General features: G+C 32.4%; 3 protein-coding genes and 1 long non-coding RNA gene across 8 annotated transcripts; 1 reads left to right on the forward strand and 3 right to left on the reverse strand.

The window, feature by feature from the left end:
- Nucleotides 1-1,036: 1,036 nt before the first annotated feature.
- Nucleotides 1,037-44,131, reverse strand: LOC132736034 (unconventional myosin-VIIa-like). Of its 5 annotated transcripts, none has more exons than XM_060723076.1 (31): nucleotides 43,817-44,131; nucleotides 34,249-34,850; nucleotides 31,408-31,617; nucleotides 30,463-30,705; nucleotides 28,773-28,859; nucleotides 28,430-28,525; nucleotides 27,438-27,556; nucleotides 26,531-26,648; nucleotides 24,591-24,719; nucleotides 22,189-22,362; nucleotides 21,623-21,850; nucleotides 18,912-19,321; nucleotides 18,220-18,371; nucleotides 17,689-17,870; nucleotides 16,668-16,786; nucleotides 15,909-16,078; nucleotides 15,127-15,221; nucleotides 14,745-14,806; nucleotides 13,970-14,122; nucleotides 11,324-11,429; nucleotides 10,113-10,227; nucleotides 9,781-9,795; nucleotides 8,107-8,124; nucleotides 6,668-6,766; nucleotides 5,833-5,942; nucleotides 4,674-4,792; nucleotides 4,400-4,466; nucleotides 3,795-3,911; nucleotides 3,332-3,415; nucleotides 2,425-2,544; nucleotides 1,037-1,931 (listed from the first exon to the last, which is right to left on the reverse strand). In XM_060723076.1, exons 2-31 carry the CDS (start codon nucleotides 34,270-34,272, stop codon nucleotides 1,821-1,823), a joined length of 3,852 nt encoding a protein of 1,283 aa, XP_060579059.1. In that variant the 5' UTR covers nucleotides 34,273-34,850; nucleotides 43,817-44,131; the 3' UTR covers nucleotides 1,037-1,820. The 5 variants fall into 5 exon arrangements, with proteins under 5 accessions (XP_060579059.1, XP_060579060.1, XP_060579062.1 ...); XM_060723077.1 differs by lacking the exon at nucleotides 43,817-44,131 and adding an exon at nucleotides 35,300-35,332; XM_060723079.1 differs by lacking the exon at nucleotides 9,781-9,795.
- Nucleotides 44,132-51,745: 7,614 nt separating this feature from the next.
- Nucleotides 51,746-71,926, reverse strand: LOC132736036 (THO complex subunit 4-like). The gene is made up of 9 exons (XM_060723082.1): nucleotides 71,872-71,926; nucleotides 63,425-63,550; nucleotides 62,337-62,488; nucleotides 61,398-61,718; nucleotides 58,360-58,616; nucleotides 57,521-57,589; nucleotides 55,478-55,559; nucleotides 54,117-54,179; nucleotides 51,746-53,062 (listed from the first exon to the last, which is right to left on the reverse strand). Exons 1-9 carry the CDS (start codon nucleotides 71,900-71,902, stop codon nucleotides 52,961-52,963), a joined length of 1,203 nt encoding a protein of 400 aa, XP_060579065.1. The 5' UTR covers nucleotides 71,903-71,926; the 3' UTR covers nucleotides 51,746-52,960.
- An 8,646-nt stretch (nucleotides 71,927-80,572) lies between these two features.
- On the forward strand, nucleotides 80,573-94,575 carry LOC132736026 (uncharacterized). The gene is made up of 4 exons (XM_060723069.1): nucleotides 80,573-80,673; nucleotides 85,102-85,158; nucleotides 87,416-87,599; nucleotides 93,206-94,575. The coding sequence occupies exons 1-4, from the start codon at nucleotides 80,627-80,629 to the stop codon at nucleotides 93,347-93,349; spliced, it is 432 nt and encodes a 143-aa protein (XP_060579052.1). The 5' UTR covers nucleotides 80,573-80,626; the 3' UTR covers nucleotides 93,350-94,575.
- A 10,868-nt stretch (nucleotides 94,576-105,443) lies between these two features.
- On the reverse strand, nucleotides 105,444-110,706 carry LOC132736027 (uncharacterized). The gene is made up of 3 exons (XR_009626529.1): nucleotides 110,224-110,706; nucleotides 107,751-107,862; nucleotides 105,444-106,186 (listed from the first exon to the last, which is right to left on the reverse strand). It is a non-coding gene; the product is annotated as an uncharacterized LOC132736027 (long non-coding RNA).
- Between the last annotated feature and the right edge of the window lie 33,473 nt (nucleotides 110,707-144,179).

Raw genomic sequence — 144,179 nt, forward strand, 5'->3', positions numbered from 1 at the left:
ATAACATAAAAGCACATCTCTTTACAATTAAAAACATAAACGTGAAATTTAAGTTTGGAAACTGAAAAGAAAATATATTAAATGTTCAGCATCATTCGATGATTTCATTTAAAAGAATAATATAAATGATATAATTTGATCGATTTGGCAGCCATAAATATATGTATATATTTCGCTATATCAAAAGAGATTCAATATACATGTATGTCAAACATAAACAAACATAAAGTAAACATAAAAATCTAGCTTATAAGGATATTGCATGAAGTTAATATTTTGATTAAACCTTGAGATTCTACTTTGAAGATCTCTGGAAGCAGACGGCAAATGGACCCAATCATTCATAACACGTAGCGAATAAAAAAAACACCCAGCCTTGTAGTATCAAACATTAAACAAAATACATATAACAAAAAATATTAACACTGCACTAATATACAATTATTGACTAGTGAGCCATTGAATATGATGTGATATTCACCGGCATATGACATATTGACCGAGGCGATAGCCGAGGTCAATATGACTTTCTGCCGGTGAATATCACATCATATTCAATGGTTCACTAGTCAATAAATGTTTTATTATATGAATAGGCTAAGAAATTAAAAAAATCACAAAAGTGCAACCTTATAATTTTACATATACAAATGTTGCCTCGTTGAAGCGCGAGAAGAAAGACGCACGTGTTAAGCGTGCAACGACTACGCGAACGCTGCGCATACAAAAATAATTCAAGTTTATATTCATTATTGCGGTGTAACCCTTAAGTATAATAGTAAAGTTTTGATATTTTAATCGAGAAATATGCCATAAAGAAAAAAAAGGCAACAATTATTTTTATATAACACGCGTAATTAACAGTCTACGGTGTATGATCATTGAATATGAGTCTCAATCTATTTTTAGACTGGGAAAATCCAATTCACCCAGTGAATATGATACTACACCCGGTGACTATGATTTTAAAATTTGTTCTGTTGACTACTATTTGAACCAATGAGATTTCAGCTATATTTAGATCATATAATAAATTGAAATATTCAAATATGTGTACGACTGAATCTTGATTTTCGAAAATATATACCTTTGTTATATTCACCAGCTGAAAAGTCCATACTTGTATAATTTATTTCTACAAAAAAAATATGATCTGAATCTGTTTATTTCAGCTTTTAAAAATATTTTACATTGATATAAAATAGTTTTTCCATTAAAATATTTGTTAACTATGTTTATTTCAAATCTAAAAGACACAAACAGTACTCTCCCTTTGTCATTTTCATAGTTATTCATATATTTAAGCATTTTTGAGGTTTGTATTTCTTTGGAATGTTTGACAATATGGGTTAAATGACACATAATGGATTTTCTTACAAAAATGAATAACAAAAAGCAGTAAGTTAACATTAAATAGGTTAATCCTAACCGTATTCAAAATAATAACAACGATATGTCTATTAATTAATATAGAGCATATACATCTATTTAGATGTTCATTTTTTAGTAATGATTATTTATAGCGAAGTCAAAACTATTAATTTTTCTTTGTATGCATGCAATATCAATAAACAAAGTAGATATTTCATTCGACATTGGCCCATACTCCTCATCAACTGTCATTACATTAACTGTTAGTTGCTATATATGACACGCATGAAATTTAAAATCTATTATACTATCTCTCTTCATTCTTTCATTTAACCATACACTGTCAATTTTATCTAACCACAATTCCCTTTCTTTAATGCAGCAAGGCAGTTGCAACAGCACCCTCGTCATAAATGCATGGCATTTCAACACTCGGAAACATCGGTACCTCATGCAAATGACTCTCCGACAACTATTCCTGCATACGAAGGCTTCTTCTTTATTTGCGAGTTCATAATGTATCCAACATACGTCATAATCAGGTCGTCCATATTGTGACCCTGTGATAAAGAGTTTAAATTTCCGATATGATTATTAACAATACTATTTTAAATGTCAATGGATTGATATACAAGAAGTTTTGCTCTTTGACACGATAAATATTGAATAGTAGAAAGGAGTACTTAAAGTGACAGAGTATACCAAAGGTATGCTGATATGTAAAAATGAGAGAAAAGGTTAATAGGACAAAGGTCACGTTCATAGAACTCAGCCCCATACACATTCCGGTCAAACCCGCTTGACAACAAGAAGGCACTGAAACTGGAGACGACACAAGAACGGTGAAAGAAGAAGAGGGGCATGTATTAAGTGAAATGATAAGATCTTAAAGTTCTATTATCAAGCTAATACTGACATACAAATAGATAAGAATCAATGATAATTTGTTTACTACTTTTATAAGTGTACAATAGTGAATTATTCTTATAAACGGTTTTAGAATATTCTTTTTGGTGTTCGTGATAAACAAAGATACTGTTTAACATAGCCTACCACGGAAGTTTCCATATACAACTTTGAAAGGCTGGAACCTTCACCTATCACCAACGTGAATGAGTACTCATCAAAAGCCCAGTTGGGAACTTTGTCAAAACTAAACATGTCGATCACCTCCTGTTTAAACAAAACATGTCAAAATTTAATTTGCTCAAGAATATACATGTCGAGATTTGATATAACTAAGTGTGTCAAATTTTAATAACATGCAACGTGTTAAAATTTGCTACAACAAAACATATCAAAATGTATATGATCAAAATATATGCAAATTTGTATACAACACATGTGAAACTTTGCTTAGTCAAAATATGTCAAGATTGGATAATATTTTGAAAATATACGCGTAGATTGTACTATATGCCAGGCTTATTCATTGATAAACAAAACTTTTACACTCCCTATCGTTTAATGTATAACATAAATTCCATGCCACTCTGATCAACAATTTCATTTTGTATTTCTATATACTGAATATTCAGCCTTTTTATGTTTTGTTGAATACATTTAGCTGTGTTACTTTCTTGAATTTATTTGAAACAGGTAAACGAATAATTATGTGTTGTTCCTATCATATAACATTTTCCTTGTATTAAACCAAATATGAATAATCACATTTATACAAAATATTTAAGGGCGTACATTTTAACTTCATCCCCTGCTGGAACCAAATTTGAGTAGCCTTTGCCACACGTATAGCTAGCTATTCCAGCCTACTCGTGCGTACAGGCTCTTCTATGTTGGCTGACTGACTTTTAGTTTTCATCGAATAGGGGCCGGGCAAATCTTTTCAAGAAATATTTTTTTCAACTAAATTAGTAAACAGGCCAATCAATATTTTCAACCATCCATTTTTATCATATATTGAGTAATCATAATATTGAACAGTAAGTAAAATGTTTACCTTAGTACCACCATCTATCAATCCTACTCCGTTGTGACTAACGGCAACAAGAAGATTTTTTGGCATTGATTTGGTACTTCTTTGCTGAAATAATAATAATGATTATGATAATAGTAATAACAAAAAACGATTGTCTTTGTACAGAATAAGCAAATATCTCATTTGTCGGATATATTTATTTTTTGAGAATACCAAAGTTCTGATAAATGTTAAAGTATAACAGCATGCTTATTCCATAAGATATCAAAATTCTGCGTATTCTGTTCAGGCCTTTGTCTTCCTAGTGTGTCAAATTTAAACTCTGAAATAAAACCAACCCTTGATTTATTGACCGAACTTTCAATTAATTTTAATTCCCCTATAAAGAACAAACAAATCTATTTACATTAAGTGTTATTGCCCTATGCAATTATATTATTAATCAATATTATTAATAGTATTTTTAAAGCAATCTAGTATGTACCTTCACTTCGAAGAAAACAGATCCATACGTTGGCCACTTCATCAGCCCTTTCAAGAAAGCCACTTTTCCATCTTCCTTCGTCGGAAATTTCAACTTGGATATACTGGCACGCAGCTCCTGTTTATGAAAAATGCTCCCCTATCATAATGTGTTTTCATATAAGATTCATTTCGTTTATTTATAATTCTAAAGCGAGAGTCACCAAAGTGCTTTTAAAAATGCATGCCACACACACAAAAAATATTACAAACAAAGTGTATATCCATTGAGTAAATGAATTTTTGTTAAAGATATGTACACTGTTTATTAAAATATGGATAAACAAATAACCCACGGAGAATGACGTTCATGAAAAGATCCGCCAATTTTATTGCGAATTTCTTTGTTTCTATCATACAGCTTCAATAAATGATAAGTATCAACAGAATATTTTCAATATCTATAGCCGCTAGAAATTGATACATACAAATGAAAACTGTTTGTAGAGCTATAAAATACAATCCAAATGAATTGTCTTAAGAATATTATGGAAATCTCACACTTTGAAAAACAAAATTGTAATACATTTTAGTTGATATAATAAATTACTTTGCTTTTCTGCTTACCTCTTTCCACTTATCTGAAGTCTTCTCCTTGAAAACAGTCTTTGGTATTAACTGCGACAGAAGGTTCCTTAAAGAAAAATAAAGAAAATATATTTTTGAGCTTTGTATGTGAACATCTTTTTCACTGATTAAAAGAACTCTTTCATTGTATTGAACCGCTTCATTATTGAAAAATATCATAGGCGCTAAATAAAACATTTACAATGTCAATGGTCTATCAATGTATACAACAACAATTATACTTGTTTAACAATAGATGTTTTGTGAAACTCACCCTAGGTTTTCGAGGGGATCTTTCTCGTCGCCAAATCTTGCTCTAAATAGTAATGATGACAATGTAACAGCCTCCTCGGCAGTACATTTATGATAGCCTCGTAAGTAATTCGGCATCTCCTAATATATTGAAAAATGAATTAATAATTAATACCAGAATAAGCCTTACTGGTTCGTTTTTCATATCGCCCTAGTTAAAAAAAGGCAGCATGGTACATGTTGAAGTATATATTGGTAGAAGTATATATTCTATACTAGTAAAGGTTAATTGAATGAAATTGTGAACTCATGTAAAGTAAACAATTGAAAGATAATATATAATTATGGGGTCGGGAGGTCTTTTATCACGACTTAAGCCGGATAGTCGGCACATGACATGAGATTATCAGTGTTATCTTATATTCAACCAAAAATAAAAATTACACCAACACTAAATTCAGTCGTTATAAATGTTATGTATGCAACATATTACATGTACGAGTATATAGTTTATCTTTGACAAGTTGTTATTTCCAATATTATCACTGTTCTATTTTTAGAACATAAACTACATGTATGTACTAGAAGTTTCTTAACTGTTGTAGAAAATTCTAGATTATGATTTGTGCATTATATTTAGATAGAAATTTCCAGATTATTCTTTACTAATTATGATTACTGTAGGCTGATCTGGAATGTTCTTCGCTTTTATATAAGGGGACATTTTTCATTTCCTTTATCTTTTAAGTCATCAGTTACCTTTTAAGTCATCATTACATTTGGAGTATCATTCATTCTGATATAAAGTAATTTATTGGAGCTTGGATTTTAAAATAGATTAAAATATTCTTGTGGATTTTATTGTGGGAATTTATTCTAAAGTGTTCTTGGATTTAACTTGGATTTAACTGTGCTGTTCAAAAAGGGGTCATTCTAGGATCAGACTAGACATTTACAAATTAGACATTTAGAAATTTAAATTTTATTCGGACTTCAGGTACTTGTAAACATAAACTATTTAATTTTTCTTAATAATTTTTCTGTAATAAATTTGTTATTGTTACAAGTTTGTTGCTGGCTTCGCCTGGCTCGTTACACAAAAGAAATAAGATTATAATGAAGTACATATAATCCGTAATTATATTTCAGCTAATACGTATTTATATTTAATAAATGTTTACTTGTGGAAAATGGAATTTGATGTCGGCAAGCTTATCTTGGCCTGGGTTTGAATTCATCCAGATTTTCTTCATGAATATCAACATTGGTGGAGGTGATGGTGGAACAGGTGCTGTAAAGTAAAGTGGTCGAATAATTCAATATATTATGTGATATATAAAACTGTTTATATAAACATAAAAATATAATCATTTCTGCACGTACAAAACTTTATAAAAACATAGAGAATCATAAAAGGGAAACATTTACAGATAAAGACAAAAAAGTATTCAATTTATTTAAAAAAAAAAAAGATCTTTCAGGCAATCTAAAATTAAGACATTATAAGTAGTTGACATAAAATTACACATATTCTAACAGCTTAAAATCTATTAGTATATCATTTCATTATTTTGAATTCACTATGGACCATTCAGTTTTCAAAACATTTCAAAACTCCATCTAAAAATATTTATAGCCCCATATTTATTGATAATACATACAGTGTCCCCTTTTTGCCAAAAAAGTGCTTATATTATAATATTAGGATTCAAAATTTTGGCTACGTGTCTGAACTCTCAAATGTCGAATATCATTATACATTCGTGTATAATGAATAACGGTAAATTGAATATCCAGTGTTGATCTTTAATATCTTAATAATTATATATACCGGTCATATTTCAAATATATCGTAATTATTAGTATGTGTTAATAGCTGAACAAAACGTATTTGGTGTTATTCAAATTAAAAGAAAAAAAAGTTGTATAAATCGACCAGTTTCAATAACAATCAGAATACTCTTTACGTACTCAGAGGCATAGATATTATTAAATTTTTATCCATTAATTACTTACCATCCTCGGCCGCCGAATGTTTTCTTGGCATTCTTGTATAGTATTTTTGAATGTGTGATAAATGGTCGAAGAAATAGTCCCAGTATGAAACATTTATTACTGAAAAAAGACAGAAAGCTATATTATTGTTTACTAATATATAAATCTTGTGACATGTGAGATTCAAGGTAGGATACCCAGTTTAGGATAATTATTCAAAGATTCAAAGTTTACTTAAGTCAACAGAAAGAATTATTTTTTTGCGCAGTAATATATTTGAGTAAAGTGTACTGCACTACAGTATAAATGACGAAATCTGTTAACATGTTTGGTAATTATATAAAAAATAAAGGTACATAAAATAGATTTGATTAAAATAAAGATAAATTACATAAAACATAGTTTGTAAACTTTACTTGTTTTAAACCAGTACTACTTCATTCAAACATTTTAATCAAATCTAAAGTCTTTTACAAAATATAGCTACTGATATTACTAAATATTTGCATATAATTTTATATTTTCATTGTTCTTGTTTATTTTGTTTCAAATTACTCATACAAATGCATTGAAAATTAGTTTTATTGCTTTAAACAAGGATTGTCAGATTATAATGTTTTTAACTGTTGAGAGTAAGTTTCTTGTTGTATTGTTATGCAGTTAACATTGTACAATTCTTCTTTTTAAGTTTGAAGGAAGCATTAATACGTATTTTGAAAATGGCATTGTTAAAACGCACTGTAAAATAAAAGAACTGCAGAGGTACTTCATCACCTTGTACTATCCCGCATGCAATATATAAAGTATATAGTAATATCGAGATTCAAGTTTAAGTTGTAAACTGTAGATCAGACATATTTGTTATCAGTTATTTATTACATGCAAAATACATTTAGAATTCATGCAAACGAAGCAATTATTTTGTATAATTCTATAAGCGTATCATGCTTTTATTATTATGTTATAAATAATGTTATAAAACACATTTTCTGCTTCGAATTTGAATTTGGACAAATACCCATGCCATGTTTACATAAAAATGTCATTTGTTTATGAGATAATGAAAATCACACTATGTTCTAAACAAAACTTTCAAGTAAATATAATACTTGAGGTTACATAGAGAGCCATTCACTACAAGTATACTTTAATACTTCGTCAATAATAAATTTATCAATATAGTTCCCTCAGCAAGATCTAATATTTCCATATAGTAAAAGAAACGACCATATTCAGCTCAGTTATTAACATGCAATTGTTAAAACACTTTTGATTCCATATCTTATCTTAACTGATTAATACAGCCGACACAAAAGTATTGGTTAGTTAGAGGATAACAATCAAGATTTCTGAATCCCTTCCTAAATGAAATAGAGATAAACAATATTAAAAGCTTCATACTGCATATAAATAAAACCAAAACAAAGTCTCTTTGTGATTAGTAAAGTTTTAAGTCTTACCCGAGTCGGCAGAGAACTCTTTGAAACATAAATCATTTTAAATTAAATCCCTATTTAATTCCTATGTTCCATTTCATATTGCAAAAATGATTCTACATGTACCGGCACGTTGGCACAATGGTATCTTTTTGTGATAAGGATGGAGAAATAATAGAAGAACTAACTTTACACACTAACCTCTTTCTAGAGCAAATTTTATAAAACATCATATTCCGTACTGGAACCAGACAAACTTTTATTAAATTGCACTTATTTTTATCTTGAAAACGCTATAAGTAATAATTTGCACCTATTTATAAGGCTTATATAGTTCTCAACATATATTTCTACAATGTAACATATGACACAAACGTACACGGAGAACGAAGAAAAATGCATAAAAAATCACAGAGTTTGAAAGCAATTATTAAAAAGGTACGGTACACATATCGGAAAATGATAACAAAAATGATGGTTAAAACATGTAAAACAGCTTTAACAATTACAAACATGACTTTCTGTTATCAGGATGTATTAAATAATAAAAAAAATACCTGCAGGTGATATATTATACTTTTGTATCGTGCAAATGACATAAGAGTAATTTCATAATGATATTTGTATCCTCCAACATGTAAAGCAATCATAGCATAAATAAAAAAAACGTTAAGCGATCTGGCAAAATGTTCCTATGATCATACTGAATATTCCTTACTTATTTCTGTTGGGATTAAAGTGACTAGCCACACTGACACTTTAAAGTGGATAGGTCTATTATGGGCATACTCGCCAAAAACTGATTTAAAAAAACAATAGAAATGTATTATTTGGATGGAATACTTTTAAAAAACGAAATGTTGAAAGTGTTTTAAAGTGATTTAGTATGACCATTATAAACGCTGAATAGAACATTTTGTTCTTAACCACTTTTTTATCTGCTATATACATGTATTGATATGTCATTATCAGATCATGGATCTAAAGTTTTCTTGCATACCATAATACTAAAATTAGGCACAAATCTGCAGGTGTGCTTTTTTAAACAAATGTGCATTTTCAATTTTTAAATTTAAGTTCTGACTAGTAATTTACACAATTATTGCCTTTGGTTTGATTTTTTTGTATCTATCAACAACATCCATATATAACATATGGTATTATGGTATTACCAACCCTCCATTATAGACCAATTCAGATTAAAGGTACTATGGCGACTTTTCAACTTTTCAAGTGTATGACCTCAGGTATCCCTCCGTACATTACTTAATGCACGGATGGGCAGCATTTGAGAAGAAACACCATTATGTTAGCTAGCAGGATAGCGTCGTCAATCACTGACGGGATTCGAAATGGCAAGTCTCTCGAAGTCAACGACCCTAAACATATGATACTATATGATCCGAGTAAGCCAAATGAACAACACTTGTTTGTAATTTAAAAGAATAGCAGATGAAGAGACATGAATTAGAGGATGGAAAAGCAAAATCAATGCAGGCAATATACATAGTGAATTTATGCAGGCAGCAAACTAGCACAACGTTGATTCCCCCCACAAATAGCATACAGATTATATTGTTTTATTCATAACATAATAAAAATATTAGACTGGTAGCAGCACTAAAGACTAAACATATAATGTACATAATATAAATGCATGTCAAAATTAATTACACAGATAAAAGTGTGATTACTTACGTATTGCTTTTTGGTCTGGAGCATTGAGTGTCATACATGATAATTGTTAGTGTTAATAAATAAATTTTACAATACATATTACTTTAGAAAAAAAACAACAATTTTATGAAAAATAAATTTGATTGATATTTCTAAATAATCACCAGTAATATCACATACACGTCAAAAATAAATACATATTCTACCGGTAATATATATATATACTTAGGATGTTTACTATCATCTACCCCGCTTCAAATAATGACAATTGGTATACAGTGTGCATTGTAAACTCCGTCAAAACAGTATATGATATTTGTTATCATTGTCTTAAACAAGTACATGATTCCTACCTTTGTCTTTCAGACCAAAGAATAAACCATATTCTTGACTATGTTTCAACATCAATCTTTTTACTATATTCTGGTGTATGTCACACATTCTTGTACTGGAGTCCACTTCTATCGTCTATAACAATAAGCAATGATAAGTGAGCTCTGTTGTGTGCAATTTTGAACAAGAAATATGAAATCAATTGTAAACTAATTGTGTTTATTCATCAATTCCTTCTGTTAAAAAAAAACTGGAAACTAAGTGATCCCTCGGAAGCATTAATCACAATGATCCCTCGGAAGCATTAATCACAACAAAATTACATTAATAACTGCAGACTGGGTTTGATTGAGTCTGTACATGAGAAATAATGAATAAGTGCAACATCCCTCAAGCCCCCATGCACCGACATGAGCGGTTCTCGATTTTCAACACTTAATTGTGCAAGGAGCAGAAAAATATAACAAGCAACTTTGTACACATTGCTAAGTACTAGCTGGTTCCGAAACGGATTCGAGAGATTCTAAAGCCTAGAAACAAATGATACCACAGCTTTAAAAGGATATACAGATGAAGGTTTATATAATATTTATCAACAGTAAAATTATGTTTCTTCCATAATAAAATGTTGGATTCTCGGCAAAGTTTCAACATGAAATATCTGTTATATATACACACACATGCATACTGTACTTAAACAGAATAAAATTATCCGGAAGAAAACATTATGCTGCTATTTCTAACAGGAAAATCATTTAGCCAGAAGTTCTACAAATTCGCTGTTAAGTCAAAATACCATATTTATTTCATATAAGCAGTTTGGAAGTATTCTGATTATAGAATTTAAACAATTATGTTTGTTCTATATCCATAGTTTACTTAATATTGCCCAGCTTGGTTAAAGTAAAAATGTTTTCATGTGGATTTAATTCAACGTGTTCAGAACCTTCTAAGTTTATACAGGATTTATCTAAGTTCGATTGTGTTGGAAGCTATAAGCTTAAAGACACACTCTCGAATCTGTTTCAGCACCAGCTAGTACTTAGTGATACATATAAAAATTTGCTCAAAGGAACAACGGCTTGCTCCTGACAGGGACTGATCCATGGTGGTTAGAAATCCTTAATGTTCAACAACAAATTTCAACTCTGTTTACAAATGAAAAACGACAAACTAACAAATTAAATTCCAAAAAATAAAGGCAGACAAAGGCAAATGAATTAAGCATTACCTGTGTTGTTTGGTCTGGGAATAGAATGGTATATTCAATTGCTGGATGTTTGTTGCTCAGGGCCTCGTATTCTAACTGATGAGGAGGAGAATAGCGACAGCCTTCACTGTAAATATGTACAATTTTCATCATTAAACATCTTACAATAACCATTATATACCATTTTTAATTGTTATATATATTACAATCCAGTCACTGTTAATTTCAAGTATTATATGGTAAGTAATAATTTAGTTTTAGAGAAGAAAAAAGAAGATAAAGACAATGTGATTCAAGATGAAATTCGCAGGAAAAAAGTAGATTTTAGTGACATTAATGTAAAAGGCATACTAAAAACAAAAAAAATAAAAACTGTAAACAATTTAAGAAGTGTCTTCAGTACAGTGTCAATATAGTTACATTATGACACATTTGCTGAGCTAAAACGCCAGGTCTTATACAAGCTAAATAATAATACAAAAATACAAATGGAAAAAGTAGTAATACTAACTAAGTTTAAAGCAAAAACCCACTAATGTCTTTCACAAGCAATAAGCATTTTAACATGAAATACATTTTAATTTGTTGTTTCAAATATCATCGTGATCATATTTAAACAACTTCTATGTCCCTCACATATCATAATCTGAAAACTATGTGACATTGCAAATCAAACATGGTGGAAAGCTGGAACCACTAATAAAATAGCGCGGGAACTGAATATGCATAGTTGCATCAAATCATTGCAAATTTGTTCCATTAGTTTAAACATAACACAATACATGATATACAGATTCAGCTATGTACGCTGTGGAAATGGATTAGAATGAAAGATATCAAATCTTATAAAGTTCTTCTTCAAATTCCAAATTGAATATAAGTTTACAACCAACAGATGGCATCGATTTTAAGGAAAATATGTGTATGGCTAAAAACGTGAACATTTGAAGACAAATTTCTTGAAGTTAAAGTTAAATAACACTGTTTATATTAAAATGGTTCTTTACAATAAGTTTATATTTATGTAAAAATGATAAAAAGGTGACTGAAAGAGCGTCAAGTTGAAGAAAGGTATATAGAATAAATTCGTTCAATTCATGATTCGTGTATTCAAGTGACTGTGCTACATGTATAAAAGCAATGAATAAGAAAACTGTTACAATCAAATAAAAACAGACTATACACAAATCATATGAAATTCATTTTGTTTAAATTATTACCACTTCTTGAAGACTACGCTTTAGTTCAGACAAAAAGCTAAACCCTAGAAATACAAAATTATGTACCTGTTTTGCAGATACTTGTATTGAATTAATGTCGGTGAAAAGGTTACTCTAAAATCATATTACTAAATATAGATAAAAAGCTATTATTCTTAAATGCATATACAGTTATACATATGTATATTCATTATAAATTTATTCTAAAAGCGGTAATCTATTGCTAGAAATATATGAATATGACTTTGACTGATTCATTACACGCCATATTTGCAATTGGTCATGGGTCTGAAATATAAACATTCTACAATAATAGTGGATCTTAACGTATACATATTCCTGTAAAATCCATTACATTATACATTGTATTATCAATCATGCAAAGTTAGATAATCGTAAAATAGTTAATTACTCTATAGTTAATCATAACATAAATCTTTTATCCGAATATATGTACCTTGAGCCTTTTTTATTGTTTACTTGAACACAATATAAACACATTAGATGTTTTTTTTTATCTATATCATAACATAAATTTACATATTTTTATTGTGTTTACTGATAATGATTATTAGATATTGTATTAATATACAACTTAGCAGAAGCTGTTTTGAGTTTTGATCATTAAAAAGCAAGAGATGTGCCCTAAGCAACTTACCTAAATTCATTTCTTTATGATAACATGCAAAAATATTACATATTATACTTAGCATTGTCTTATTTTACATTAGTAAGGCAGATAAATTTACATGAATATTTAGATCTTTCAACATCCAGAAGTATGTTGTAAGATTCATTGTTTGTTAGGTAATCAGTATACCAATAACAAACGATATGTTCCATAATAATATGAACATAAGCTTGAATAATCTACTAACCCTTTTTGTAAATCATGTAAGAAACAAGATGCTTCGTACACATATTTCGAATTACACAGTAATTATGGCTGTCCTTTACTACGACGTATTCAAAATAGGTTAGAATATATGACATTGTGCTAAATAAAAAATGGTTAAGCATTTCACAAATCAATAATGAATTTAACAGTAAATTAAAATTCTATATAATTTTAAACAGGATACTTATGCAGTCATATTAATATTTCTTAATTAAAGCAATTTACCTCGAGATTCATATAAATTTTCATGAAAATTTTGAAAATGCATAAAAAAAGTAAAATATAAACTATACACATTGAAAACTGCACTTACAACCAATGTAAATTACAAAAATGAGATCAAAATATGCAAAAATTGCCCTTACTGTGTAAGAAAGCAGTAGATATATGGTAAAAATACTGCAAATAACATGGAAATTAATACTTTTAACGTGAATCATTTTAAATTATTATTTTGGTAGCTCAGTTTATTTTTCTCGATATATTTTTAGTTTTATTGATATATTTTGGCTCATCTGGAGGCATATAGCTGTGTACTATTCTAATTACCGTTTTGTGGCATGAAGCTTGGCAAGGCAACGTTTAGCGAACACATTTTGGTTGGTTTTCAGAAATAATTCCAGCTCATCAAACAGGTCGTTATGTGGATATGTACAAGTTAACAACAACCACATCAACTGCCAACCCCTCTCCTCACTTAATCTGTATAATATATGAACATCAAACATGGCATTGTGTTTTTACATAAGTTTAAGTACTAGGTAATTACAACATATTGTTACAGGTAATAATTTATTGCAGATTAAAAATAACTGGCATGAAAAGTATTGCAATGTTCCATTCTTCTGGATCATAAACGCAACCAAACCAGTGGTCAATTTTGAATTCATTTCATAATGATCCCTGCAGGTCATACACATTAAAGCTAACGTATAATTGCGTTTGAAAAAGTAAGATATATACATGCATATTAAAATACATTTCATTTTAAACTCGATTAAATATATGTGCACAGAATGCAAGTATCAGGGATCCTCCACTTGGCCACTAGCTTATCTTTGCTTTCAATGATTTGTCCTGAAATTCCCATAGCGTCATGTGGACAAAACAAGGAAATCTACTGTTCCTAGCTTGATCTGACCGAATCTTGATAAAACCATGAAAACGCAAAACTTTTTATGCCCCTCTGGCACCGACCTAAGAAGTATTCAATCCTCAACACATATTCTAATATAATAAATGATCTCCACAGACCAAAGGAATATAACTACACAAAACAGAAGAGAGAAAAAAGAAGAAAGAACACGAAGAAAACAACCCTTACTTGTTTGGATTACTTGTGAGTTGTTTCATCACCTGACAGAACACCTCATCTCGTAGATATTTCTGTAAGTAAAACATAAGTATAATTTACACCTATCGTGTCATTTAGTTATTTCAACCTAGATATTTCTTTGATTTCAACTAGTAATTGATATGTGTACATACTATTCCTTGATGTTCAAAATGACAAAACAACTTTACTTCCTTATAAAAATATCTGAAATGCAGCAGCAAAATAAATTATATTTCAAAGATATATTTCCTAATAGTATCTATAAAATTACTTAAAACCTTGAATATATATCATAAAAGTAAAACTTGAACATCGGATCAACTGTTAATGATATGTTTTAGCTGCTATTTTAAAGGTAAACTGAACTTACGTTTCTCATTGCGATGTCAATGACATTGTCATTTAGTAATTCGTTTGCAGGGGTGTTCTCTTTATTTAGGGCGTCTCCCATATATGTTTGGATAGGTAACAAAAGTTAAGAATAACAAACTGATCTTATGAGAAATAGATACATTAAAATAAAAGTGTTTATACATATATTCATTATGTAAGCTACAGCATGAAATACCCAAATATAATGATGCAATTTATCGAGTTAGTGCCACATTAAACTGTAAGCTATAATAGCTCATTTCTAGTCTTATCAATAAAAGTTTTTAACATCGCCTGTATTTATCATAAGTTATTTATATGCTTGAAGATCGATTGAATTATCAAAGTTTGCCATGCTGCTCCTTTGTTGTCAAAATGTAACCGAAGCAGATAATGCTTGTAAACAGCTTTTTAAAAGTCTGACAAAGTTTTTGAAAAGATCGATACATACGATGAAATCATTGGTTAGTCGACGATAAAGAGAATTAACTCGGTACTGAACATCTAAGGTTATCATAAATAGTCTGATCTTATAAGAGTATGAGCATCATATTGTTTTGTTTTTCCAATGTTTTCTTTACGGGAATAACATATAGTTTCGAGATAATACCTTCATCAATTGTGTGAATATACATTTCATATAATTATGAACTCCAGTGACGTCGCGTCACTGCGCTCCAATAATATTTTATAACATGCTGAATTTTTTGCATTGTTGTAACTATCAAAGCAGTATCAAAACTCATCATACATCTCTATCATTTCACAAAAAAGGGATATCTGTAAAGCTTTTTATAGCTGCTTTTCTGAGATCATCTCTTAGATTGCTCCGTCTCAATAAGGCTTTCTTCATCGGTTCCTTCGTAAACTTCCATATCACATCTTTGTCTTTCTTCTTTAGTGAAGCCTTGGACAGCAATTTTGTAACCGAGCTTTTCTCAGACACCTGTCTATAGTAGATAAAAATCATCTGGCATAATGCGAATGAATATGCATTACAAAATTTCGGACATTCCATTGTTCATTCATCAAGTTGCTAGTGTTACATTTGAAATCTGCAGGAATCTACAACAGCGTTAAGGATGTAATGAGTATATCAACCACATGATGAGTAAGTATTTGATGCAATATCAATATGAATGAAGTAAAATTTCTCATCTTTAATGAATATTCATGCGTAAGTCATTGAAAACCTTTATTTTATGGTCATCAATTTTAGCAGCAGTATATAAGCAATGTTCCAACAAAAATATATTAAACGTTGTCATAATGTTCCCTGTATTTTCCTGTATATCGTAAATTATAGTCCTATTTGAAGTATGTGTTTAGCCCAATCTGACTAAAGTTCAGATGTAGTGCGTAGGGTTGATAAGGAGCTCATTTTAATTAGATTGGTGTTGGACCTTGGTGTTCCTATAAAACGTAAATGGTAGTCTTACTTAAAGTATGTTTTGGACCAAATCTGACTAAAGCGTAGCGTTATTTATGAGCTCGGTGTTGGCCCTGTATCTACCTGGATTATGTTCGTTATTAACTTACCTAAAGTATGTCTTGGAGTAATTATGAAGTGTATGGCCTTCAGCTCCATTCTGTGATGTAGCAGTTCCTGATGGTACAAAACTTGGTGTTTCTTTCCTCAACTGCACCGTTAACATACCCTGAAATAATGCAATCACAAGAAATTTTTCATCCACATCTTAAAATACACTCGACAAAAAGACCTACGGATAATGAGAACCGTACAAATGAGCCGCGTCATGACAAAACCAACATAATGGGTTTGCGACCAGCCTGGATCCAGACCAGCCTGCGCATCCGCACAGTCTGATCAGGATCCATGCTGATCGGTTTTAGTTTCTCTGCTGGATATAGGGTTTGTAAGCGAACAGCATGGATCCTGATCACACTGCGCGGATGCGCAGGCTGGTCTGGGTCCGTGCTGGTCGCAAAATCCATTATGTTGATTTTGTCGTGACGCGGCTCAAATACACTCTCGTACATACCCGTATTAACAGTTGTTTTATAATGAAAACACCGTAACAGAAACTATTCCTACTTATGACAGACTTAAATACTGAAATATTTTCAATTCTGTTTATTTACAAGGGAAGCAAATCCGTTGATCTTTGACTAACTTGTCTCTGCATTATTAACAAATATGAAATTGTCAATTATGGAATTCTTCAAAATGTTCAATTATGGAATTCTTCAAAATGTAACACAATCATAAATGTGCATTACATAGTAAATTGTAAAAACAAACCACTATTGGTTTTCTTTCATCGGATAATAACAGCTCGGTACGCTTTAGGTCACTCTGTATGGCATTCTATCTATCTTGCTGCTAAAGAACTATACCTAGTATGAAAATAATGTGTTTATGTTGGAAACGGTTGAACACATTACTAACGCCTTATTTTCTCTCTCTCTTTTATATATTCTCCTCTTGACATAATAACCAAATATTTTTAAGTTAATTGCACATGGTTTCAGTTCTCACGAGCTACCATTTAAAATGTTTCGGATTATTTATCGTGAAATATTTTTTCAATAGGCTCACCATAATATTTGCAGGTGGCTCTTCAGTGGTTGGCAAAATGTACAGGAGGTCACGTGGTATACTTCCGTGCTTTCCATTGGTCACTGTTATTCCGGTGTATACATCCGATTCACCATATTCCTCATAAGGTTTGTCAAATTTTACTAAATCTCCTTTTGATATTCCAAAACCTATTGCACTTTCTGAAAATATATATACATATTGCATTTAGAAGTTATCGTTTATTTTTTTTAATGAGAGTTATCCGTGCGTATATATGTGTTTATATTTAAGACTATTGTTGAAGGTAAAAAAATATATTTCAGTTTAGGATAACGAGTAGTGCAAACTAGCCGATGTTCTATTATATCAATTGAAGCAATCATTTTCAAGGTCTAAAGTTAACAATTTTGTTATTAGAAAAAGATAATTGTCTTAACAAAAAAGGACTTTTTTTCAATATATTCTTTTAACTGATTTTGAACTGGTGAACATTCTGTTATATAAATAATCCATTTTAATAATCATAAAAATAATTTCTGCGATTTGTACCGAAATGTGAGGCATCTTGGACAGCAATTGCATACATCGATCTTCTCCTAAGCCCAAGTTGGAATGACGTCATCAATGTATAAAGATCCTCGGAATGCACTGTTGTCGCGGTATAGTCATCACCCTGTACTGTTGATATTGTCACTGAATGTCTGAAACATAAATGTGTTTTATAATCTTTTTTTCGGTATACTGTCTAAATAAGAATACAAAAATGTACATTTTTTTGTAAATCATTCAGCAGAAGCATAAGCTGTCGTATAATGTCAGATAAAGGTATTATGTAAGCAATACTGCCGTGACTTGTCGTCATAATGGGGGCAGAAATATTACGATATTTACTTAAGCAAAAAAAAAAAAAAAAAAAAAAAAAAAAAAAAAACTGGTCACATTATATAAGAAATTAACAATACTAAATGCGTTTAACAGTGTGAGCAATGATGCGTTTCAGTCATACAACGCACCGAATGGAATAACTTTAAAAATAAGGGGTGGTTTGTTAAAAATTCTAAGCTTGGTAAAGTTTTTAAAGATATATAGTAAGCCACTGAAAAATGTACTTAGAATAAGCCGGGATAGAAGGTCACAAGTTTGTTTGAAAATTATTCTTTCGGAGCAAAGTATAGAAAACTGCCGAACAGATGTTTAAATATTTTTAAAAGTGGTAAAAGAAAAAGCAACAATATACAAACCTTCCTTTGGCAACTCGTGTAATCTCAATAAATGAAAGGTGCACTTTCACGTTTTCACTTTCATCCATTATGTTAAATCCTTTACAATTAATTCCTAATATAATATTCGCCCAGGATATATTTGGTCCCTGCACCTTAGAGGCGTCATAAAATCTAGAAAACAAGTTGTACCACTTGTTCATTGCAAATGTCACTATATCCGCTTTCAAGGACGTTTTATGTGGTTTGTCTTTCAGGAAGTCATTTTCTATTTCAGATTTCACTTTGCCAACCCAGTACGACAATTCTTTGATCTCCATTTGACTTTTAGGTAGCCATGATTTGACAAAAGTTTCTATTTTCGTCGCGTCAGTTTCTGCACCATTGTCTATATAATATTTTTGAGCAGCCATCAGCACCAGTACTTCGTCCTAAAAAAATAAGTAACAATTATTTGGTGGATAATTTGGGTAGTAAAACCTAAAGATAGCTTAATGTTCTCTTTTATTTTTGCTCTGCGAGTGTGCGCACTTATATAATTTTGCGAAATAATATTTCTAAAGGGCTGTACAAGTATAATTTTGTTGTTGCTTTGTTGATAAATATGATCAATTGATTCTATTTCATATTTGCTTTCCAGATTGATTCGTTATGAAATATCTTTATCATTAATTCTAGAATCTAAACATTTATTATGCCCCCACTTCGAAAAAGAGAGGGTATATTGCTTTGCACTTGTCGGTCCGTCGGTCCGTCGGTCTGTCGGTCCGTAGACCAAATGGTTTCCGAGTGATAACTAAAGAACCCTTAGGCCTAGGAACTTCAAACTTGGTATGGTGATTGGTCATGACCAGTAGATGACCCCTATGATTTTGGGGTCAATGGGTCAAAGGTCAAGGTCACATTGACCTTGTAAGCAAAAACGGTTTCCGATCAATGACTAAAGAACCCTTAGGACTAGGAACTTCAAACTTGGTATGGTGATTGGTCATGATCAGTAGATGACCCCTATTGATTTTGGGGTCAAGGGGTCAAAGGTCAAGCTCACATTGACCATTTAGGTAAAAACGGTTTCCGATCAATAACTAAAGAACCCTTAGGCCTAGGAACTTCAAACTTGATATGGTGATTGGTCATGACCAGCAGATGACCCCTATTGATTTTGGGGTCAAGGGTCAAAGGTCAAGGTCACATTGACCTTGTAGGTAAAAACGGTTTCCGATCAATAACTAAAGAACCCTTAGGCCTAGGGACTTCAAACTTGATATGGTGATTGGTCATGATCAGTAAATGACCCCTATTGATTTTGGGGTCAAGGGGTCAAAGGTCAAGGTCATATTGACCTCTTAGGTAAAAACGGTTTCCGATCAATAAGTAAAGAACCCTTAAGCCTAGGAACTTCAAACTTGGTATGGTGATTGGTCATGATCAGTAGATGACCCCTATTGATTTTGGGGTCAAGGGGTCAAAGGTCAAGGTCACATTGACCTTGTAGGGATAAACGGTTTCCGATCAATTAACTAAAAACGCTTAGGCCTAGGAACTTCAAACTTTGTATGATGATTGGTCGTGACAAGCAGATGACCCCTATTGAATTTTGGGTCAAGGGTCAAAGGTCACATTGACCTTGTAGGTAAAAACAGTTTCTGATCAATAACTAAAGAACGCTTAGGACTAGGAACTTTAAACTTGGTATGGTGATTGGTCATGACCAGCAGATGACTCCTATTGATTTTGGGATCAAGGGGTCAAAGGTCAAGGTCACATTGACCTTGTAAGTAAAAACGGTTTCTGATCAATAACTAAAAAACGCTTCGGCCTAGGAACTTCAAACTTGGTATGATGATTGGTCATGGCCAGCAGATGACCCCTATTGATTTTGGGGTCAAGGGGTCCAAGGTCAAGGTCACATTGACCTTGTAGATAAAGATGGTCTCCGATCAATAACTAAAGAATGCTTAGGCCTAGAAACTTCAAACTTGGTATGATGATTGGTCATGACCAGTAGATGACCCCTATTGATTTTGGGTCAAGGGGTCAATGTCATATTGACCTTGTACTTAATGACAGTTTCTGACCAATAACTCAACAACTCATGTTGCCTTGGTTGATATTTTTATATTCAACTAAAATTGCTTTTGGTATACACATTTGAAGGTCTTATGTAATATAACAACTTGGCTGTCATTAATGAGGCCTACATGATTCATAAAATGTATGCATATATTATTTGGTAAGATTTGTAATAACTTAAATTGCTTCACACAACCTATGGGGTCACAATTATTATTACCTTGTGACTAGTCATGACCAGTAGATACTAGATAACTGATAACCCTTATTAATAGTTTGTTCACTGGGTCAGAAGTCATGCATAATAACCTGATCACATGACTAATTGGCTGCCGATAGGGGGCATACATGTTTTACAAACATATCTTGTTTTTATAGATTAGCAATTATCCTGAAAAAGGTTGTTTGAAAAATGCACTTTTCTGTTCCTGTATTTTTACTAATACATGTTTATAAAGGAAATGTGGTTTGACTGTGAAAACTTCCACAATGCTATTTAAAGTTTTGTAGTAATGATTGTATTTCTAAGGTTAAATACACGCATAAATCTGCGCCTATGTACTTTCATTAACTTTTCCCGCCAAATGTTATAAAATCTATGTAAACTTGGCCAATCATTTATTAAACAACGTAAAAGGGTCTAGATGAAACTACGGTACCTTCTCACACTTGTATTCACCCACAGACACACCCCTCATGATTTGTTGGTATGTTAACTCCGTGGCCTGTGTATCCTCACTAGGGTCATACCACGGAGTGAAGAATTCTTTCCGGAAGTACAACCGCCATTGACTACTACTTTCGCGCATGCCCTGTTCTTTAGTGCTTTGTTCACATTCTGAAATGGCGTCCATTATTCGATGCATACCATGGCCGAGGCAAGCAATCTGAAAAAAAAAAGAAAAACATTTTTATTGTTATCCTTTTCCCTATTTACAATTGTTTTAAAGTTAGCACATTTGTTCTACGCTCAAGTGTGATATTTTTGCTAGAAAATTAGTGCCATAGGACAAATTACTTGACTTTCGAATTATATTGTTAAATACTGATTAATAAGATTCTTTTACATAGTTACATGCTTTAGTTAGCAAAATAAATGCACAAAAAGCCCTAAAAATTATGTTTCTGAATAAATCCTGAATCAGCTTTCGATTTCCGTTATTTTGAATATGAACCTCTTATATATTCTGATTATTATTGATTTAAGAAGCCCAGAATGTCTCACCTTATGGCCAAGAGTAATGTACACAGAAAATCCGCTTCTGTCACGAAGACCAATTCTTTGACTGATCTGTGAACACAGCTCGTTCACGGTTGTTGCAGTGTCCGTTTCGACCAGTAGTCGGTTACTGTTCATCAGAATTATAGGCAATAAGATTGGCTTGCTGTTTTTGGCCGCCTGAAAAAGGATCGAACCAGAGAGTGATGTGTGCCATATGTTTACTATATCACTCTCTCTTTATATGGCAAATACCATTCAATGTCATGTCTGAACTTTGTATAATTGATAATTGTATAAAATGTAAGATATAAGTGTTAAAAATATCGTAGAGAATGTTTACATTTAAAAATGTTTAAATTCTCCAAAAATCTTAATATATTGTGTTGGTGTTAAGGAAAGAAAGGTCACTCATGAAATATGAAATATTAGGCATATTTTAGTATGCATAAAGTCATTATTATTTACTTTAAATATTACCGAATTCAGAACACGTACATTGCAAATCAAAAGCACTGAATAGGTGTAAATCAAATAAGTTTTGGTCATTTTATATGCATACATCATCAAATTTAAGGTCAGTTTATTAAAAATTTTGTGGTCTTTTGCAAATATGATATCAAAAGAGCAGTTTTTTCCTCTCAATGCATGAAATACTCATTATTTACATCGTTTAAATGTCATAAATATGTACGAAACTAGTAATAAATATCGACAGAATAAATAAGACATATATACCTGAGTGTTATATTATCATAATGCATGTATACATTGTAGAAAACAACCCTTGTTTATCAATGCCATCATATTCTTAGTCTTTGGGTTACAACTTATAAAAGATATGCTCATTCATTATAACCATTTCTTCCAAAAGTCAGTATTATGGTGGCTAATGTATGTCATGTCGTATTTTCGCTCCGCGGGGTGCCGGACGAAAACATAACAAAGTCATCAATTTATCGTACTTTCGCTCCATAGGGCGCAATGCTTAAGCACGATAATACGACAATGACACCACTTTGTCGTACTTTCGCTACACGGGGAGAAAATACGACATGGCCATACAGTATAATATTGAGCGGTTTCAAAGCAAACACACTTTATAAGAAAGCCTATAATATCAAAGTTACAATAAACATGTACTTGAAGGTTTTCATTCTATTTCTTTGCCAGACAAAATGTTGATAAAAAACATTTCAGGTTCAAAGTTTTGCACCAACTTTCTGTATAAATCTGAGGCCTAAAATGGCATCTTAATGCCTGCTTATTTTGAATGAATTTTTGTTCTTTACTTTTTAATCCGGATTCCATGTCAGAATTCGTACTTTTAAGACAGTCACGTGACTATTTGTACAGTCAGTACATTGGTAAGAGAATTTACTTCCTTTTAAATGTATTTCGAAAAAATAACCTAACAATTTCACTCTTTCTTGGAAACGGTTTTATATTTAATTCAACATTTTAATGTTTTATCGATTTAAATATGTCGTCTGCAATATTTGTCAAACAGATCACTTTACCTCGAGACGCAGACTATTTAAGAGTTTTTATTTTGATACGTCGGCAGTTTGAAAAGCAACAAAATATTGGAATCAACAACTTGACATTTAAATTCAATAGATAATTTCATATGTGGAAAAACCTCGTCTTGTCAGACGACAAAAATTAATATATTGTATGTATATACCTTTATGATGCATACATGCTCACAAAGTGTTCAACAAACCCAGCGCTTCCCATTCCTTATCATTTTTGTTTGTATTTATTAAGAAAGCGTCCAGGTGTCAAGATCTGTGCTGCTCAGCATATTTGATATTTATAAGACAATATACGTAATGGCATGCCAAATAGTATAGTGTAAACCCATTCTTGGAAACGTTCATTATCATAACTGGGGATGTCAAGATGAAAATTTAAAGTGAGTCAACCAAAAGTATTAAAGCTTGGTCAACTGCACGAAAGTTCAGACCGGCCTAGGTCTATACTGGTGTCAAAACTTGGGTCACATTCGGTCCCTTCAAGGTAAATATTCAAGGTAATTTAATATATTTTATGCATGCAATACTTTTGCAGATTTATATTTTATGATTGCTATGGAGATACATGTAAAAACAAATGTTGTAGATTTCATATTGATTTCATAGCAATATTAATTTCCAAGCAAATAAAATTAATTACAGAAGTTTTGTAACGTTGTGTTGTTTAGAAAGCTTAGAGCCCATTTAGCTCGACGGCTGATCTCTTTCAACAATTTTCATAAATTGCTCGGAATGGTGTAAGGAGATCACGTATCCTGTTCGATCAATAGAGCTTAAACTATTTAACCATTCTTTGAGAAACGATTAGTTCTTACCGTTGTATCATTTTAGAACGAAAAATCACATCTTTTGTTACATTCGTTATTTTACCTGGAATTCTAACCAGCTTGGTGGCTGACCCCTTGTCCCTACCATAAACGTACGTCTTAACAATCTCTCAGCTCTCTGCGCATGCTCGGTAGGTCCATCTCGAAGAAAGTTCAGAAGTATTGGGGCAAACTTAAAAAAAAAACAAGAGAAAACAAAATATTAAGTTTTAGAATTCTTTCAACAAATTCGACTTCGGATATAAAATCGAATTAACTGCGCATGCTCAGTAAATCCAAATTATTGTAATTTCAACATAACATAACATAACATAACATAACGTAACGTAACATATCATAACGTAAAGTGACGTCACAACATAACATAACATAACATAACAACACATAACATAACATAACATAACATAACCATAAACATAACACAACACAACATAACATAAATAACATAATATATCAGTTTGAGAGATTCAGCTCTGATTATTCTACCTGTCATGTAACCAGTTTATGTATTTTTGCAAGTTGTCTTTTTGTTCAAAAAGTAATTCTAAGTCTGTTTGAAAATGACATTATTCAGCGTTACGAAGCTGTTTTTCAAGCAACTCATTCACATATTTTGCGACTTTATAAAACAGTTTTTTAAATCATTTTATCAAATTACGACAGTTTTTACCTCAATGTCAAATTCACTAAAATAGTTTCTTTATCTGGAAATTCGGTACGACTCAATGATTTCATTGATGAAAAGCGTGTTTTGTGTTGTTAGTTCCTTTCAATTAGATCATCATTTGTTAGAATTATGTTAACAGATCGTTGTCATTGAAACCTAGACTGTGCAATTTGCAAAATGAATAAAAAGCAACATTTAAACACACAAAATCAAAATATTTTTTAGAATATGTTTTGACTTTTTGCAAATTTATCATTATCTATTAAGTTTTAAGTAACATTTTGCTTACACATTTCGCCAAGGGTTGAGCTTATATATAATGTGAAATATCTTATAATGCGGTCGAAAAAGAATGAATGTTATAAATTTAATATTCTGTATTCAAATTAGTGCTTAACACACACAGTTTTCACAACACTTCAACAAGACAGTCTTTTAAACAAAATCTCCTTAACACAGTATCCATATCACAGTCTCCTTAGACTGTGTTAAGAAGACTGTTGGTGAGACTGTGTTGAGGAAACTGTGTTGTGGAGAGTGTGTTGTGGAGACTGTGTTGTGGAGACTGTGTTGAGGAGACTGTGTTGTGGAGAGTGTGTTGTGGAGAACGTGTTGTGGAGAATGTGTTGTGGAGAGTGTGTTGTGGAGAATGTGTTGAGGAGACTGTGTTGTGGAGAGTGTGTTGAGGAGACTGTGTTGTGGAGGCTGTGTTGTGGAGAGTGTGTTGTGGAGAATGTGTTGAGGAGACTGTGTTGTGGAGAGTGTGTTGTGGAGAATGTGTTGAGGAGACTGTGTTGTGGAGACTGTGTTGAGGAGACTGTGTTGTGGAGAGTGTGTTGTGGAGACTGTGTTGTGGAGAGTATGTTGAAAATCCAGTCCGACACGTCACATTTTTATCAGCATGGTCTCCTGAACATAGTTTTCTGAACCCAGTCACCTCATCACAGTTAAACAGAGTGTCTTTAACATATTGTTCTTAATGTAGTCTGCTTAACACAGTCACCTCAACACGGTCTTCTTAACTTCAAAATAGGCCAGACTGTCATTCACATTTTATAAGAATTTGGGCAAAGTTTTATACCACTGATGTTATTACTGGCTAATTACAATGACTGTGCTAAAAGAGTATCGCATAAGAGACACACGTAGTCAATTTGTTTTGTAGGCTGTCGGTCGTTTTTACGTTTATTAATTAAATTCAAGACAGTTTTTATTGTTTTCTAAATAGAAATGGTAGGAAATAGGGAAAGGGAAATGCCCTTAGCATTAGCTTTACATATATTGCTTATTAAAATGCTAAACTCTTTTCAACTGACCTTTTCCGTTGGTAGAAAGCTTCCAGCAAACACAAACATCATAACCCAGCCGCGTATACAGCTATTTCTCGACGGGTTGTTGGTCAGTTGTCGACAGACCTGACAGTATAACTCGTCTCTGAAAACAAGAAAATACAAGAATAATAACGGAATATTTATATCTTGTTACTTTACAATGTCGAGGGGTTAGAGTCGATGACTTCTAATCCAGTTACATCTCTGGCGTGGGTTCGATCCCCGGGAGATGCTTTGGTAGTTTAGCACGGAGGAAGGTAGTCTAGTACTGGTGTAACTCTCATGGAACCATGGTTAGGAAACTACCCGCCTATATAATTGAAATACTGTTGGGAAAAGGCGTAAAATAAAACAAACAAACAAACTTTACAATGGGCGGTACAAGAATTTTCGCAAAAAGCATTCAATATAACGGACTGCAAGATTTTGCTATCAAAAATGAGGCAGATAATAGTATGATTTTTTCGAAACACCAAAGGGGACCACAATAACAGAACATTTATTAAAATAAAAAGAAGATAAAAAAAAGTTTGAATACGAATTCTAGAATGCATTACCCATGTCTCCAGTACAGACATGTTTGCCTGCACTTTCGTGCCTTGCAAATAATGCATGTTCCTCTATCCCTGGCCTCTTAACATATAGATCCCAAAATACGATATCATATAACTCTCAAGTCAGTGAAGATGAAAATTCATCGAAATTACTAGTCTAAATTCACACTCGACACAGTTCATTTAATTTATAAGTAATAATATTCATTAACTTATACAGAAAGCGGATTTATTTATACAATATAGCGCGGCGTCTTTAACATTTTGTACATTCAGTGGTGTCAATTCTAGTTTTTTTTCCCGCGTTAAACATAACGTTTAAAAACATAATCATTTACCTGAGGTCAGCTTTGTAAATTCCCAATGCTGTTATGTATTGTACTTTCTCTAACATGGACTCTTTATTGTCCTGTAGAAACGGTATGTTTGTAATCTCAGAATTTGTTGGATCACGGAACTGAAAAAAAATTATAACAATGAAATAGCTAAATTAATGTTAACTTCAGAATCAATGTAATAATAAAATGAAAAAAAAAACAACAACAAAACAATTAAAATAATAAAATTTATAAATTAAATGACAGAAGCAACTCTTCGTGACTGCGTGTAATTCAAATAAATAGTTAACTAAATCCTCAAGTTCTGATACATTCTACATTTGGTTTGCACTGATTTATATTTTAAGTAATCAAATTCACGTCAATAGTTAAGAGAATAAGTAAAAAAAGATTCTAATAAGACTGCAAAGATTTGTTGGCATATGTAAATCATTTAGTAACTGACATGTTACTAACATTTAAACATTTATATATGTATATACCTTGTTCAAATTCTTAAAGGTGATTATTTACGTCGGTGCTAATTGGGTAGTTCTACAATAATTTATATGAAAGATAGTTGACACTGAGTTGTCTAGGAGTAAACCTGTTTGATAATAAATATATTGGACGGAGTTCGAATCCCTGGCTCTAAATGATCTTTCGGCAAAGACTTTGAAAAACGAGGGTCCCGTATAACGGTGCTTTACTCCTTACATTTTATAGAACCAACTGTTTGTAAAAAAGATACAATTCACAGTCCTATAAAAGACGTGAAATTACTGGCATCCGTGCGGAATGACTGTTCAATATGGGTTACCATTTGTGGTGTCAGGCGATTGTAATAAAATGACAATTTTTCAAACACACCAAATAAGCAAACTATTTGTACAGTTTTAAACAATTAATTATTCCAGTACAATTCTGGTATAACTAGTTGAAACTTGGTATGTCAGTAGAGTTTTAGGTAGGTATAATTATTGATGCTATGTTTAGATCTTTTACCAACTTACCAGATCACTGTATTTCTTGTAAGCATCCTCTATATCTTTCTTCGTGTATTTCTTATTAAAATTATCCCGTACTAGCTGAACAACAGGCTTTGTTTGCTGAAAATTGCAAAAAAAACCAAGTCATTTTTATCTTCTGCGTATAATGTTAATTTTCAAGGACTGTTTAGAAAATGAGGTCATTATTATTAAATCCATTTGTAATTTTTATTCTATATATTTACGCATTAAAACAATTTTCAGCCAGAGGAATAATCCAAGAAATAAACTAGTTTTAATTCTATATCGACGTTTAAATAGGTTTTTATCGAATAATGTCTACATTATTTAGTGTCATTCAACCTACCCCAGCAACTGCAAACGTTTCGCCATAGTCCATTTCCGGTAGATCTCCCATAATTCTTAGCAGTGTGACCCATGCCGCTAGTGAAGCCTGAAATGTTATGGTATCATGATGTATCAGTAATTATAGCGAGCTCGACGAGCTGGCCCGAAGGGCCTGCTCGCAAAGCGAGCTTTACGGTAACGCGAGTACCTGCTAAGTGATGGTTTTGAAAACTTTCGTCCAAAGTACCGAATTGGACACATCGCAATCTTTCGAATTTAAAGATAACGATAAAAACTGAGGAATTCTGACTGAAAACGGATGTGTAGACTGGTCACCCGCGCACGTCTATGGGAACCATAATTGGACAGGGAACCAGAATAACGGAAGCTGTGTATAAAAAATGAAAATCGAAGGCGCCATTTTGTTTGAAATCTGATAAATAAAAACAATTTTTTGTCGAATTTTGTTGTGAAAACTATCTAGAATGAAAGACAATGGTCTAACTAAGAAAATGAATCCGAACACCAATATCTTTTATTCAGTCGTTAACGCTGTACAGACGTTTAAAGTATTGTTTACGTGACGTCACAATGTAGCGCCAAACAGCACGTGCAAAACAAACAAATCAAGTACGCTATTTTAATGTCGCAAACGTGTAAAGTTTTACATTTATTTCACTTGAAATAATCTTTATTTCGCTTGAAAAATTATAGAGTGAAATAAGATAAACAAAGTTTCATCAACGTTTTCAAAACTCGTTATTCATTTCACGACAGGGGCGGAGCCATATTTAACACAGTACGTTTGACGTCACACGCACTCGTTACTGCATGAGCGATTATTTCATACTATTTCACGTAAAAAGTACATCGAGCTCGCTTTGAGGCTTTGCCTTTCATATTAATAGCGAGCCCGAAGGGTAACGCGAGTACCTGCTAAGTGATTGTTTTGAAAACTTTCGTTCGAAGTACCGAATTGGACACATCGCAACCTTTCGAATTTAAAGATAACGATAAAAACTGAGGAATTCTGACTGAAAACGGATGTGTAGACTGGTCACCCGCGCACGTCTACGGGAACCATAATTGGACAGGAAACCAGAATAACGGAAGCTGTCGATAAAATATCGAACGGAAATGTAAAATGAAAATTGAAGGCGCCATTTTGTTTGAAAAATCTGATAAATTAAAACAATTTTTTGTCGAATTTTGTTGTGAAAACTATCTAGAATGAATGAAAATGGTCTAACTAAGAAAATGAATCCGAACACCAATATCTTTTATTCAGTCGTTAACGCTGTACAAACGTTTAAAGTATTGTTTACGTGACGTCACAATGTAGCGCCAAACAGCAGGTGCAAAACAAACAAATTAAGTACGCTATTTAAATGTCGCAAACGTTTTAAGTTATACGTTTATTTCACTTTTCATAATCTTTGTTTCGCTTGAAAAGTTATAGAGTGAAATAAAATAAACAAAGTTTTATCAACGTTTTCAAAACTCGTTATTCATTTAACGACAGGGGCGGAGCCATATTTAACACAGTACGTGTAACATCACACGCACTTGTCACTGCATTTGAAATAAAAATGAGCGATTATTTCATACTATTTCACATTAAAAGTACATCGAGCTCGCTTTGAGGCTTTGCCTTTTTCATATTATAAATAATTTTTATACTTAATATAAATTATATAAATTATACTTACCAAATGATCACTCTTGTCCCGTTTTTCTAGCAGTGGTTGCTGTAAGGGCGCACAACAATAACCATACGACGCTTTCACCGAAAACTTCGTGCGTGCAAACGTTTGCCAACTTCCGCTTCCGCTGCTAACGGAAGCTGGTCCTCTCTCGTCTGATTGGTCCGTTGACTGATCCGTGGAATTTCCTGACGAATCAGCATCGTTTTCTACAGTTGAACCTTTTCTCTCCATTTCGACAACTGCTTGCTATAAATTTTCAAACACACAGATTAATTGTCATTAAACTAAATAAAAAAACATGACAATAAATTAAATTTTCTTAAATTTCATATTTTGATTGGGCTGTTAATCATGTTTAATAGATGTTAAACAGTCTGTGACAATGTATGGTAGGTATTTGTATTGTTGAGATGATATCATCATGTTTATCATAAACATATCAATCATACATCATTTCATATCCCTTATCAAACATTCTATCATATCGCATGTTCGGAACGATTTAGATGTTTATCGTATCCTACTGAATTGATATAAAACATAACAAAAATCCATTAACAAGAAATAAATTGCCCGAATTCATAACAGTTTTTATATAAGGTTATAAACCCAGCTAACCTTGCCTTTAATATTATAGAAATATAATGATATCAACGTGTTCAGAGCCCATCAGTTCGAATCCCGAGTGCAACACATGATCACATGATATTAAAAACAATAAAGCGACCCAAATGTCTCAAGTTGGTTGGTTTTTCTCGATGAAACAAGTGTCTGAATTGGAAAACTTCAAATTAAGACATAACTGGGCTTTAAAAGGAACAACAACATGTAAAGTTTAAAAACCCGGGTACAAAACGTCTGTCGTCAGACCTATGACAAAATACACACATGTGAACTGGTGTTAGCCAAAACAACAGTCATTTTGTACGATAATTTAGTTAGGTTTACCATGGCTTCGAATCCTTTTGATGATTTAGAAAATGTGGCTGTTCCAAAGTTTCTACTCATATCTGCCTTGTCAGATTTCGTACTCGTCTTCTCCGCGTCATTTTGTTGTTTTGTTACACGTGCATAATCCTCGTCGTCATCACCAAAGGCCGACGCCGGCGGCGCCGGTACAATACTTTGTTGGCGAGTAATAGGATGTTGGCCATCCTCCTAAAATATTGATAATTTTTAATTGTGAATTTCAACGTAACAAGAACATACAATATCTATCTATTTTATGATTGGTTTTATTTTCTTCTTATGGGCAAATTCAATAGTTGTGGTTTAATATTTCCAGTGATAGTAATACTACATGTATCATGGAATTTTGATATTAATAAAAAAATTCCTTTTATCATTAATATTAAAAGCAGTCTAAATTCGTTGTATATGTAACCTTATGATATATTTCAGGAGAGACAATTATTTTGTGTGCTAGCATGTGATACTTGTACATAAACTGACCATTCTGTACTTCCTTGCAGTCTTAAACGACTGATTTAAAAGTGTACAATCTCTTAAAGTAACATTAAACATTATAAACTGAATAGAAATCAGTGATGCGGAGGACTCTTTTTTCAATCTTATACTGTTTGTAGGGTGTTTAAGGCAGCAAACACTACCGTTCGATATACATATATATGACCTTTTAATCCCGTCGCAATCATTCAACGAATTCTTTATAGAAGTACGTGATAGACGCGACATTATTTAATGACTGATTTTCAAATGCACCCTGCATCTTTTATGAATACATTGAGATGTGTGAAAACCTACATCCTTCAAAGATATTAAATCAACCCTTATTCGGGGCGAAAAAAAATGTATATTTTCCCGTTGCACCCTGCCTTTTTATTGAATAAAACCCTTATACTTGCTTTAAGCGACAGCTTGTTAAAGAAATATTGTCCCGTAATTATTGCAATTTAACATAAAAAGACTTAATCATCTCACGTTTCAATGTTGCACACCATGATTTTTCAGAGCCTACATATAATTTAACAGTATGAACATATATTAGAATAATTTTTCGGAATAAAAATTTTCGGATTTTTATTGATAAAAGACACGAAAATTGGTGTGATGTGCCGTATAATTAAGGATTAAGGAAAGAGTTGCATGACCTTTATGCTGATGAACCTGAAAAGGAAGGCCTCTTGATAATCTGAAATATGAACCCTAGTTAAGCGCAATACTTGCTTACTGTTGAAGTTAACTGCGACATGGAGCCTGGCTTTTAAATGGAAACAAACACTTCAAGGCAAAAGAAGTGCAAGGGACAAAAATAAAGCCAATAACTGACGAAAAGTCACAAACTAATGATTCCCAAAAGAAGGGCAACATCCGTGATAAGCATTCACTAAGCCTACGAGGACAATATATGCATAACGGTGTGAGCGGGGTAGCGAAATTTTATCGCCATTTGTCTCGTACATTGATGAAGAGAACCTTTTATCTGATGACTAACGCCTAACAATGAATAAAGGATGTAAAGCAGACGACATCGTTTAAGTAGCGATACTTTACAGTACAGTGACACTGCGTTTGACTTTGTTCTGCAAAACTCATTTCCTACCTCAATACATTAGAATTATGTGAACGCATTGATTTGTGTACATATGATATGTTCCAGAGTATACATACAATGCAAATATTCAATGAATAGAAAAAAGAAAAATGACTAACAGAGAGGAAATCTGGTTATTGAAGGATAAAGAGTAATTAAGAGAATCAGGACCATACAAAAGCACACATTATGTCTACTATGATCACAATAAGTTTTATTTTACCGCAATCGGGGTTTATATTACACTCAACAATATAGAAGTGTAAACTTATATCACAATAGAGCTATGCAATGTTCAACAGGCTTGTCAATATTGAAATGAAAAATAAACCGATTTATTGAAATTAAGTTAAAATAACGTCTTTCTGCTGAATATATCATTTTCCCAAGGTATTTCAAGGTGTTTATTGTATGATAAAAATTTAAAGTTGTAAGATCAGTAAAATTCTGTAAATAATTAATGTGACAATTTTTGATCAAATAAATACGATATTTAACGCATGCATTATGGCATATCAGAATACACAACAAAAAAAAACCCACACGTTTTAGAGTGGATAAAGGGTATTTGAACCAAAACAGAAATAAATAAAACAAGGAAATTAAGCCTTTTAAACACCTTAACATCTTAGCTATGCAGGATAAACTGCTGTTATGTTCACATCTCAATAGTGAGATTGTTCCTCCGTATTTAATAACATTTTGTTCAATAAGTACAATCCCCTACTGATAGTCCTTGACCAGATAAAATGGATTTAAGACTATAATCATTCGGAAAGCATGGATGTGATATTTAAGCTTTAAAGGTACCTGTATAAAATTATGAAACTTTTGAAATTCACGTTATTTAATATGTTCTTTTTTGCGAGTTAGATAATAGACGTATCTTAGTGCATCACTATATACATTGTATTAAGCAAACGTGTGCACCTGAATAGAACGCTGACCTTCCTTAGCTTGCTGGATACCCCTAGCTTACGAAGTTTTCAAATGAATTACACATTTAAATTTCGTCCCACTTACAGCACTAAACATAACTTTACCAATAATTAAAACTGTATACCTCTTCACATAACTCTAATATCAATGGATAATTAAAGATAATATCTAGCTCTACTTTTAAGAGGGAAATGGTGTAGATACTAATAGATGCCAATAATAACGTCTGCTCCATCTAAATTTCAATTTTATGTACTTATCAGCATGGAATAATTATAATTGTAAAAAAACATTACCTTTCCAGCGTCCGCTGACGCCATTTTGGAGGGAAGCAAGTGGTCCTGAAGCTCGGCGATTTATCCCGTGAAAACTGTGCTCTAATGTTTCATACTGTAGTATTTTCACCTTGTTAAGCAGTTTAACACAAATAATGGGGTAAATAATAACGTCAGAGTAGTAATTTCTCTCCACCCAAACCTTGTATTACATTATATCATCACATCTGTTAATAAACGATGTAATTTATGGATGAATGTATTCAGTGCATAAAGCAGCCACCGCCTTAAATTATTGTTCAAAATAGGGTTGAACTTTTTAGTATTTTATTATACCAACGTGTTAATTTTCATTTCTATAGCTATCAGTATTTGTAATCCACCCTCAAATAGGGCCTACTAATCCAACACTTGGTTTTCGTTAGTTTTTTTTTTTTAAATTTTATTTACGTTGATGATAAAGGGAAAACGTTCGATATATTCCAACTTGTCATCCCATTTCACTAATACCAGTATAGATTTCTCTACAACCGCTGTACAATGAAATGTTACACGATGTAAATTGACACTTCGTAGATGTATTAGACACAATGGTAGAAGAAGCTCGTCTTGATACCGCAATCCTGCAAATATATCATAAAGATATTGATAATACTTTGAAATTAAAAATATACTAAAAAACCCGTTAATCTGTACCATAAAAGATGTTGTTGTTTTTGGGTGTTTGTATTGTTGTTTGTCTGTCTGTTTTTTGCTTGTTTTTTTTGTTGTTCTGAACGAAAGAACAAAAATATTAACTAGTAACTTTGCCGGGTTTAGTAAGTACAGCATTTTTGTCCCGCCACGTAAGTTCAACATTTGTGTGCAGCCAAAACAATAACTACAACAACAACGACATAAAATGATGGCACAAGTCATACTCGAGCTTAGGACAACACTCGTGTATTCAAATTATATACCCTGAAAATATTTCCTTCCCTGAACTTGTTTTCAAATAATTTAATACAACCTGTCTGTAAAATAGTATAATTCCTTTAAAAGAAATATTTATTCTTGTACACAAACTACTTACGAATGTACACACACGTCCGCTTTTTTTCCCCTGTCAATGATAATATTTGTATTTTATGAGATAGTTCTATATAAACTTCCTGCTGTGGAAAATTTATACCCTGTTCAATGAAATATATACATATCTGATTACAATGATTTCTCTGTACCCTGGCAGATATATTTCGGGACGTGTTTTTTGTTGTGTGTGTTCTTTTTTTTGGACAGATATTTCATTTTCTTGATTTCACTATGAATTTGAACCCAATGCTTTACGGTTGTTAATGATGAAAGAAATAGACGCTTACAGATGAAAATAAGATATCAATCTGCCAAAGAGTAAATTATACAATCCAATCTTCATATAAAAGAGTAAGTCGCACAATCCAATTTTCATACGAAAGTTTCAGTTTAACATTCCAAGTTACATACAAACGTGTTACTCATAAAATCCAATTATCATACAAAAGTGTTACTCATAAAATCCAATTATCATACAATAGTGTTACTCATAAAATCCAATTATCATACAAAAGTGTTAGTCATAAAATCCAATTATCATACAAACGTGTTACTCATAAAATCCAATTATCATACAAAAGTGTTAGTCATAAAATCCAATTATCATACAAAAGTGTTACTCATAAAATCCAATTATCATACAAAAGTGTTAGTCATAAAATCCAATTATCATACAAAAGTGTTACTCATAAAATCCAATTATCATACAAAAGTGTTAGTCATAAAATCCAATTATCATACAAAAGTGTTAGTCATAAAATCCAATTATCATACAAAAGTGTTACTCATAAAATCCAATTATCATACACAAAGTGTTAGTCATAAAATCCAATTTTCATACAAACGTGTTTACTCATAAAATCCAATTATCATACAAAAGTGTTAGTCATAAAATCCAATTATCATACAAAAGTGTTACTCATAAAATCCAATTATCATACAAAAGTGTTAGTCATAAAATCCAATTATCATACAAAAGTGTTACTCATAAAATCCAATTATCATACAAAAGTGTTAGTCATAAAATCCAATTATCATACAAAAGTGTTACTCATAAAATCCAATTATCATACAAAAGTGTTAGTCATAAAATCCAATTTTCATACAATAGTCATACAATCTAAATTTCATACAAAAGTGTAAGTCATTCAATCGAAGTTCTATAAAAAAAGTGTAAATCATATAATTCAAGTTTCATATATTAGTTTAGTCATACAAAGTTTCATACAAAAAGTGTTTGTCATACAGTCGACTTTTCATACAAAACGGTTGGACATGCAATCGATGTTTCATACAAAATTGATACTCATACAAGTTTTATCGAAAAGCGTTAGTAACACAATTCAATTTCCATACAAAAGTATTAGTCATACAGTCGAAGTTTCATAAAAATGTTAGTCACACAATCCAACTTTCATACAAAAGTTTAAGTCATACAAAGCACTAAAATGTGTTTTCTCCATACACTTAATCCTAACATTCGTCTGTTTAAGGTAATGTGTTGATACTTTTGAAGGGAATGGGTGGGCTACAGATTAATAAAAACATACCTATGTACAATATACATATACTTGTAATTTACTCATAAAACGAGGACATAAAATGTACTTAAAATAGTGTCATACGAGTAGAGACCGATAATTGAAAAATGCTGTTTCTTTTTATAGATTGATCGGGGCATATCTATCTTTCAAAGCTTACTTCCAATAAATGCCCGAAACGTCCGCAATATCCCCATGCACTTTTAACTTTTAATGTAAGTCTAGACCGATAGCTTGTGTGCAAAATTCCAGATCATTCGCTCACTCCGTTTTTCCATATTGATAATTCTAATTGTGAAAAATGTCTCAAAATTGAAAAGCGTCACTCAATCGGGCTAACATTAACACAAAAATACAATGTTCAATATATTTCTTTGTATATTTCGTAATCATTTTGTGCAAATCTTTTTATTTTAAGTGTCCAAGCCGATAATTGTAAGAAATTCAAATTCCATGTATTTAGGGTTTTGGACCTCAGTTGAGTTCCTTTAACTGTTTACATTATTAAGATGTGGAAAATAATCTAATACAAAACATATAATTAAGGTCAACCAATACTAACTGCAAATTTTAAATTTCTGTTTGCTATTTGAAAAAAAAAGATTAAAGGTTGCAAATAAAATGTAATCAGTTTTCAAAATGAAAACTGAACGGCGTAAGGGTGTAGTTTTATCATAATGTACATACATTGAGGCACAATAAATCAATGGGAAAAAGATATTCAAGAGATAAAACTATCAACACTTTCCTAAATAGGATACTTATATCATATATTAGGAAGATATTTAAAGTTGATAGACGGTAGATTATTTATTTACTGACTTTATATGGCTAAGTGTTATTAAGTCTAAAATAAAAGATATGCTGATACCCCAGTTTTGTTTTATTCAATGAAAGTAGGTATCTCTAAATACAGTATACCTTTCGGTTATTCATATTAACATGGAATGATTCTTTTGTGTTATATATTTCATTTTGTTTTGCATAATAAACTTTCTTCAACCAACGAATTTATAAGAGCACAAAAGGTATTGTTATGCCTGTTTGCCGGATCTATGTTTTCTAATATTAATATAACTACATGTAGATACTTTATATAATGTCCTTTATAACGATCTAACTTAAAATATGTTCATGCTAAGGTTATACTTAAGTAATTGCCGATACTTTTACTGGCAACTTAGAAAAAATAAACTTATTTAAGTTTGTTTTACATAATAAAATGATAAATTAACAAATATATGAAGGTGGCTGGCCTTTAACAATAAAAACAACAATTCTGATTACAATAACTGGGGTTCACTGGCATTTACGTTCATAATCCATGGGGTTGATTAAAACGTATGTTCGATAAATACATATTTCGATATAAACGTATGTTGATTAAACCAGGAGCTCGGTATAAACGTATGTTCGTTTAACCAGGGGCTCGGTATAAACGTATGTTCGTTTAACCGGACGCTCGGTATAAACGTATGATCGTTTAACCAGGGGCTCTGTATAAACGTACATTCGTTTAACCAGACGCTCGGTATAAACGTACATTCGTTTAACCAGGAGCTCAGTATAAACGTATGTTCGTTTAACCAGGAGCTCGGTATAAACGTATGTTCGCTTAACCAGGGGCTCGTTATTAACGTATGTTCGTTTAACCAGGAGCTCGTTATAAACGTATGTTCGTTTAACCAGGAGCTCGTTATAAACATATGTTCGTTTCACCAGTGCCTCGGTATAAACGTACATTCCTATAATTCCTTTTTCAAGTGATGTTTTTTTGAAACTGTTGTATTTCAGAAAAGAAGTAATTTAATAAAAACATGTTTGTGAAACAAAAGTTAGAGTAGATCTTCATATTCACAATAAGTTTTTGTCTTTTAAGCAAAATAGTAAAGAAAAAATAGAGAAAGATACGTATATGAGGTTCAATAATTGCTGGAAAGTTAAGCAACTTTTATTGTTGAAAACCTTTAGTTTTCAATTTGTATATACTAAACTCAGTGTAACAGAACAACGGCGAACACATCGTGATTTGTTACAATTTTGTAAAATGGGTCCATTGTGGTTATCAAAACCATGTTCATCAACTTAAGCGTGACGAGTTCATAAATAGAATGTGATTACTGTTTTTAAAATCTAAATTAAAATTTTACGACTTTGTGTGTTGATTTCAGATGTTTTATGATATTATTATTCAACCGAGTGCATTAAAACGCATGAATAAATAAATAATCGACAATCACAACGATAAAAAATACTGGTTTGATTTTAAGACAAACAAGTAACTTTGTAAGCAGTGAAATATCAAACGCTCGTGTTACTGTTAAACGTGCAATGTACAGCTGGTATACGTTGACAATAGCTTTTGTCTTATGTGATTTTCTGTTCTTTTTTATTGAATAAAGTATAAATTTAATTTATGCTAACATTTTCAAAAGTTATAAAAACCAATGGTTCGTTAAATCAAACAGGGCTATTCTTGGAAAAAAGCTATATTTAGATTATACTACGTCGTCAGAAGCTATTAAACAAAATTTAACACAACCGGTTAACCAGGATTAAGACTGTTCGATGTTTTTCCTTGAAATTCAGAAAAAATAGAGAGATCTACATGGAATGTAAATGATACTTTCCATTAAATTATCAAATTTTGTTTTCAGTTGTTAAAAGAGTTGTAGCAGGCACAACAACATGTATTGTGATATGGTTCCAGCCATAAAATGATACAATTATATCATTTTCATGAATTATTGTGTGTGTGTTTTTTTTTAATTCTAAGCATACTGTATCGGCCAATTTAAAAATAAGAAATAGTCTATCTGGCTTGATATATATAAAGATATTTTGTTAATTTTAACTAGACTTACATCTGTTAGCCTATGCGAACCTACTATACTTCTTGTGGCCATTCAATGGAATGAATTTCGGTTTTTAACAGAAAAAAGGATCTTATTATCTTACTTAACCCTTACCCTGATGGCGGCAACAGATTTTGCCCATACGACGGGTGCAGACCAATATTAGCCGGTACATCCGTGCCGGGACGTCGGATCATGGTCAGCACCATTCGCTATTCAGTCAGTACTTAAACTGAAATTCTCTCTTTGAACAGATAAATAGTTTTGTCTAAACAGAACGATGGACAAACCGATTTAAGTATGGGTTACTTTGAACATGATTGATATAGAGCACAAAACATAGTAAACCAAGTTTTGTAATGTATTGTAACCACGCAATCTGATAAAAAATAATCCCTGGAGGCTTGATCAGTGGAAGACATCTGTCATAACAACAATGTTTCATCACTGTTTATCATTAACAACCATCAATATTTACCGATATGTCAAACCGATTTACAGAACATCATTTTAAATCAATGGGCAACAATTTGTTACTATAAATAGATTATTTGAATATGGGCACAGACTAATATGAAAGTCGAATGAATAGATTCGGTTTTCTGGTCTACTTTGATATAGTGATTTCGTGATTGATAAATAATAGAAAACCTATGGTGGGTGTTGAGAAAATTGTATTAATCTTTAAAAATATACATATCTGACTTGCAAATAAATTTCCTATGAATAAATATATGGATATTCACTTAAGCGTACGTATGTATATTAATGCATCTAGATATTTATAGTTGTTTTAAGTTTAAGTTTACGTTTATTGTTGCCCATATGAGCGAGTCCTCCAGAAGAGTATAAAATAGAGAAAATAAGAATCCCTAAAGAAAGCCCAACACGTCAAAATTGAAAAAAGTCATTTTATATTTTGGAGAATAGTGCAAGATACAGATACATCAAGATGCCACAATTCAAGAAGCTTCTCGATCCTGGTTCTTTAGCATGCCAAGTGTTTGAGCACTAATACATGGGACCTCGATTCAAAGTCTCACCCAGAAGACTGATAAGTAATTTTTGTTGGCTAGCCCGGGAATCGAACCCACAATGAATACAATTCTCTCGCTCTAACCCTTTGAGCTATGTCGGTTGCCTAGAGATTTATATTACTGATACGTCGTATTTATAATTTTTGAATGTCATAAAACATTTGTGTACAGATGTTACTGTTATGCTATACGACAAGATATAATAAAAAGATCTAATCTGTAAAATAAAGTATGTTACATTTTATAGAATAATATCATAGATTAGATTTTAGCCACAGAAAAAGGTAATATCAGTGTTCCGAATCATGTTGTTTTTGTTTATTTTATCATATCATTTTAAATTCGATTAGATTTATCAAACAGATTTGAATTGTATACTTAAAGAATTCACGCAGGGGTCTGCGAAATGATAGGTTTATAAATCTATAATTAAATCTTCTTTAATCTGAGGTTGGGATCTATGAAAAAGTCTAGTGTAAATATATATTTAATTTATTGTAAGGTCTAACGACTTTTCACAAAAGGCGCGGGACTACTTACAAGAATAGTTACAAATATCGCCTAAACAATCTCTCGTCCATGAAGCGGTACAACACTTTAAAGTGAACTTTTCGTGTTTCCCATACCTAAAACCCCACTTAATGTATCTGTAAACCTATTTCATACAATTACGGATTCATGATAACCGTAATCAATTCTAGGCAATATTAGTGGAAAATATGAGATCAAGTATTACCAATATATTCAATGGCGCTAAAACGTAGTATAAAGTTATCTGTATTTGGGTCATTTTCCATGATACAATTGATTACTTTGGACACATGTACTGAGTATGTATGAGAGAGTGATATGAAAATTAACACACAAGCTGTTAGTCAAGACCTACATCAGATGGTACACAAAACTCGAATAAAATATTTCCAGTCCCGTCATGTTAAAAACGTCGAGTTCCTTATTTGAGATAGACATAACACAAAGTCTATCGTCAATTGTATCTTCTGTCAAACTGAAGCCGGTGCTATGGGGTGTGGGCGGTAGTTTACAATTACCACTACCGTCCATGAACAGGCTCCATCAAATCAAACCTGCAGAATTTTCAATTGTGTCGTGTTGGGCTTTCTTTAGAGATTATGTCTTTCTATATTTTTTTCTGGTTTCAGTTTTACTTGACAGCAGTGGCTGAGTGAGAAAGTATTAACGAAAATAAACCCTAGTTTATAAAAAGCTTTCATGTAGTGGACAAATTAAACAACTCTTTTATATGCTTCAATATACACCTTTCATATTGTTTGTCTCTTTTATTTAATTTTAACAGTCTTATATAAAAGATTGGTAAACTTAAACCTTAAACTTAAAAATAGCTTTGCCATATGGTTTAAAGAACATATAAAGTTCCATTTTAAGACGTATATTTAGTATTGATACGTGAAAATTTACTTTATTTATTCAACAAACTATAATATTAAGCAATAAATTAGCATTCCGAGACCGTGAACATGTAATCTTTTATTATTATTTCTCACAGATGAATAACTGCCAACGAAAGAACATAAAAATATAGGTCATATAAATACTTATCGTTTTATAATCGCATAAAAACAACTTGTGGCGTATAATGTGGCGTATAATGAAATGTAACAGATAAGGTATTAAGTAAAACCATTAAATAAAAAAAAAAACGAACAAATAAGTAACATTGTTTTTAGAACGTTTTTATAAGAATATTCGACGGAAAGAAAAGAAAAGGTGTCCAATTGACATAATTTTTCAAAAGGAAAAAGATCCCCTTCGACAAAAACGTAAATTGACAATTAAATTTCAAAAGTAAAGTGCCCCCCTCTCACGAACACAAAAACGTACATTTTCCTTGACGCTGGTTGTCATTTAGCAAGAATTACTTTATTGTTTAGAGCAATTAAGCTGTTATGTTTTCTAGGCAGTTCTGAACTACGCAGTGAATTATTTTAAAATCTTCTCAGGCGAAGATATACGTACACTGATCGATATTGGCTACAACTAAAAAAGGAAACGTTTAAATGACACAGTTGAATGTGATTTTAACACGCCATATTTATCATAGCATGGGTGTTCCGATATGATACAAATATTAAATGGAAGGGTGCCTTATCAACGCAGAAATTATGGCTAAAAACACAAAGTTCAATACTGAAATGCTCCTGGTTTTTATCACCACAGATGCAATGTATGGTCAATCCTTATATAAAACTAAACGTATACTGCATCAATTTCAGTAATCTTATATCTTTCAATAGATGTCCTTTTATTACTCCAGTTCGTTAAGGCGATAATTATGTCACTAACCAGTTAATGAGCGAGACATACCAAATTTAGCACAAGTCGATGATGGATGCATGCCCTTAACAGTAATTTGTTGATAAAAATCTACCTTGAAACACGTCAAAAATCGAATCGGCAAGTTTTACGTTTTAACCACTTCAAATAGATTTTTTAGGCGGCTACGCCTGGGCAAGCTTAACACCTTAACTATTTCTTAAATAACTCTTTCATTATTTAACGATTTCACTTTTACTGTAGACACGACCTGTCATGTATATTTAGTTATTTACATATAAACATTTCTTTCAGCTTCAAGCCCTATAAATTTTTGTCACATAGAAAGACGTTTTATTGAATAATTTACTTTTTTTTTTGTTAGTTGTATATATTTTCTATATTTTCCCACGATCTATTACGAATAATTATGCTTATATTAATTTTGGCAATTTTATTTATTAAGCAGAAATAACATTTTATTAAGAAACTTAAGCAGTTATACTCTATAGCACGTCTGGTTCGGCCCTCTATAAGCTAGTGACCTTATTTAAATAAGAAAAAAACATGCTACCTATTTACCTAAAACATTTGCCAAAACATGTAAATTTATGAACATTTGCCTTAAGAAATAGTATAAAAAGATAGTAATCAAGTTAAGCAGGTCTGTTTAACCTTAAAATCCTAGTGCACTGCCCTAGATTTATTGCAACAATTCTTTTACCCACTTGTTTAAGTAAATATTGTTTATTACCATTGATTTTACATGATAAGATAGAGTCTTATTGCTTACCGTAAATTATTAAAACATGTACACAAATCCAGACATGAACATTCAAATCCTTTAACAGAAATATGATTGTGCACAATACAACGTTTTAAACTTCCTAACTAAAACACTCGATAGCTCCACATGGTTTAGTTTAAAATGTGTATGCAAGAAAAAACAAATAAATATTTAAATTTAAAAAAGTAGCACACAAAATGAAACAGCACTTCGTCAGAAATGTTGTAAATCCAGTATACGGTAGAATGTTGATAATACGGAATAATTTCTTATAGCTCGCTTCACTTAACGCGGTATGGTTAAATTGGTCCGCACTATTTACAAGGTGAAATATCCATTGATAAAGTATACAATGGGTGGAATTTGAACGCGCTATGTAATCCCATACATAGAAGAGACGTAATTGTTTGCCCCCGGTTTACTTATAATGCTGTTCTTATTTACAAAAAGCTACTCCCCCCTTTTGTAAAAACCGGACAAACTGCTTAAGATGTGTATAATGCTTAAAAGAAATGTTTGTCTGAAATAGTAGGTAGCATATACAGTTTAAGGACAAATCGGATAGTGGACTTAACGGACCACGTTAAAAACCATTTCGGACAACGTTTACGTTTAAATATTGATAAAGATTTAAGGTAAATTGATACATACAAATGAAGGAATGATCGAGCAATTCTCTGCTGAAAGAGAAAATAAATGTAGTTAACATATAGGTAAAACAATTACGAAAAGTAGAAAATAATTTAAAATCAGAAATGTTTGAAAGTTTATAATGTCCTAAATCATACAATTGTACATGTACCTTATAATACAGATAATTGTCCAGCTATTCATTCAATAAACAAAAGGCCTTTTAAATAAACATTTGATTATTTTCAAGTACGTCATATTCTAGCTTCCTGATCAGACTGCACACCTTTTCTTAGTTCTACAAGATTTTTTTTAGAAAAGGACTAGTGAGTTTGAACCCCGAAATCGGGTAGTGCTTTCCGTGAAAAAAATTGGTTGATGGAAATATATGTGAAACAAAATAAGTCCTGAATCATCAGGTACAACATGCAACATGTCTGATATATCGAGGAAATTTTGGTCAAATGTTCCATGAAACTATTGGAATATAACTTTCTATTTTGTAGTTCTTTAACCCCACCCCCGTTACGTTTGCAGAAATGTATTATTGGGGAATATTTTGAATAGAATATGTGTAACAAAAACTGCAAGCTTATCGAAAAAAGTACAAGAGCTACATTGGAGAAATATGTACCAATGAAATCGGAAAATATTTGCTTGGAATAATAGTTCAAATATTGACAGATATATAGACAAATTAGCAAACTCCATTAACGGCGACACAATGACAACATAAACAAATGGCACGTGATCTTCCACCCTGAAGAGTTCTGAAAGTTTAGTTTATTTTACCATCATTTAGGCTTACTGAATTTTAAAATATTGTTATTCAAGAGTACAATATACAATGATTACGTCACTGGTCTATATTATCACATTATTTTTTTACGCAGTTTTCTTTTCATTACAATTTAAAGTCATCATATTTCAAGCATCACGAGTACCGCTCTTTTATTGCTGTAATAATTTTTTCAGGTCACGACAGAAATTAGATCTGCTATAACGAACTGTGCCATACAGTCAATAACAGGAAAGATACGCTGGTGCTGAATGCATTTCCAATAAATACATCAATGTCTATTTATCAGGAAAATAAACGTTTGTGTCGTGATAAAAATCATATCAGGAAAACAAAATAATGACAGCACCACGTTTATTAGTTTCCGTGAAGCGAGCAAAATATAATTATGCGGGATCATAGACGTGACAATGTAATACTATTGTCAGGGGACATTTTATTATTAAAGTTGCATGCCTCCAGATGAGCCAAAATATTTCACGAAAAAATAAAATTGAGTAAAATAAACTAAGGTTTTAAGAAAAGTAAAACAATTTAAGATTCAAGTAATAATTTGCATGTTATGTGCGATTAAAGACTGATTTTGTAGTATTTATCAGTTATCACCATACAGTATTTCTACTGCTTTACTAACGCAGTAAGGGCTATTTTTGTTTATTTTGACCTTTTTTTGGGTAATTTAATTACGTGGATTGCAAGTGCTGTTTGCAATGAGTAAATTAAATACATTTTTAAGATTGAGCCGTGTCATGACAAAACCAACATAATGGGTTTGCGACCAGCATGGATCCAGACCAGCCTGCGCATCCGCGCAGTCTGATCAGGATCCATGCTGTTCGCTTACCAACCCTTTTACAAATAGAGAAACTGATAGCGAACAGCATGGATCCTGATCATATTGTGCGGATGCCAAGGCTGGTCTGGAACCATGCTGGTCGCAAACGCACTATGTTGGTTTTGTCATGACGCGGCTCAATTATGAAAATTAGCATGCTCCTTTAACATAAACATGTAAACAACTAACTTGCTAGGACAGTTAGTATATTAAAATATACACCCTTTAAGTCTGATTTTAAGTAACTAGCAACTTTTTCCTCACATTATATTGTTATTATTATATTAGCCGTAGAACAGGGATGAACAATACACATAGAGATCACAGAAATACATGTATTGTACCCCCAACTCGAACTTTTGTATGTTTTAAGCCCCCTCCTATATCCATGACTTTGCCAACCTAATAGAATCATCATCATCATCAGTAGAAAGAACTATTTCTCACACACAAAAAATACTATTTTAAACCATTTGACTTCTTACGGCATCATATTTTACCATGCACCAACATGTGTAAACAAAGATCAGGCGGCAAATCCGTGTCGTCTGCCCATAGTCTGCAACGTCTGCTATCCAGGCAGTACACATGTATATAACAATTTTCCGTATTAATAAATGTGTAATATTGAAAGATTGACTGACCAGTTAAGATATTTAGCGTGGTTAAAAATAGAAATTGAGATACATGTACATTGTTTCTTTTTTTGTATATAATGTTTCAACACGGGTCTGATCGTATTTCTATCCTCATTTATTCTGAAGAAATGTTATGTGTACACCACTCTTATATTGTCGCAATTTATCTGCAGCTGCAGAAATGTAAATCATAAAACCATATAAAATAACACGGTATTGTCACTGAAAATAACTTTTCATAATTACAACTGAAATATAATATTTCATCGTGGTTGAATTATTGACATCTATCTCCCCACAATGCGACTAGTTTATATGTCAATTTACCTAGCCGGTGTTATATATATAGACTATAGGTCTAAATATTAAGCATCTTGAGACCAGAAGTAGCAAAGATATATCCAAGTTTGAATTTACAATAAATCTAGCAAAAGTTATCCGTTTACCAAGCTTTGACATTTTTAATTTACCAAGCCTACTACCTAACCAATAATTTGTTTACAAAACTTGGCTTATAAATTCATTTACCGAACCTAGGTATGGTTTTCATTTACCAAACCCAAAACATAATCACTGGACCTGCTAAGTTTATAAGACATTAAAGCTATCAAATAAAGTTATGAGATAAAACAAAACCTAGAACAGGACATCTGTGTACCAAACCAGACATATACCTGGCCAACATCGTGCATTGCTTTTGCACCATGTACACGGCAGTTCAGGGTCCCCGTCCTTTCCGCTGGGGATAGGCAGTAGTAACATTTGACTGAAGCATACCCTAAATAACTTATCCATTTAACAAATGTTAGTTTGGGTTTCTTTTTCACCAAAAGATGATAAACTGTCCACATACTAAACATAATGTAGGTAAATATTCATTTAAAAACTTATTTCACAAAACTATCTAAAATTATACATAACTATTTACAAAGCCAATGTTATTTATTGATTGTTCAATGATAATTTATAGAATATATTTATCTTTACAAATGGTCATTGCTATTTCAATTATTTAAACCGTCCCAAAATAGTTACATTTTCATTTCAACCAAGTTAGGTAATATTTTGGCTAAAAATTGACTTCAAATATTAAGTATAACATTAACTCGCTAGCCTTGCAGCTCACTAGTATTTAGCTATTACAACAATGATTTCACCAATTCCATTAGCATAGAGCCAGCCCCATAAATACAAGGTGAAGGGTTCAAGTCTCCTGAAAATGGCACAACTTAATTTGTAGTTATATCAAGAAAAAGAGAGCTTTTGGGACTGTGAAATTCAGGAATAATCCTGATTTTTTTTTACTTTTACAGTTAAGCTGTATTTCAAGTCTATCAAGACTCTATTTTGACAGATGATTAATTTTTTGTACAAGTGTTGAAACATTGGACTAGAAATCTGATGTGGAGAGTAGTTGCTTCCAACACAATCAAACTAAAATAAATTAGTATTAACTTAATGATTAATTTTATCATTTTGATCATAAAGGTATATTACCAGTCATTTCAAATGTAAACCTGGTCAAATTCACATTAAATGCACAAAAGACAGAGAAGAACCTTTAACAGGGGTTAATCAAGTAAATATTGGTATTCCAGTTTTGAATGAAATATTAATAACATAGATTTTATCTAATTTCAAAAAGATGATTTATTTTTATATTTAAGTTTCTAACATTATGAATGAACTTTTTTTATGATACATGAGTCACCTACATGATAAAAAGTACACACATAAACATAAAATAATTAGCATAATAAGAACATAAAACATATATGGTTGAACAAAAAATATATCATGCATTGTTAAAATAAATTGTGAACATTTTATTGTATTATCTGTGAGAAAAAGAGTTTGTGATAAGGGTACATACTTTTAAACAAGAAAGTCATGATGGCCCTAGACTGCTCACCTAAAATCCATTGCTAGTAAAAGTCATATTTCTAAAATATCATTAGGTCGCATTAGGGCAGGGGCATTTTCAACATACAGTGCCATGATGCAAAAACTTTTGAAAAAGTCTATTTGGCAAAGTAACATGCAACATGTCTAACACTAAAGTATATATTTTCACTTAAGATTTAAATGCTTATTCCTGTATTATGACTTTAATAAATTGCCATGCTACATGTAAACATTGTAAGTTCTGAGGAAAAAAGATTTTAAAAAAATCATTTAAAAGTTTATTTTTAGTTCCCGAGAGAAACTTTCCTTTAGTAAATTGACCTTGCATATATTAACCTAAATTACATGTTTCACAACCTGTAGTCATTGAATGACTGGATCAAGTTATACAAGGATTAATCCTGCGAAGTTTGGTCAAAATCCACAATGCAGTTTAGGAGAGATTGTTTAAAAATATTGTGAATTACAATGGATCCCGGACAACTTGTCACCTCTGAGAAATGATGACCATGTGCTAACAACAAAGAGCCTATTAATCTTTGGGGCCAAAATAAAACAACAGCAACAAATCACTGAGTGGACATTCAAATGCATTTGAAACAAACTTGATTTTGAGAATTTCGTACACCAAAGCCATAAAAACAAACAGAAAACACTGTACATGAAATAACTTATGACTTTATTTATTGTTGTACATCTAATTGAATGTAAATTATCATTAAGTTAATATATACAGCAAAATACTTTCATTTTAATACCATATACATTCCTTGCATTTTAGATGCCCTCATACCATATCCTTTGTTACTTACTTACAAGTTTAAAATTAAATTACTTACAAGTTTAAAATTAAATTACTTACAAGTTTAAAATTAAATAAACTCAAGAATGCAACAAGGGAGGTAATTCTACAAAATTCTGCTATACTTAATTTAAGCAAGCTATCACTGTTGCTGTTTTGTTTTTTTTGATGTTAAGAAATATTTCAAAATAATATAATATATATTATATTATCTATTTGTTTTGTATTCATACTGGCAAATATAGGCATTGAAATCATAACTGTGATTGAAAAATAATAACAATTCAAATTATATTTTGAAAAACTTGCCAATATCAAACAAGAGCTGTCGGTAGGACAGCATGCTCGACTATTCTTAGTGCTTGATAGTAAAAAAAATGCCTGATACAGTTACCTCTTCCTGTTTACAGGTTGGGGTCATGATGGTGAACAAGTGTGCAAAGTTTCAAAGCCATATGTCAATGGACTTTGAAAATATTTGAACTATTACAAAAACTTTAACGTAAATTCTAAGTCGAAAAAGGGGCATAATTCTGTCAAAATGCTTGATAGAGTTACCTCCTCCTGTTTACAGGTTGGGGTCATGATGTTGAACAAGCGTGCAAAGTTTCAAAGCCATATGTCAATGGACTTTGAAAATATTTGAACTATTACAAAAACTTTAACGTAAATTCTAAGTCGAAAAAGGGGCATAATTCTGTCAAAAATGCTTAATAGAGTTACCTCCTGCTGTCTACAGGTTGGGGTCATGATGTTGAACAAGTGTGCAAAGTTTCAAAGCCATATGTCAATGGACTTTGAAAATATTTGAACTATTACAAAAACTTTAACGTAAATTCTAAGTCGAAAAAGGGGCATAATTCTGTCAAAATGCTTGATACAGTTACCTCCTCCTGTCTACAGGTTGGGGTCATGATGGTGAACAAGTGTGCAAAGTTTCAAAGCCATATGTCAATGGACTTTGAAAATATTTGAACTATTACAAAAACTTTAACGTAAATTCTAAGTCGAAAAAGGGGCATAATTCTGTCAAAATACTTGATAGAGTTACCTCCTCCTGTCTACAGGTTGGGGTCATGATGGTGAACAAGTGTGCAAAGTTTCAAAGCCATATGTCAATGGACTTTGAAAATATTTGAACTATTACAAAAACTTTAACGTAAATTCTAAGTCGAAAAAGGGGCATAATTCTGTCAAAATGCTTGATAGAGTTACCTCCTCCTGTCTACAGGTTGGGGTCATGATGGTGAACAAGTGTGCAAAGTTTCAAAGCTATATGTCAATGGACTTTGAAAATATTTGAACTATTACAAAAACTTTAACGTAAATTCTAAGTCGAAAAAGGGGCATAATTCTGTCAAAATGCTTGATAGAGTTACCTCCTCCTGTCTACAGGTTGGGGTCATGATGGTGAACAAGTGTGCAAAGTTTCAAAGCCATATGTCAATGGACTTTGAAAATATTTGAACTATTACAAAAACTTTAACATAAGTGGTTACGCCGACGCCGACGCTCGGGTGACTGCAATAGCTCTACTTATTCTTATCGAATAGTCGAGCTAATAATAAAAGGGAGGTATCTGCAAATGTAAAATAAACTTAAATTCATTACTTCAATTTCAAATACATTGTTTTACTTCGTTTTCAAAATGTATAAATATCTTGAAATAAAGAGATCAATGAATAGTAAAATAATAATCTAAATAAATCAAATAAGATTTAAAGTAGCAGCATGCCATATAGGCCATTTTCCTTTTTTATGTTTCAATGAGTCACAAAAATATTGCCAGGTGTACAAATAAAGAAATTTTAGCAAGCTTTTAGCACTTATTACCCACATAAATTATTTATGATGTCTTGTAAGTTGTCAAAAGTACATGGTAGAAAATAAGGTGATTATAAATTATTTGATGACAAATTTTGCTCAAAACCTGCAAAGCAACATACATGTAAATGTATTGTACCGCGCCTAGACAAAACCAACATAATGCGTTTGCGACCAGCATGGATTCAGATCAGCTTGCGCATTAGCACAGTCTGATCAGGATCCATGCTGTTCGCTTAAAAACTCTATAACAAGTAGAGAAACTGATAGCGAACAGCATGGATCCTGATCAGACTGCGCAGGGATCCATGCTGGTCGCAAACACATTATGTTGGTTTTGTCATTGCGCGGCTCAATTATAAATTTCTAAGTTCATTTATTTCATAATCTATTAAGTTTGATTAATCTTTAAAATTTATTTGTTCATCTTATGACATGCCGCTAAAATACAAATATGCTGAAGAAAAACAAAATGGTTAATATAAATAAAAACTAAAAGACCTTTAAAGAAAAAACAATTTATTCTACATGTATACTAAAATGGATGATAGATAAATAAATCTACATGTAAACACAACATAATTGAATAAAACAAAAGAACATATTAATTCTTAACTTGATATGTTCATTAAACACTTATTCCATAACCTAGCTGGTTGTTTTGTGAAGTATTTTTATCCATGATAATAGTGTGAGGTGTGAAGATTCCACTTATTTCATATCTTTTTGCGCTTATATATTGAATATAGGATACTGATATAGCGGATATTGAATAAGTGTAGATTTAATACTAAATTTATTGAACGAGTTGAATAAAATCATATTGCTCATTCATTTAAAAGCAGATGTTCATAGTGAGTCAAAATTACAGTAAGTATTAATGAATGAAATAAATGACTCTACAATCAAATTTTAATCAACTTATCAACAAATTTCCCATGATTCTTGTCACTTGTATCTTTTAATACCCTAGAACTATTCTATGACTAATGTCTTGGGGCATAAGTCTTCCCAGCTAACATTCATGTGATTATAAAAACACAAACACATATATTAAGTCAAAATGATGATGAGAATGGGACTGAGCATTAAATGCTATATTAAGACTTACATGTTCATTCAAAATTTTAATTGAGCATTCACCCCGATAATTGCTCTAAATTTGAAAGCTTTCATCCTGGTCATGATAAAATGTTAAAAAACAAATGGCGAGAAACATGCCTCTTCCCTTCTAATTCAGAAACTTCCATCATAAAAACCAACCTTTTCCGCTTTCATATCACACGTTTTACCCTTTACCATCAATGAAACAATGCTAAAACATTTTCTAAGAGAACTATGTAATTTAAACAGTATTCCGGTCATTTAAAACCACGCCACTTGACAATAACACCTTATCACCCCCTTATAAAGCATTCTTAACAAGTAAGCAACTGTTCTGTGGGTCACAAATCTGATTTATTCCTCTCTGAAGTTTTTTTCTAATTACACAAAAAACATCTCCTGAAATTCTTTCCCAGATGAAGTTCTTTTATCTTCGAAGGTTGTACAATTTCATTGTAATTGGAACATTCTAGTCCAATTAAAAAAACCCACAATAAATCATAACTTCACTTTATAAAATCACTAATCACTTTCATTTATTATCACATGCTAAGTCCATGGTATTCTTTTACATAAATGGAAGCCTTTAAGTTGCTATGACACATGACTAAATTTAGAAGAAAACTTTGCGTCCCTGGGAGTCAGTCATAACACTTTCTGCTTTAGGTGATGTGGCGCTACTGGATGCGAATCTGTCACTTAGGGATGTTGATGTCTGAAAAAGTATAGACACGTGATTTCATGAGTAACTGCATGGGTAAAAGTTGGAAATTTTAAAAATCCTGAAAATCCTGAATTAAGCAGTTTTTTTCCTATAGTTTTACATAGGAAATAGAAGGCTTTCAGGAGACTGAAAAACCTGAATTTTAGGAATAATCCTGAAAACTTTTACCCATGTTAACATTTACCCTGCTGGAATCTTAACTGATAACCCATTGCTGCTAGTATAGAGCTAGTCCTACAGTCTGACCAAGCTTTATATTGTTAGCTGACTAACTTAAAATTCTTCATCTTGATTTCCCTAAAACTGATAATAAACAATTCTGAAAATGGAAGCTCGACAAGTCTATATAAGATATTTAATGTGTAAAGAGTAAATGTAACACTCTGTCTGTAGTAAATTTGACTATTTGTGGCTTTTAACTACATAGAAGATAGAAACAAATGGATATTATTAGTCATACAAGTTGCTGAATGGGTTTACGGTAGAATATAGCCCGAATGAGATAAACATGACCCAAAGTGCTTACAGAATTTGAGATTTTTTTTTACATTGTTATGAACATTTGTATACATTTTTGTTACATTTTACATCACATCAACACTTTTAAGGTAACATCCATGCAATACTGGTAGGGGAAACATCTCAGGTGTATCTCCATGCATTATTTCAGGCACGACTGGAACAAGAGTAGAACCACCAACGTTCCTAACCTAGTTGAATAGCTTCCTCATATGAAAGAATCCAAAGTCCCTGGGTAGATTCGAACTCACAGCAATGAATGACAAGTGGTTTGAAGCCAATGACCTTAACCACACGGTCATAGACGTCCTAACTGATAGTGAAGAATGATTCCAAGTAAGATTTTGAGAACCATACTGTTTCATACCAAATATTGTCACTTTACTGTTAGAAAGTAATATAATCTAACACCTAAAATATTCAAGGAACAGGAAATCATGTAACTATCAGTAATATTTTTTTGTTTAAAACTTACTTCACTATTGTCAAACATTTTATCCCTATAAGAAATATATGTAATACTTACTGAAGCCTGAGCAAACATAGATTTCTTGAAGTTGTATTTCGTAGACACTGCTGGTTTCAAGCTCTGAAAAACAGAAATCATATGTGATCTTCAATAGGCTGTTACTGAAATGACCTATTTGATACTAATAGAGCCAGGTCAGCCTGCACATACATGCAGTCTGACCATGTGCTAATCTGTTGGTGGCTCAATGTTTGTATTTTGATATCTAAATCCCATAAACTTCAAATGGATTGGATGAAAAGGAAGAATACACAGAAACCACATGTGAAATGGAATGTTCCATATTTAAACCAGGAGGGAAAATCTTTTTCACAAATTCAACTGGTTAATTATGGTTGATTCCAAGGTAATTTGCTTTCCCACTTAGTTCAAATGCTCAAAATGTTTCAATAACCTTCTGCAAGAATTATGACAATTATGACTAGATTACTAGAGGTCAATGATGATCCCATAATGCTATGTATTGTATCTATTGTGGGGTAAAATTTTTTTAATTTTACTTAAAATTGATATTGTGTGTGTGTTTACATAAGACCAACATCTATCTTGTAACTTTGGTTCATATTGATAAAGGAGAACTATCACTCATATCGGTAATTGTTTTTTTATGTTTGGTAGGTAGACATGGTAAACAAGGCTTTTTTTTCTTAAAAGAACCATATCTTATGAGCCCAACACTGGACCTTGCCAATTCAAGGACAGAATCTAGCTTTACTGGAAGGCACACAAACAAACATTATTTCATTCACATATAGGTATTTTAGTAAAACCATCAATCTTTTGTAACATATTAATAGATGACATGCCTTTTCACTTGAAAGAATTCCAAGACTCTGTAAGGATTTGAACCAACAACAGTTAGGGAAAGGTATTTCATATTCAGCCACCATAACTACAGAGTCAACCACCACAGTCCCAACTAAATATTGGAAGTGTCAAAATATATAAAGTAAATGGTAAACAGAAAACCTTTAAAGGCCCATTATGCCTCAGAAATTCTTTTTTTTTATTTCTCCAAAACTTTTAAATTTGGTGTACTTTTAAAGTATCAAAAAAGTTACTCATTAGTCAATTACCAGAATTTCATCTGTTGGTTACTGGCAATAAGTATAGTTATAGTAAATTAATATTGTGTATGGAAGTCAAAACACTACTTTGTTTACATTTTGCTACTTTTATAACAAATTGTTTCACATTTATTGCCACTTTCTTCAAGTAACAAACATCTAACATTCCCTAAAACCATTATATAATCATTTTTAATTCATTTTTGCTTTGACTAAAAAAGTAAATTTAATTTGTTTCTGTGGCATAATGTGCCTTAAAGATTCTTGAATTTGTTAAAGGAAAATGCATACCCGTATCTGAGCCTGCAGTTCTGGGTTCGAGTCTGATCTGTTAGGTACATTGTACCTTGGTAATTTGTTCCTTCTTTTTGGTCTGAAAAATAAACATAGAATGAAATAAAACTTGTGTAATGGTTATAAATTTAGTGATACTAACAGTTCCATCAAAGATTTGTGCTCTGACCGGATAAACTTTTTGACAAAGAATTGCGAACATAAGCTAGGAGGCATATTGTAATTACGATTCTGACTATACAGTTGATAAAAAAAACACATACAAGTTTAATTTATACACAATTTAGTCTTAAAAGAACTTTTATAGAGAACAAGACATTGGCATCTGAGGTTTCTAATAAAGTAAATGAAAATTGATGTACAAAAAGTACGTAAAAGCTTTTATATGCTTTTACATGCTTTCTGAAACAAATTTAAAATGCTTTTGGTATCAGGAAAATAATTACTGGTCCATTACAGTCATTACTGATCCATTAAAGTATTTACAGGGAAAACAGAAACTACAAGATTCACACCAAAAGCAATTAGTTCACAGTAATAGTGAACTTGTTTGAATTATACAACATTAGGTGAAAATTAAATCAAATATAGAGCTCTGACATTGAAATGGCAAATATAATAATCACAATACTTGTTAGATTTTTAGATAAATAGTGAAAACTATATAGTTTTTAATTATTCACAGTAAATAGGTAAATATTTTCGATTCTCAAGTTATTGGTTAAAAAAGCTTTCTGTGGACAAGGCTACTGTGAGCTTGACCTTTAACCTAATGACCTTGAAATCAACAAAGGCATCTAGTGATGACTAACCTCCATACATAATCTTAGGACATTAGGTGAAAGCATTCTCTAGTGATTGGAACATTCTGGCATTCTCTAGCGTTTAAAGCTTTCAGAGAAAACAGCTTATAATTAACTTCAATTTTTACAAAGGCTGTGATCCTGTGATCTTCTAGTCATAACCATTCTAAACTCCAGTCTTATGATTGTAGATCAAAGAGTTCTCTAGTTAATAGTCAAACAAGATTTCAGTCGTTTAAGCCATCATGACCTTGACTTTTGACTTATTGACTTTAAAATCAATGGGGGTCATCTACTGGTCACAACTAACCTCCACACAAAATCTTCGACTGCTGGCCTATGTGGTTCCTATCTATTGAGCTGACAAATCATTTAGGATCAAGACCACAGTGACCTTGACCTTACAAATAGGGGTAGTCTATGGACCATGAGCAATTTATGTCCCAACCAAGTCATATAATCCAAGGCTTATTCCTTCATAAGTTGTTGATTAGACAAGGAAGAGGTGTCATATAAACATACAGACATACAGACAGAGACTTTCACAGTGTGCTCCCACTTTTAAAATGAATGCAGAAAAAAATTTGGATATCACACCACACATTATTTATATAAAACCAAACTGGATGAACCACCACACCAGTGTATGTATTTTTGACAATCATGTCATTTTATAGCATTTTATAGTACAACGAAAAATCTGTTCAGCTTAGAAATAAAATCCCCCTTCCCATAATAAAAATTACAAATTCCTGTAAATTAATAAAAAACAAAAAAAAACATATACCAAATTAGATTGCATAAAGCAGTATTGCATGCAGACAGAAATTAAAACAATAATAAATGCAGACAGAATAAATGTTTCTATTTTTTTAAAATGCTAATAATTATGATAATTGTTAAGAAAGGACAAGGAGGTGTATTCTCTCTTTTTCCTCAGAAGAATAGCGTATCAAAGCACTCTCATAACTATTTGAAAACTACATAATTTAGATAGTTTGTTAAGTGTTCCTCTCACGCAAATGCTGGCATTTAAAATAACAAGTGTTTAATATCACTTTTACTATTAATAGACTATTCCCTTGAAGAAAAAGCCATTTTTAATTCTATTAATAAGTACTTGGTCCAGACCTACATCAAATGGTACGCAAAACACAGAAATATATTGTTGTCTAACAAATAAAATGATTTTTCTTTAACTAAATGCTAAGTATCAAAATAGAAGTATTGCACTTACGATACTGGCGGTGAATTTTGTACAGATATCGTCAATAATGAGGAGTCATTTGTCTTTGGTTGTCTCCATCTATAAATAATAACAAATGTTCATATACTAATAATAAAAAGTGGCGCGATAGCTCAGTTGGTTAGACCACTGACTATCACTCCTGAGGTCCTGGGTTCGATCCTGGGTAACACCCTTGGGATTTTTCAGAGACACTTTCAGTGTTTCCCACCTACCTAGAGGTGTACTGGTAAGAAATCCAGGTAATCCTTGCATGTATCAGTGCTATACACTGGGCATGTAAAAGAACCAAGGGGTCTATTCAATAAGAGCTAGGGACTGGTTCCTGGATTCCCTTGTATCTCATAGCTGTCTCTTTAATGTATACAATGTATACCTGCTTAGAGTAATCATAAACGATTTTAAAGCAGTATGATATAGATGTAGATGAAGCAAACAAGTAATGCATGTACTATATTTTCTAAGGTCACTAGTTAAGGCAGGTAACTCTGAAAATGTTTCTTGATATAAAGAGGCATGCTAGTCTCCCTTTTCAACACAGAAACATAGTTACATTTTGCTATCCAAAAATTTTGAATAGATCATGCTAAGTGTGTCAATTTGCTCTTTCAGGTATGGTTTTATAATCAGAACTTAAATAAATTTAAAAGAGAGATGTAAAAATTCAGAACTTTTAAATTCTCAGAAATGTATGCCATTCGGTATGATAATATATAAAAGGAATATCACATGTAAAAATTAAACACCATTTCAGCAAAACTAAAGCCAAAGGATGCATATCATAAAGGTGGTTAAAATTGTGTCAATCTAGAATTTTATTACTGCAATACCTTCTCCTTTGTCTGTTCCCTGAGGTTCCAATGCCACTTACTGAGACCAAACTACCACTAAATGTGCGGTTCAACCCTTGCTGACCTTGACCTCTACCTCTACCTCGTCCACGCCTCTGTGACTGTGACCCGACTGAGGTAAGGGACATATTGCTGTTGTATCTAGTTAGCCCCCCTCTCACAGCCCCTCCTCTACCTCTCCCACCTCTACCTCTCCCCCCACCTCGACCTAATTTATTCAAACTGTTGGTGGATGTCTGCAATAAGAAATATAACAAAACAATTATAAATAATCTGGATTTTTTCGTTGGGTACTAACGTGTGATAAAATATCAATTCTGTCACAGTTGCCTTTTTAGATTTTGCCTCTGAGGCCTCAAAAATAGCGCTCTCCCCCCCCCCCCCCCCCCCCCCCAAAAAAGAAGAAAAGAAGAATATCCTAAACTTACAATTTTGTTTTCGTGCGACTTACTTTCCAGAAATTGATTGTTTTACTTACTTAACACTTGAACATTTGCAGGCTACAGACCTTCGAACAAAATTTTATATGGACTTCTACAAGAAGAGAATGATGTCAATAAAATGATTGATTTGGTGTCTTAAGTGCAAAAAGAAAGCTTATTTTCATTTATTTTGGTACCAAATTATACCGCTTCGTGCGAATTACTATCGCTGCATGTGCAATTATCACAAAATTCAAACAATGTTCTCAAAAACCACAAAACGTAGGATAATGCACTTTGTATCGTCATTTGAAGAAAATTTCCGCGCATATGATATGCTAGGTTTTGTTTTGATTTAAAAAACGTTTGTCACCTTAATTTACCATAATAAGGAACTTACCGGGGCTCAGCAGTTGCCATTTGCTCGGGGGTATTACTATACAAAGTCAAGTGAACCCCGTGAAATATATATCAATAATTCAAGCCAACTTATTTATTAGATTAAATATATCAATATATCAAAATAACAGGTTTATTACATTTAACATATCAATATTTCAGGTAACTGGTTAACTGGTTTATAATATATATATAAATGTTTCACATTTACTGGTTTAGCAGATTTTTTATACCTATATTTCAGGTATACTGATTAGTGAGATTACAATTATGTATCAATATTTCAGGTTAACTGATTTATCTTTAGCACAACCTGCCATCTGGTTAGACACACCACATAATCAATCAATTTATGCTATTTCACTATTTTGTAGCTTAATCTATTTTGTTCTATTCATCATAATTGTAGTAATGTTTGAATATATAACAGTAAGAATATAGCAATCTGTTACCCATTGTTACCAGCTACAGCTGCTTAGATCTTGTAATAATTTGTAAATAATACCCCAACCTGATGTTACACTGGTATAGATTTAACCCTCGCCATTCTAGTAGCAACTGATTCTACCTATGACATCAGTGATCATAGTTTGTTCTGTTCACTATTTAGACAGTTTATATTTAGAAAATATTTCTTATAAAATGATGAGGTTTCTTCTCAATTGAACCAAACAAAAGTGCATAGCAAAATTGATTTTTGAAATATAAAAGTTATGATTATGTTAAAATCATCTTTCTAACTTTCTTTAAGCTTAATTTTGAAATTATCAACAACAAGAAAAGACAGCGATAAATACGATTGCCACAAGCAAATCTTTATTGTGAAGCATTTCTAAGAAAAATGTCTACAGTGCAAACAATTATGTCAAATAATTTCTGCAGCATATTTAGAAACTAGCCAGTAAAGTTCAATCAATACTAATTGAATGTCTGATAATAGAATGTTTTCACAAATATTTTAGGAAGTGCAAACTTCAGGAAGTTTTTTAATTAGGCTATTTCCCTTCAGAAATTTCTTCTAAAAGCATGACTGCTGAATATAATAAATGTCATTTAATTTTACCCTTAAAATTGTTTTCTTTGTGTAAAATATTTGTAAAGGTAAACACAGAAATTAAAACTTATTTGTTTTGTTTGGTTTTTAGCACTCACAACCACAATTTAGGTAAAATGGTGCCAAAACCAGAAGATGATTTTAAATAACCTCGGGTGTTACAATTTTAAAGCAACACCAGGGGTCAAAAACCATCTCACCTGCTGGAATAAGAGGTGCATGGATTCCAGTAACTCAAACCCATTTTGTCGTCTCTAACGAGGGCACAGGGATAAATGGGGGCTGCAATTCTGATGCTTCAACTGTTAAAGGCAACCCTTAACCCTCAAGCAGATAGAAATTGAAAGGGATAATTTGAAAACGGTTTGTATATTTTCATATTTCTTTTGGGAAAGATGTTATGCTATGATATGATAAGAATGTTTGTTGTTTGAAAATCTGTTTATATCTTGATAAAATCATACTTTAACAAAAGTATCTTAATCAAAATGATGGTATTTGTAAATTTCGATTTAAAGCACTGAGGAGGCACTATTAGACCTACTAAAATTAGCAGTTGAATATTCTTTAGGGATTTTTATATGAATACAAATTTCTCCATAATGCAATTGTTGGTTAATAGCAAAGGATATTCACCTTGCAATATTGTTTCAAAACAAACTACCTCATAAAGATTGAAGCCAAATTTAACTGTCTATTTCTAGAGACCAATAATTAATGGCTTTACTGTATATTGAGCAATAGCCAACCAATCGAAAACAATGTTACATAAAACATACAATGACATGTATAAATTAGATTCGGACAGCGTTTCGTTCTGTCAAAAATACAAGGATAGACTAAAAGGCATTTTACTTTAAGATTTTAAAATAATTCTTCAATAAAAGAAAACATAATAATTTATGTTATTGAAGGAATACCTGCATGTAATGAAATACATAAATGGAAGGCTGTAGCCTCAGTTTTAACATAAAAACACAGTCCTGGATTGATATTTCATTTCTTAAATTGGAAGTATGGCCAGGCAAAGAATTTGATGATTCTGACATTTTTTTCTTATTTTGAGCACAACTTTCCTAAAACTCATTCTAAAACCTTTGACAAGTCAAGAAATTTATGATTTTCAATCAGTTAATATATACCTGTAGCCCTCGTCTCTGGTTTATTAAAAGTCCTCGACTTTGTTTCTGTTCTCGCTGTCTTGCATTAAGACTCGCTAATGTCTGTTTGGCCTTCAAGAGACTCTTTATAGCTTGTTCTTTCCGCCTATTTAAGCTTATCAGTCCTGTACCTATACTTTGACCTTGACCTCTTATAGCACCTTGACCTCTGACCTGGCCCTGACCTCTGACCTGGCCCTGACCTCTTCTTAGACCCCGGCCCCTAAGACCACCTCTTCCTCTAAGCCTTCCCCGAATTCCACCCCTACCTCTCATTTGTTGTGTGCCAACAGTTTCACTATTCTGCAAGGAAAGAAAAATCGTTAAAAATCTGAACAATATTTTAATAGAACAAATTCTTTTCTGGCAGATAAGTTCTTAATGAAGTGTAAACTGATAATGAAAATTTCTTAATAATGTAAATCATAGCTTTTATTGCATTTATTGCAAACAGTAAACTTGAATTAACTAAGATGCAGGCAGGGATTTGAATATCCACAGTACCATAAATCTTCTGCAAGTGAGCTTGAATAGCTCAATCACACAACCAAACTGACCAATAACAGGCATTGATTAACTTATAACCATAAGGGCCAAGTGATTAAACAACAACACCAATAAAGGTCATCATAGCAGGTAAAGCTGCAGTACTTGGCAACTGTAACATTCTAGTGATTCTACCTAGGAATTTCTATCTTTTATTCAAAATAAAATATATCACAGGCAGTATAGATTGTAGGTATTCTAATTCAGTTGCTCAGAGCTCCAATTCAAACATGATTGTACTTAATGTATTTATGGCACTAAACAAATTCCTTTTACTGAATTGGTAGCTTTCTTTTGGACTGTTCCAAAGTCAAAGCAGAGCAAAACCATTACAAGTTAAGGGTACAGTATATCCCCTAAAAAAGAAATCTTTACCAGTCTATCTAATGGATTGGTCCCTGTTTTCTTTACTTGATTATATCTGTTCCTTCCCCTTACAGCTGTGATAGCTCCTCCCCTTCTTATCCCTCTGTTAGCTCCGCCCCTTCTCTGACCTCGCAACGATCGATTGGTTATAATTAGTGTACCTTAGAAATAAAATGTATGTATGCAACAAATACACAAAAAAAATGCACAATGAATTTGGGCTGAAAAATTACTATTTACAAAAGAATTTTAAGCTCTCATAAGAATTGGTAAAACTTAATAAATTCTTAGTTCAAACTTGATCCCAAGCATAAGTGACAGACTCAAGGGTAGACTCATGCCCGTCAAACAAAAGTTAACCCTCTGTTTGCTACATTGTAGCAGCCACTGTAGCTGAAAGATCTTATGCCACTAATATACAAATGTAGTGTCTAACCTGATGGGTACATCTTATCCCAAAAATATGGTAAACAAGATCAACAAGGAAAAGTGGTGTTCAATGAACGCAACCCCAACATAACCAAGCAACAAGGACCAGTGGCCATAACCATTTACAAAAGAATTGTAAGCTCTCAATAGATTTGATTTAATAATTTCTTAGTTCACACTTGATCCAGAGTGAAATGGTAGCCCAAAGGTATATTTATGCCTAAAAACCTGGAAATAAATTCATAAACCAACCAGCTACATGTGATGTGTTGTTCCCACTTTTACTTTATAACTATTATACAGCTTGGGTTCAATTTCATTTATCTAGGAACAAATTAAACCTTACCAAGATAAATATCTAAAATTGACTTCTCTACCTTTCAATCTGGAATCATATACTGACTGAATAGTGCAGACGAAGATCAGACCATCTAAATGTGCCATCTAATCTACACTGGTCACATGGGTAGAACCAGCCAGCACGGCAAACTGTAGTTCATCATACAATTTCAGTAGGTCAAGGTTAAATGACACAAAGAAAGTCGTGCAATACTGTTCAAGTAAAAAATATATATATGTATAAAACTTTAATGTCCAAAGTCTATCCTAGCTAGGAATATAATAAAGTGTATTTTGTTGTCCTGTTTTTAAAAAATAGTCATCCCTACCTCTTATGTTACCGCCACCTCTGCCACGTACTGGTCGGCCATCACCACGGCCACGCCCTTGACCCCTCCCTCTACCACGCCCTCTGTTCCCTTTCTGTTCTTTTTTATTTAATTTGATAATTTCATCTGAAATAATAAGAATCAAATTTAATGAGTTATTGAATAATTTCAAAAAATACATAACAAGAGCACCGCTAGGCGGAGCATTATATGGCGGAGCATTATATGCCCGAAAGTGATTTTTTTTTTAGTAAAGATGAAGAATTTGTAAGACATGGGAATTTAATAAAGTATTAACTCCTTCACAAAACAATCATCCTTTGACGTTTCAATATCGTGGTCCAAAAGGAACTTAAGTTATGCCCCGGAAACTATTTTCATTTCTAAGGTAATAGTGACCTTGACCTTTGACCTTGTGACCCCAAAATCAATACGGGTCTTCTACCAAATATGGACAATCATACTATGAAGTTTAAACACAGTGGGCCAAATCAAACTTAAGTTATGTTCCAACAACTGTTTTCAGTTTTAAGGTCATAGTGACCTTGACTTTTGACCTTGTGACCCCAAAATCAATAGGAGTCTTCTACCTAATATGGACAATCATCCTATGAAGTTTGAATACTGTGGGCCAAATTGAACTTAAGTTATGCTAAAGAAACTGTTTTCAATTTCTAAGTAATAGTGACCTTGACTTTTGACCTTGTGACCCCAAAATCAATAGGGGTCTTCAACCCAATATGGACAATCATCCTATGAAGTTTGAACACTGTGGGCCAAATGGAACTTAAATTATGCTCCGGAAACTGTTTTCAGTTTTAAGGTCATAGTGACCTTGACCTTTGACCTTGTGACCCCAAAATCAATAGGGGTCTTCTACCCAATATGGACAATCATCCTATGACGTTTGAACACTGTGGGCCAAATGGAATTTAAGTTATGCTCCGGAAACTGTTTTCAGTTTTAAGGTCATAGTGACCTTGACCTTTGACCTTGTGACCCCAAAATCAATAGGGGTCTTCTACCCAATATGGACAATCATCCTATGAAGTTTGAACACTGTGGGCCAAATGGAACTTAAGTTATGCTCCGAAAACTGTTTTCAGTTTTAAGGTCATAGTGACCTTGACCTTTGACATTGTGACCCCAAAATCAATAGGGGTCTTCTACCCAATATGGACAATCATCCTATGAAGTTTGAACACTGTGGGCCAAATGGAACTTAAGTTATGCTGCGGAAACCAAATTGCTAACGAACGGACGTACGGACGGACGGACAGACGGACGCCAGGGGGTATATGAAATTCTTTCGGGCATGTAATAAATGACGTAATGTACTATTGAAAGTACATTTTAAGTATGCTTTGTCCACACTTTACTAAAGTAACATCGAGAAAATAAAAGTATACAATGATTCATAAGATTACAATTTTTTACATTATTAAAAAAACAACAACTGAACATCTATTTTAGAAGTTCTGCTTCTGGTAATTAGCACTCTGACAGTAAACAATGATTTGATAGTCTTTGACAGCTGATAATGTAGTGCACTTAATTGTAAGTAAGAAATCTAGACAAGATAATGTAGGACACACATTTCAGACAATTTCCTCTCAGACTAACAGACAACTTGGTTTAATTGGACATATTACTTTAAAGGGACTCCACTAAGAGGTCCCAAAAACCTAAAACACATAAAATTTGAATTTCTTACATAAATCAACCTGGGCACTTGAAACAGAAAAATATGCCAAAGATCATCGAGAAATATACTTAGAAATAAATTGGCAATTGCATCTTGGGTGCTATTCTTATCCCATATATCTTATAAAGTGAAAAGAGTTGTAACGCTTTTTAAATTTGGGTCATTTTTCACGATTGAAATAATTATTAGGGAAAAAACAGTGAGTGAATGATCTGAAATTTTGTACAATAGATACTGAATTAGACCCACACTAAACGGAACAGTAATCTCAAAAAATTTATTTCCAGTCCCGTCATATAAAAAAACAACTCAGTGGAGTCCCTTTAACACAAACAGAAAACTATATGATTCACTAATTGGCTATCTTTATTCCATTAACTACAGACTTAGGCAGTTCTGAACAAGATGACTATGAAGTACCATTATAAATATTGAGAAGGAAACTTTATAGACAGGATCAGTCTACTTGACCTTTTGACCAGACACAAAACGTAGCATATATTTCTTTAACAGTATAGAGATGAATCAGTGCAGTTATGTTTTTTTTGGGGGTTTTTTGAGGCCCAAACTAGGTAACCCTGTTTATTTCCCTGTAAAATGTATAAGGCTGTCGGGGTCATACCTTACATAATTTGTATGTTTATACAAATGGTTATTTCTTAGTATTTTCTTTTTAGTATCTTAAATCTCAGTTTAGATCTTTGACACTTTTAATGATTACTCATTAAGTCAAATCTGAAATTTTCCTGCATTTTCCAGATTGTTATTTTCTTCATTTTCTTTTGATATTGTTTCACATTTTGCACTTCTACAAATATAGTTTAGATATATTTTCCTTAAAAGTATACATAACAAGAGCTGTCCGTAAGACAGCGCGCTCGACTTTTTTATTGCTTGCCAATAAAAAAAGTTTTTGCAGTAAAAGGCAATACAAGAATCTCTGTATTTTTAAAGTGAACAATGGCCATGAGCATTAAGATATTTAGTGAAGAATTATTTTACTGAATTGTGTGATACCCTTGAACACTGCAGGTTCAGTGGATAGGAATGAATTTTTTTAGATTTTTTAAGTTTTTTAGTGCTTGCCTATAATACAAAACATTGACAGTTAAGGGCCATAATTCAAATAAAATCTTTGACAGAATTACCTTCTCCTGGACATGTTTGGGAATCATGATTGTTAACAAGTATTCCAACTTTCAAATTAATATCTCAAACAGTTCAGTCAAAAAGTGGACTGGTACTAAAAACTTAACCAAGATTCTAAGTCGATAAAAGGCCTTAATTTTTAAAACAAATCCTTGACAGAGTTACCTTCTCTTGCGTACAGATGGGGGTAATGATGTGAAATAGCATTAAAAGTTTCAAAGCAATATCTCAAAGGGTTAAGGCAATAAGTGGATTTTACCCATATTCAATGTATTTTCTAAGTCAAAAAGGGGCATAATTCTGTCAAAAACCTTGACAGAGTTATGTCCTCTTGTCTGTTGATGAAGGTCGTGATGGTAAACAAGTATGGTCAGTTTCAAAGCAATACCTCCAATGGTTTTGAAATAAAGTGAGGTGGTACAAAAAACTTAACCAAGCTCAATACACTTTCTAAGTCAAAAAAGGGCCATAATTCTGTCAAAAACCTTGACAGAGTTATGTACTCTTGTCTGTAGATGGAGGTTATGATGGTGAACAAGTATGGTAAGTTTCAAAGCCATACTTGTAATACTTCTGAAATAAAGTGGGGTGGTACGAAAAACTTAACCAAGGTGTGACGCCAACGCCGACGCCGGGGCGAGTAGGATAGCTCCCCTTTTCATAGAAAAGTCGAGCTAAAAATTGATTATCTTGTCAAATTTTCACACTGTGTTCCACCACAAACCATAAAACTGAATGTGATTGTGTTATTTTCAGGTGGTCTTTCTAATATTGGCCAATACACAAACATTATTACAAAGCAGTGCCTACATACTTTGTAAAATTGATGATTAATCTGGTTATATTTTGCCATAAAATGTTTGATATCCTTTTATTGTTTAGAAATTAGAGACAGAAAATTTGCAAATTTAATTTTCATAGAATGCTCCCACTCCTGTTTTCTTCTGCAGCATTGTCTTTCCCCTTTAAAATCATGCAGTTTACCAGAAAATTCTATTTACATTAAATTTATCTTCCAACTTTGCAAATTACTGTGTTAGTCTCCCATAATTTAGACATGGAAGTTGGCCTTGAACTACCTTGGGAAAAACTCTGACTGCGGATTTGAAAGCACATTAAAACATACAGTTTGTTTTTTCCCTCCCTTTGAATGTTTCCCATATTGCCCAAAAGGAACTGGCAAATGAAACATGATCTGTGACTCTATACCATGTGGTCTTTATATTATACCTTCAGCTTTTAAGTCATAATTAATGTCATGTAACAGAATGGCGGATGCTGATTCCAGGATTCTGGCAGGTGGTGCTCCCGAGGAGAAAGCTGGTTGACAATGCACTGGCCTGGCCAGGCCGTCGGCTTCTGGAGTAGTTGCCAATCTTTGAGAGGTTATGGTCACAATGTTGGAAGGAAGGGCCTCCCTGGCAATTTGAAATTCAAGCGTAAAAAGGTGCATTTTGGGGGCACTTTTGATATGTTCTGTCCGGTAAAGACATTCAAATATTTTTCATAATAAACTTAACAAGAGGGCCATGATGGCCCTGAGGTCGCTCACCTGTATATAGGCCCCCCACCCCCGGGCCAATTTTTACCCAAGGGCTTTTATTTGTTTATTTGAACAGACTTGGTAGACACCCATAAGAAGATGTTTCATGCTAAACATCTAAGTTCTAGCTCATTGGCTTTTTTAAAAGAAGATTTTTAAAGTTTTTACTATACACATCTAGTTTAAAACAATGTCACCCCTGGGGCAGGGCCAGTTTTGACCCCCGGGCGTTTATTTTAACAAACTTTGTAGATATTTACTTAAAGATGTTTCATGCTTAATATCTAAACTCTAGCTATTTGGGTTTTTCCAAAGAAGATTTTTAAGTTTTTGCTATACACATATAGGGAAAATCAATGACCCCCCCCCCCCCCGGGCGGGGCCAGTTTTGACCCCAGGGCTTTTATTTGAACAAACTTGGTAGACACCCATTACAACATGTTTCATGCTAAATATCCTAGCTCTAGCTCTTTGAGTTCTTTAAAAGAAGATTTTTTTAAGTTTTTACTATATGCATAAAGGGGAAAATCAATGACCCCCTGGGGCGGGGCCAGTTTTGACCCCAGAGCTTTTATTTGAACAAACTTGGTAGACACTCATTAGAAGATGTTTCATGCTAAATATCTCAGCTCTAGCTCTTTGGGTTCTTTAAAAGAAGATTTTTTAAGTTTTTACTATATGCATATAGGGAAAATCTATGACCCCCTGGGGCAGGGTCAATTTTGACCCCAGGGCTTTTATTTGAACAAACTTGGTAGACATTCACTAGAAGATGTTTCATGCCAAATATCTAAGCTCTAGCTCTTATGGTTCTTTAAAAGAAGATTTTTTAAGTTTTTACTATATGCATATAGGGAAAATCTATGACCCCCGGGGCTGGGCCAATTTTGACCCCAGGGCTTTAATTTGAACAAACTTGGTAGACACTCACTAGAAGATGTTTCATGCTTAATATCTTAGCTCTAGCTCTTTGGGTTCTTTAAAAGAAGATTTTTTAAGTTTTTACTATATGCATATAGGGAAAATCAATGACCCCCTGGGTCGGGGCCAATTTTGACCCCAGGGCTTTTATTTGAACAAACTTGGTAGACATTCACTAGATGATGTTTCATGCCAAATATCTAAGCTCTAGCTCTTACGGTTCTTTAAAAGAAGATTTTTTAAGTTTTTACTATATGCATATAGGGAAAATCAATGACCCCCTGGGGCGGGGCCAATTTTGACCCCAGGGCTTTTATTTGAACAAACTTGGTAGACACTCACTAGAAGATGTTTCATGCCAAATATCTAAGCTCTAGCTCTTATGGTTTTTTAAAAGAAGATATTTAAAGTTTTTTCTTTTGGTTGCCATGGCAACCAGAGTTCTGCATGGAATTAAATTCTTTTGAACAATTTTTAAAGGTGACCACCAAAGGAACATTCCTGTGAAGTTTGGATGAAATTGGCTCAGTGGTTTATGAGGAGATGTCATTTAAAGCAAAAGTTTACGGACGGACGGACGGACGGACGCCGGACGAAAAGCGATCACAAAAGCTCACCCTGTCACTTTGTGACAGGTGAGCTAAAAATAACTGCCATTAAACATGATAAGTATTATATTCAGGATGTGCGATGGAATCATGGATGCACCTCCCACTCCCTTTGAATCCATGCCAGATGAGTTTTAACCATAATATAAACAGACCATTTAAACCATTTGTAGAGAAAGACAAGAACCAATGTGACTGTATTAAACTTATCTGAATAAAGTACATATATATGCAGAAAGCATACATCTTATAGATGATTAGGCTCAGGTTTTAATTTCGTAAAACAAAATGCATTATGGGAGTTAAAATGTAACAAATTATCAATTATACCAGTCTGGTGACATTTGATAATTCCTGAAAACAGCTATAAATCTGACAGCAAATGACAACGTGTTAAAGACAAAAAGAATCTTAATAGTGGACAAAATTCAAGGCTTCTATGAATAACCTTTACCATGAAACAATTTTGTTACATCAATAACAACCTACATGTGCTGGTGAGATCAAGATGCTGTTCTAAGTTAGTAAGTACAATCAGAATGTAGATATATTTGGGACACTTCAATCAATATTTTTGAACACAGAACGTTAGATTTATGAAATAATGCCTCAAAGTTTATCAGTGGGTTCACATTTCATAAAATTTGCCGCCATTGCTGCCCTAATTATCATGTGACTAGCGAGAATTTAGGTTCGGAAACCTTTGCATGACATTAATTTTGGTGACCCGTGACCTAAATGCTTTTTTTAATTGAAAACATGACTTTGCAATTATAAAATATGAATAACGGTGTATTTATTCAATAACAGACATTGTACCAAAACATGTTGGATTTATAATACGGGGAAGTCAAAGTCCGGACCTGCTTTGCGTCCGATAACGGAACACATCTCAACTTTTCGGATCAATAATAATCGTCAAGTCTTCCGAGTGAAAACGGAAGCAGTGCAAGTAATACCGAATGACACCTTTAAAACGGAAAAAATGAAAGGAATTTTTTTTACAACTTCCCATTCATAGGCTTTGCCTAATTTCATATTAATAAACATCGAGTGTACCGAGTGAAAACGGAAGCGGTGCATGAAATACCAAATGACACCTTTAAAACGGAAAAAAAATGAAAGGAATTTCTAACGACTTCCCCGTTCATAGGTTTTGCCTAATTTCATATTAGGTATTTATGTATGGCACACAAACTGCAAAAATTCTGGTAGCTATTGCAAATAGGGTTGACCCATAACTTTACTGTTGCACAACGTCAAAATAAAAGCGACATATAAAGTTATAGTCCAATATATTAGACGTTACAGGCTTGTTATAGTTTTTGTCGGTCAAGCCTGACGTCTAATAGTTATTGCTCAAAAACGCATAGCATCATAAAAAATTCCAAAAATGTCTATTGTCCTGCCTTGCAAGCTTTATTCAAAAGATTATCATATTTTCTTTCAATTTCATGCTCAATCATACACAAAAACTGTCAAACGATGTACTTATCAATTTGAAATAAAATATAAACATCAATCTGTTTTTGTCTATCAGCCATACTGGTTAAACAAGGTGCTTTACAGATTGATTCCAAATTTTTGAACGGAAAAATATATTCAAACACACTGACGGTGCATGGGCAATTATTTCGTTAAAAAAATATTCCGTTAGATTGTTCTGACTCAGTTAAACGCTTGCATTTGAATTAGCCAATCAGATTTTCGCGCACTTTACGGCCGCCATTTGTTTATCGGCTGTAAAAGGAATTGAAATACATGAGAGGATTTAATCATGATTTTTCGGATGTGACAGTTTAATTATTTTGACAAAAGGTATTTATTTTTTAGTTTTGTTCATAAATAGGTCAAAAAAATATGTAAATACTCGCTGTCTTCATTGTTTTTCGTTCCGCCCGATTTTCTGGCGGAACATGCTATGGGTTTTTGAGCAATTTCGATATGACGTTGCTTTGCCCAGAAGCAAAAATATCTCAAAGCGACGTCATATTTATAGGACTAATAAAGTTATGGACGCCAGAACTAGTGTTCAGTGTGTAAAGAAACACATTTTCTGATTACATTGGAATGGGCAAAGACGCGGTACCTGCGGGAGTACTATAGTAATTAGTATAGAAGCCTAAGAAGGTGATCAACGCTAGAAGAGATAATTTGCAAACCATTGTAACACACTAAGTATAAACAATTCTGAAATTTTTTGGATAGTCCATATATTTACAGACTCTTTGAAAGTTAGAAATCTGAAACTACCACAGAACGTCTGAACAGACAAGTGCATGCACATCTCCGTGTAGAAACTTTATGAAAAGTGAAAGTTGCGTCGCATCGTTGTGAAACGTCACTTCTTTGGCTATATCCTGGAGTTAGACCCGGGTGTATAAACCAGTGAGTATATATAAGTCATCCCGTTTTTCTAGTGTTATTATATTATATTAGCAAGTTTACTGCCTGAAATAATAAGGGGTCTAAACCAAGAGATTGCCATCAAACTGCAAACGTTCAAATAAAACACACATACCCAAACTCAAATCGATTTTATCCACTTCCATTATATTGTGACGGGGAATTGAAATTTAAAACGTTGTAAAAAAAACAAGTAAAATATTATTTGTCTCAATATCTAACAGCTCAATTGCAGTACATACAATTCTAACTTGAAATATAAGTTTGTTGACTCAAATCATTAAATCCTTTGCGTAACCATATTTGAATGCGTTATCACTTTCAATGTTGGAAATTTCATGGATTATTCTTATGTGAATTTAAAAAGAATTTTATAAAATATAATATTCAAATTTAGTTTGTGCATTACATTTTATACTACTTTACGGCATAAAAAATAACTGCGGACCAAAACTGTTTAGGTATAATACTACTATATATATAAAATCAAGGCATACATTTTAAAATTTTGATATTTACTTCTACATCATACTGCTTTAAAATCGTTTTCGATCACTCCAAGCAGGTATACATTGTATACATTAAAGAGACAGCTATGAGATACAAGGGAATCCGGGAACAAGTCCTTAGCTCTTATTGAATAGACCCCTTGGTGTGTAGCACTGATACATGCGAGGATTACCTGGATTTCTTACCAAGTACACCTCTAGGTAGGAGGGAAACACTGAAAGTGTCTCTGAAAAATCCCAAGGGTGTGACCAAGGATCGAACCCGGGACCTCAGGAGTGATAATCAGTGGTTTAACCACCTACAAATATTTATGCTCCTTTTTGAATATTATCAAATAAATAAATATTCTCCACACTATATCATAATACCTGGGATACAAGTTATATTATACCCCAGATAATACACAGTAACGTTTATCCCGGGGATACTTACTTCATTTATTTGTTAAACAAAACACTAACAATGTGCGCCAGGACACTTGATGATGAATCAACTGTAAAAGTTCAGTAAAAGTCCCATATACGAAATTTGGTAGAAGTTGAGAACACAACAAGTGAATTTCCCAGGTTCACTTTTAATCAAAGGGCCATAATCCCCTCAAAAATGCTTGAATCGCAAAACACCGACAATATGCTTCAGGGTAAACAGTTTTGTTTGATAACAAATCAAAATAAGGAATCTAACATGCAACAATGTTCTTTTTAAATGACACATACGGTACTCCAATATATGTAGTCATATATAGTGATTCCATAACATCTATTCTTACTTGAGGGAATATAAAAGTGGCCAGCTAGAAATGAGTATTCAATTTCAAATATGGTTGTTCAACTGTAAATCTAATCACTTTCATTGCGTCAAAGCAGGAATGTTTTGGCCCCCTTCTAAAGATCTAAGATTTATTTGTTCTTGAGAGCTTATTGTAGACTTTATCAGGGAAGCATCTTGTTTTGCTCAAACAAGCTGACGCAACTACTATTAAATTACGTGTTCTCGCTTGGATACATCTAAGATTAGGTTTCATACTGAGTTATAAAAAGTTCCATTTTCACTCGATGACACCATGATTTATATTTGAACACATTGAATTTAATGATAACCAGATATATTGTAATACCCAAAATGAAAATCTTAAGCTTTTAAGCAAATGAGATACATAACTCGATTATCTATACAGGATCTGAGAATATATTGATACCATTTGAATCACGGATTTATATTACAAATCCGTGTTTGAATATATAAACACTTGTTTTTCGCTGCGGAAAATAATGCATATATATATGAAATTCTATATTTTAGAATAGGCCGGAAACATCTGAAAGGATAATCAATTACGCTCTGATTGATCCTAAAAAGTGTCTTTAGAAGTTGAATTCACGTAGTTGTTGAATTAATAATCTTGTCTGTCGAACAACGTACGTTTGATCTTGAATAAGAGAGTCCATTCTCGAAAAGTCAATTTGCAGAATCGGAAAAACGCGTGGAACCTGTTTACAAGGGTTATCCATGAAATTTCTAGAATTTTTCGCAATTCAACACGTGACGCAATAATTCGGAATCGTATGAGTGGCCGAGTTATTAACGCATCGAACTCTTAAAAAACAATGGTTTACTTGGACTATAACTCGAACTATTGGTGTACATTTAGCATTCAACTCAAAGCATTAAATTACTATTTGTGTATGTAAAAGCGAAATACCGTATCTGTTTTGTGTATTCTTAATTTCTATTATGTTCGGAGGTTCTTATCCGAAGTTTGACGGAAAGGGCCGATTAAAAGCTTATTAAAACACACTGACTCGAATCCGTTCCTCGAACCAACCAGCATTAACCAATGAGTGTAAAGTTTAATAACGGTATGGTTCTGACGTGATTTGATCCAGCCGACATGCATGATAATGTTTGAAACTCTGATGTCAATAAACATAAATAAGATTAAATAGCTCAACATAAAGAGTTATGACGGGATTTGCGGAAAAAGCAATGACGAAGACACTTAAGGTGCACGTTTTTTAGGCCTTGTTATAAAAATCAGGAAGGGTTACTGAAATAAGAAAAAGTAAGCACCTATGTAATACCAGGTACGTATATTAATATACGTACCTGGTAATACCGTTCCATCAATATTATATAGGAACTCTAATAATCCCAGTGTAGAGTACAGAACTTCATTGACAGCCCGCACATAACAATGACTTATCATATTTTATCTGCAGAAATACTGTGAGTGTCAGTGAGCCTGGGAGACAACAAGGATCAGCATGTATTTCTCTCTGAAAAACGGAATATTTTTCGTTCTCGGGCTGAGCATTATATTTTATGCAGTGTATGGTTTTAAAATAACAACGCGATATTTTAGAGTCAAGAACCATAGCAAAGACTTCAAGAAGTGTACAGGGAATCTTTTAAGCAAGGTTTTTTAATTTTGTCTTATTTATCATGTTTATTATATATGTAACAGTTTGGAAAGTTATTTTAATTACAATAATAATACATTTTAGTATTTGTATAATTTACGTTTAAAAGAGTAAAGGCCTATGCTACAATTGCGTATGATTGAAAGTAGATTGTATGTAACAATTACTATTTTATCAAAATTTCAGTAACCATAGCTTATTGTTTGATTTTATTAACCTGTCAATTCCGGTCAATGCACTGGATATATTAATATCCGATAAATGTTCGGTAAATTCCGTGAGATATACGCAATAAGATGTGATTAAATTCATCTTGTTTCTATGAAGTATTGACACCGACCGTTTTAGCGAAATAGGGTAAACTACGGGTATAATTATAATATCTTAATGCCCTAAGTGTTGTAAGATCGAGACAGCGTATGTCCAGTTTTTTTTTCTTATTCATAACTATTTCCAACATTTTTGAAGTTATGGTTGTTCTTTCTGTTTTAATATGCTTTGCATTTTTTGGTAAATACTATACTTGTTTAAGAATTAATATTCAAAATTCATTTGGATTATAATCAATAAATGTCATTTCAGTGCCGTAAAATACAATACAAAACGTGACAATTCAGTGTTTTAGTTGTTTCATATCCGTGTAGACAATTTTGCAAACGCTTGACAATTTTCATTAAAATATACTTAAATATAAAGAAAGAATAAGCCTAAAAAGAATTTAAAAAGAATGGATCGAACTTCGGACCTCTCATACATTAGGTAATCACTTAACCGACTGTGCTATTGCGGATGTTTCGAGAATCTACATTAAGCTAGTGGGAGTTTTCAAAATGTTAGTTATATTCTCGTAAAATAAACGTACAAACCCGAAGTGTGATCGAATATTTAAATGAGTGTTATAATGTATTCATAATTGACAGGTCAATAAAATCAGATCATACCCACTTATTTTCCCAATGATAAAATTTGAATAGCTTATGAGTTGTAAAAACAAAGCAATCTTGGTTAACCATGTTCTATTTTGTAAAAATAGAATAGTTAAACCAGTGAAATAAAAGTTTTTTTCTTTATCATCCCCGCAAAATAATTCAAATTAATACTGCGTTGTAAATTTGGTCGTGTGTTCTTTATTATAGCATGCTGAACATGGCTTCCGTGTATCCGCTTTGACCGGTAAATGTGAAGGAAATGCAAATGCTGACTATATGAAGAAATGGTTATTCCCATACTGCAGAAAACGATATCATGGAAACAGTTAACAACGCCAGGTAGAAGTAAGTCACGCACACAATCTGAAGGTATTCTATACTATTGGCATGTACAGATATGTCATTGTATTTAGAAATAGTGAGCCGTTCCTTCAGTTAAGGATCCGATCTTTATATGGACAATGAGTACATTATGCTTAGTTTCCTCCTTTACTAAGCATTCATCGATTTTACAATAATTAAATTAGTGAGAACGCTCCGTAGAAAATCGATTCATTCACAGGTGTGAAGAACAAATGCTGCAGCGACCGGTAACTCGAACCCGGGACCATCGATACCGTACCTGCGGCTCTCACGACTGAGCTATCCGGCTCGCTTTCACATTCTCCTCGTTCTCAATATAAACGAGTTCTGACCGTGACATAGCTCCCTGCTATGATTGAAATTCGTTCACAGAGTAATGGTAAACTAAACTCTGAGCTATATCCAGTCACGGTTCCCCGTTGGGCGCCAAATGTCACAGAGTGAGACTCGAACCCGGGACCATCGGAATACCGTACCGCGGCTCTACCGACTGAGCTATCCGGCCGCTTTCACATCTTCTCTTCTCAATAGTAAACAGTTCTGAACCGTGACATACTCCCCTGCTATATTGAAATTCGTTCACAGAGTAATGTAAACTAAACTCTGAGCTATATCCAGTCACGGTCCCCCGTTGGGCGCCAAATGTCACAGGGTGAGAAAAATGTGCAGCCTGACCGGTACTCGAACCCGGGACCATCGGAATACCGTACCGCGGCTCTACCGACTGAGCTATCCGGCCGCTTTCACATCTTCTCTTCTCAATAGTAAACAGTTCTGAACCGTGACATACTCCCCTGCTATATTGAAATTCGTTCACAGAGTAATGTAAACTAAACTCTGAGCTATATCCAGTCACGGTTCCCCCGTTGGGCGCCAAATGTCACAGAGTGAGACTCGAACCCGGGACCATCGGAATACCGTACCGCGGCTCTACCGACTGAGCTATCCGGCCGCTTTCACATCTTCTCTTCTCAATAGTAAACAGTTCTGAACCGTGACATACTCCCCTGCTATATTGAAATTCGTTCACAGAGTAATGTAAACTAAACTCTGAGCTATATCCAGTCACGGTTCCCCGTTGGGCGCCAAATGTCACAGAGTGAGAAAAATGTGCAGCCTGACCGGGACTCGAACCCGGGACGCTCGGAATACCGTACCGCGGCACTACCGACTGAGCTATCTGGCCGTGTAACACCGCACTTTGGGATCAAACGCACTTTGGGGTCCGACCCCAAAGTGCGTTAAAAAGGTACATATGCATTTTTTAACATTAGACAAGCGACCGCACTTTGGGGTCATAAAAATTCAATCAATAAAATGAATTCTCATGCTGTTTCAAATAAAATATTGCAGTCAAAGCCAATGGTAAACAAAAATCAAGGTATTGAATAGAGGCAAAGCATGTGTCCTGACTTATTGTAGAATCAATAGGGATTTTAAAGGAGCAAAGAACTTTCATCAAATAAAGAATTTGTATCAATTAATGAGCTCAAAATATATTTTTTCTCACATTTTCCATTTATTTCAAAAGAATGTACACCTTTCATTAACTCCATTGTTTTTAGCTAATTGCATCATTTTCCCGTTTATTTTATTTATACATTTTATAGAAATATAAGAGTCTTAGTATAGACAAAGGCATAAATACTGGGAGATCTTAATAAGACATTTCACTACAAATTGTGCCTGATTATTATATGTTGAAATGGCCATTTATTTAACTTATCTAAATGTGACATTTCAGAAACTTGACTAGGTGTAGATCCGGCCTTAAGTAGTAGTCCGTACAGGCAGTACACAAAAATATCATAAACTATTTAAGTAGTCACACATTCATAATCAAAGGGCTGCAAGCTCTGTGGTATTTTCTGATATTTGCAACTAAAGCGTACTGTATATCTGTTAAAAGTTTATTTTTATATACTATAATTCATCTTGCAGGGCACCGAGATGTAGTGACTGCGTTTAGATGTTCTACTGTAACAGTTTGAGTTTGATACATACGGAATTTTGCATGACCAGAGTTGCATAAAAAATCATTTATGTTTATTTTTTTATGACAGCCACACTTTATCCTTGCATATCGTGGCTTAAAAAGACACTTAAAAATAGTTGTCTCGACTGGGATTTGAACCCCCAGACCTCTCGCACTTTGGACGAGCACGTTACCCCTGCACCACGGGGAAGTTATACGAAGAAAACTGAATAAACTTAAATAATTCTATAGAATTTTAGGGTTTGTAATCCTTATTAATTTCGAGGTATTTTGTTGACGATAAACCTGTTGTTTAACACTGATGTAAATAATTTAACAAAAATATTCTCGCCAATACAGTCTGACATGTATATATTCCACTACTCAACAGTCAGATTTATCTGAAGTATTCGGTAATCAACATCGCTAAAAATAGCATTTTCATTTAAATCCGCGTAATTTGTGATTGTGCATTTATTGACAATTCTATAAGCCAACACTACTTTTAAATTTTGAATGCGTTGTAATTTGTTGGATACTTGTAACAAAATCAAAACAGTTCTTCCTTTTACATCGCTAATTTTAAGCTGTTTTGAGAACTACTTGTTGTTAGGTTTGTCGTGAAGCGCTGTGCAAGAGATTGAATGTCAGCATTGTATTTCCTGATCTGCGATCAGAAAATACAATAGTGTAAAGTTCTCACTGGTGGGGGGGGTTTAGACGGGATGATGGGGTCCCGATCCCCCCGATATTACATAACGGTTGTTACGGAGCCTACAAAAAACTTAAGTTTGTTGATAAACTAAATAATGTATTTGTAAACATGACTATTTATAGTCTGATCTAGAAACTGGATATTTCACCAGAACATTGCAATAGAGTATTTTATAGTTTTTTAAGAAAAAATATTAACTGCATTTTATTTCATCCCCATCATATTTAAAATGGGGCTTAATATGGCACAAAAAGTTATCCAGTAGATGACTGACAGAACTTGATAATTTTTCGCAGCATCTTTTAATTTTAGGATACATTGACAATTTATGTACTAATATACTTTGTTATATGGACACAATTTTAGATATTTCAAGTGATAAAATTAATGAAACTTTTATCACTTAAGCATCAAACCGCCATCTTGAACTCCACCTCAAATATTTCAATGTCGCAGATCGGAAATAAGTCAGAACTCAGTATTTAAGCAGAACTCAGTTGAAACCTTCAGAACTTTTGAGCCCAAAGTGCGCTGAAATGTACGCACTTTGGGGTCAATTTCTCGATTTTGACCCAAAAGTGCGTTGGACCCCAAAGTGCGGTGCGAAGTGTAACGCACTTTGGCGTCGGACCACAAAGTGCGTTTGACCCAAAAGTGCGGTGTTCAGGGCCGCTTACACATCTTCTCCCCTTAATAGTGAACAGTTCTGAACCGTGACAATTATAATAGTACGCGAAAAGTATATTTTTCACCAGTCAATTGTGACAATAGTTTGAAACTTCTGAGAAAAAAAGCTGGGATCGAGCTTGATTTTTGGAAGTAAAGACCCCGTTATGTGTCGACAATTATATCGTTAAATTTCCACTAAAATCCTGGCACTGCCATTTCTACTTTGAAGTCAAATGAGCGGACAGAGGAAGCGCATGCTAAAATACGGCTTATTTCTCTGTGGTTATTATCGACTTTTACATAAATTAATCAAAAGGACACAGCAATTAATGTCCCCTTGTTAGGGTGGTTGATATCTATACAATAATTGGTACTTTCTAAAGATAATGTCATGAGGTCTAACGTACTTTGTACTAATTATTATATATCAATATATCGCACTTAACTATAACGAAATTGTGGTTCTTAAAGTCCTTCTGATAAAAGTTAAGTATTTTGAAATATGTTAGCAGTCTTATGTTTGTAAAATTTTCTGCACGTTTAAACACTACTGGTTTTCCGAACGATGTCTGTTGTTTTGATGAAGTATTTTTGAAATAGCTTTTTCTCTGAAACTAAGATTGTAAATCATGGTCTTGCAACAAAAAAATAAGCATGGAACCAGTGCACTAACTTTGCATGTTATCAGATTTATCCGGTCGCCTGACATAAAAGGTTAGACATTTGAAATATAATGTAGAATAGAAAATCTATGAAATGAATGTATTTATCTTTATCAGGGCTGCATATATTTTACATCATACACGCTATACGAACAAACTTCCAGATAGACGTTTTATCTTTTTTTATTCCACTCGTTGTACAACTATCAAAGTTCACTAAAAATGATATGACAAGTTAAGCAAGTTCCTCATGACACAGATGTCGGCTTAGGTGTTTATCCTGTATATTTAAACGTATGATATATTTCAATCGTCAGTATATCTAATTAGTTTTAAAGATAAACAAACTTATAACTTAATAATTGTTATGTCGGTCGCTAACATCCGTCAGCTGTGTACATAGATAATAAAACGTCACGATGATTCAATGCAAATCGAATTCTAAAATGATTCTAAATGACCGAAATAACCAACTTAAAGACTACATGCACATGCATTCTTTTGTCACTTATTACATCATTTATTATGTCCATTTTTGAGAATTTTACTAATTTTTCTCTATTTCAGAAATTTGATGACATACTCTGGCCAATTTCTAAAGGTATCAAACCTGGCTTCAGATTTGACATGTATGCTTCTGTTCAAAATGATTGGAATGAAGTGCAGTCATTTCTGTGAGTATTTTTATCATTTTCTTTCTCTTTCTTTCTTTCATTTTCTATTTTGTTCTTTCTTTCAACACGTCCTCTAAATTTTCTTGTTTGTTTAAATGAACGTGAATCAACAAATGATATGTGAAGGCGCATTAGATAGCGGATTTTCCATTTCTTTACATATTTTGTTCTAGAAGCACTTTTTATCTGATCGTGTATAATAAGCAACTTCACCCAAATATCTATACTGCCAGCTGGTTCTACGAAAGGTTCAGACAAAGTTTTGGAGAAAAGACGTTTTAAGTTATTTCTGAGATATAAGAGATTTAATGCTTCAAGAAGGATTTTAAACTAACATTTTTATTTTATATCCTGGTCATGATAAAGCAAATTGGCGTTATCAGACTATTTGTCATGCTTAACACTGAACACCTACTCTCCTATCTCTAAGGCCAAGGTCAAATTTAGAAGTCAAAAATCAGTAGTTAAAAAATCTTATCAGCCCTAAGATTATATAATGCATTAGTTATTTCTTTCTTTTTTGTCTTTTAAATGGCACATATGTTAAGCCTGCTAAGGTGGTGTGCAATATACAAAACCAAGACCCCTCCTCAAATATCAACATCAAAGGTCAGAAGCTTAGCAGTTAGAAATGGTCGCCTGGCCCATAACTTTTCACATCCATCAAGAGATTTTGAAGTCAGCTGCCAAAACATAAGGAATTTTTGTTATCATAGCAATTGTTTAAATCAGTGTTTTACTTTGATAATAAAATATACAATTTGTTGGTTTTTGTCCAGGGTTATGCTCAACTGAATAATCTGAACTGAGAAAAATGTGCTCTGTTACTCTAAAATAAGGGCATCCATCGTGAATTTACAAAAGATGAATCTTAAAAAAGTAAGATACCCAACCGAAGTAAAACTGATAAACTTGCATATATTATGTCTAAGTTTTGGATACATACATACTTATAAGCAAAGTTTGCATGACAATGCCATAAAAATTTCTTGTAACTAAGAAAAAACATGGTTCGTAAACATAAAAATCAAATTATAAGCATATTAAAGTGACGTTATGCCCATCAAATGGGACTTTTCCTTTTGCCATAATTCCTTATAATTTAGTAATTTACTTCCCATTTACGATAAATAATGAACAGATCCAAATAAAATTTCTGTAAATATCTATTATCTATTTACCTATTACACTCAGTTTATAAAAAGAGTGGGACAGTCTATTTTGGCAGATTTATAATTTTATCATGAACATTTTCCAGTATCAACTGGTGGTCAAACACAATTTTAATAGTCAATCTTTAGAAATATAAAGTCAATTAATCTCAACTTGACTATGTTAATAATGTTATAATGTCACTTTAATATAATGACCATTGTTGTGCGAGTATCTTCAGAGTAGGACAACTTCTATTTTATAGTTTTTATTTAGATGTTCCGTTTTCTTGTTATTTTTGTGTGACTTTATAAATGCTTTGGTTATATGTAGTATTTAAAGTATTATTAAAAAAAACATATACAATTTTGCAAAAATAAATAGTATTATAATGCAAATGTTACAAATACATGTATAAGAAAAAGGAAAGTACAAACTACTTAACATTTATAAGATAATCAGATGATTTAGCTAAATCATCAAAACTACTTACTTTACTTATTTTCTACATACATGTATATTGAAAAATGACCACAAATGCTTATCATTACATCACGTTAGCTAGATATTGCAGAAGTAGAAATAATTTATTGAAAGCATTTTTTTCAAAAAACGAAAGACTTGTTCTATCACAGTTATTTATGATGTTGCAAACTTTGCTTCCTTTCATGTTAATATAATATTTATAGATAGTCATTACTTAGTCTTTGGAACCGAAGAGTAAATAATTCAGTTTTGGCCCTATGTTTCAGAAGGAAATGTCTTTGTTTTTACACAAAACTCTAACTTGTTGAAAAACTCCCTAAATGTGTAAACAGATTTGGTCAGGTTTTTGTAAACTCATTTTATGCTGAAAAAGGTATTTATCCTTATAGTTTTTTTTCTCTTTTGTGTGAAAGAAAAGTTTATAAATACTTAAATTCACGAAGTGCTAGCAAAGTTACTGGCTTAGATGGTATAAATTCCCGTTTTGTCAGGGATGGGTTACCTATAATTGCAGGTCCTATAATCCACATTGTAAACTTGTCTCTTATCCAAGGTGTAGTTCCTGATGATCTTAAGACTGCTAGAGTTGTCCTCCTTTTTAAAAAAGAATGAAAAACTTTCTGTTGGTAACTACAGGCCTGTGTCAATTTTAAATGTAGTTTCCAAGGTAATTGAAAAGATAGTTTATGACAAAGTTGAAACATATTTTAAAGAGAATAAGCTGTTGTATAAATTCCAGTCTGGTTTTAGAAATTGTTTCTTTACTGATACTTGTCTAATTTACATGACAGACTACATTAGGCATGAAGTTGATAAGGGTAATGAGGTAGGTATGGCTCTGTCAGACTTATAGAAAGCCTTTGACACTGTTGACCATTCCATTCTCTTAATGAAGAGCTTCAAGCGTCTGGTCTTGGTGATGACATCATAAGGTGATTTAGGTCATATCTTTCTGAGAGACAACAGCTTGTTGATGTGTCAGGTAGTTTTTCTTCTACTTCAAGTATAACACGTGGTGTTCCCCATTGGTTCAATCCTTGGGCCCCTTCCCATTTTTAATTTACGTCAATGACATGTTAGCGGTAGTGAAAAGTAGACTGTTGTTATATGCTGGTGACTCTGGAATACTTGTTTCTGGAAAAGGTTTATCATAGGTGGAAATTTCTGTATCTGAAGATTTATCTTCAGTAAGTCAATGGTTAATTGATAATAAGTGATCCTTGCATTTAGGATTGTGTTTGGGTCTAAACAAAAACTGAGGTCACATTCCAAATTAAATATAAATTTTAACGGCACTGCAATAGAAGCGTCCACATTTATCAAGTACCTTGGGGTTACTATTTATCAGTACCTGTACTTTGGTTTCATGGCAGACTCAGTTATTCAGGAGGCTAACACCAGGTTAAAGTTCTTTTACCGTAAGAAAGATTTCCTTACACAGCATACCAAAAACAACTGCTTGTCAATTCCTTAATTCAGTGTCACTTTAACTATGCTTGCTGGGTCTCGTATGATGGTTCAACTCAGGTCTTGAAAAATAAATTACAGACATCACAAAATAAAATGATGAGATTTGTTCTTAACCTTGATTCCAGAGTTCATATTGTCCCTTCCCATTTTAAATCCCTTAATTGGTTACCAGTTTGTAAGAAAGTTGATCAAATTATGTTATGTCATGTTTTAAAGGTTAAAAACCAAATGGCGTCACAGTACTTAAGTGATTGATTTGTTCAGAAATCTATGCATTCTTATTGCACCAGACTGAGTAAAAAGAAGGATATTGTCTTTCTGAGGTTAAAGGTCTGGATCAAAGTCTTTTAGTTTTATTGGGGCTAAATTGTGGAACAGTCTTCCAACTTGGATGACTGAAATTTATAAATTTCATTGTTTTAAGGTAGTCATAAAAAGTCACTTTTTAAGTAGCATGTAAGTGTTTTTCTTAAAATTTCTTGTAAGAAAATTTTATATGTTTTCATTTATTTATTGAATTATTTTTCGGCTCAGGTTAACTGTTTCATTTTTTTAAATTGTTTTAATTCTTTTTATTAAGACTTTAAAAACTGTCTCTTTTTTAATAGCGTTATCTATGGCATGTTGTTTCCTTACATACTCATAACTGTATGTTCATATTTAAATTTTTCTTAATACACCATGGTCCCTGTGATAATAAATCGCAATAATCGTTTAAACTGTGATACTTTTTAATGTTATCTTGTGTTATTTACATTGGAGTATTTCATTAGAGTTTTTCTTTTAATTTAGACGTGGTTGCAGACAAGGCGATCCGATTTCTCTTTATCTTTTCATTTTATGTGCTGTGACTTAAGCAGTGAAAATAAGACACTGTTAAACAATAAATGATAAAAAAATCAATTTGCATATCTGCTAGATGGTAAACAAATTACAAGTTATTTGGATAGACTTTCTTAAGTACAGTACTAGATCGAATAAAATAAAATGGAAACTAACATGGGAGATACACAGGTTGAATTGACTGACATTTCATAATTGACTTAAATTCTAAAAATAACCCAGAGGGTTGAAAACAGAAATTGTCACTGGAAAAGTAGAAAATATTTACAACGATAGGAAAAATTACTGTCATCAGGTCAATACTGCTTACTCCACTTACTTGTTATTCATATTTGAAAACACTAGATAACTCATTTATATTATGATATATATAAACAGGTCCTCGTATACTCCACTACTCTTAGAAATGACTCTAAATAAGTATATACATCCATACATATATAATTCATTTTCTATCTGTTTCAAACTATTTTGCAGCCTAAGTGAAATGACATGTATCAGGTTCTCAAATGCGTCGCACGAACTCGCGATAACGTAAGTGTATCCATTTTAAACGTTATTTTTCCAATTTTTAAAGATGGTTATATGATGATTTACTTGTCAATTCCTTATAATTGAGGGAGATATTATTTCGTCGTTTATTTTTATGCTCCCCCCTTCAAAGAAGTGGGGGTATATGGCTTTGCATTTGTCTGTCGGTCGGTCCGTCGGTCCGTAGACCAAATGGTTTCCGAGTGATAACTTAAGAACGCTTAGGCCTAGGAACTTCAAACTTGGTATGATGATTGTTCATGACCAGTAAATGACCCCTATTGATTTTGGGGTCAAGGAGTCAAAGATCAAGGTCACATTGACCTTGTAGGTAAAAACGGTTTCCGAGTGATAACTAAAGAACCCTTAGGCCAAGGAACTTCAAACTTGGTATGGTGATTGTTCATGACCAGCAGATGACCCCTATTGATTTTGAGGTCAAGGGGTCAATGGTCAAGGTCACATTGACCTTGTAGATAAAAACCGTTTCCGAGTGATAACTAAAGAACGCTTAGGCCTAGGAACTTCAACCTTGATAGGATCATTATTCATGACTAGCAGAAGACCCCTATTGATTCTGGGGTCAAGGGGTCAAAGGTAAAGATGACATTGACCTTGTAGGTAAAACAGTTTCCGGTCAATAATTAAAGAACGCTTAGGCCTGGGAATTTCAAACTTGGTTTGCTGATTGTTCATGACCAGCAGATGACCCTATCGATTTTGGGGTCAAAGGTCAAGGTCACATTGACTTTATAGGTAAAAACGGTTTCCGAGTGATAACTAAAGAACGCTTAGGCCTAGGAACTTCAAACTTGTTATGATGATTGATCATGACCAGCAGATGATCCCTATTGATTTAGGGGTCAAGGAGTTAAAGGTCAAGGTCACATTGACTTTGTAGGTAAAAACCGTTTCCGAGTGATAACTAAGGAACCCTTAGGCCTAGGAATTTCAAACTTGGTGTGATGATTGTTCATGACCATCTGATGACCCGTATTTTGGGGTCAAGGGGTCAAAGTTCAAGGTCACATTGACTTAAAACGATAGAAACGGTTTACAATCAATAACTTGATAACCCATGGGCTGTTGGCCCTCAAACTTGGTAGGTGCATTGGACTTGACCAGTAGATGACCCCTAATGATTTTGGGGTCAGGGGAACAAAGGTCAAGGTTGCATTGACCTTGTATTTCAAAATGGTTTTCTATCAATAACTGGAAAACCCATGGACCCTTGACCTTCAAACTTTACAGATTTATTGCTTTTGGTCATAAGATGACCTCAATGGATTTTTTGGCGTTAAGGGGTCAGAGGTCAAGATCACATTGACCTTATAGGTAACAACGCTTTCTGATCAATATCCCAACTCATGGGCCCTTTACCTTCAAACTTCACAGGTGCATTGGTCTTGGCCAGTAGATAACCCCTATTGATATAGGGTCAAAGGTCAATGTCATATTAAACTTGTATGTAAAGACTGTTTCTGACCAAAAACTCAACAACTCAAGTTGCCTTGGTTGATATTTTTTATTAAACTAAAATCCTTTTGGTATACACATTTCAAGGTCTTGTGTAATATAACAACTTGGCTGTCATTAATGAGGCCTATATGATTCATAAAATTTATGCATATATTATTTGGTAATATTTGAAATAACTTTGTCATAAAATTGCTGCACTTAACTTTTGCGGTCACAATTACCTAGTGACTTGTCATGACCAGTAATTAACCCCATTTTTTTGGTCACTAGGTCAAAAGTCAGTCATAATAAACTGATCCCATGACTAATTGGCTGCCGATAGGGGGCATACATGTTTTACAAACATATCTTGTTTTCAAATGAAATAATTAAAGGGACACGGAGATATTGAAAAGGCAATATTTGTACAACTACAAAATCGCATAACTACTAATTCAATACTCTGTTTATCAATATTATACGCTTCAAGAGGAGTGTCCATGGCTGAATATGGGACAGATTTGATGTGCAGATGTGACTATTTTTCCATATATATATATATATATATATATATATATATATATATATATATATATATATATATATATATATATATATATATATATATATCAAATGAAAATGATCATAATTATCAACGTTATGTTCATCACCGTTATCATCATCATCATTATCATCACGATCATATTCGTCATCATGGTTATCGTTTGTATTATTACATATCAAAATATACAGTTACTGCCATGTTTTAACACGTGTTTTCTTTCTCGCGTATATCAAACAGATGGTATCGTCACTTCAATTTCGTTTCTGTGGGAACTGTGACTGATTCCGGCATAATATTACTTTCCGAGGAATCTGATTTGCGTAACGGTACTGGAGTTAAAACCGAAGAGTATTTGGATATCAAGGGAATAGGACCAAACATTTTGAAATTTTCGGTCCTATCACAGAGTGAATCCGTAGAGGTAAAATTTCATCCTTGAATAACACGGCATAATTTGACGTGAGGTGCAATAAATTTGATTTAGTTTTAGCTTAGTTTGTAATGGTTTTTATTTGGTTTTCAGGGGACCCAGTCAAGCTTAACAATGTTTTACAAATCAACGTTTTTCATATTATTGAGAATAACGATTGACTTTTTTCATTAAACGAAATAAACAGTACTTATCATCTTTTTTTTTCAATTTTATGGGAAGTAATAATTTTATATCATTTTCATTTGTAAACATTTTCCTTTCAAATTCATGGGATGACATGATCACATTTTGCAACTTTCAAATTCGTGTGCATGAGAACCAGGTTAAATTATGCATTTTTGATAATTCTATGTTAATATTGCATCGCATCTGGAAAGAGTCCGACAGACGTGAGGAATCCGCTCATAGTGTAAAAGCAGCATTGGAGTGACATGATTGTACTCGTTGCAATAAAAGCCATACAATCACAGAAAACACCTTATGTCTGTTCTGTTGATTAGTTTCATTAAGTGCAAAAATAACTTGTTTCGAGAAATTTGACTATAATTTTCTTTTTAATTTGTACATTGACCTCCAAATGAATTCTATGTAAAAGCTCACAATATCGTCTCGTATCGACAGGTATTTATGTGTTTTAGATTTGGTATATTGCATGAAAGTAAGATTTATGATGATAGTTTTTGTTAATGGAAAAAAAAACCTTAGGAACCTTAATTGCTTTTTGCAGTGGCGCCATGAACCTAGTGATTAGCCTGTCCGTGCTCTGCTCTGTGCCCTGTCCTTTTTTGTTTGGGGTCCGCCTGGGCTCCTTGCAACTGGTTTTTGTTGCTGGGTCATGTGGGAGTTGCGTTCGTTCATTGAATGCCGCCTTTCCTTTTTGATCTTGTTAATCATATTTTATATATTTTAATTCAAGTAGACAGTCAAAAACTCCGAAACATCAAGTAAACATATATACAGTAACAACAATATTGGATATTAAAGGCGTGGCTTAATATGTTAATATTGTAGACTTGCAATATACTATCGATACAAATAGATCGAGAATGAGAAATCCTAAATTTAAAGTACATAGGGTAGGCAGGAAAAAGCTAAATACGAACACGCACAACAAGGAAAACAGTTTTTTGAATATTATATGGCCCGATTGTGTAGTTGTTAAGGTGCTTGTTTTGCATTCGGAAAGTCGTACTTTCAAATCCAACAAGGGTAATACTTGATAAGGCATTTTTATTTTATTATATATTCTTTTTTATTTCATTTATATTTATTTTTAATACTTTCTATATATTTGTCGATGTTTTTTATTCATGAGAATGATTTAGCATATAAATATATATTAAGTTACAATTCAATTCAGAAATTCAACAAAAGCATATTCACACGGTTGGGTGTAGTGCCGTGATAATCACACGAACGGTCTAATATACACTCCAAATAACTCGAATTGTATACCATTTTATTCCAAAATGAATTCCATATCTAAGGGTGTAACGTTTGTGCGGATGTTCCCAAAACGCGGGAATGTATTAAAAAATTTTGACACGAGGCGTTTTTTATGAATACAAATAATTATGTTTTTATTTTTTCTAATAAATACTTTATAGATATAAAAATCCCCAGCAACTTTAGAACCCACAAGTTAAAAGATGTTTAATTTATTGCATTTTAATAAAGCGCTCATGATTATATTCTATAAAATTAGAATAGTTTTGCGTATGATTTGTTATGTTTTTATCAGGGGTAACAATCGAAACAATTTCTAATTTTATATATGTTTACCCAGTATGTGAGAAGTCAGCAGTGAGCATTACAAATTATGTAGGAAATCAATGTTCTGCTGTACTGTTCAGCTGGCTTGGTAATATAACAGGGCATTCCTAAATTTAGTGTAAAAAGCATGCTGGAATACTCAGCTTGTTAAGCAAACAAGCTGGACATTCTTAAATATAGTTTAAAAAATGTCGAACTGGCAGAGCAATCTAGCGTGACATTCTTAAACATAGTGTAATAAATGTGCCGCTTGAATGCCGAGCTTGCAGAGAAACCTTCCAAAGCATCTTCCAGAGCATCCAAAATATAGGGTACAAAATGTTCTGCTGGAATGCTCAGGTGGCTGGGAAATCTAGCAGGACATTCCTAAATACAGTGTACAAATCCTGGAACGCTAATCTGGCTACGCAATCCAGCGGGACATTCTTAAATACGGTATAAAAATGATCTGCTGAAATGCCGAACTTGCAAAGCAATCTAGTGGGGCATTCTTAAATATAGTGTACTAAATTTTCTGCTTAAATGCCAAGCTGGCAGAGCAATCTAGCGCGACATCCTTAAAATTGTGCAAAAAATGCTCAGCTGCCAGAGCAATTCAGCAGAGCATTCTGGAATATAAGGTAGAAATGCCCTACTAAATGCTCAGCTTTCACGGCAACATAGCTCTGCTGCAATGCTCAGCTGGCAGTACAAGCTAGTAGAGTAGTCCTTAATATAGGTGAAAAAATATTTCTGCTGGAATAATCATCTGACTTAGCGATCTTGCGGGACATTCTTAAATAAAGCATAAAATTACTCTGCTTAGATGCCGAGCTGACAGAGCAATCTAGCAGAGTATTCTGAAATAGAGAGTAAACTGCTCTTCTAGAATGCTCAGCTGGCAGAGCAATATAATATGCCTACAAAAATAAAGTGTAACAATGCTCTGCCTGAATGCTCAGCTGGCTATTTCATCTATTCTAAAACATAGTGCAGACAATTGCTTTGCTACAATACTCAATTGGCAAAGCAATCTTGTTGAGCATTCTGAAATAAAGTGTAAAATTTCTCTGCTGAAATGCCGAGCTGGCAGAACAATCTAGTATATTGTATAACAATGCTCTGCTCGAATCCTTAGCTTGCAGGCCAAGATAGTGGGGCATTCCAAAATATAGTTACTCTATTAGACTCTAAATATAGTTGCTCTGCTGGAATGCTCAGGTGGCTAGGCATATAACAGAACATTTCAAAATATAGTGCAAGATATGCTCTGCTGCAATGCTTAGCTGACAGAGCAATCTATAATAGCATTCCTAAATATAGTGTACAATATGCTCCGCTGGTATGCTCATCTGGCTAAGCAATCCAGGGGGCTGCGATTTATTCTGAGGCACTCAAAGACTTTCAGGAATTTTGGTTGCCAATGGAGATAAAGATATTTTCGACTTCAAGTTACCTTCCGGAGTTCAGTTCTTTGGTCTACAACTGATTTTGAGGCACTCGCAGACTTTCAGAAAAATTTGGTTCCAATATAAATAATGATATTTTTGACCTTTTGGGACTCTCTTAAGTCCGTTTCTTTGGTCTGCGACTTATTCTTCGACACTCGCAGACTTTCAGGAACTTTTGAGCCAATGGAGAGAGATAATGACATGTTTGGCTTCTATGGACGCTGCAGAGTTCATATATTGGTCTGAGACTGATTCTTTGGCACTCGCAGACATTCAAAATTTTATGTGTCAAAGGAGAAAATGATATTTTTAACTTCCAGGGACCCTCCTGAGTCCATAACATTTTCTGCGTCTGATTCTTAGGCACTCGATGACTTTTTGCCAGAGGAAATAATTACATTTAAGACTTTTGATTTTTGGCTCATGCAGCAAAATTAACACCCTAGAAGTTGAAAATTTCATTACCTACATTGGCACCAAAATTCCTGAAAGTCTAAGAGTACCCCAGAATCAGTCTCAGACCAAAGCAATGGACTCAAGATGGTCTTTAGAAGTCGAAAATGGGCTCATGCAGCAAAATTAACTCCGAAGGGTCCGTAGAAGTAAAAAATGTCATTATCTCAATTGGCACCAAAATTCCTTAAAGTCTGCGAGTGCAACAGAATCAGTCTCAAACCAATGTAATGGACTCCTGTGGTTATAAGAACTTAAAATAGGTTATAAATTCATTTGGCATCAAAAATCTTGGAAGTCTGCATGGATTTGAGAATCATTCGCAGACCAGTGAAATAGATCTAGGTGACAACAAGAAAACAACATCAAAAAACAACAATACCTAGGCATTGCATCAGAGCATTTCTTGCACAACATAAAATTTTACCCAGATTGCCCAGTCAGCGATGCATTCCTGCAGAGCATTTTTGCACTATATATTCAGGAATGCCCTGTTATATTGCATAGCCAGCTGAGCATTTTTCATCATATTTTGGATGCCTCACTAAATTGTTAAGCCAGTTAAACATTTAAAAGATGCCCCGCTAAATTGCTCTGCCAGCTCAGCATTTCAGCTGAGCAATTTTAACACTATATTTAAAAATGTCCTGCTAGATTGATCTGCAAGCCCCGCATTCAAGCTGAACATTTTTACACTATATTTTGGATTGCCCCGCTAGATTGCTTAGCCAGATTAGCATTTTAGTCGAGCATTTTCCTGTATATTTCAGAATGCTCTGCTAGATTGCTCTGCCAGCTGACCATTACAGCCGAGCACTTTTACACCTTTTAAGGAATTTACCGCTACATTACTCTGTCAGCTCGGCATTTCAGCAGGTCAAGTTTACACTCAATTTTCGAATGCCCCACTAGATTGCTCTTCCAGCTAAGCATTCAGGCAGACACCGGAACAAACCTTTATGCTGCTGTTTTAAGAAAAAAACGTGCCATTCGCTTTGAATGAAATATACTAGCATACAAAATTCATTTGTGTAGTTTGTTTTCTTAAAAATCCAACATTTGTTTTTTTTGCAGCAGATATATACTCAGATGCACTTATAACCTGGCACTTACATTTTTCAGTATAAATATGTTATTTGTGGAAGGATTTTGTTCAAATTTGGACCATACAAAATTTACCATAACATATGAACTTCTTAGAATTATATTTACAATTCAATGATAAGAAAATAAAAAAAAAACTAATAGGCTACTGTAAAATAAAAAATCACAGAATGACTGTAAAAATCCTAACAAAATGAGCAGTCTTTGAATCCCACTTAATCTGTCTGTTAACCAGTTCTAACAGTTTGTATGTACGCCAAATTGGCTATATAACAACAATGTAAAAACCCTCTGCCTCACAATTTTCTATTCCTATACAAAGGCTTGCTCAAGTTCCAGCCAATTACAAGAGGCTTCTGGTCGCTTTCTCACATGCCTGTTCATTTCAGCCGACAAGTGTTATGTTAAGATCTTGTGACGACTTGGGATGGAGGAGCTGCTAGATCTCGAGGAAGCCCTTATTTAGTAAAAGAAAAATATTCTCCTTAGCTTTCGTGAATAACTACGTCATTGACAGATGTTTACACGTTGTTATAGCCATGGGATGACACACAAAGTATTAGAACGGGTTAACATACATGGGGTTCTGATACTTTTCATTTTGTTACAATATTTACAGCCATTTTGTGATTTTTCATTTTGCAGTAGCATATTAATTTTTATTTGTTATTGTCTCTATTTTCTTGTCAATGAATTGTAATTAAAATTCTAAGTTATCAGTATTATATATTGAATTGTTCCACAAATAATCAATTTATACCGAAAAATGTAAGTGTCGGGTTATAACTGCCTCTGAGTGTATAGCGTATAAACTTTGACATGATTCTGTTTCAGATTCTGTTGAATAACCAAGCGTATTTCACATACCATCTGAATATGACCAACATTCACGCATTGCATGAGTTGCAGGTGAAACGCACATCGAACGAGTTTGGCATAAATGTCGCGTTGCATGGTTATCGGATTAGGCTCGGGTAATACCGGACAAGTAAAGATGAAGACAGTCTAAGATTCTTATGATACAATGAGCTTTTTATCCGTCGTTTTTTTCTATAAATACAGGATTTATGTTCACTGAGTGTTATGAAAATAAATATTTCATGATTGACAATAGCCACGATAAAAAATATGATAATTTTCATTCCACAAGATGAAAATAAATCCTAAAATTTTAGAAAAACACTTGAATTTTCTATATATATATATTTCTTTCTTTTTTCTGACATTCCAATTTGAAAGACTTCCTTTTAAAATGTGGGTATTTGGTAAATTTTTAAGAAAGTAGTCCGACAAGACACCAATGAAAGATTGTGGAAAATGTTTCTCTGCAGTGAAAATATGGGAAATAAATATACGCATTTTATTTCATCCATATTTCTCATATAACAAGTAAATAAGTTAACTTTGAATAATATAACGAAAAACATATAACGATAAAGAAAGTATCTGTTTGGATTAGTTTTTATGTAGCTTTTGAACAATAAATCATGCATTTTTGTGTTACAGCGCCCTCAAAATTAATAATTTCATGACAACACTTGATTTTTTTCTTGTCCGCTGAGAAATCCTCTCAGCCACGACGCAATGAGTTTAATCTGAATACTTTTACGATGAGGGTGTCTTTTTTCAGGAAATATTTTTTTTTTAGAAAAGAACAATAAATAATACGTCATTAATTAAGATATGAACGGAACACATGACGAAATGTTAATATGTCTCCCTCATGTTTCTCTGTGATGTTTTTTTCTTTTCTTTTGATAATGATTTGTTGTTATGACAACATAGTTATTTTGAATGTATCACTTTTCATTTTTTTCAGTTTTTTTCAATTCTCTTTTCAAAAGATTGACTTATAGTTTTTTACAGATGTTAATATAAAACTAAGAAGGTTAATTCCCCATTTTTCTTTAAAAAAAGCGTATAGATTTGTAAATTTTTTAATATGAATCATGTTAATGCCAAGACAGTACAATCGCATGTTAACATATATTCTTTTGTACCTGATTGAATAAGAAAGATGACGTTGTTTAAACGTGTTTCGTTTTAAAATTTTGATCATTGACATATGTCACAAAGCCTATGTGAAGTTGTTAAGTACATAGAAGATATTAAAGTTTTTCTTTTCTATAAGTGCAGGATTTATTTTCACTGAGTAAATTGAAAAAAAAAATCACGAGTGGTTGTATAATTATATGAGTGAAATATGAGCCGCGTCACGACAAAACCAACATAGTGCGTTTGCGACCAGCATAGTTCTAGATCAGCCTGCGCATCCGTGCAGTCTGATCAGGATCAATGCTGTTTGCTTACCAACCCTATTACAAGTGAGAACGTGATAGCGAACAGCATGGATCCTGATCAGACTGCGCGGACGCGCAGGCTGGCCTGGATCCATGCTGGTCGCAAACCCATTACGTTGGTTTTGTCGTGACGCGGCTCATATGACGATTTTCACGTCACAAGAAGAAACGTTTTGTTTATTATATATTTTTTCTCTATTTGGACTTTACAAGTCTTCAAGGTACTCCCCCACATATAAAAGGTCTAAAACATCAAGATATTGGATTTAGTTATGTCAGATCCTGTATGTTGTAATTAAGAAAGTAACAAAACTTATGTGAAAGTTTTTATTTGTATATAAATATTCTTCTTAAACAATTTCCATACATCGAAAAATATGTTAAATACGTATTGCAAATGCTTATGCACATTATACGTAATCATTTAAATATATGCATTCATTCTTATTTGAAAAATTTCTTTGAGACTTTATCGAAAATAATTTTTCATAACCTCCCTTTATTTACGTGAAATGTTAGTTCGGTTATATCTTTACAAATGATACTTTTTGGAAGTTTCAATATTGATAAAACTTTATGTAATAGTTATCGCATGGCTGTGAGCTTTTCCTTTGTTCTTTCCAACCCATTATACTCAGTACACTTCAATGAGCATTTCAAAACTGTATTGATATATAACAGTACAGTTTTTTCATTGATTCATATAGGAAAAAAACTGTACTGTTATATATCGGTCTAGTTTTTTTCGCACCTTGTATATATCAATACAGTTTTTTCATAGAGGCTCCAATGGGGCAGTGGTAACGACCATTCCCAGTAGCAAAAAAAAACCCATAAGATAATAAAAAATGAAATCAATAAAATAAAATAAAATAAATATATAAATACAATGAAAAATATAAACAAAGATAATTAATGAAATGAAAAAAGCCCTTTAATCTTAAATCAATCTTGGTAACAGTATACAATCCGCCTCTTATATTGGATGTCTTTTGTATATTTTTTTTTGCGGCAGCGAAAACAACTTGAAAAACTGCCTTATGATAAATAACTGTAATGTAGCTAACGATTAATTTATTTATTTGTTTCTATACAAAAAAAAGAAAACATTATGCCATTGCGATAAAACAGTTATAGTATATAAACTCTTTAGTTACGGGGGTATAACACTGGCTTGGGCGACATCTCGGGATGTTTCTGCAAAAAAATGTCTCGGCCTAACGGCCTCGCCATTTTTTAGCAGAAACACCCCTTGATGTCGCCCCAGCCAGTGTTATACCCTCGTAACTAACTCGTTTCATATACTATAACTATTACTTATAGTACATGAAACGAGTTAGTTACGAGGATATAACACTGGCTGGGGCGACATCAAGGGGTATTTTTGCTAAAAAATGGCGAGGCCGTTAGGCCGAGACAATTGTTTTTGCAGAAACATCCCGAGATCTTGCCCCAGCCAGTGTTATACCCCCGTTACTAACGAGTTTCATATACTATAATTGTTTTATCGCAATGACCTAATGTTTTCTTTTTTTGTAATAGAAACAAACAAATAAATAAATAAATAAATCATTCACTACATTACAGTTATTAATGATAAGGCAGTTTTTTTTCAAGTTGTTTTCGCTGCCGCAAAAAAATATACAAAAGACATCCAATATCAGACGCGGATTGTAAACTGTTACCAATATTAATTCAAGATTAAAGGGCTTTTTTCAGTGGAAATAATTCATTCAGCGGATGTACCTTTTGATTAAATGAGAGTAAATTTCAATTCATTAGTTATCTTTGTTTATATTTTTCTTTGTATATATATATATATATATTTTTTTATTTTATTGATTTCATTTTTTACTTTATTTCATTATTTTGCTACTGGGAATGGTTGTTACCACTTCCCCATTGGAGCCTCTATGAAAAAACTGCATTGATATATAACAGGTGCGAAAAAACTCGACCGATATATAACAGTCGAGTTTTTTCCCTATATGAATCAATGAAAAAACTGTACTGTTATATATCTATACAGTTTTCAAATGCTCATTGAAGTGTACTGAGTATAATGGGTTAGTAAGAACAAAGGAAAAGTTCCAAATCATGCAATAATTAAGGAAACCATATTTTTTATACTAAACCATATTGCAGGAGTTTCAGGATCTTTAAATATGCATATAAAGTTAAATTTGCAGTTTCCATGAGATGACTGTGACCCAACCGTTGTAATGTTTCACTTGACACAGAGATTTGTTTGTTTGATCGGGTTTTACGTCACACCGACACAGTATAGGTCATTTGGCGACGTTCCAGCTTTACTGGTGGAGGAGAACCTCAGGTGCCCTTCTTTGCATTATTCAGGCACAAACGAGCACCTGAGTAGAACGACATACTTTCCGTAAGCTAGCTGGATAGCTTCCTCACATGAGAGAATCCAAAGTCAATGTAGGGATTCGAACCCAAAGCGGTGAGAGGCAAGTGGTTTGAAGCAAACGACGTTAACCACTAAGACGCCCCTGACACAGAGATAAACACCCTTATTATCACACCCGTAAACATATAGCGAGATTTACGGTTTGATGCAGGTAGAACTTAATATATAAATAAACCGGATTATACAAAGATATTTTTTTCTTTTTTTTTATCTATTTTCATTGACCTAATTTAAGATTAATATTTTGTGCAGCTGTCGATTGCACAATAAAAAGGAAGCTTACCAAGCACACAATTGTTCTACCCGCAACTCACTGATCTACTTGCAGCCAGTTAATGTGTGTGTTTACAACTCACTTCATAGTTAAGCTTCAATTGCTCTTTAGAGTGTTAACAATGCTTGCCCATATTTAAGCTTTTTATGACCGAAGTTTTGACCTCAGATGACCCATATTCAAACTTGCAAACTTGAGCTGGAAATCATCTAAGCAACCATTCGGGCCAATTTCTAGGATATTTAGACAAAAACGTAAGCCCCTCGTGTGTTCACAAGGGTTTTTTGTGACCTAGGGTTTTACCACGGTAAATTATGTTTAACTCACGAACTGCCAAGAGATTTGAGCTATAAATGTAACATCGGATTTTCAATATTTAGTCTGTGTGCCCTTTTTGACACCGGATTATTCATATTTGAAATTTAACTAGAAATTATGAAAGCATCCTTTCTAACTAATTTTTAGGATTATAATTTTGGCAACATTTTTAATTTAGAGACATCTGCAGATATGTTCATACGGCAGTTATCATTAATACCTTTAAAATGACACTTTCTTGCCACTGCATGAAAATCGGTGTATTGTCCCTAAGAAATAGAAAGCGTGTGCCCTAAATGAAAAAAAAATGGTCGGAACTAAACAAAATGGATTTTTAAGGGTATCAGAGATTATGGAGTCTTCATAGCACAGATAAGAAACCAAAATTCAAAGTTAAAAAGCAAGCAGCATATCCTTAGGGTGATTCAACATTGTTCAAGTAGGAATATTGGAACCACCCAACTAGAAAAATTCAAATAGTAAAAATATAAAATAGAGAAACAGAATCGCTAAAGAAAGCCCAACACTGCAAAAAAATATAAACAAAAAACTGTAAACAGAACAGTAGTTATGCTAATTAAAAACATGTCTCATATACAAAAGGGATGCTTATTGTCATACTGTATTTTTCTATTCTACTCTTTCAGGAAAAGTCTCATCTCTGATCCCTCATAAGGGAGGGTTTACAATTGACAGTAACCTCAATGAACATGCTAAATGAAACCGTGCCTGCAACATTTACTGATTTTCAATTTTATTGTTTTGAACTTTCTTTAGGGATTCTTATTTTCTCTATTTTCTGATGTAAACGTAGCCGTTTTTTTTACATTATTGGTGACGTTCGTTTCCTGTCTTTATGTTAAGCATTAGGTAACCAAGAACATGTAAGTGTCCATTTATATATTCACCGACGTAGGTATCTTGAGCTACGTAGGAGATAAATCAAAGTGCTGAAGGCACTGCAGTTGGGACGTATGAAGGATCAAATAACTATTTTTTCTATTTCGGGGCAGATAATTCAATGAGTGAAGGGTGTTGCCGGTTGATAAATATAAAGTGCACAATTCAGTAAATGAACAATAGTTGATACAATTATTCTATGACACACATGTTTAAATATAATATTTAGGTTACATGTACGTGTAGGTCGATCATGAACCGTTATTGGCCTTTTTTGACAAGAGCAACAAGTGAAATTAGAGCTACCAGAGGAAACTGCAAGCTTGACTATTTTAACACATGACATTATAAAGGGAGACAAAGCTATGAAAAAATAATCAATTGTGATATATATCAAATTTTCTGTATCAGTATCAAGTAAACACTCAAATTGTCAATATTTTTTGCATCACATTATATGAATGTGACCATGTCATTAGAACTTATAATGGCCTTTGTTTACTGCAATTCTCATGCTAATCTCTTTCACTGTATAACGTTTATAAAGTTTCAATCAAATTCCTTCAATATTTTAATCCTCTCTCAGAACAGTATCATGAAATATATACGGAGATAATTCAAAAACTAAGTAATGTAGAATTATGGTTATTTGACACAAGACTTCTGCTCACTTGTCTCTACAACTGTATTTAGTTTGAGTGTGATATCATTGAAAAGATTTACTCCAGACAACCATTATTTTAAAAGTTGTTGTACATGTATTTTAAGAGATGATAATTGTAAAATTAAGCTAGAAACTAGAACTCCGCGAGTCAGATGTGTCGCCTTGTGAGCAATGTAGTTTAGGAGAAAAGGCCAGGACAAAAATGAAGTATGAAAAATAACAAAGGGCAATAACTAAAAAAAGAATAAGTTCAGAGCAGCAGTTTCTAAACACTGCACTTCTTATCAATAAGATCTATCATACTATGATGGTTCAAGTCCATAGCTTTCATACTTGAGGAGAAATGACCAGGACAAAAATAAAGAAAGAAAATCAACAAAGGGCAATAACTCAAAAAATAAGAAATGCAGAGTACCAGTTCTTGTGCACTGCACTTCTTCTTAATGAGATCTATCATCCTATGAAGTTTCAAGTCCATAGCTTTTATACTTAAGGAGAAATGGCCCGGACAAAATTAAAGTATGAAAATAAACAAAGGGCAATAACTCAAAAAATAAGAAATGCAGAGTAACAGTTCTTGTGCCACTGCACTTCTTCTTAATGAGACCTATCATCCTATGAAGTTTCAAGTCCATGGCTTTTATCATTAGGAGAAATGGCCCGGACAAAAAATAAAATATGAAAATTAACAAAGGGCAATAACTCAAAAATTAGGAAGTACAGAGTACTGGTTCTTGTGCACTGCACTTCTTCTTAATGAGATCTATCATCCTATGAAGTATCAAGTCCATAGCTTTTTTAGTTGAAGAGAAATGGCTCGGACAAAATTAAAGTATGAAAATTAACAAAGGGCAATAACTCAAAAAATAAGTACTGCAGAGTACCGGTCCTTGTGCACTGCACTTCGGGTTATTAAAAGAAGCATGCATACCAAGTTTGAAGTCAATCAGACTAATAGTGACTGAGTTATGCTCTGGACAAGCTTTAGGGGACGCCGACAACGACACAGACGCCGCCGACAAAAGTAACCCCTATTATGTCACCTTTTCAAGGCGACACACAAATTAGGGTTCTTTGAAAAAAACACTTTCTTTCACTTGATTATTTTCGCTGTGTAAAAGTTTAATCAATTTCATCAAACTCTTTTCCAGTATTTCTCTGGACAAGCATAATTAAGTACATGTATAATAAAGTAGATAATTAAATAAGAGGGCCATGATGGCTCTGAGGTTGCTCACCTGTATATACCCCCCACCCTGCAGGGCCAGTTTTAACCCAAGGGCTTTTATTTGAACAAACTTGGAAGACATCCATAAGAAGATGATTCATGCTAAACATCAAAGCTCTAGTTTATTGGTTTTTTTTAAAGAAGATTTTTTAAGTTTTTACTAACACATACTGTTAAAAACAATGACAACCCTGGAGCAGGGCCAGTTTTGGCCCCAGGCTTTTTATTTGAACAAACTTTGTAGACACTCACTAGAAGATTTTTCAACTTATAATATAAACTCTAGCTATTTGGGTTCTTTAAAAAAGATTTTTGAAGTTTTTTACTATATGCATATAGGGAAAATCAATGATCCCCTGGGGCAGGGCCAATTTTGACCCCGGGCTTTTATTTGAACAAACTTGGTAGACACTCATTAGAAGATGTTCATGCTAAATATCTTAGCACTAGCTCTTTGGGTTCTTTAAAAGAAGATTTTTAAGTTTTTACTATTTGCATTTAAAGAAAATTAATGACCCCCTGGGCAGGACCAATTTTGACCCCAGGGCTTTTATTTTAACAATCTTGTAAACACTCACTAGAAGATATTTCATGCAAAATATCTTAGCTCTAGCTCTTTTTAGTTCCTAAAAAGGAGATTTTTTTTAGTTTTTACTATATGCATTTAAAGAAAATTAATGACCCCCTGGGGCAGGACCAATTTTGACCCCGGGCCTTTTATTTGACCAAACTTGGTAAAACACTCATTAGATGATGTTTCATGCTTAATATCTTTAGCTCTAGCTCTATGGGTTTCTTTAAAAGAAGATTTTATAAAGTTTTTACTATATGCACATAGGGAAAATCAATGACCCCTGGGGCGGGGCCAATTTTGACCCAGGGCTTTTATTTAAAAAAACTTGGTAGACACTCACTAAAGGATGTTTCAAGCCAAATATCTAAGCTCTAGCTCTAAGGTTTTTTTAAAGATGATATTTAAAGTTTTTTTCTTTCGGTTCCCATGGCAACCAGAGTTCAGCATGGAATTAAATTCTTTGCACAATTTTTAAAGGTGACAGCCAAAGGAACATTCTTGTGAAGTTTGGATGAAATTAGCGTAGTGGTTTATGAGGAGATGTCATTTAAAGAAAAAGTTTACGGCCGGACGAAAAGGGATCACAAAAGCTTGACCTGTCACTTTGTGACAGGTGAGCTAAAAACTAAGGAATTGAGTTATGGTTCTTTGACACATTGGAAAATTCGAGTCGTTCAAGTTGATGTAGATTCAGTGATAGTTTGGAATAAGCATTTTTAACTTAAGGAATATAATTAAAACATGAAGCAAGGTAGAGTTATGTTTCTTGAACATTGCACTTCCTCTTAAAAGTCTCCATCACTTTGTGAAGTTTACATAAAATCCCTTCAAAACATATCTAGTTATATTCATATTTCGGACAAGAGTGTGAAGGACAAATGTCTTCCTAAGTACAGACTATGTTTTTGTTTCTTTATCAACTAAAATCTCAAAAACACCATTAAAAACATATTTTCCTCCCATGAGCAACCTTTTTCCCCAAAAGTACAAGTCTGTATGGAATGAACACAGATATTTATCCAGAATATTACTCGAGTCCATACCGACAGATGGTTAAGACCGCAACTATATTCTCTCCCTTTCAGGAGCATAAATTATAATAACATGCTAAATCTCTGTATAGTTCTATATCAGATACCAGTATGATGAACCTTACTTTTGTACCATTTAAGTTATAGCAAAATTCAGCTTTCATTGACATACAGAAATGGGTCAGCCTTTAGTCCCCTCTTAATGAAAATAGAAGGGGACTAATAACAACAATTTATTCTTATAGTTTCAATTCTCAGGTTTATTACTTATTACACCAGGGGTTAGTATCTCGAAGCTATCGTTATATTTGCGTTTACGAACGTGCTAACGATTGACGGAGGGTTGGTTAACGAGAGACTAGCGCGGGTATCTCGAAAGCAGTAGTTAAGCAATCGTTCGTTGCTAACTCGTTAGTTATTAACGATTGCGTTGTGTTATCACTTGAATACATGTACCCGAGAATTGTGTACAGCTCTTGTTTATATTCACCGAATCATTATTTTGCGCATTCGGAACTGCCTCGGCTATTATCTACAATATTAACCTCGGAAACAATACGGATTGAAAGTAGTTCTACCACGTGGTTTACTGATGTAAACAGAAACAGAGATAATGTAAAACGAATGTATATATTTGACATCTAATGTCTGTTCCGGTACTCTTATGCTTGAAAATATGTCCGACAACAATTTGTTATTTAAATATGCCCTCTGATGTTCATTTTTAAATAAATCCGACCAAATGTCAACAGGTTGGTTTTTTGTACTTTCGGTTTCACAGACATATTAGTAAATATATAAATAATATATTGTTTGCTTTTGTACCTTTGAATTCACTTATTTCAGGTGGACTTTTACTACATATATTGGAAATAAACGTGTCAACAACTCCCAGCATTAAATTACTATTTGTTTACATGTTTAGTTTCTTAGCGTAGGTTAGACCGGAATACCGCATCCGTTCTGTGTATTCATGCTATTGTGTTCGAGGTCCTTATCCGAAGACTGACGGAAAGGGCCGAGTAGTTGCGATTGTATTTTGCGTAGACGAAGGTGAATATAAGGTTACGATCATGCTAAACCGGAACACAATCACACGACACGTGCAGGATCCGCCGGTCTGTCGTCTAGCAATATAAAATTGTTTTGCGATGAAAATCCCGATTGCCTTGATAATATCAATTGTGAAAGTGGTAAACCTACGAAAACGGTTCCTTAAAAAAAAGAGAACAGTCATTGGAACTGCCCCTGTTGAAAGTTCCAATGAAACAGGCGTGATTTCTAATTGAGGGGCGGGGCGGGAACTTAACATAGAAACTGCAAAAAAACGACTGTATATAGAACCGCAGAGACTGAAGATTTAGCAGCAGAGGCTGCCAGTGTAGTCAGATATTTTAAAACTCTTTACATAGTTAAAGCCAATATTCTGGCGGAGCTTCTTCTCAATACCAGTCAAAAAAATCAGAACAGATAACCATCCCTCATTCTTCAGGCTATAGCACTATGTTTGTTTTAGGGTGTAAGTATAACTGTCAATATTCAAATTTGAAAATGTTGCTTTCATTGTTGCTTTCCGTTTGAGTGAAATGTGGACTATATTTTCACGAAAACATAATGAAATTTTACCCCTTTAGACAAACATATGTACAGCAATTCTTTCTAAAAATCCCACTTGCTGCAAAGACGTCATGCGCCTAACAATGGCAACCATGAGCAAAACAATTACTTCATAAGCATAAATATATATTAAATATGTAAAGTCGATTTTCATTGGATAATCATGACGTTTATATTATTAGTTTATAAAGATTTTTTGACAGGTAATATTGCCCTACATAAACGACTGTTTGGAAATATAACCCGAGCCGCTAGGCGATGGTTATAATGCCTACAACCATTTAACATGTCAGGAATATTTATAACGAATTTATAAAACCGCGAACTTCCCTTTTTTTTTGAGAAAAAAGTGAGATTTCTTAGAAACTTGCCAGAAACAGTGTATATAAAACTATAAAAATGTCACGATTCTCCAATGAAAAGTGACGTGACAAACGTGCAGTATTATAAAATCTTTTATAATACTGCACGTTTGTTACTGCAAGTTTGGTACGTCAATTTTAATTGGCGTTTATATAGTTTATATACATAGCTGCTGTCAATTTATTAAGAAATCTCTCTTTTTTCTGCAGTATTGTAAATTCGTTATAAAGATTTTTAACAGGATATATGGCCGATATAATTTTGTTTGCAATATAACTCTCACTTGGCGGCTCGGGTTATCGTTTATATACGGCTATATAACCTGTCAAAAATCTGTATTACTAAATATATACTTGGCTGCTGTTAATATATATGGATAAATTTTCGTTTTGTTTTAAACAAAGGATGTTTGCTGTATTATAAATTAAAATATAACGAGTTAAATTATAACAACTGGTGTTCGCGAGTGAAATATATGTTAATATAAAATGATAAACAAACAACATTTCTATATATTACATCCCTTTTTGTGGTGACGATTTTTGCAGCTGACGTAATGCACTTTTCTTCATGATGTAATTAATACGTCACAGTTTACTTTTCGAAATATAATTTTGTAACTAGTTTGAATTTTGTTGAATTTTCAGCATGATGTATGCATATATTCATTTATGTTTTCTTGTGCAAAATTACACATTACGGAGATTATTCCTTTCGCTGTTTAAGTTAATATGATATGTTTTTTTCATCCGCATTCAAATATAAGTCTTAAATTAAAATGTTAAGAACCTTTACATATGTTTGATATGTGAGAAAAATTTTGTTTGTTTGGATTTTTAAGGATCGTCAACACATAACTGGCCATATCGTGTCGAATGCTATAATAGGCTTAAAATGTTATGTAAAACTTTGTAAATGACAATAAAAATGAGCCAATTAATTAGATCCAAGAATACAAGTTTATCTCTTTCAAATAATCAATGATATTTTTTATGGAATTGTATTAAAGAGTTCTTTGAGTGAATTTACACAATAAAATCTATTACGGGCCTGTGAAAATTCCTGAGAAAAAGAAATACAATAGATCTACTATATTTATGTCGGTTCATCATTTTTTATCAATAAAATGATATAATTCTCATTTTTATGTACTTTAAAATCGCACCTTTCTTGCTTTTGTGTCAAAATGATAGTAACGAGAGCCTTACGACACCCTCAAGGTATTCGTTAATAATTGGGGATGTTAACGATTATTCGTTAATAACGAGAGAGTCGAGATAGCGGTGAAAACCTTAACGAGTGGTATACGATAGTCGTTATGCTAACGATAGCTTCGAGATACTAACCCCAGGCAAGCTAAGATACATGATAAAACCACAGGCACTATATACCACATTTACCCATATATACGCTCATAATACTATATATAAAGAATAAAGGTCCCTAACGAGAGAAAAATATCATGCAAAACAAACAAGAACTGTTCGGTAAAAATACACCAGATCACTATTTTATCTTTGTGGTTGTCTCTAGGAATAATGTATCCTATCATAAACACTTTTTACTTCATCGAAATCCTACAAAATGCTCCAAAATACGAGCAAGTTTCCAAATTTCACTGAAATGTCATTGCATGTCGTTTTCGACATCCAAGCGATGCATGTAAACAAAGGTGAATTCTGGTCAATTTCTACAAAATCAACGAATAACTGTTAAGATTTCGACATACTTTCTTTAAGGCAACTTGTATACAGTCAAACTGCGATGTCTTTACTTCACAACTGTCCGACGATAACACTAACAAGCTAAAAAATTAAAAATAATTGACAGCTCCGTTCCAGAAAGTAACCATTTCCTACATTACCGCACTGAATATAAGGTAAAGTAATGATTGGTTAAGCGGAAAATCCGAGTTTTAACATTTTCCTTCAACACAATGATCATGACTGGCCTTTACTATTGACAGGGGATTCAATTCAGACTAGCTCTCTAAAATACTCCAACTAGTCCAAAGTGTTAATGGTGGCCTATACAGTTATGATCACTACATCTGGAAACTGGAGATTCCCACCGAGTGTGATGCTTATCTTCATTAGCTTGACAGTGACACATGTCCACCTTAAAAAAAAAGCAATAAAAATTATATGAAGTGCAATAATTTGCAAAAAAATGCTTATCTTTATTTGTCTCTTCTTACATTTATAATGCAGAGCACTAGATTTTGTGTGTCTGTCATACAAAAATGACTTTCAATAATACTATTTAAAAATATTTAAAAATACAATTTCTTTAATAAATACTCATAGTAATACTAAATTCCTTTTTGTGATATTTTTTTTCTGACACATATGTGCAGACAGTACATTGTGTACATCGGTCTTACTGACCCGTGTGAAACCATTCTAAGCATGATGCCAAGAAAATTTTGGACTTGTGAGAGGCTGTAAATGACCCCAGATTGATCATAAGGTAACGTGTAACCAACGCTGAAAAGCATTTGACTATATCTCAATCCATTGAGAAGTGGCATCACTTTGAAATCAATTTTGATTGAAAAAAATCGAGGCAAAATAGTGATTTTGGGCAATTTTGAGATGTCCCCTCGTTGCCATGGGTAACAGAAAATTTAAGCCTGAGCATGTTGTTGATAGGGCAATGGTCCAGTCAACATTTGTGCCAAGTTTGATTAGTGTTGAAGCAGTTTTTATAGTATTATAGCAATTTGAACTTGTAACGGGAGACTTTTCAATGGAAACAGCCATTTTTCACAAAATGCTCATGAAGTAATGGGTTAAGAAATTTTGCATCTTGATTGGGAAAAATATTTAGTACCATGTACAAAGTTGTTAATCCAACACATTGTATATCATTCAAAGCATAAAAAATACATAAAAAATTGACAATGGAATGTGTTTTTGAACCAGAGCTACAGATAAGCTTTTGAAGTAATTGGGTATTTACCCCTGGACTTGGCATACAATTGGGTAACACAGAAACAAATTGGGTATCATTGAAAAATTTATTTAATTGTGTAGATTAACCATAACCAGATAATGATGTATGCTTGTTTTAGCTGAAAAAATTTCTCACAGAAAGAAAAAGTGCAGAAAGAAAATTGACCTTAGTCTGGGCCACACTGTAATTATCTCTTCAAAATATAAGCTTTTCCGTAAAAAAAATAGTTTACTCAGCAGCTCCCAGTAAACAAATGGAAAATGAAAGTACAGAAAGGGAAACAGGCTATTTTAGATTTGTTTGGCTGTTTTTGCCAGGTGAATTTGGTTCCGAGATATTGGACATACCCTACAGAATCAAAACAAAATGGGTACTGAGCCTTTGATTTGCTTTTGTATTACTTTTATTTTAATTGGGTAAATTGGTCAAAATTATTGGGTAAATACCCAGATACCCTGCTTATCTGTAGCTCTGTGAACATCATCTGTCTGGTACCATATTGGATTGAAATGGAGTGAAGAAAAATTGTCAGCTTTGATAACGGAATTTTGACTTATGATTTTTTTCTAAACTTGGAAAAGAAAAAAAGCATATTTGGCATTATTTGCCACTGGGAATGGGTCTGTTAATCTGACCCGTGGTGACACTGGTAAAAATGCATGTTTCATTAATTTTTTTTGGAAAACAGTTTGGTTTGTGAAATATACATTAAATATTATATAAGTACCTGTTGTTTGTAATAATCTTCTAGTCTTTCTTTAATCTTATACTGTACTTTTTTCTAGCTACATGTACCAGCCTTTCCAAGTGAATATTAAAGTAAATAATCTTTTATTTCCCTGAAAATATCAATTTAGAGATTTCATTTTCAAAATCATCCAATACTACTCTCTTAGTGTGTGTATATACAGAGACATATAAATACATTTTATGTATTTTAACGTCTCTGGTATATACAATGTATATATGTGTCTATACAATGTATATATATGTTTACACTATAATTATGATTGTGTACAGCATGTAATGACATAATTAAAATTTGAAAAAATTATGATAATAGAATATTAATAATATTTCTTCATATTACTCCACAGTATTACCACTAAAATAGAAAATGTTCTATCATTTTATTATGATATCTATTTTTTACATGTAGATTTGTGAAAAAAATGTGAATATCAGTAGTGTCAAAAATTGTTAAATCATATAAAATGTCTAATTTACACTGATAAATTACTTCAACCATGTATTGAGAACAGGTATAGATCATTTCCAACAGTCTTGCTGTTGTGTTGACATTTTCGCGACATGGTTGTGTGTCTGCCTTGTAATCAAGAGGTCTGGGGTTCAAATCCCTTTAAGTGCCTGAAGATTTTTCAGGTTAACAATTATCAAGGTGGCAGTGATTTTTTTTTTTCAACTTTCAAAACAACCTGTGGCTTTATAAATGGGAAACTATAGCTTGATTAATCAGAAAAGAGGAAAAATTTCAACCACTGAAAATGGAATTTACCCATACATTTAAAAAAAGTGTAATTCAATTTAAAGGGGTTCCATGGCATTGAGGTATTTTGTTATGATGGGACTGAAATATTTTTTCCAGATAAATGTACCATTTGATGAATGTTTAGAACACTAATCTTTGTACAAACCTTTAGATCATTTGCGCACTTCGTTTTTCCAGAATAATTATTCAAATTGTAAAAAGATTACCCAACATTAGCTAAAGATACTTCAGCGAACAGGTTTTATAGTTCTGCTTGACCTGTCGCAACGTCAAAATAAAAGCGACATATAAAGTTATGGAAGCCAGAACTAACCCAACATGAAATGGCTAGACTTTAAATAGATATATCGTCGATGTATGTAAAATCGCGGTGTATATAAATTCGCGGGTTTTGTTTACACTTGGATAATCTCGTAAAATCTCGTCGCACCTGCCCGACAATGACGTAATATTTCTCGCAAAATGTGTCTACATATGTTTCGTGTATCAAATCATCACAAATCACACAAAAATGGGCAGTTTATTGTTTATTTTCTAATAAGTATAAAAAAACATGATTTTACTTATGCCCAAATATCTACCTTATAAGTAATCCATTTTTATTTACTTAGAAAAGTTTGTCAAACAATTCCCAGTTCCGGAAATTTCTTCAAGATGTGAAGGTCAGTCGGCCATGCTTTTTTTCCCAAACCGAGGCTATGAATATATTTACTGACCGATTTTGGATACCCATATCAGCTAACGCAAAAAGTGTCATTTCCTTCATTTAAAAATTAATTAGGTCTAACTTTAAGCCTATTTGACCAAAATATAATTGACAGAATAACTTTTATGTCATCATCAAACTTTAAGATGTAATCACATGTTTAGATTACAATGTGCAAGCACTTGACCTACTTAAATCTTTTGCCGGAAATGAGGGTCATAGGGGAGGTGAAAATCGAATTTATCGGCTGTTTTTGTTTTTTTACTACTTCTTACATGTTTACAAAATAAAACTGCAAATAAGAAATAGATATAAAAAATCAACATTGTTCTGAAATATTGATATTTTCTCAGTTTAAAGTGACTGGGATTTTTGTCATGTGCACTGATTTGACCTACAATGACGTATTTGTAGTCGTCCGCGAATTAACATACAGTTCCAATATGGCGGCGGTCATGACAGACGCTTATTATTTAAAGTCACCACTGACAAATACGAGTGTAAGTTGGTGAAACTTGAACTGACTTGAAATTGAAAAAGGCCAATTGTAAGCAAACATTATGTGTATAATTTATTATATATCTTTTTTCCACATTATTTCTCACAAATGTGCCTAATACCGCGAATATACATCAATCGAGGATATATAATAATTTATAAAGGTCAAAATAAATTTATTCTGAAATATTCAAGAATGTGCCCCATTTGGTAGAGACGTAACGGCCGTAACAAGACCAAAAAATTGTAGGCGTATATGCCGGTTTTCCTGTAAAGGCAGACATCTGTGTAATATCAGTTTGTAAAATCTGTCGGTTTTGCAGTCTAAGTATGATCGAAATGTCTTGGGTACGAAAGACTCGAGATCTCCAAATTACTTCGAAATTATTTACGAAAGTTTTAGTCCTCGGAAACAAATTGGCATCAATAAATAAACATAATATTATTAGTCATCAAATTCATAACATATTTTGCTTTATAACATACCTTATGAGCTTAACAGGCTGATAATTATGCTCGTGAAGTAGGTCGAAAAATATACCGGAAGTTGTCGGATTCATTTAACCTAATTATCGGCTAATTCAGAGACGAATATATTATCTACATCTCTGGCTAATTCTATTTCAATATCCACTTTGCAATTATAAACTACACAATTTATCCGATAAATAATGTCTTTTTCAAAAATTCTGGAATATAATACAAAAAAATGTGATGATAAGGCGGATGAGTAAGTTAAATATTGCAAGCCGTCAAGCACTATGACCCAATTAATTTACTATCCCATTCATAGAATTATGTGACCTTTCAAATTATATCCGCTACGTTTCTAATACCGTAATTCAAGCTCAATTGCACATTATTTTCAAAAAATAAATTTCTTGTCTCCACTTCTGTTAGCAATAAATCGAAGTTTTCAGAAATTCAGAGCACTATTTTTCACTCGCGGCGGTTATGCGTCGGTCATGGTCGGGTGATCACTATGAATTCAGCTTAATTTGATATGTTAGAATACAATATAGCATTTAGAGTGGTGATGAAACGTCACAGCAGTGGGCGTTACCCTGTATGGTTGGAAATTTCGGGTCTGTAAGTGCACTAGTTGGGACTACGTCCCAACTAAAAAGCCTAATTAGGACTTTAAACCTCTTACGTAGGATACATGTCAAAATGCTGAAAGCACACTGTGCGACGGACATATATCCTAGAGAATAACTTAGGATAGCATATTATGTAGGAAAATAAATTACATGTGTCAAATTGTAATTGTGGGAAGCCGCTTGTAATACCCTTATTCTGTAGATAGAGATGATTTTGAGCGAAATAAACAAAACTTGATAAATTGAATTATTTTGAGCAATACAACTAGTTTTGAAAATTGAACTTACTAAAGATGTAATTCTCTACATATATTAAACGATGATTCTATATTGATATGCACGTTTAGTTATATTGATTATACAAAAATGTATGGCTTAAATCTTGTTCAAAGAAGGATATAATTCATTTTTAAACTTATGCATGCATAATGCTTCGCAAATCGTAACTTTCCGGAACTGAAACAAGACACTTCATTCCCTCATCCCCTATAAGGAATAAATCATTCGAAACGGCCAAATATGGATAAATTGCTCTCTTTGTTCAGCTAGTTTGTACAGAAAATGTCATCTGTAAAGCCTTTTAATATATTGATATATTCATATTTTAAACACTTAAATGCTTGTTGTTGTAAGTTTTTCGAAGAGACATCGCCAATGCTTACAGACACCCCACTTAAGACACTCCTCACTCAAGAAACCTGAGACACTGTATTGAAAGGTGAAGTGTCCTCAATATTTAAGATTTGAAATTAAGGAGGGGGGGGGGGAGTTAAGTGCCTCGTTCCATTGCCGATATACCGGTCCGGAATGTTGAGATTTGCAAAGCATTCTATATGCATTTCTTATGAAGTCCTATGTAGGAGATTCAAACTCCTCACTAGGCTTTTTATCTCCTACTTATGAGTTATAAAGTCCTACGCAGGAGTTATTAACTCCTAATTAGGCTAATTAGGAGTTATTAAGTTTTACGTAGGACTTACAAATTCCTACGTTAGGACTTTTATAAAGTCCTACGTAGGACTTTTATAAAGTCCTACGTAGGAAATGCAAACTCCTAATTAGGCTTTTTTTATCTCCTACGTAGGAGTTACAAAGTCTTACGTAGGAGTTTAAAAGTCCTACGTAGGAGTTACAAAGTCCTACGTAGGAGTTACAAAGTCCTACATAGGGGTTATTAACTCCTAATTAGGTTTTTTCATCTCCTACGTAGGAGTTATCATTTTTTCTATAAAACATGTTAAATTAGTTACTTAGTTACGGAAGTGTCCTGGTTCCAAGTAAACATGTTCTATAAAAATGAAAACTCCTACATAGGATATAAGAAAGCCTAATTAGGAGTTTCTAACTCCTACGTAGGAGTTTATTCGGTGGTTTCTGTCATACCTAGGAACGAAATGTATTTTTGGCGAAGTAATCCGGAAGTTTTCTAAGCAGGAATTGGGGATACACAAGATCGTACCCATGTATAAAATAAAAGTTGTCTGTATAATTATTCGTTGTACTGTCACGTGCAAATCTCTATATTAAATAATAAGTGTCACTAATTCATTACCACTTTCACTTTGTAAGTGAACTGAATTGTTACACAACAAAATGTGTTCCTATCTAAACAAGAGGCATACATATGAATAACCACCCAGATTCTAGTAACCCTTCTCCCAACTAGCGCTGTATAGAGAAAATAAGTAAGAAGACGAATATAGGAATTCTATTATGTAAGACTGAAATATCAAAAGAGGCGATTCAGAACTGAACAGTATTATCAACGTAATTTAATATTGTACTTCTAGATTTAGTTTTTGACTATGTATGATTGTTTGTTAGATTTGGTTGCACAGTCTAGCTCTTCCGATGGCGACGTTCCAGCTTTTCTGGTGGGAGAAGACCCCAGGTTCATCACCCATGTATTATTTCAGGCACGAACGCGCACGGCACCTGAGTATGACCACAGTCGCTCGATAAGCTAGTTGGATATCTTCCTCACAGTACAGCAGCGAGGTACAAGTGGTTTTAGGTCAAAGACCTTAACCACTTGGCTACGAACGCCCATTATTACTAGTATACCTGATTGCCTTTATCAAATATGAATTATTAGTTTTTTTCTTTAAAAGATATTGGTTGAGTTTTATATGAAGTTTAGTATGAACATTTATGTACCAAAAACAATATTTTGTTCTCGAACAATTTATTATCTTCAATGTATTACAGAGATATGCATGTAGCTTAGACCCATCAACAACATCCATACCTGCATCCTAACGAGTATCGAACTATAACCGGATAGTGCTCTTACATTAATATATCATGATTACCATTCAGGTAAAATATTCCCAAAACTAATTTACCTTTCCACAAGTATATTAAATCATAGAGCAATGTTCATAGTACAATCCCCTTTAGCTAATTATTACTCTGGATCTCTAGCACCAGGACGACATATATGAAGTAAAATCATAACACGAGCGTCTCAATTTAAAGGCATAATCACCACATCCCTTTGAATTTTTTTTCTCTTCTTTAGCAAGTTTCAAAACCAAGGGAGCATATGATGTGCGCGCATCCTCAAAATTCTGATACCGCAAACACTTATCAACCGGAATTCTGAACAAAAACGAGCCATGTGAAAAAATTGAATAGATTTAAATTTAATTTCTTTTGCAAGAAGATGTCATTACTTTTAGTTTTAATATTCCAAAATGACTTGACACAACTCTTCCCTTATACGTCAGTATTTGGTGTTAAATGCGATTTTAATTCTGGATACTGCGTATAGCCGGCGTCGAAATGTTACATAAAATGAGAATGAGCATATTGTGAAAAATGGTCGGTTTCATTGAAAAGCCTCCTGTTACAAGTTCAAACTGCTATGAAACTATGAAAAATGTTTCAATACTGATGAAACTTGGCACAAATGTTGACTAGACCATAGCCTCTGTAACAGCATGCTCAATCGTAAATTTTATGTTATCATGGCAACGGGGGACGTCTAAAAAAATCACTCTTTTGCATTGTTTTTTTTTTCATCAAATCTGATTTCAAAGTGCTGCAACTTCTCAACGAATTGAGATAGAGTAAAAGGCTTTTCAGCGTCGATTACTAGTTACCCTAAAATCGACCTGATGTCATTTTAGCCTGTCACATGTCCAAGATTTTTTTGAGGAGGAACCGCCCACTTCAAACCCCCAAATCAGAAGAGGCAACATCCCCCTTCTAAACAGAAGCGGGCAGTTTAGAAGGGGACACATCCCCTTCTGGCAACCCCCTGATGTACCATTTTGATGGGGGCAGTGCCGAAAAAGTGGTCATTTTTTTAACAACATTTCTTAAACGCAAAACAGTGTTTGGGGCCTAAATAGGGCATTTTGTCACTATTTGAGGCCTCAAAAGGAGAGGGCAAAAATCCGGCAAAACACTTCTTTATGAGGGAAAAGGTTAAACTGAAAGTTTCAGATGACTGTAAGTTTATTGGTTGTAGAATGTATTTCAAAAACATATTTTCAACCTTGTTTTTTCTTTTGAACGAAAAATGTTTTCTACTATTTATGTATGTCGCACTTTTTGCAGAAAAAAGACATTATGATATTTTGCGTAAAAAATGAAGATACTGCCTATTGTGTTATTGATATTGCGTATACTTTCTTCGAAGCGGCGTATAGTCCTTGATCAGATCAAAAAGGGTAACAATGGTGAACAAAAAAAAAAGAAAAAAGAAAAAAAAAGAAGGGAAATATGAAAGAAAAACAAAACAATAAATAAGATTCAAATCCTCTGATAATGTTTGCTCCCTTTAAATGTTTTAAATTGTACATTTAATTAAGGTTCGAGTTCAATATTATTTCATTTTTCATTTATGTAACACTCTATCCAGATAAAAAATGTAACTCTGCATTTTAAAATGGCTTACTTTTAATCGTCAAATTGATATCTTATTAAGGTATAATTACCCTAAGGGCACTATAAGGACTTGATAAAATTGATTACAAAGGTCAAATATATGCCTTAAAGAAAACATGCACAAACCTTACCGTACGTTGAACAAGTTATGTTTAAGCTTAAATGTTAGTTAGGGCTCTTTTTGAGAAATGATAACCTTTAAGTGATCTATAATATCATCAAAATGTTTTCCCATTAAATATTGTTAAGAAATAATAAGTACTATTCAGCTAACAATCCAGAAATAAAATAAATGTACATTTATGCCGATTTTGTGGTGAATTCTTCTCCAGTGAAACCTCTCTCAGACAATATGAAGTACGACATCGGCAAGATGGCCCTTACAAATTTAACCTTTGTTGGCATGTGGCTTTTTTACTCTCTGGTATCATTACTTAGCACACACAAAGGCACTGAACGCAAGTATGAATGTCACTGAGGAAAATCGTTCAAAACTTCACATGATTTGAAAAGATATGAACGAAGAAAGAGCCATATATGGAAATTTAAATGTGACAGAATTGGCTTTGCTTTCTCTAACACCGACTTACCGACCACCAAGGTAAGCGTTAGTGCAAATAACAAATAAATGTGAAAATGGTAAATCATGCAGGTAATAAAATAGATCTTTACAGGCACTATTCTCAGAAATTCATTAGCAAGGCGTGTATTTTGTCTAATCTCTTATATGTCAGTTAAAATCCTGTTAAGTGCAACACAGAAGAAACCATACTTTAGACCACCCTAAGATTAAGTACGAGTTTTTAGAGAAGAATTAAATGTTAATTCAATTATATTATGTACATCATTAATTATGAAGCCAAAATAGACTTTTAGTCATAAAATATTTATGCCTTGCTAATAATAACCGCTATACTATTGAGACCCACCAATAATTTAAACCACCTTGTTTCAGTTTTGTTGGTGGTCTTAATGGTGAGTTTTAACTGTGTTTGTAAAAAGAAACTACTCAGTTATGCCAAAACTCAAACATAACACATGGAAAATAAACAAAATTAAATTGTGTGGAACGAAAACACATACTGAAGAAACAACTTAATTACGAATTTACTAGCTTTAGTTACAAACAATTTTGTTAACTTGAACAAATCAATTGTTTTGGAAGATTTTTCCATTTGCGTTGAGAGGACTTCGGTATTATTATTTATTGTTTTATGATTAACTCAGAAAAAATCCACCTTACTACATATGTTGTAATCAAATTTAATGGAAAGACTAAATTACGATCCATACCTTTCCTCGACGATATCTGTATACATCGATCCGTCTGTAAAATGAAAACCAAACCACAGGGACAATGCGACGCAATATCAAAACATGTGATAATAAGTGGATAAGATACAGACCTTGAAGACGGTGCAATTTAATTTGACGACAGCTTGAAAAATAAGTACTCATTTATTATAGTATAATGATTTATCTTCTTGTTTTCTCCGATAAGATCTATATTTGTTTTAAGATTACAGTTTTGCATGTTTTGAAATGAACCTTTTGTCGTGAGGTCATACATTTATTAAGAGGTAATTAATTATATATTTGTAATTTGAATGCAAGAAAATGACATTTGTTATTGTTGTATAATTCAATTCACTTTATTATGAGATGTAGCGTCATCTGATTTTTACACATGCAACTAATGTGGACCAAGATCAATCGACACATCCTTGCTGTGTGATCATAGTCTACGCTGCTCCAGATCGAAACACAAAGTCCAATTAAGATATTTAGCATTGAAAGAGTTAACACGTTATTAAGTTGTTGAAATATGTTTTACTTTTTTATTAACACTGAACACATTTCAATAAAAATATATCTAGAAAATGATCCTTCGGAAGCATTTAAAACAGCGAAATTACATGGAAATCGCAGACTCGGTTTGATTGAGTTTGTTCATACAAATGTCAATAAATCAGATAAAAGAAATATGAGAAAAAGAAATATAAGTTCAGTATTCCTGCTGAAAAGTAATTTAGAGTTGTAATCAATATCAAAGACATCGACTCGTTTTTGACATGACACAGACTAATTGAATAAATTGAAGATGTTGCCAGCCCTATTGTTGACAGTTTGAAATATCCCCTATATTGTAGACAAAAATAATAAAGGACAGCAGTGTGTCCTATGCCATATTTAAGAACAGACATTTTTGGCAGTGGTAGGATGTATTCTAAGTAGTTCCATTAACAACGCTGATACGGAATAACTTATAAGAGAAATGCAGAATCCCTAAAGATTGCTGGCTCGGTTTGAATAAACCTGTACATGGACGGTACAGGAAGGTGCAAGCAACGTCCACGCACCTAGCATCCGTTTATCAGAATTCTAAATTTATCATTTATTATTTACTTTTTTCTAAATGTATTCACGAGTGAATTCAACATACACAGTTTTATTTCGGGGATGCACATTTTATTTGGTTAACTAGTTGTTCTGAAATGTTTTAGTCATGTTTGATTTATGATTTTAATTCTGAATCCAAATATATCTGCAAAAAGGTATGTTGCTTCAGTTGGTATTTAAAGCTTAACATTTCATTAAAACAGTTTACGTTTTCCTTTAAGCATAACTGTCACAGCAGTCTGAAATCTGAATTATATCGGTCAAAATGTTAATATTTCAATATATTAAATAAAAGACAATTAAGATACTTATGGTACTAGCATGATATTTGTATAGGTTTTGAAATCAAATCATCGAATTTTCTGGGACAGAAAAAAAATCAGATGCAGACGACTCAATAATAGAATGATTACCCTCATTTCTTTCTTTAATGTGTTTTAACTGTAATTATTTTCAATTGTGAACATTTCAGGAAAATTACCTAAGCTAATTGGCATTGATCTGAACAATGTCAATATGTTTGTTTAAGTATAACATTTAACAGCAGAGTAAATGATTCTTAAAATGAAACAGCATCTTAGCTGTATACTATAGAATCTAATAAAGGCGTTCTAAAATATAATCAGCACCTTTATAATAATTTTTTTTTAATTTGTTGTTTCATTGAAACATTGTATGCTGTGCAGTTTCTTTGAACTTGTAGATATGTATTATGCATTTATACATTGGTATCCGCGAACATGATCAATCAAATTGAGAAGTCAACTGGTTATACTTGTGCCGGAGGAACCGTTGAACTCACAATCTATAACTATATATTTTAATTTTCCTTGAAGACTGTATATTCACAAAATTAAAAAAAATAATCAAGTCAAGTTGTCACATCTTTTAATTGTCCAATACGTCAAGACAAATGTATGGGGCGTCCGTGGCCGAGTGGTTAAGGTCGTTGACTTCAAACCACTTGCCCCTCACCGCTGTGGGTTCGAATCCCGACAGGGACTTTGGATTCTTTCATGTGAGGAAGCTATCCAGCTAGCTTACGGAACGTTGGTGGTTCTACTCAGGTGCCCGTTCGTGTCTGAAATAATGCACAGAATGGCACCTGAGGTCTTCCTCCACCAGTAAAGCTGGAACGTCGCGATATGACCTATACTGTGTCGATGTGACTTAAAACCCAAACAACATCAAGACAAATGTAACAATTTCCATGTTATGTGCCATTCATATCCGATTCTGCGGTATTTTTTGTCATATTTCTACTGCGTTACTAACAAAGTAAGGGCTATTTGTGCATATTTTGACTGCTTTTTTGGGGTTAATTTACATAGATTTGCAATATGAAAATTATTGTCTTTTGTTCACTGTACAATATATTACTTTTTAATATTTCCAATGGACTATCCTTTGCAACTATAGCTCTATTGGCAATCGGTATAATGATAGTGAATAAGTAGTTTGAATGGAAGTTAAATGCTACTTTGTTTACATTTTGCTACTTTTATGACACATTACTGCACGTTGTGAAAGTTGTTATTCACATAACATACTCTAAATGCATTTTTCAAACACTATATAAGACATGTTTGGCATTTCTCAAAAAAATCAAAATATATTGATTTCTGAAACATAATTAGCCTTTAACGGAAAATGAATTGTTTGCCCTTTTATTCTTCATGTTAAGCCGTCTTGATTTCTCCTTGACAAATTAAATGGTTGGTATAAACAACAATTAACAAAACAACACAGCAACAATACCTTACGCCCCTGCCGACGCACACATGTTCCTATATTTAAGTTGTTTCCTCAAACTCATTAAGTAATTCTTTTCCTTTTAATGCTCTCCTTTGCTTTAATTGTATGGTAAATCACAGTCCAGATAAATTACTTTTTTTATTTTTCCTTCTTATTTTTTTTTCTACGGCAATATTTTACACAAAGATAAATAGGCCATGCATATGCTACCATAACATGATTTATTGCTAATATGTAATGGTTTTATATCATTTTCCACAAGTTTCTTATTACATTTTGTATTCGTGTTACATCTTTTATACAAAATATAGAAACCACAAACATGTCTGCAAATGGTAGCAAATTCATAACTAAGCGCCGTTTTTCTGTTGAATTTTGCTTAAGCTGTGCAAGGATGCTTATTCGGTAGGATGACCTTACCACTGCCGTTCATGTCGCCAAATTTGCCATACTTGACAACTTTCAAGGTATACTCTGTTGTCTATTATACCGTTTTTACATTATTTATTTCGTGTGAAATTAAGAAGCTCGCTAAGTAGTTTTCGTAACATATCGGCACAACATAATTTAATGTTAAAATTAGTAATATTTAAATGCAAACACATACACAAAGTATATTCCTACAAGGGCTTTCTGGTGTAAAACTGTATAATACACCTAGAATATTTGTAAACACAATTAACCCTGTGTAAAGTAAACAGAGGTTTTACCATTTGCCTGTGCAAAATGACCGGGAATATTGCCGGACATTAGCAGGGACTTTACAATCTGAATTTCTATGCAGGACTGGGCCCTCATTCAGGCCAAAGGTCAGCCTTTACACCGGGAATATAGGTAACCGTTGCTTCCAATGAAAAAAAACGATGATTTTTTTTATCTAAACAAATGCATTTGTATGACCGATATATATTTAAGATCTTGAGATCTTTTTATCTACAAATATCTTAATCTTCATTATTTTACAAACTCTTATGTAAATTAAATACCCCCGACAGCATCGGAACGTTTCATTTCAACATTTTCCTGATACATTGAAGTATAAAAATTAATCTTAGATATTAAATGCGTCCAAACACGAGACAGCCTTATCTTGCATATCTCAGACAATTGACATCTTCCAATTTCCCCTTATATGTTAAAAAGATCAATTATTGTCATATTTACTATTTATATTTAATAACGCAGGAATGAATTTCAAACGCGTACATTGTGCAGTGGTAATGTAGAATGGTGCAAATCTATGGCCAAAACGAGCACCAAGAGTAAATGACTGCACCTTTATGTATTAAACCTTATTAGAAATATTTCCAGGAAAATATTGACATTTAATGATAATTTGCGAGAATGGCGGCCTGGCTACCATTGAACGCAACTTTTTTTGTTTCGTCGATATCTATTAAATTAATATAGTAACACTCATAAGCTTCATTGACAACATGCCGTGTATGAATAATTCTGCATTTAGATTTATTAAAGTATTAGTTTCGAAAGCAATTTTACGCTGTTTATTCACACGATAAAAATGATTTAAGCATCCCACATATTATTTTCAAGTTTATGATTACATTCTGAATTCAACATGTGAAAAATTGGCATTTTATGATAACATAACGTTTCATTATCAAGGTTCATTATTATCTAAATTAGATCTACTCTAAAAAATCTCCAAATATAGATTCAGCACTCCTTGAACATAATTCAGATACAAATTATGTCTAACGACAATAAATTTCCTCCAACAAGCATTATTATAATGACGTAAGTCGATGTTCTATGTTTCATAAGTATGATGACGTGAACATCTATAAACGGCAGGCGATTAGAAAAAAAAGAGGAATATTTTCATAGAATTTTATTATATAACGGTATCAGACGTAATTTTATTATGTCTCTTAAGGTCTCAACAGACGGTAGGATTTTGAAGTACAAAACCAATTAAAACTATGATGTACAGGCAAATCTTAATGTGTGAAGGCTAGCATTTCTTGAATTCGGAAACCTTAAGTCTAGATGTAAGGGATAGGACATGTTCTATTTTGAAAATCTTGTCGTACAGATTTCAACAGACCTTCCACAATGACAAGTAAGAGATTACCAAATTATCTCCTGATAATTGGTGTAATGAATGAAATTCTAGAACAATTAATGCTAAAAAGTAAACATAGTAGTAAGATGGGGTAAAAATGATGAAAAACTCTTCAGGAGACCCAAAGTTGTGTTTTGTTCGAAATCCCATAATATTCCGAAAATGATTATGTCACGGTATTGAACTGTTCTCTAATTAGGGGAGGGGAGGTTAGTTTGTAGGCGGCCGGATAGCTTAGTCACTAAAGCCACAGTACAGTATTCCGAGGGTCCCAGGTTTGAGTCTCGGTCAGGCTTCACATTAAAATGTTTGTTTTTAAATGGAGGTGTTTCAATCATTATTCATGGCGAAAAAAGTGTTTAGTGAGTAAAGTATGTAATGGATCAATTGGGAGGGATCCTTTTTAGGGAAACCTCAGACGTTTCCTAAAGTGTAGAAATACCGTCTGAATGCAAGTGTTGTATTGCTTTGATAATTGTACATCTTTAATTAGTGTTGTACAACTAAATCCTACAGTCTGTTGAGGCATTTATTTGAAAACTACGTATTTACGTGTAGTGGTGGGTTTTCTCCAGTAAAACAAAAGTGAATGATGTTTTCTACATTGAATATTTTTATTCAGGTCTAGAAGAAACCTATAACAAATAGAAAAGATAAATATTTTACAAGAGACAATTCATATATTACATATTTCACAAAAGAAATAATTACAAAATACACATTTTAAACATTTCACAATAACATAAATAAATATATACTAGAAGAGCTCTTCAAAATAGTTATATAAATTATAAATGAATCAACCAGTATTTCTATAAAGAAATAATGAATATTTCAAATATCAGACAAAGATTTTATTGCTATTGTCAGTTATATACCAGAACCAAATCAGCTAAAATAAATTTTTTTATCACATAAACCGCGGCGCAGGAGTGTAATAAAGCCATTTAATAAAAACGATATTACACTAGTGTAATAACACTTTGACGTGACGTCATTTGCGCTATATAGAAACATAGCGTTAAAGCGCGCTAATGTTAGCGTTACACTATGGGCGCGTCATTGAAAAATTACTCATTTGAACAGTTTACTGTTCTTATTTTATATATGTGATAAAAAGAATATTATATTCGTGTAGATTCAATACTAAATTTATTGAACTCGTTAAATAAAACAATATTATGCTCGCCAGAGGCTCGCATAATATGACTTTATTCAACTCGTTCAATAAATTTAGTATTAAACTACACTCATTCAATATCCTCTATATACAAAATCAATCATCCATCACTGAACTTGCAAAACCAGTTCAATCACCCATAACAAAAGAAAAAAGGCATTTAGACTTTGTAGTTATAGTGTTTGTCTATAAGTATTAAATCGTCGACATTCAAAAAGCTATTGGAATTTAGATTTTTTGTCCGCATTCGCATAACTGTGTTTGAGATATATTTTTTTAATTGTTATTTAAGATTGGTTCACTTGATGGCCAAGTCGTAAGAGCTTTTTAACATAGTATTTTAGTAAATCTACTAATTCACTCACCAAAGGTTAGAAATAGTGTGTTTCGAAGAACATGACATCAAGGAAAATTGAGAACTGGCATAGATGAAAACAGTGTTTTAACGCAGTAAAAGGTTAACAATAGTTTTTAAATCCACACTTTTATAATACTTGATTGTGAGATGTGCTTATATTATAATCATCCTGTGATTATGTTTAAAATGGCATTTAGCTTTTTTAAAGCTTAATATGACTGTACTTTTTAGATAAATCATTTTATGACCCTTCATGTTTAACACTTGCAATGACATATAAGGGCAAGAAATAACTTTTTATTACAATTTGATTGTTACAGGATTCTTTTCCTATCATTTCAGATATTCTTTCTTCACGCAAGCTAGGGCATCTTTCAATTTTCAATCTGTCTTCAGTTTCAGTTTCGTTATGAAAATGTTACAACTTGTATGTGATAGAGCTTGCAAATGGCAGCAAAGGTCCATGTTATCAAAATTGTCTCAAAAATCCATTATTGTATTTACATTTAATTGAATAAATATTTGTTGATCTTAACATAATATATTGAAAGTTTGATTAGTTTGCACGCATTAGCCTTCAAAGGCCTGAAATGGAAGCACATTTGTTAATTTGAAAAAAATCTTTCTTGCCTGGAAATAGGGTTTGTGAAAGCCTGACAAAGTTTTAGAGATGCTTTTTATCAATAAATTCTAGTAACTTGCAATAACTTATTGTTAACAGTAACTTATAAATGCTGAGGGTAATATATGATAAACTTATGGATTAAAAAAACACTTGAAGTTCAGAAATATTTGTGTTTTTGTTCAAAGTCACGATAACCTTAGCAAAAAGAATGACATTGAAAGGTAAAAATATGTGCTATATGTCATTTCATTATTTTAAATGTTATTTAATATGGCTTTATAAGGAAATAACTTTACTTGATTTATAGCTATAATAGAAACAATTACCAAATTGAATATGGTTGTTTGTACTTGATTAAATTTACTTAATCCCTGCAACAAATTCGGTTTTAACTCAGTTGATCAATCTCAATTTTATCTTTCACCCAGATTACAGAAAATTAGGAAAATGTAACGTTTGTTTGTTTTTAATTACATTTAGATGAATAAATTGTGCTCAACTGAACTGAATATAAAATGGTTCATGTTCTGAAACCATTAAACTTGAAATCTAAATATTTTTATTGTGATTTAGAATTATTAAATGAAATATAGTTTTAACATTGTTTCAATTGCGGTCGCAATAAAATCTTGCTTAACAATTTAAATAGGTTGGATTGAATTGATACATTTCGTGTCATACTAATACTGACATGCAGCAAGATATTTTATTGAAAACTATAGAATGAAATTAACTTGAGGTTCAACATCAATCTCGCAACCTTGCAATCATTAGCGAACATCTCTTAAAGTTCATGTACAATGTATACAATAAAATCCAATGCAAATTTCAATTTGTTAATCTGAAATTGATATAAATGGAGATCATATGTTTTTAAATTCCGACAAATAAATGTCGGTATTATGATAAAAGTATAAATCATATTAAATCAGGTATATCTATTAAAAAAGAATGTGTTACCTATTTTTTCATTGATATATATTGCCTGACAATTGAAAAAAAGGATAATAGGGTTTCATTAAGTTTGAATTAAACATATACCATAATTTTTCATTTTACAAAAAAATGACAGCCGAAGTTCATTTTTCCTTCTGAAAAGTTATTTACCATTGTAATCAATATCTGAGAAATCTATCCGTTTTGACATGATACAGACTAATTTAATATATTGAAAATGTTACCAGCCGTATTGCTGACAGTTTAAAATATTCCTTATATTGTACAAAATGATAAAGAATAGCTTAGTGTGTCCTAAAGGAAATTCAAAATATACTATTTTGGCAAAAGCAGCATGTCAAGATGCTGTTACATTGATCTTTCATGGGTTTTTATATCACAGACGAACACATACTCATATTTCTGCCATAGATTAAAGTGCCACAAAGTGACATTTAAGTTGTTTTCTTGAACTTATCAAGTCATGCCTTTCTTTAACATATTCTTCTTTGACTTAATTATATGGTAAACCACATTCCAGATAAAAAAACTTGGTTTATTTTCCTTCTTTGTTGTTTGTCTTCTAAATTATCGCACACAGAGATAAATAGGTCATGCATATGTTACCAAATATGATTTATTGCGAATATATAATGGTTTTATATCAATTTCCGCAAGTTTCACATTCAATTTTGTATTAGTGTTACATTCCTTAGACAAACTATTGAAACAGCGGTATTAATATGTCTGCAGATGGTATGATATTCTTAATTACACGTTGTTATTTCACATAAGCTGTGCAAGGGTGCGTGCTCGGTAGCATTAACTTAACACTGTCGGTCATGTCGCGAAATTTTGCCGGACAACTTTCAAGGTAAGCTCTGTTGACAATTATACCTTGTTAATTATTCATTTCGTGTCATATTAAAAAGTGCTGAGTAGATTTCATAACATATTGGTACAACATAATTTAATTGTTAAAAGTAGTAATATTTGAAAGCAAGCACATATTCAAAACATATTCCTACGAAGACTTTCTGATGTTAACTAAAACTGTAAAAAGTATTATACACAACAAATTGTAAATACAGTTAACCCATCCCGGGTAAAGTGAACCGAGGAATTTACCTTTTGTCTGTGTGCTGTAAAAGGAGCGAGGATATTGCCAGGCATTAGCAGCGATTTCACAATCTGGATGTCTAAGCAGAACGGGGCGGGCCTTGCCAGTCAGGTTGCTTATTTCCGGAAATAAAGATTAAACAAAATTTATCCAAAAGAAAAGTGCTCTGTCACGTAAATTTCACGATTAATGTCATAAGGAGAAATAATGGAAGAATTATTCTGCAGTAAATTATGCCGGCATATTATGAAAGTTTAACACATGCATATTACCATGACTACAAGTGAAAGACAAAGATTTTTTATATAACTAAAGCACTTGTATGGCCGATATATTTTTAAGATAATGTTCTTATATAGAAATATAGGACTTTGGAAGGTAAAAACTTTTGCTTAATTATTAAATGATTCAATCTTTATTATTTTACAATCTCTAATGCAAAATGAAATAACACACGACAACACCGCATTTTTATCCGAACGTTTAATTTTAACATTTCCATGATGTATTGGAATATAAAAAGTATTCTTAGAAACCAAATGCGTTCAAACTTGAGACAGCTTCATCTTACATATCCGAGTTAAATGACATCTTCCAATTCCTACTTATATATAAAAACGATAAATGATCCGTGTATTCATTATTTATATTTGATTACACAGAAGTGTTAGCATAATGCGTAAATTCTGCAATAGTAATGCAGAATTGAGCAAATCTATGGCCAAATTGAGCACCACCAGACAATGAACGGCACATACCACATCATGTTTTAAATCTCCAGGAAAATGTTGACATTTTAATGATCGTTTGTGAGAATGGCGACCTTGCTACCATATTGTATGCAGCATTTTTGTTTCGTAGATATCTTTTAAAATAATATAATAACACTTCACAACCTAGTCCTATATGGTTTTGAATAAGTGTATGACATCCAATGACTGGTTTTCAAAAATATAAAGTTTCATTGACATATGCCGTGTATAAATGATTTTGCATTTAGATTTATTACAGTATTAGATACAAAAGCACTTTCTCACGATAAAAATGATTTGTGCGTCCCACAAATTCTCTTCAAGTTCATGATTACACTCAAATTCCAACATGTGAAAAACTGGAAATTTATGATAACACCATAAGACCATCACGTTCTATATTTTCTGATTAAGATCTACTCTAGAAAAATCTCCTAAAATAGATTCAACATAATTCAGATAAAGTTATGTCTAACGACAATAAATTTCCTCCAGCAAGCTATATTATATTGACGTAAGTCGATGTTCTATGTTTCATAAGTATGATGACGTGAACATCTTTAAACGGCAGGCGATTAGAAAAAATAAGGAATATTTGCATAGAATCTTATTATGTAACGGTATCAGACGTAGTTTTATATTGCACTTAATGAGTCTCAGATTGAAGCAAGAAAAGTCCCATTTTAGAATATTTTAAAGACCATATTCATTTGTCTTCAAATAGAATGAGTAACGAACGCATGTTCAATAAAAACTACGTACGTACGTATTATTACTAACAGCGGAGGTTTGGCATAGTTTTTGTGATATCCAGTATTTAATTTAAAAGATGTTTAGCTTCATGATAAATGTCTTTCAATACCTAAAGAACGATGTAACATGTTGTCCCGTAACGTTTTGTTTTCAGTGTTACGAGGTGAGGGTCAAAATTAAAATATACAAAATGTGATATTAGTGTTATGTTATAAACAGCGTTATGATTCGCTTGTTGAGGTTAAGTAGCATATAAATGTATTGGTGGTATCTTGGTCACTCAGTTTTTCCTTAATCAAAGCAATGTGTTAACAATTGCTCAACAAATCCAGTCTGAAAGGAACACCACTCTTAAAACATAAATTTGAATTTTTACATAAATCAGTTTGAACACTAAAATAGATAGGTGTACAAAATGTTATTGAAAAATATATTCAGAACGGATTTATAAATTGTATTTTTGTGTTATTCTTAATCCGGATTGTGTGAGAAGCTTTGCAATCGTTTCCAATTTTAGGTCATTTTTCACAACAAGAATACATGTAATTATTTTAGGAAAAGGAAGTTTGCATATCCTCTTATATTTTGCACGGAAGCCATTGGTGTAGACCTTCACCAAAGGAACATTTATCTTGAAAAAATAAAACTTATTCTCATCCCATACAACGTTACGCTACTTCCACGATACGTTGTATTTTCGTATTATGTAAAGCCATATGTACTTTAGTTTGAATAGTGTTACATTCAACATTTTAGAGCAGAACAAATTTATTTATAAACAGGGACAATTCCGCAACTTAATATTAACATCCGACAGCGTTTTACACGTAACCGAGGTTCTGATAAAATTAAATGTCAATTAAATGTAAACCATTGTAAAATGAATACAATTCTGCTAATTTTAGTACAAGATATGCCAGAAAAAATAAAACAAAATTTCCCTTTAACAGAGAGCACACCTTCTTTTGCAACTCGTACATATACTGTAACATTCCTTTGTTTTTCGTTGATATTAAGAGTTTATGTCATTTATATAATTATTTTTATTCAAACTGTTGTCTGTCTGGAATATGATAGGTCTAAATAGTATAGTGCTTTATGTGGATTATTAGCATTTTTCTTCTGTAATGTCACGTGATAGTCGTTTTTATTATTATTAATTGTCTGGACGAATACAAAATTTATCCAAAAGAAAATGCTCTGTCGCGTAAATTTCATAATTAATGCCATAAGGAGAAATAATGGAAGAATTATTCTGCAGTAAATCATGCCGGCATGTAATGAAAGTTTAACACATGCCTATTGCTAATCACATTTTTTGGGTTATGAAATAATATTTCTATGTGCTCTATGATAACATCAAATTATATTTGCATCAATGTATTTAATGTATTTCAATCGTATGAAAAAACTAACTAAAGAGAAAAAAATGATACTATCTACGATATACACAATATCTTAAATATGTATATGAATAACTAAGACAAAAATCAAATCAAACTAACTTTTTTCAAAGTAGGAGAGTACAGCTTCATTATTTTTGCTCCAATCAAAAACAAATATTAGACTAGTGACTGACTCTCCCTTGCAAAACAGTGATAATAAGGAATTCTAGAGTGCAAAAAATGACATTTATAGTATTCACACAATTTATGTCAATCTATGTCAAACATCCACGAAAGAAAAAAAAGTCAAATTTACTTTCACTTCATACTAATAAATTTGATACTTTAATGATCTATATTATTTTACACTGAATAGTTTACGAAAATATGATAAACAGGACCAACAAGGGAAGGCGGATTTCAATGAACGCAACCCCCATATGACCCAACAACAAGAACTAGTGGCAAGGAGCCCTGGCGGACACCAAACAAAAACAGGACAGGGCACAAGACAGAGCCAAACAGGTCAATCACCAAAATGATAAATAATTTGTAACTGACAAGGAACCCAAAGAAAAGAAAACCAATAAATGATTGAATAATAGGAAATAATTTGTAACTGATAAAGAAAGCAAATAAATGATTGAATAATAGACCCACAAAGTCAAAGGGTTCAGGGGAAGGGGACAGGAGACCCGGGGCATTGATAGAGACATCGATATTCTAAATTTCAATATCGAAATAAAACAAACATAAGTATTACAATAAAGAATGTCTAAATCAATGTTGTACCAATTGTAAATTTTATTTTTATAACGTTTAAACTGAAAACAGTTCGTGTTTGTAAAACTTTCCTTGTTTATACCTTGTCCTTTTAGCCAATATCATGTAAGCTTCAAACTCATAAAGAACTCTGTTTCTTATTGGCAAAAACACTGCAATCAATAAATTTTGGCGTCCAGACAGATAAACAAAGCACAATTAGGTAAAACCTAGGTATAGGAAGAAAAGGAAAAGAAATGTGAAATGGAAAAGAGATATTTTGTCTCACTATCATGTCAAGAAAAATCGTTTTGTTTCTAAGATATAAGTATGAACGTGGTTGAATATAATAGAATATCAATGTCTGAGATATTTTGGTTGCAAAATACGAGGGAAGTTCAATATATTCGTAGACTGTGCTTATAACATTTTTGTAAGGCAAACATTATTCATACAAACTACATGACCGTGAACGGCAATTTAATACACACTAATACATGCAATTTCAATCGCGTTATGACATTTTGTAACTGACGGCGCATAAGGCAAAGCCATCCGACTGTCAGAGCGCCCAAGGTCACGATGGTATTTCCCGACGTCAGCGACGTCACTGGACATACTTCGATTTCTGAAGTTATCTTTGCAGAAATTCTGCTGAAACCGCATTTCGTCTTTCCTTTGATACAACTGTCAAGAGGCGTGGCATTCAGCGAGCATGGACCTTTTTAAATGCAAAGAAAATATAAAAAAATACAATAAAATAGCACTGTAAAAAGAAAACGTGCCAATTTATAATTCGGAGTATAAAACAACATATTAATTTGATGTAATTATCTTACAAAAGTACAATATATTACAATAATGCAGAAATGTATTGAAAAAAAAATAGATCTAAAATTATCAATAAATTAAATATGAATATAAAAAAATGTAAAAATAATTCGGGCACATTAAACTTACCTTTTTATACGCTTTGGACATCTAGCGAAAATAATACAATTTTAAGCGTTTCCATAGAAACGTTTATGACATATAAAAAACCAGCGCACGGTTAACAGATGTCTTCCCTCGAATTTTGCAGCATTTTATAAGTCGGTCAGTTGGTGTTTTTCCGAAGATCCGTGCAAAATTTTATAATTGCCCTGGTTTCCAGCTTTTCTTGAGACGTCAATTCTAACACTCACATTTTTCACTATAGTCAAAGGAAACACTCACTGGTGTTAACTGCCAATAAACACCGGTTTGACTACTTGTATATGCGCTGTTATGTTTTCACCCTCGATTGTATAGTTTACAAAGCATTTTAAAGCAACAATAAAAAGCATTTTTATTTATATTTTCAGTTCGTATAATGTTTTCTTTTCATACAATACCGAAATAATATCCCACATACACTAACGCCACATATTAGATCCATATCAGTTAATAAATATTTTGACAAAACGGCGCCAATCCGTAAGCAGCGTAATGACGTCATCCTATGTAAACAACTCATTCATAAACAAGCTGACGTTATTTCATACATACAAGAATGATAAATGGGTCACTGATGTAAACACAATACGACGTAAGTTTTTATTGTTGAAAACTTGATAAAATAACGTGTTTTTTTTCTAACTAAATAACGTTTCACGAACATTTGGACTTGGGGCTGCTCGTTACCATGGTTATGAAAATGGCTGTCAGTATTAAAGTTGCGTTATTATCAAATTGAATTTTCATTGTTTTGAAAAAGAATAACAACGCTGTCAATTGATACAATTTTAATTGAAATTGCTTCCGGAATAAAAAAAATCAGGACATTAGTCTATAAAAATAGTGAACGCCCCTCGTAATAGAATATTAAGTGTAACGTTAATGTGTAAAGTCATTTAGACTTTGACCTTACAGTGTTTGTCTATTAGTATTAAAGCGTCGACATTTAAAAAAAGTATTGAAATTAAGTTTCTTTTTGTCCGCATTCACATAACGGCGTTGGAGGTATAATTTTTATTATTGTTTAAGATTGGTTCACTTGATGGTTAAGTCGTAAGAGCTTTTTTAACTTAGTATATAAGTAAATCTACTGATTCACTCACCAAAGATTAGGAATAGTGTGTTTCGAAAAACATGACATCATGGAAAATTGAAAACTGGCACAGATGAAAACACAAAGTGTTTTAACGCAGTAAAAGGTTTAAAATAGCTTTTAAATGCACACTTTTATACTTGATTGAATCGAAATATATTGGACTCTGTAACTCTGGAAATGTACAGAGATATCAAATTTCTAGAATACTGGAGGAAATATATAATGGCACTGGTCTAACAATTTTCTGATTTTTTTCCAGCTGTACAGAAAAGGAGTGCTCTCCGACTTTCAGACATTTTGGGTTCATAATTGAAATAAATTACGGAAAAAAGAAGATAAATAAGGAAGGCAGACAACATAGAAATATAATTTTTAAGTCTTATTTCTCTACGTGGTGAGATTCCTAATAAATAAGAGTCGTGAACTTGAGACGAAGTTTCCAATTTAAACACCATATTATTCTAGACAACGAGATGTTCTTATATCATAATCATCCTGTAATTATGTTTAAAATGGCTTTCAGCTTTTCTTTAGTTTAATATGACTGTACTTTTTAGATAAATCCTTTGAAACGTACCTCGTATAATTGTCATTTTTTGTAAGTTTTATATCCTCTGTTTAGATAAATCCTTTTATATAATTGTCAAATCAAAGGAACTCATGCTATAAATCAGTTCCGTTATAAAAATGTTACCAGTTGTATGTGAAAGAGCTTGTAAATGACAGCTTATATAAAGATCTATGCTTTAACCTTTAAAAATTGTCCCAAAAATTATTCTAATTACTTTTAATTCAATAAATATTTGTTCTTATTAACATAAAATATTGAAAGTTTGATTAGTTTGCACGCATTAGCCTCCAAAAGGCCTGGAAAAATGGAAATACATTTGTAAATCTGAAAAAATCAAATCTTTTTTGTCTGCAAATAGGGTTTGTGAAAGGCTGTCAAAATTTGAGAGATGTTTTTTATCAATAAATTCTGGTAACTTGTAATGGGATTTTATTAATGCTGAGGCTTCATTAGGACAGGAATACCTACAAGAATGGTACTGTTTTTTTAAATGATTTATTGAACAGTAATATATGATAAACCTATGGAGTTAAAAAAACTTGAAAATCAGAAATATTATTTTTAAACACAATAACCTTAGTAAAATATCAAAATCGAAAGAATAAAAAAGGTAGAAATTTGTGATATGTGTCATTTTGTTATTTAATGTGGCTTTATAAGGAAATAACTTATTTTATCATTATCATTAATGGATTTTTTGTAAAAGTTTAGATTGTATTGAAACTCTGTATAATTTTATGCATATGATCTTTTAACAATACTGAATTTATAGCTATAATAGAACAAATTCAATTAATACTTACCAATCTGGTTGTTTGCACTAAAATAAATTTACTTAAGCTCTGCAACAAATTCGGTTGATTTATTTTAATTTCATCTTCTTTCACATAGATTTAGAAAATTAAGAAAATGTAACATTTGTTTGATTTTAATTACATTTAGATGAATTAATTGCGCTCAAATGAATATAAAGTTATCTTGTCGATCATGTTCAGAAACAATTAAACTTGAAATCTAAATAGTTTTTGTTATGATATAGAATTATAAAGTGAAATAAAATTTAACATTGTTTCAATTGCGGTCGCAATAAAGTCATTAAAGAAATTGGATTAATGCCATACATGTACATATTATAATAATGACTTGTTTAACTGACATTCAGCAAGATGTTTTATTGAAAACTATAGTATGTAATTAACTTGAGGTTCAATATCCATCTCGCAATCACGCAATCATTAGCAAACATCTCTTAAAGTTCATTTATACAATAAAATCCAATTCATGTTTCAATTTGTTAATCTGATATTGATATAAATTGAGATGATATGTTTTTAAATTTCAACAAATTAAAGTCGGTATTTTAACAAAAGTACAAATGTTATTAAATCCGGTATATCTATTATAAAAGAGTGTGTTACCTATTTTATCATTGATATATATTGCCAGACAATTAAAAAAGTATAGTAGGGAGTCATTCAATTTGCATTATACATTTACCATAATCTTTCATTTTACATGTTATTGCCCATTTTTAAAAGAGCATTATATTTTTCTGAAAAAATACCGAAAATTAAATCTACTTACTCTACAAAAGTTGTCTTATTTCAATTCATTAGAATTTCAACATTTCCTATATGTATAGAAAAGATCAATGGAAATACATTATTTATGTCTGGCTTTTGTAAACTGCATTAAAGTGTTTTACCTTCGATCGTTACAACCGACCTATTTTATTTAAATTAATTGGGCGCGACTTGTGTGAAATTGCTTTACTAGTTTTGCTCAATGACATGTAATAGAGAGATGAATTAATCAAAATTCTGGAAACAAAGTGATCCCTCGGAAGCATTAATCACAGCAAAATAACATAAGAATTGCAGACTCGGTGCAAACACCGCGTTTTATACAAATCAGCATGTCGAGAGGATAAAAGAGCAAATTATATCTCAAATTGTGCGTTGTATCAGTATATAATTACATCCTCTGTTTACAGTAAAAGGCAAAATGCAAACTTACCTTAAAATCTGAATGATGTATGTAATATAATGTAGTTAACTATCAACCTGTAACCATTCAATCAGGAGGTTCAAATCCATTGGATGTGTCATAGAGTTGCGTGAAAGTAATATAGGAAACTTGGTTATAGGAAGGAGTGCCGAACATAATTATTGTAAGAACATATTGTTTGGTTCATTAAGTCAAGTACTTTACTATTGTTATTCCAGACTGTTTAAAGTGATCGGCTTTCCGTATGGTCTTCCCATGGTCTTTATGTACATGATATAATTGCTGAAGCGACATCTTTAGATATTGTTTTAGAAAAAACGGCACAATGCCAACATAGCAATAACATCACTTTAATTTATGATATATTATGTAAAGAACAAGTGATAACTTTTTACATCTAATATAAACTTGTTTATGATAATGATTCAAATCTATAAGGATGAAAACTCACAAAATCTTTCGCTATTTTATGATAGAAAGTCTCAGCTGTGCTATTGTTTTGATAAAAACAGACAATATATTATTCTCAAGGTTTGTTTTCCTGTCTATCATATTTTCTACAGGATGATTTTAATAGAAATGTTTGTTCAACAGTCTTAAAAGAGTCAGCCTATAAACACAGCACATATAAAGTATAAAGTTCTTTATTTTTGTAAGTCATTCTGCAAGTTTAAAGGTAAGATTATATTAATTAGAAGTTTTAAAAGTTTGATGATTTCATTGGGCACATGTTCTTACACTGAACAATGACGTTTACGGCTCATGGTTCGTGTGCAAAATTAAGAACAATAACACCCCCCCCCCCCAAAAAAAAAAGTAAATGAATAAAATAAATGAATAAAATTAAACAACAACACAACAAAATTGTCAACAAAAATAAAAACACAAAAAAGCATTACACAACAACGACAACAACAACAAAATAGAAAAAAATAATCCCTTCGAGAATTTCTGGTTTTGAACTTAAAATGTTATTTCTGGTTTATAGCTAAAAAAAGTGCTTATATTGACTATCAACCGAATGTTACATATAACATAGCAAATCTGTAAGCAAACGCTAAAATACAAATGAAAATGACTTTGGCTTCGTCGCGGTTAAAGAAGTGAAGAGGACGAAATCTGTATACATATCACATCGAACCGTCAGTCAAATAGTAACCAAACCTCAGAGACAATATGACGCAATGCCAAAGCATGAGCTATTGAAGAAACAATATATCCCAAACAGTGATTTTATCGCTCAATAACATCACTGTAGGGAGTTCTGATGCTAAGAATTATATTACGACAGCTTGAAATATAAGTACTGATACGTTTGTATATGATATTATATTGATATTATCTTCTTAATTCTTTTATCTGTAAGATCTAGTTTTGTTTAAAAAAGTACAGTGTCGCTACTTTTGAAATCAACCGGTTGTCTTGAGGCCACACAATTAATATTTGCTTTATTTGTTATTTAAACGAAATAAAATGGCATTTGTAATTGTTTAAATATATTGTTCATACATATACATTAAATACTTAGAATTTGTTTATCAATAGGTACTCCTCTCTATTGTGAGAGGTGGCGTCAACTGATTTTACCCATGAAACCAGTGCAGACCAAGATCAATTGGCAGATCCCCGCTGTGTGATCATGGTCTGCACTGCTTCTTGAGTATGTGTTGAAAGTTTTTCCTTATATGGTTAATTTTGTCCAGGTCAAAAACAAAATCCATTTATGATATTTACAATTGAAAGGTTTAACACGTAATGAACTTGTTTAAATATGGTAGACGGACTCATATCATTTCAGCTTTATCATCATCACAGAATACATTTTAAACACAAGTTACCAGCATAATATTTACATAAGGTCTCAAACATTGTCATGAAGTATATATCATGAATAAAGAATATGAATTTTCTTTGAAAATGGTTATTTGTGAGTTGACATTTTTGCACTAATTTTGCTAACAAAATTAAATTGAGTCTGAATTTGACAAGTTTGTTAATATATGAGAAGTTTTCTTCGCTTTTAATTAATGCATTTTTTTATAGAAACTGTAACATGAGTACCATCCCGGTTACAAAATTTTCTGAGACAAATGTCAATAAATCATTCATTTTTAAAATTTGTCACACAAAAGGTAAAAGAGAAAAAAATGACAGCCGAATTTCATTATTCCTTCTAAAAAGTTATTTTCCATTGTAATCAATATCTAAAAGATCAATCCGTTTTTGACATGATTAAGACTAATTTTATACTTTGAACATGTTACCAGCTGTATCCCTGACAGTTTGAAATAGTCCTTATATTGTAAAAAAAATGAAAAAGAATAGCAAATTGAGTCCTATAAGATATATCAAAAAATATATGTTAAGATGCTGTTTCATTGATCTTTCCTGGGTTTTTATAGCACAGATAAACAAATACTCATATTTCTGCCATAGATTTAATTGTCACGAAGTGACATTTGATTTTTTTTAACTTATCAAGTCATGTTTTTCCTTAACATATTCTTTTTTTTACTTAATTGTATAGTAAACCACATTCCAGACAAACAACTTTGATACGTAGGTCATGCATATGTTACCAAATATGATTTATTGCGAATATATAATGGTTTTATATCATTTTATGCAAGTTTCAATTTAAATTTTGTATTAGTGTTACATCTTTTGGACAAACTATTGAAAAAGCGTCATGAATATGTCTGCAGATGGTATCATATTCTTTATAAAGCGTCGTTTTCATAAATTGAAATTTACTTAAGCTGTTAAAGGGTGCGAGCTCGGTAGCATTAACTTAACACTGTCATTAATGTCGCCAAATTTTGCTGGACTACTTTCAAGGTAAGCGCTGTTGACATTTATACCATATTAACTTTATTCATTCCGTGTCATGATAAAAAAAGTGCTGAGTAGATTTCATAACATATTGGTTCAACATAATTTTATTGCAAAAACAAGTAATATTTGAAAGCAAGCACATATATTTATAATATGTTCCCACGAAGACTTTCTGATGTTAACTAAACCTGTAAATATGATAATACACAAGAAATTGTAAACATAGTGAACTCATCCTGGGTAAAGTTTACCGAGGAATTTACCTTTCGTATGTGTGTAAAGTGAGCGAGGATATTGCCAGGCATTAGCAGCGATTTCACAACTGGATGTCTAAGCAGAACGGGTCCTTGCCAGTCAGGTTGATTTTTTCCGGGGATAAAGGTTACCATGACTACAAGAGAAAGACAAAGATTTTTATATAACTTAAGCACTTGTGTGGCCGATATGTTTTTAAGATTCTATTCTTATAAAGAAATTAAGGAATTTGAAAGATAAATGTTTTGATTTATTATTAAATGATTTAATCTTCATTATTTTACAATTTCTAATGCAAATTGAAATACCACACGACAACTGCGCATTTTTATCGGAACGTTTCATTAACATTTCCCTAATGCATTGGAATATAAAAAGTAATCTTAGAAACAAAATGTGTTCAAACACGAGACAGCCTCATCTTACACATCCAAGTCAAATGACATCTTCCAATTTCCACTTATATATAAAAACGAGTTATAATCTGTATATTCATTATTTATATTTAATTACGCAGAAATGTCTTCATGGCGCGTGAATTCTGCAAAAGTAATGCAGAATTGTGCAAATTTATAGCCAAAATGAGCACCACGTGACGATGAACGGAACAAAAAACAACATGCTATAAATCTCCAGGAAAATGTTGACTTTTTAATGATCGTTTGTGAGAATGGCGACATGTTACCATATTGTATGCAACATTTTTGTTTCGTCAATATCGTTTTAAATAATGTTATAACACTTCACAACCTAGTCCTATATGATTTTGAATATTAAGTGTATGACATCCAAAGAACGTTCTTCAAAAATATAAAGTTTCATTGACACATGGCGTGTATAAATGATTTTTGCATTAAGATTTATAACAGTATTAGATGCAAAAGCACTTTCTTGCGATAAAAATGATTTGTGCGTCCCACAGATTCTCTTCAAGTTCATGATTACAATCGAATTCAACATTTGAAAAACTGGCAATTTATGATAACATGATGATTAGTTATCAAGGTTCATTATTTTCCGATTTAGATCTAATCTTAAACAATCTCCTTAAATAGATTCAGCACTCCTTGAACATAATTCAGATACAAGTTAGGTTTAACGACAATAAATTTTAAATTACCTCCAGCAAGCATTAGAATTATTTATTGAGGTAAGTCGATGATCTATGTTTCATAAGTATGATGACGTGAACATCTATAAACGGCAGGCGATTAGAAAAATGAGGAATATTTATATAGAATTTTATTATCTAACGGTATCAGACGTTATTTTATATTGCACTAAATGAATGTCAGTTTGAAGCAAAAAAGTCCAATTTTAGTATAATATTTGTAAAGACCATATTTATTTGTCTTCAAATAGAATGAGTAAAGAACGCATGCTAAATAAAAATTACGCACGTATATTATTACTAACAGTTGGAGTTAAGCATAGTTTTTGTGATATTCAGTATTTAACTGAGATGTTTAGCTCCATGATAAATGTCTTTCAAATACCTAAAGAACAATATATCATGCTCGGTTTAACGAGGTGAGGGTCAAAATGAAAATACACAAAATGTGATATTAGTGTAATAGTATAAAAGGTGTTTATGACATCCGCTAATTGAGGTTAAGTAGCGCATAGGTGTATTAGTGTTCATTAATATATTAGCTTGCCCACTCATTTTTTCCTTTGTCAAAGCAGTGTGTTAACAATTGCTCAAAACATCCAGTCTGAAAGGAACTCCAGTATGGTTAAAAAATTCCAAAAACATAAATTCGATTTTTTTACATGAATCAGTTGGAACACTTAAACAGAAAGGTGTACAAAATAATATTGAAAATATATTCAGAATGAATGATTTTACTAATGACAAAATTAACATCAGAATATCGTCTTTTTCACTTCAGTGTTTGTTTAATTTCATTGACGTATTTTACCATCATGGCATGGTTATACAGAAAGTGATAACTTCATAAATACGATGTTTTCCGTTAACTGCATCATTTTAACTCAGGTCTTAATGTCTATTATTATTATTCATACACTAACAGCATATGGCTTGATGTGATCAAATTAGTTCATTGAATCTCGATATTCATACATGAGCAAAATAATGGCAAATTTGCTATTAAAATTGGCAGATTTCTTTACACAAAGTTGATTATTTGTATTGATTCTTGATTATTATCAGAATTTTTGTTTCGTGTAATTAGAAGAATTAAGGGTGAAAACTGAAATGTAAAATTTGCAGAGTTGTGATTTTAACATTAAATCCTCGATAAGTGACCACAAATCTGTATAAGATGCGTTCATCTCATCTATGGGTTACATACTGCATGGGCCAGATTTAAAGCCACATGTACTTTAGTTTTAATAGTGTTACATTCAGCATTTTAGAACTAATATACAAAGGCATAACAAATTATAAACAGGGTCAATCCTGCGTTTTACACGTAACCGAAGTTCTGATAAAATCAAATGTCAATTAAATGAAATCCATTGTAAAATGAATCCATTTCTGCAAATTTGGTACAAGATATGCCAGGAGAAAGAAAACAAAATTTCCCTTTAACAAAGAGCACACCTTTTTTGAAACTTCTATATATACTATAACATTCCTTTGTTTTTCGTTGATGTGAAGAGTTTATGTTATTTATTTGATCATTTTATTCAAGCTGTTGTCTGGCTGGAATATGATTTGTCTAAATTGTAAGGTGATTTATCTTGCTTAATGGCAGTTTTCTTCTGCAATGTCACGTGATAGTCGTTTTTATCAGTATTTATTGTCTGGACGAATACAAAATTTACCCAAAAGAAACGTTCTCTAACTGTCACGTAACTTTCACGATTAATTGCAAAAGGAGAAATAATGGAAGAATTATTCTCCAGTAAATCATGAAATGAATGAAAGTTTAACACATGCATATTGCTAATCTCATTTGTCGGGTTACAAACAAAGTAGTATGTTTACACGCTTAATAACGTTTCACGAACATTTGGACTAGGGGCTGCTCGTTACCATGGTTATGAAAATGGCTGTCAATCTTAAAGTTGTGTTATTATAAAATTGAATTTTCTTTGTTTTGAAAAAGAATAACAACGCTATCAATTGATACAATTTTAACTGAAATTTCTTCTGGAATGAAAAAAATCAGGACATTGTCTATAAAAATATGGAACGTCTCTCGTAGTAGAATATTAAGTGTAACGTTAACGTGTAAAGTCATTAAGACTTTGAACTTACAGTGTTTGTCTATTAGTATAAAAGTATTAGAGCGTCGACATTTAAAAAAGTATTGAAATTTAGTTTTTTTTGTCCGCATTCACATAACGGCGTTGGAGATATAAATTTTATTATTGTTTAAGATTGGTTCATTTGAAGGATAAGTCGTAAGAGCTTTTTAACTAAATATATAAGTAAATCTACTGACTCACTTACCAAAGATTAAAAGATTTTAAATCCTTACTATTATACTTGATTGAATCGATATACATGTATATTAGACTCTGTAACCCTTAAATGTACATAGATATCAAATTTCTAGAATGCAGGAGGAAATATAAAATGGCACTAGTCTAACAATGTTCTGTTTTTTTCCAACTTTACAGAACAGGTGTGCTCTCTGACTTTCAGATATTTTAGGTTCATAAAGAAAATAAATTACGAAAATTAAAAAAAGGATAAATAAGGAAGGCAGACAAGGTAGAAATATAATTTCTAACTCTTATTTCTCTACGTATTGAGATTCTTAATATATGAGAGTCGTGAACTTGAGACTTAAAGTTTCCAATTTAAAGACCATATTATTCTAGACAACGAGATGTTCTTATATCATAATCATCCTGTAATTATATTTAAAATGGCTTTCAGTCTTTTTTCAGTTTAATATGTCTGTAATTTTTAGATAAATCCTTTTATGCGTACTTTGTATAATTGTCATTTTCTAAGTTTTATATCTTATGTTTAGATAAATCTTTTTATATAATTGTCAAATCAACGGAACTAAGGCTATAAATCAGTTCCGTTATGAAAATGTTACCAGTTGTATGTGAAAGAGCTTGTAAATGACAGCTTATATAAAGAGCTTTGCTTTAGTCTCTAGAAATTGTCCCAAAAATCTATTAATTTAATTACTTTTAATTGAATACATATTTGTTCTCCTCAACATAAAATATCGAAATTTTGATTAGTTTGCACGCCTAAGCCTTCAAAAAGCCGGGGAAAATGGGAATACATTTGTATATCTGAAAAAAACCTTTCTTGTCTGTAAATAGGGGGCGTGAGGGATGTTGCACTTATTCATTATCCCCCATGTACAGACTCAATCAAACCGAGTCTGCAATTCTTATGTTATTTTGTTGTGTGTTATGCTTCCGAAGAATCACTTTGTTTCCAGAATTTTGTGAAAGGCTGTCAAAGTTTGAGAGAGTTTTTTATTGGTAACTTGTAATGGGATTTTATTAATGCTGAGGTTCCATTAGGACAGGAATACATTACACGACTGGTACTCGGCTATTGTTTTTTAATGATTTATTGAACAGCAATATATGATAAACCTATGGAGTTAAAAAAAACTTGAAAATCAGATTTTTTTTCAAAATCTTAGCAAAATATCAAAATCGAAAGAATAAAAAAAGGTAGAAATTTGTGCTTTATGCCAATTTATTATTTAGAATGTTATTTAATGTAGCATAAATAAGGAAATAATTTCTTTTTATCATTATCATTAATGATTTTTTGTAAAAGTTTAGATTGTATTGATATGATTTTTTTAACAATACTGCATTCATACATGTAGCTATAATAGTACAAATATCAATTGATACTAACCAATCTTGTTGTTTGTACTAAAATAAATTTACTTGAGCTCTGCAACTTATTCGGTTGATTATTTTTGTTTTCATCTTCTTTCACCCAGATTTAGAAAATGAAGAAAATGTAACGTGTGTTTGATTTTAATTACATTTAGATGAATTAAATTTGCTAAAATGAATATTAAGTGATCTTGTCGATCATGTTTAGAAACAATTAAACTTGAAATCTAAATATTTCTATTGTGATATATAATTATAAAGTGAAATAAGATTTAACATTGTTTCAATTGCGGTCGCAATGAAATCGTGCTTAACAATTTAAATATGTTGGATTGAATTGCTACATTTCGTGTCATACTAATAATGACTTGTTTTACTGACATTCAGCAAGATGATTTATTGAAAACTATAGTATGTAATTAACTTGAGGTTCAATATCCATCTCGCAATCACGCAATCATTAGCAAACATCTCTTAAAGTTCATTTATACAATAAAATCCAATTCATGTTTCAATTTGTTAATCTGATATTGATATAAATTGAGATGATATGTTTTTAAATTTCCACAAATTAAAGTCGGTATTACAACAAAAGTACAAATCATTTTAAATCCGGTATTTCTATTAAAAAAAGATTATGTTACCGATTTTGTGATTGGTATATATTGCCAGACAATTGAAAAAAATAAGCGTTTAATAAAATTTGGATTAACATTTGCCATATCAGAATGATGTTTAAATCTTATTCTTTCCTTTTCATGTTATTGGCCAATTCTAAAGAAACAGTATATGTTTACAGATGTTCGACATTTATTTTATGAGAAACCTATATCGAAAGTCAAATGTTTGAATTGTACTTACTTGACAAAATTTGACCTTTTTCAATTTATCAGAATTTCTACATTTTCTATCTGTATAGTAAAGCCATCGAAATGTTTGACAAATGGCAATACATTAATATATGTCTGGCTTTTGAAAAAAAATGCATTATTATGGTGTTTTGTCGTTCATCGTTACAAACGATCTATTCTATATAAAAAATAATTTGAATTTCTAGACACCTTTTGTGTGAAATGGCTTTACTATTATTGCTCACTTACATGTAATAAAGAGATGAATTATTCAAACAGCGCGTTTGATATTAACCAGCATGTCGAGAGGGTAATAGAGCAAATTATATTTCAAATTGTCAGTTGTATCCATACTAGAATTTTTGGGTTAATAGTAAAAGACAAAATACAGACTTAAACCTATCTTAAGCTCTGAATGTATGGAATGTAATTCAATCAGGAGGTTCATTTTCATTTTGGATGTGCCAAAGAGGTGCAGGGAGTTATATAGGAAACATGGTTTTCTTTTTCAAAGAGCAGGAAGGAATGCCGCAAATCATTTTTATAAGACCATCTTGTTTTGTTCATTCAGTCAAGTACTTTACTATAGAAATACCAGAATATTTAAATTAATCGACTTTTCGTATGGCATTTTTATGTTCTTTAAGTACATAATATATAATTGCTGAAGCGGCATGTTTAGACTTTTTATAGAAAAAACTACACAATGCCACCGCAGCAATAACATCATTTGATTTTATGATATATTTTGTAAAGAACAATTGAAAACTTTCACGTCTATATAAACTTGTTTTGGATAATGAGACAAATCAATTAAGGATACAAGCTTACAAAAATCTTTCGCTTTCTTATGATAAAAAGTCCCAGCTGTGCTATTGTAAAGATATAAACAGACAGTATATTATTCTTAAGGGAGTTCTCACATTCTACAGAATGATTTCAATAGAAATGTTTGTTCAACAGTCTTTAAACACAGAACACATAAGCTGTAAAGTTTCCTGTATTTGTAAGTCATTCTGCAAATTTAAAGTTAAGATAGCTGATGTTATTCTATATTAATGAGAAGTTTTTAAAGCGTGAAAGTTTTATTGGGCACATGTTTTTACACTGAAAGAACATGACGTTTTCGGCTCAAAGTACGTGCTCAAAATAATGTTTAATTTTTTTTGACAATTTTGTTATTTAAAACATAGTCATTGCAAAGGAACCCGCAAAAAATATGTAAAACAAAACAAAAGAAATAACTTACTGCTGGAAACTGATTTTTAAAATGTTTCATAACATCTATAAACAACTAATTTCTAAATGTGGAAATGAAAGTTGTTATCAGCATCCATGGCTATCACGTGACCGATTTGATCATTGTATAGTTAAAATGCAAAGCTGAGCTGGGTCACAGTATCGTCCAATCAAACGGCGTTTTACAAGCAGAGCCGAGTATCATGGCTTCAAAAAAAATCATTTTTGACGGAAGAGTAATAAAAGGAAATGAATGTTAATTAGCTATAATTGATCGGTTTTGGAACAATTTACAGCGGTAAGTTGTTTCTTTGTTTTGTTTTACCGATTTATTGCGGGTTGACACAAAGACATGATTTGGAATTGCGTCTTTACACGTAGAAAATTGAGAGAGGACAAGCAGCACTGTTGTGTCCGACCAAGCCAAAATACGATACTAGTATTTCATTCGAAATATCGGTTTGTTGTTCAAAAACAATTTAAGTTGGGACAATTATGTTATTGTCAACGTCTAGTGATGTCATTTAGCTGCAAATTGATATATAGCTTTATATAATTTACGCAAAAATGACTTTGCAATTTTGACTTATAGTGGACTAGTAGCATTCGGCGATTTGCCGAGTTCAACCCATTGACTATATATTGTACATGTATATACAGTATATATTTGTTTTCTAGAATTACTTTTTAAAACTATCACAACACTG

Source organism: Ruditapes philippinarum, unplaced genomic scaffold (assembly GCF_026571515.1).
Source record: "Ruditapes philippinarum isolate M1 unplaced genomic scaffold, ASM2657151v2 ctg2221_1_1_1_1, whole genome shotgun sequence".
Classification (NCBI taxonomy): domain Eukaryota; kingdom Metazoa; phylum Mollusca; class Bivalvia; order Venerida; family Veneridae; genus Ruditapes; species Ruditapes philippinarum.

Excerpts from the sequence above, each read along its gene's own strand:
- LOC132736034 (XM_060723076.1), bottom strand. The coding sequence starts at position 34,272 with ATGGCGTCAGCGGACGCTGGAAAG. Across the intron at positions 30,706-31,407 it reads CAAAAGGATTCGAAGCCATG|CAAGCAGTTGTCGAAATGGA; the intron begins GTAAACCTAACT and ends GAAAATTTATAG. Across the intron at positions 18,372-18,911 it reads ACACGAGTTGCCAAAGGAAG|ACATTCAGTGACAATATCAA; the intron begins GTTTGTATATTG and ends TTTATGTTTCAG.
- LOC132736036 (XM_060723082.1), bottom strand. The coding sequence starts at position 71,902 with ATGGAAGTGGATAAAATCGATTTGAGTTTGG. Across the intron at positions 58,617-61,397 it reads ACCAGAGACGAGGGCTACAG|ACATCCACCAACAGTTTGAA; the intron begins GTATATATTAAC and ends TTCTTATTGCAG. Across the intron at positions 55,560-57,520 it reads CAAAATTCACCGCCAGTATC|ACCAAAAAGAAGGAACAAAT; the intron begins GTAAGTGCAATA and ends TTTATTTTTCAG.
- LOC132736026 (XM_060723069.1), top strand. The coding sequence starts at position 80,627 with ATGTATGCTTCTGTTCAAAATGATTGGAATGAAGTGCAGTCATTTCT. Across the intron at positions 85,159-87,415 it reads TCGCACGAACTCGCGATAAC|ATGGTATCGTCACTTCAATT; the intron begins GTAAGTGTATCC and ends TATATCAAACAG. Across the intron at positions 87,600-93,205 it reads CACAGAGTGAATCCGTAGAG|ATTCTGTTGAATAACCAAGC; the intron begins GTAAAATTTCAT and ends ATTCTGTTTCAG.